This window comes from Rhinoderma darwinii, chromosome 9 (assembly GCF_050947455.1).
Source record: "Rhinoderma darwinii isolate aRhiDar2 chromosome 9, aRhiDar2.hap1, whole genome shotgun sequence".
In the NCBI taxonomy this organism is placed as follows: domain Eukaryota; kingdom Metazoa; phylum Chordata; class Amphibia; order Anura; family Rhinodermatidae; genus Rhinoderma; species Rhinoderma darwinii.
The window spans coordinates 91,516,058-91,660,236 of NC_134695.1; positions in this window are offsets into that span (position 1 = coordinate 91,516,058).

The window sequence follows — 144,179 nt, forward strand, 5'->3', positions numbered from 1 at the left end:
ACTGGTAGCAGGATACCAACTGGAACCTTCACAGGAACAAACTAAGGTTGAACTAAAGTTTCTCAATCGTCAGGTGACCAGTGAGGCTGCTTTAAGTATGCAATGGGCATCTGGGATTGACTGGGGAGGATTATGATATGGGACATAGAAGCGGCTGCAGAAGGGAGAGTAGGAGCGCATTGAGGGCGAGCGTAGGCATCAGTGCCCACCGGGGGTGAGGCAGCATGCCAGTGGTCACGGACTTCCAATACAACAGCACAACCAGAGCCAGCGTTACAGTTACAATTAAGAGCGACTTGTACTACCCCTCGTTCTCTCTAAAGGTTGAGATCTCACCCTACATCCATTATATCCTGGGGATATGTCATAAATGTCTTTAGTTGGAATACCCTTTTAAAGTGCATATCAACTTTTTAACACCTTCGCATTTTTAGGTCCTACGTTCTGTGCTGTAAATTTCCTAATATATCTTTTATACAGAGCTCGAAATCCTCTCGATAGACAAAGTTAAGTGGTAAAATTCAATCTGCTGCCACCACTAGAGGGAGCTATTGAGCCTACTGCATACTATGTTATTATTGAGCTCTTAAGCTCCCCCTAGTGGTGATTACAGGCAGCCAGAACTCATTAAACGCTATGTCTATGCAGGGGATTTGGAGCTCTGTATCAGAAAAATGGATCTCCGACGCTATAAAGGTTCATCACTGAACTGTGTAGACTAAAAAAAAATGGTCATATGGGGTGGGCATTCACTTTATTTCCTGATTCTGACTTACTAGCACCTGAGCTGAGCTCTGACAATGTAATGTCATCTGAGCTCCCACAATGCACTGCTCAATTGTAGCAGGATTGTGGATATAATTTTTAGTCTTGAATAAAGAAGAAAACATCATGTAACTTAAAATCAGTACATAATGAAGCAAAGTACTTCCAAGGTTATTCAACATCTATAGAGAGTTTAACTATGGAAGACTGAAAACTGCTATTCAGAAGTGAAGCTTCACTTTATATGTAGAGTCCATTGTACCACTGGTTTATATTACCTGTACGGCCACACGCTTCCATATGAAGCAGGTCTATATGTAGGTATAACTTGATGCGTAACTTAAGTTACCGAGCCACAATGCAAACTTTGGGATAGGGCATCCCCATCTTCATGTGCCATTTTTAGTACAGGTATCTGGTTGGTTGGTTGGTTGGTTGGTTTTGTGTTATTACGATGTTCAGTCATAGCTGATTGTGGGCACAACACTGGTATTGTGGAGTTAGGGCCACTTGACATCAATATGTCACCGTGAAGGAACGGACTGACTATTAGGAAAGTGCTCAAGGGTCCATGGCCATAGGGGCCCATAATACCTTGTTCAGTTTTTTTTTACAAAAAAAATTACATATGCTTGCATGACCATTGAAGCCTGCCCTGAATCATTCTGAGACCTGCCCTGTTGCCATAATATACTGGTGGCAATTACTGGTAGTACCTCCTTTCTTAATAAAAATAATTAAAGCCATGGCTTTCCCCCACCTGTAAAAGGGAATTGGTGTTTATCCCCAATACTTGGTTACTGGATGGGCTTTGTTAGGGGTACCAGAGGTGTAACTAGGATTCATAAGGCTCCATAGCAAAATGAGAAGGGCCCCCACCACCCAGTGACAGGAACTGAAACAGCAACATAAATAGCAATAATTATAGGCATGGATAATGGTGCCATATATCAGAGAACCCACATAATAGTGGGAAATAGCGGAAAGCCACTAACTTGTTATCCCCTACAAAAACAACCACTCTTCTTGCACCTGAATTGGCCCCTTAACCTCTGGGCCTCATAGCAGCTGCTATGTCTATAGACACGCCCCCGAGGTTCTTGATGGTTATTATGGTGCGGCTATAGAAGCGCCACCGATGCTCTTATTGGTTCTTATTATGGTGCTCTCTTAAAGTAGACATACCATTTAATGTCAGCTTTTGATCTGCATTTCTAGCTCTGTGTTGCTACAAACATATGTAATTGTATTCTGTATCAATTGTCTGTTTGCTTCTCTTTAACTCAATTTGCAGAAGTTTTATTTAATAATCAGCAAAAATACAAAATGAAAGGCCGGTGGCCAAGTATAGTAAAACAAATTCCCAAAAATTCTTCAAGTATATAAATGCAAAAAAGCCAAGGTCTGAATATGTAGGACCCCTAAATAGTGGTAATAGGGAGTTGGTCACAGGGGATCAAGAGAAGGCAGAGTTACTAAAGTTTAGCTCTGTGTATACAACAGTAGAAAGAGCAGCTGATGTAGCCGGTGCCAGTGCTGTTAATATATCAGTTGATATACTGAATTGGCTCAATGTAGATATGGTCCAAGATAAATAAAATAAATGTACACAAGGTCCCGGGACCAGATGTGTTACACCCTAGAGTTCTTAAAGAGCTTAGTTCAGTTATTTCTGTGCCCTTTTTTATAATATTTAGAGATTCTCTAGTGACTGGTATAGTGCCAAGGGACTGGTGCAGTGCAAATGTTGTGCCTATTTTCAAAAAGGGCTCTAGGTCTTCCCCGGGTAATTATAGACCAGTAAGCTTAACATCCATCGTGGGGAAAATGTTTGAGGGGCTATTGAGGGACTATATACAGAATTATGTGACAATAAATAGTATTATAAGTGACAGCCAGCACGGTTTTACAAAGGACAGAAGTTGTCAAACCAACCTGATTTGTTTTTATGAAGAGTTGAGCAGAAGCCTAGACAAAGGGGCCGCTGTGGATATAATGATTATATGAGAGGTGAGGAGAAGCCTAGACAGAGGGGCCGCTGTGGATATAGTGTTTTTGAATGTTTCAAAGGCATTTGACACCCTCAGACGTCTAATGGGTAAATTAAGGACTATAGGTTTAGAAAATATAGTTTGTAATTGGATTGAGAATTGGCTCAAGGACCGTATCCAGAGAGTTGTGGTCAATGATTCCTACTCTGAATGGTCCCAGGTTATAAGTGGTGACCCCAGGGTTCAGTGCTGGGACCACTATCATTCAACTTATTTATTAATTATATAGAGGATGGGATTAATAGCACTATTTCTATTTTTGCAGATGACACCAAGCTATGTAGTAATGTGTAAGGGGGGACATGATTAACTTAGATAAATATATTAATGCCACATAAAAAAATATGGTGAAATCCTGTTCCATGTAAAACCCCCTCAAAAAACAAGGGGGCACTCCCGCCATCTGGAGAAAAAAGGTTCAACCTGCAGAGGCGACAAGTCTTCTTTAGTGTGAGAACTGTGAATCTATGGAATAGTCACCGCAGGAGCCGTCACAGCAGGGACAGTAGATGCTGTAAATAAAAGCTTTGATAATTTCCTAGAACGAAAAAATATTAGCTCCTATGTGTAGAAATGTTTCCCATCCTTTGGTTGAACTTGATGGACATGTGTCTATTTTCAACTGTACAAACTATGTAACAGACCATGATGTATCCCATAGTAACCAATAAAATGTCGGCTGTCACACTAATCTGATCTACATTATAGTCGCACTAATCTGATCTACACTAATCTGTATTCCGCAGCGCACACACTGCAGCACATTAATGTCCTGTACACAATCTTAGAAACGCCACCGTGTTGGATTTATTTTTCTGCTTTAATTTTTTCACTGTTTTTTAAAAAAAATGTATTTTTTACAATTGCTCTTAAATTCAGCCAGAAAGTACAGGGCATTACAGAAATAATTATATTAACCTGCTTTAACAAGGTCCTATAAGAGATCAATACAAATGCCACAATGGAATGCAATTTAGAGAAGTAATTTCGAAACCGGCCTCGCGCCACTGTTAAATCACGCACATAAACCCAACTATTTTCAGTCGATTATTAAGTGCAATTTCTTTCAAATAAATTCACTGAAATAGAACTACAAGTGACATCGTGTTATTGTGTCTGGCACTTTCTTGTTTTTGAGTTCTGAAAATAAATCTACTTAAGGTGGAAATGTGCTACGTAATGTAATTATAAGAGGTTATAAAATCTTACAGTTTAGCTAAACGTTTGACAAACATCTGACGTGTCATAGTGACATGTCAGAAGTTTGCATTGGTGGGGGTCCGAGCACTGAGACCCCCACCAATCGCTAGAACTAAGCAGCTGAAGCAATCGTGTGAGCGCTCAGCCGCTTCATGTCTGTTCGGCTTTTTCCGGAAATAAATGTATCGTGTTTGGACTCAATAGAAAGTCTATGAGCCCGTCCTCCAATACATCGGCTTTCCAGAAAAAGCCGAACAGACACGAAGCGGCTGAGCACTCACACGAGCGCTTCAGCTGCTTCGTTCTAGCGATTGGTGGGGGTCTCAGTGCTCAGACCCCCACTAATCCAAACTTCTGACATGTCACTATGACATGTCAGAAGTTTGTCAAACATTTAGCTACACTATAAGGTAATTGAAAAAACATCATGTATCGTACGTCATGCAAATTAATCATATACCTGAATTGTTAAAGGACACGCCAGGTAAAAAAAAAAGACACAAGTCCATGTAGTTCAACCTATTATCCTGAAGTGTTAATCCAGACGAAGGCAAAATAACCCAATGAGGCAGGTGCCAATTGTTCTCATGTTAGAAGAAGAAATTCCTCCCCAATGCAAAATACGGCAATCAGAATAAATCCCTACACCAACAACCTGATCCAGACAACTAGTAAAAAAAAGATTTATCTGCAACCATAAAGGTATTGGAGTAGCGGCCATAGTATTGTTACAAGGCTTAGCAGTGAGCGAGTCCAAGGCAATGGATCTAGGTGGGAGATTCACCACAAATCACAATTGCTCAACCTTCATACCTAGGATATAGTCCACTAGACAACCAGAAAAGAAAGGAGGACACCGAGGGAGGAGGGGAGACCCCTAGACCATCACATATTGTACCAAAGATTGACTGTTACATTTTTGTGGGTGCTGACTGTACCACTGACCATCATGGGGGGCACGACGGCAGAAGTCATCTCTGTCTAAGTGTCATACTGTCAAAGTGTCCTGGCAGTTATACATGGCACAGATCTAACATCCATCTCTCTTCTCTTCATACAGGTATATAATCCATTTCATTCCTGCATGAACCTCATCCCTGCTGTAGCTGCATTTCAAAAAGCTGAAACTTTTATTTTATGGTACTCTGCTTTCCTGTCTTGCTATATAGTCTAATGTTATCTCAAAGTTTTGTCAAAGTGTTTGATCGTCGTTAAGTTTTATGATCATCCAGACCTGCTAGTTTGTTTGTTTATCTCTGCATAGCTTTTTCACCTCATGTGTCTAGTTGATTTGATTAATAGCTGAACGAGCTTAATTAGGCCTAGATCTGAGCATCTACTCCCCTATAAATTTAGATGTAGCATATGGGGAAGGCACTCGTGCAGGGGGGCACGACGGCAGAAGTCATCTCTGTCTAAGTGTCATACTGTCAAAGTGTCCTGGCAGTTATACATGGCAGTTGCACAGGGTCAGTGACAGGTAAGCTGCATTACCAAACCAGACAAACTAGCCCACGCTCTCAATATTAGATTTCTAACTATCTATAAACAGACATGTTTGCCACCGCTCTCATCATTATAGCTGCTCTTGGTTTTCAATCCTATCGCCCATTTAAGACTTGCCCAAAAACAGTCTACATCAGTCCCTCTCTCCTTGCCTCGCCCATGTACAGCTCCCATTCACTATTCACTTTCCTCAGTCAACTTAACCCATCTCATCCCACTGCCCAACATAAAAAACACTCACATAAATCACAGAACCATCTGCTGTCTCTCTCCATTCTCCTGCTACTAGCTGCAGGGGACATCTCTCCCAACCCTGGGCCTCCCTTTTCTTCTGCCAAGCTCAACCACTTACCTGCCACACATAGAAACCCTGCAAATCTTCTTGCCATTCCTTGTATGTCTTCTCCTGTCTCTTTTAACTGTGCTCTCTGGAACTCTCGGTCCGTGTGCAACAAACTCACCTTTATTCATGACTTATTCCTTTCTAACTCTCTCAACCTTCTGGCTCTTACAGAAACATGGCTACACCTGTCTGACACTGCTTCCCCTGCTGCTCTATCTTATGGTGGTCTCCAGTTCTCTCATGCCCCCAGAACTGAGAACAGGCAGGGTGGAGTGGAGGAGTAGGTATACTTCTTTCCCCACACTGCACTTTCCAGGTCATTCCCCCGGTCCCCTCACTCACATTTCCCTCTTTTGAAGTCCACACCCTCAGACTCTTTCACCCTTTTCCCCTCCGAGTGGCAGTTGTCTACCGCCCACCGGGCTCACCCCGCCAATTCCTGGATCATTTTGCTGCCTGGCTTCCACAATTTCTATCCTCTGAAACACCCACTCTCATCATGGGTGACTTCAACATCCCCATTGATAACCCAATCTCCTCATCTGCCTCCCAGTTTCTATCTTTAACCTCGTCCCTCGGTCTGTCACAACTTACTAACTCTCCTACACATGAGGACGGGCATTCACTTGACCTGGTCTTCTTCCGGCTCTGCTCAGTTTCTGACTTTATTAACTCTCCTCTCCCGCTTTCTGACCACAATCTTCTCTCCTTTACTATCAAATATTCTCTGCCTCCTCAGGTCATCCCTACGTATCAGACATACAGAAATCTACATGCCATTAACACTGTGAAACTCATAGACAGTCTACAGTCCTCATTGTCCCCTATCTCTTCCCTCTCCTGTCCCAATCTGGCTGCCAAACTTTATAATAACACTCTCAAAAATGCATTGGATGAAGCAGCCCCCACTACACTCCGAACCACCCGACAAAGACGACGACAACCCTGGCACACGCCTCAATCCCGCTTTCTTCACCGGTGCTTGAGATGTGCCGAACGACTGTGGAGAAAATCGCATTTGGATGCAGATTTCCTCCATTACAAATTTATGCTCAAAACTTACAACTCTGCCCTTCACCGCGCCAAACAAGTCTACTTCACTTCTCTCATCTCCACACTATCTAATAATCCAAAACGCCTCTTTGATACTTTTCACTCCCTCCTTAGTCCTAAAGTGCAGACGCCAATCACAGATCTCAGTGCTGAAGACCTGGCCAATTATTTTAAAGTTAAAATTGACAACATCCGGCATGATATTCTCTCCCAGTCCCCTAGTAACATCGATCCCCTTCCCCCCCGCACTCCCTCTTCTTCACTCTCAGCATTTGACCCAATAACTGAAGAAGAAGTCTCGAGGCTCCTCTCTTCTTCTCGTCCTACTACCTGCCCTAGTGATCCTGTCCCCTCACACCTCCTCCAGTCCCTCTCCCCAGCTGTCACTAGTCACCTCACTAAAATATTTAACCTCTCTCTTTCCTCTGGTATCTTTCCCTCCGCTTTTAAACATGCCATTATAAACCCATTATTGAAAAAACCAACACTTGACCCATCCAGCGCTGCCAACTACCGACCAGTCTCTAATCTGCCCTTCATCTCTAAACTCCTGGAACGCTTGGTCTACTCTCGCCTTATCCGCTATCTCTCTGCTAACTCCATTCTTGACCCCTTACAATCTGGTTTCCGCACTCTACACTCCACAGAAACTGCCCTTACTAAAGTCTCAAATGATCTCTTGGCGGCTAAATCGGACGGTAAATCCTCTCTCCTGATTCTTTTGGATCTCTCTGCAGCCTTTGACACTGTAGACCACAAACTCCTACTTAACATGCTCCACTCTATTGGCCTCAAGGACGCGGCTCTCTCTTGGTTTTCCTCCTATCTCTCTGACCGCTCGTTCAGTGTGTCATTTGCTGGTTCCACCTCTTCTCCTCTTCCCCTTGATATCGGGGTTCCTCAGGGATCAGTCCTAGGTCCGCTCCTCTTTTCTCTCTACACAGCTCCTATTGGACAAACCATCAGCAGATTTGGCTTCCAGTACCATCTCTACGCTGATGACACCCAATTATATACCTCTTCCCGTGACATCACCCCTGCTCTAATACAGAACACCAGTTATTGTCTGTCCGCTGTCTCTAACATCATGTCCTCTCTCTATCTGAAACTGAATCTTTCTAAAACTGAGCTCCTTGTGTTCCCACCATCTACTAACCTCCCTAAACCTGATGTCTCCATCTCTGTGTGTGGCACTATCATAACTCCTAAGCAGCACGCCCGCTGTCTAGGGGTTATTTTTGACTCAGATCTTTCCTTTACTCCTCACATACAATCACTTTCACGCTCCTGTCATTTTCACCTCAAAAACATCTCCAGAATCCGCTCTTTTCTTACGGAGGAAACTGCCAAATCTCTCATTGTTGCTCTGATTCACTCTCGTCTTGACTACTGTAACTCATTACTAGTCGGTCTTCCCCTCACTAAACTCTCCCCTCTCCAATCTATCCTCAATGCAGCAGCCAGGCTCATCTTTATGACCAACCGCTACACCAACGCCTCTAATCTGTGCCAGTCACTGCACTGGTTGCCCATCCCCTTCCGAATAAAATTCAAACTTATTACTCTCACCCACAAAGCTCTCCACAGTGCTGCACCTCCTTACATCTCCTCCCTCATCTCTGTCTACCACCCTACTCGGACTCTACGTTCTGCCAACGACCTTAGATTAAAATCCTCCATAATCCGAACCTCCCACTCCCGTCTCCAAGATTTCTCTCGTGCTGCACCCGTCCTCTGGAATGTGCTACCCCAGACAATCAGATTAATTCCCAATATCCACAGTTTTAAACGTGCCCTGAAAACACATCTATTTAGACAGGCCTATAACATTCCCTAATCTGACTCCTTTCCATGGCCCTCCATTTAGATTAGTCATCAGAATAAGATTCCCTCACACTCCTTCTCTTCATGTCCGTCATACACGGATAGTGGCTGGTGACCGGCTCATGCAGCTTTATGTTACCACCGCATGTGTATAAAAATGGCCGGACTATTGTACAGAACAAACACTGTTACACTTTGTGTCTCCCTTATGTCCTCATAGATTGTAAGCTCTTGCGAGCAGGGTCCTCACTACCCAGGTTTGAATTGTAAATGAACTTTGTCACTATGTAATGTCTGATATTGTTTGTTTCATGTTCCCTCTAAATTGTAAAGTGCTGCGTAATATGTTGGCGCTATATAAATAAAGATTATTATTATTATTATTATTATTATTATAGACCAGACACTGACTGTATCAGTGATCACCAGGGAATGAATGCTGACTGTACCACTGACCATGGACCAGACATTGAATGTATCTCTGTTGACACTGATGTAATGTACCACTGACTACATGAACAAGATGACTGTATATACTATTGATCACTATGAACCACATGCTGACTGTACAACTGACCACTATGAACAAAATGCTGACTGTATGACTGACCGTCATGAAGCAGAAGCTGGCTGTACCACTGACAACAATGCACCATATGGTGACTGTAGCCCTGACCACCATGCACCAGATGCTGACTGTACCCCTGACCACCATGCACCAGATGGAGACTGTACCCCTGACCACCATGCACCAGATGTTGACTGTACCCCTGATCCCCATGCCCCAGATGCTGACTGTACCCCTGATCCCCATGCCCCAGATGATGACTGTACCCCTCATCCCATGCCCCAGATGCTGACTGTACCCCTGATCCCCATGCACCAGATGCTGACTGTACCCCTGATCCCCATGCACCAGATACTGACTGTACCCCTGATCCCCATGCCCCAGAGGCTGACTGTACCCCTGATCCTCATGCCCCAGATGCTGACTGTACCCCTGATCCCCATGCCCCAGATGATGACTGTACCCCTGACCACCATGCCCCAGATGCTGACTGTACCCCTGATCCCCATGCCCCAGATGCTGACTGTTCCCCTGATCCCCATACCCCAGATGCTGACTGTACTCCTGATCCCCATGCCCCAGATGATGACTGTACCCCTGATCCCCATGCACCAGATGCTGACTGTACCCCTGATCCCCATGCACCAGATGCTGACTGTAACCCCGGATCCTCATGCCCCAGATGCTGACTGTACCTCTGATCCCCATGCCCCAGATGCTGACTGTACCCCTGATCCCCATGCCCCAGATGATGACTGTACCCCTGATCCTCATGCCCCAGATACTGACTGTACCACTGACCACCATGCCCCAGATGCTGACTCTACCCCTGATCCCCATGCACCAGATGCTGACTGTACCCCTGATCCCCATGCACCAGATGCTGACTGTACCCCTGATCCCCATGCACCAGATACTGACTGTATCCCTGATCCCCATGCCCCAGATGCTGACTGTACCCCTGATCCCCATACACCGGATGCTGACTGTACCCCTGATCCCCATGCACCAGATGCTGACTGTACCCCTGATCCCCATGCACCAGATACTGACTGTACCCCTGATCCCCATGCCCCAGATGATGACTGTACCCCTGATCCCCATGCCCCAGATGATGACTGTACCCCTGATCCTCATGCCCCAGATGCTGACTGTACCACTGACCACCATGCCCCAGATGCTGACTGTACCCCTGATACCCTTGCACCGGATGCTGACTGTACCCCTGATCCCCATGCACCAGATGCTGACTGTACCCCTGATCCCCATGCACCAGATACTAACTGTACCCCTGATCCCCATGCACCAGATACTGACTGTACCCCTGATCCCCATGCACCAGATACTGACTGTACCCCTGATCCCCATGCCCCAGATGCTGACTGTACCCCTGATCCTCATGCCCCAGATGCTGACTGTACCACTGACCACCATGCCCCAGATGCTGACTGTACCCCTGATCCCCATGCTCCGGATGCTGACTGTACCCCTGATCCCCATGCACCAGATACTGACTGTACACCTGATCCCCATGCACCAGATGCTGACTGTACCCCTGATCCCCATGTACCAGATGCTGGCTGTACCCCTGATCCCAATGCACCAGATACTGACTGTACCCCTGATCCCCATGCCCCAGATGCTGACTGTACCCCTGATCCTCATGCCCCAGATGCTGACTGTACCCCTGATCCCCATGCACCAGATGCTGACTGTACCCCTGATCCCCATGCACCAGATACTGACTGTACCCCTGATCCCCATGCACCAGATACTGACTGTACCCCTGATCCCCATGCCCCAGATGCTGACTGTACCCCTGATCCTCATGCCCCAGATGCTGACTGTACCACTGACCACCATGCCCCAGATGCTGACTGTACCCCTGATCCCCATGTACCAGATGCTGACTGTACCCCTGATCCCCATGCACCAGATACTGACTGTTCCCCTGATCCCCATGCACCAGATACTGACTGTACCCCTGATCCCCATGCCCCAGATGTTGACTGTACCCCTGATCCCCATGCACCAGATACTGACTGTATAACTTAATACCATGAACCAGACACTGATTTTACCACTGACCACCAGGAAATAGACACTGACTGGACCCCTGATCCCCATGCACCAGATACTGACTGGACCCCTGATCCCCATGCACCAGATGCTGACTGTACCCCTGATCCCCATGCACCAGATACTGACTGGACCCCTGATCCCCATGCACCAGATACTGACTGGACCCCTGATCCCCATGCACCAGATGCTGACTGTACCCCTGATCCCCATGCACCAGATACTGACTGGACCCCTGATCCCCATGCACCAGATACTGACTGTATAACTTAATACCATGAACCAGACACTGATTTTACCACTGACCACCAGGAAATAGACACTGACTGTTCTATGTCAAACCTCAATTATAATCAAGTGTAAATGACAGTCATCTCATGTTAGAGCTCGGAGGACGTTCCACAGATGATATCCTTCTCCATAGTTGTCATTCTTTGGAAGATTTGTCTTACTTTCAATAAATTCATGAATGACCTTGGAACCATTTTCATGTGACATAGTTACATAGTTACATAGTTACATAGTTAGTACGGCTGAAAAAAGACACATGTCCATCAAGTTCAACCAAGGGAAGGGAAAAGGGAAGGAAAAATTTCTACACATAGGAGCTAATATTTTTTTGTTCTAGGAAATTATCTAACCCTTTTTTAAAGCCATCTACTGTCCCTGCTGTGACCAGCTCCTGCGGTAGGCTATTCCATAGATTCACAGTTCTCACTGTAAAGAAGCCTTGTCGCCTCTGCAGCTTGAACCTTTTTTTCTCCAGACGGAGGGAGTGCCCCCTTGTTTTTTGAGGGGGTTTTACAAGGAACAGGATTTCACCATATTTTTTGTATGTGCCATTAATATATTTATATAAGTTAATCATGTCCCCCCTTAGTCGTCTTTTTTCAAGGCTAAATAGGTTTAATTCTTTCAATCTTTCCTCATAACTTAAATTCTCCATGCCCCTTATTAGCTTCGTTGCTCTTCTTTGTATTTTTTCCAACTCCAGGGCATCCTTTCTATGAACTGGAGCCCAGAACTGAACTGCATATTCTAGATGAGGCCTCACTAATGCTTTGTAAAGTGGCATTATTACATCCCTGTCCCGTGAGTCCATGCCTCTTTTAATACACGACAATATCCTGCTGGCCTTTGAAGCAGCTGATTGACACTGCATGCTGTTATTGAGTTTATGATTTACAAGTACACCCAGATCCTTCTCAACAAGTGAATCCGCCAGTGTAGCGCCCCCTAGGACATATGATGCATGCAGGTTGTTGGTACCAAGATGCATAACTTTACATTTATCTACATTAAACTTCATTTGCCAAGTGGACGCCCAAACACTTAGTTTGTTTAAATCTGCCTGTAATTCATGAACATCTTCCATAGTCTGAACTATATTACATAGCTTGGTGTCATCTGCAAAAATAGAAATCGTGCTATTAATCCCATCCTCTATATCATTAATAAATAAGTTGAATAATAGTGGTCCCAGCACTGAACCCTGGGGTACACCGCTTATAACCGGGGACCATTCAGAGAAGGAATCATTGACCACAACCCTCTGGATACGGTCCTTGAGCCAATTCTCAATCCAATTACAAACTATATTTTCTAAACCTATAGTCCTTAATTTACCCATTAGGCGTCTATGGGGGACAGTGTCAAATGCCTTTGCAAAGTCCAAAAACACTAAATCCACAGCGGCCCCTCTGTCTAGACTTCTGCTCACCTCTTCATAAAAACAGATTAGGTTAGTTTGACAACTTCTGTCCTTAGTAAAACCGTGCTGGCTGTCACTTATAATGCTATTTATTGTCACATAATCCTGTATATAGTCCCTCAATAGCCCCTCAAACATTTTCCCCACGATGGATGTTAAGCTTACTGGTCTATAATTACCGGGGAAGACCTAGAGCCCTTTTTGAAAATAGGCACCACATTTGCCCTGCGCCAGTCCCTTGGCACTATACCAGTCACTAGAGATTCTCTGAATATTATGAAAAGGGGGACAGAAATAACTGAACTAAGCTCTTTAAGAATTCTAGGGTGTAACCCATCTGGTCCCGGGGCCTTGTGCACATTTATTTTATTTAATTTAGCTTGGACCATCTCTACATTCATCCAATTCAGTATATCAACTGATATATTAACAGCACTGGCACCGGCTACATCAGCTGCTCTTTCTTCTGTTGTATATACAGAGCTAAAGAACCCATTTAGTAACTCTGCCTTCTCTTGATCCCCTGTGATCAACTCCCCATTACCATTATCTAGGGGTCCTACATGTTCAGACCTTGGCTTTTTTGCATTTATATGCTTGAAGAATTTTTTAGGATTTGTTTTACTATCCTTGGCCACCTGCCTTTCATTTTGTATTTTTGCTAATTTTATTACATTTTTACAGATTTTATTAAGCTCTTTATATTTTACAAAGGCTACAGCTGTACCCTCAGATTTGTATTTTTTAAATGCCCTTTTTTTGTCATGTATTGCCCCTTTCACAGAAGGTGTAAGCCATGTGGGGTTTAATTTGAGTCGTTTATACTTATTACCTGTAGGAATAAATTTTGCACTATAATAACTCAAAGTAGATTTGAAAATCTCCCATTTATCATTTGTTCCATTATTTGACATTAGTTCTTCCCAGTCTATATCCTGAATTGCAGCCCTCATCCTGGGGAAATTGACTTTCTTAAAATTAAATGTTTTTGCCCTCCCAGCCTGCGTTTGTTTTTTACAGTATAGGTAAAATGTAACTATATTATGATCACTGTTACCGAGGTTTTCACGAACATTGACATTCCCAACAAGATCTGCATTATTAGAAATGACCAGATCCAACAGAGCTTCACCTCTAGTCGGGTCTTCCACAAACTGGCCCATAAAATTTTCCTGCAACAGGTTGAGGAAATGTCTCCCCTTTGCAGTTGAAGCCGAACCATGACACCAATTAATATCCCGGAAATTAAAATCTCCCATTATCACTACAGTACCCGCCTGTGCAGCCCGCTCCATCTGTTTATATATCTGACCTTCCATCTCCTCAGTTATATTGGGGGGTCTATAGATTACACCAAAAGTAATTTTTTCAGTGTTTACCTCCCTTTCTAGTTCCACCCACAAGGTTTCAACCTCCTCACAGTCTTCACCCACTATTGTCTCTTTCACACTCGCCTTCATATCACTTCTCACATACAGACATACACCACCACCTTTCCTATTTGTCCTGTCTTTACGAAAAAGTGTAAAACCCTGTAGATTTACAGCCCAGTCATGTGAAGAGTCCAGCCATGTTTCAGCAACACCAACTATATCTATATTTTCTTCTAGTATCAAGGCCTCCAGCTCCCCCATTTTGCTTGCTAGACTTCTGGCATTTGTGAACATACACTTTAACTTGCCTGTCAGTTTTTCACTTTTATTATCAGAAATGTGATTTGACATTAATCGGTCCTTTTTATTTACACTGATGTTTTGTAACGAAAGGATCTCCTTATCTTGTTGTCTAGTCCTCTCCCCACATTCTGTTTCTCCCCCCACCAATATAGTCTGACCCCTCTCTAACCTGGCTACCCCTTTTTTTTCTACATTGACCTCCCTCCTCAGCCCTAGTTTAAATACTCCGCCACCCCAGCTAGAATTCTCTCCCCCAGCACAGCGGACCCCCTTCCATTTAGGTGCAAATCATCTGCAGAATACAGTTTGTACCCCAATGAAAAGTCAGCCCAGTGCTCTAGGAACCCAAATCCTTCTCCTCTACACCAAGACTTCAGCCATGCATTTAACTCCCTAAGCTCCCGCTGTCTTTCCTGTGATGCGCATGGCACAGGCAGTATTCCTGAGAATACAACCTTGGAGGTCCTTCCCTTCAGCTTGTAGCCTAGTTCTTTAAAATTATTCTTAAGGCTCCTCCACCTACCATTTATTCTGTCGTTGGTACCGACATGGACCACGACAGCTGGATCATCACCAGCCCCTCCCAGCAATTTGTCCACCCGTTCCACCACATGCCGAACCCTGGCACCAGGGAGACAGCAAACCATTCGGTTGAGGCGGTCTTGGCGACAAATTATTCTATCCGTCTTCCTGATTATAGAATCCCCTACAACTATCAATTGTCTTGGCTTGCCTGCATTACCATCCCGCCGACTACTAGCTGGGCTGTTCTCCCGGCTGTTAGGGAGATCAGTATCCACTAGGGCTGCCTTTTCTGAGACTGACACCCTCGCATCATCACCCAACCTGGCAATTTTGCTTGGAATGCCAGAAACCGGATCGGCCTTCCTTGTCTTTGACCCCTTTCTACTGCCCCTAACTACATTAACCCAGCTACTTACCTGATCCTGCTCACCCATGTCTTCACCCTCCAGTTCTAACCCACTAACTGCATGCTCTGTGAGCAGCAAGCTCCGCTCAAAATTGTCTATCCTCCTCAGTGTTGCATTCTGCTCCTCCAGATCTCTAATACGAGCTTCCAGGTGAACAACATGCTCACATCTGCCACAGAGATATTCACCCTGGAACTCCGGCTCCAGTCGTGTATACATATGGCAAACTGTGCACTGAAGAAAACCTCCAATCTTGCTATCCATTATCCAAGTTACACCAAAACAGCGAACAATTGTCAAAGAAAAAGAAGAGTACTTACTGGGGCTTCAACTCCTCTTTTCAACTCCGGTTTTAGAACTCCACTTAGTTCACAAGCCACTTAAACCACCAAGATCAGAAAGAGCAAGCTCAAAATGAGGTCTGATGACTAATTTATACCACCTGTGTCCAGTTAACCCCTTCCCCCTCGTCAGCTGTTCAGCTGGAACGAATCTGCAAGGGAAAAAAAAAAAAATAATAATTTTTTTTTACAAATTTTTTTTTTAAATTGTGTGAGTTTTTGCTATCTTCTATTTGCTAGCAATCAAAACAGATTCACAAACACAGAAATACAGCAACACAATACAGAAGTACAGCAACACAATCCGGTTTTAGAACTCCACTTAGTTCACAAGCCACTTAAACCACCAAGCTTCCTAAATTTCAACGTTTGCTTTATGAAAATATAAATGACCAAATGCTCTTCATCCACCACAACCAAACAAGAGAACGTGCAACCATATAAACGTCAAGTATATCCTTATCTAAATGTCCATTCAGCTTCTGTGCATCATTGTGGCCCACCATAATATATCTGCCCCAGTATATCATAATAATGCATTCTTATTGTATTCAGTTTTCCGAGGAGCTTTTGATGCTTTGAAATATTGTCATGTAAAATATGCAAAGGCCTTTAATGCCATTTAGAATAGTGAAAAAATTGTAATAGGTTATATGAAGGCTTCCGATAACAATGGAGTTTCAACAAATCAGAGGAATTTTAGTTTGTGAGAATGTAAAATTAGTCAATAAATATCTGGTCTAGAAGATATCTCTAAAGGCTTCATACACATCAACGTCTTAAAGACCTGAGGTTTTTGTACCTTTTCATCGAAAAATTTTATGCACATTTTTTTGAGGTTGTAGGAAAAAAAATAAAAATTTGGCATCCTCAGTTGGGCACTATGGGGTCCTAAGTTTGGCTCCACAAAACTGCGGGGGAGGTTCAGATGTTGGGGTTGTTAGGTGGACGTTGAAATGGCGACTTATTATGAACCATGTCAGACACTCTTTTTTTTTTCTGACCATTGAAATACCATTATTTTAATATCTTCCCACGATTCTACACATGGCATCACCCTGTGGGAAGAGACATGTAGCTCTGCTATTCTGTTCCTCCAGGTTCATGAATTAAACCACTATAACAAATGTGATATTTACACAGACAAATCAGTAGGAGAAAATGCTGTAAAATTTTGGTAAAATTTACTTTAAGCGGAACGCAATTCTGAATGTGGTTGCTATCTATCGGGCTACTTGGTATATCTTTGGTTGGTTATACTCATCTCCTGCCTAGCACTGATATAGGAAAAGGGCCATGGCCTTGAGGGTTACATTGGTCCAACGAGAATTCGAGAAGATCACAAACCTGAAAAAGGTGCACCTTACGGAAAAAGAGGGAAAAATAGCAAAAATGTTTGAGGACTAACAACTTTGACCTACTTGGATAATATATTTGACTTGAAGTGTCACAGGACAAGGGGACCTATATGATTATAAAGTCATACTGGTACTAGCTAACCACCACACTCCTAAAAACTTGGGACAGAAGAACTTGGTGCTTGTTTGCCCCATCTCCTTTCCATGATCTTTGGGTCAACTCCTCCCAACTTTGTTTGTAGGACCTATGGAGAGGAGATCCCTGGACAGGTTCTCATCACCCACTAAAATAAGGGATGCAATCAATCTTGTCTGGGTCCCCTCTATTCGGGGGCCCCATAGAAGCTGCTTGGTCTGCCTCTATGGTATGTATGTCCTGGCATATGACTTGTCTTCTCGCAAAACTTCACATCTACTTGTACAACAGTTGCTGAAGTGGTACTTCTGGGAGGTTAGGAAAATAAATGGGTGGTCAGCTGTGTAAAATCTTAGGAAGATATGCGGTAGAAGGAATGTTGCTCAATGTTTTCTTTGTCCACAAAGTATCTGCTCGAGGAAGGAGTTTGTAAATCCCGAAACATGCTGCTGTTTGTCTGAATGTCTTCTATTGACCTTGATGTTATGAAAAGGGTTGGTAGCATTTATTCGATATCACACAGTGAAGCACCCTTCTCCCAGAAATGCTGAAGAAGTAGATGTTCGTGTATACGCTCCTCCGTTGTTCCATGCTATCTAACCTTTTAGGAGGCATTGAGTCTTTATATCATGATTCCACACAATTCACCTTTTAGAAGTTTCCGTTGACTAATCAACTGTGTTTTAAGGTCAAATAAATATAACACGCAGAAGATGAACACAGAAAAATTATCAAAAGAGTAAAAAAGAACCTGGATATTAAAATAATAGCTTTATTATCTGATAGATGCATGCAGCTCGTGAAGGACGTTTGAAGCTATAGCTTCTTACCTGAGGTCCAAAACAATGTAACCCGAACAAAGAACGTTCCACATGATAATAAAATTCAACTAACAGTAGATGAAAGCTGGAGATAATAGGTGTCAGAAATTACTTTATTTTCCTGTATCTCCTCTTAGTGATTATAGGGTCAGGTTCTATTACAGATGACATGCGGCAGGGGGCTTCATGGAGTAGTGGGTAGCACATAAGAAAAAAAATCCAAAACGGAGCAAGAAATATTAACCCCCTTCCTTGAAAGAGGGATAGGAGATGTGACACTTATACCAGTGCCCACCATCTTCTGCACCACCTAAGATTCCCTACCCTACCACAGTTGATCCCTAGGGTATGTTCACACGGCCAAATTTCAGACGTATACGAGGCGTATTATGCCTCGTTTTACGTCTGAAAATAGGGCTACAATACGTCGGCAAACATCTGCCCATTCATTTGAATGGGTTTGCCGACGTACTGTGCAGACGACCTGTTATTTACGAGTCGTCGTTTGACAGGTGTCAAACGACGACGCGTAAAAATACAGCCTCGTCAAAAGAAGTGCAAGACACTTCTTTGGACGTTTTTGGAGCTGTTTTCTCATAGACTCCAATGAAAACAGCTCCAAAAACGGACGTAAAAAACGCCGCGAAAACGTCGTGAAAACGCCGCGAAAAATGCGAGTTGGTAAAAAAACGTCTGAAAAGCAGGGTCTGTTTTCCCTTGAAAACAGCTCTGTATTTTCAGACGTTTTTGTTGACTACGTGTGAACATACCCCTACTGAGCTCCGGTGTTGCTTGCTGGCACCGGAAAGAAGGAGAGTTCATCTGTAAGACAGCAAAAAGCTCTTTACTTGCATAGTAGAAGGAAGGCTGTATTGATGTCAGTACTCTGCAGGTACAGCCTGTAAGTGCAGAGTACTGACTGAAGGGGGCGTAGTTTAAAAAAAAATGCATCAGCCCTATTAACCCTACAAAATTAGGATTTGGGGACAATTCTTAATTACAATGGGACCGAGTTATGCTTAAATACCCCAATAAGTCAATTTTATGCATTTTTACCCAGTTTCACTCAAAGAACTTACATTATAAATACAGTGGAGCACATTTTATTAAAAAAAAAAAAATGTCAGTGCCAATAAACCATTGGCGAGCCGGTGCCAGGTCGGACCAGTTATACATTGAAGGTGGATATTCTAAAGGGCAAAATTTGCACCAACTTTACATATGTCCCATGCATTTTTGTGAATTTGATGTAAACCGCTTATAAAATGCGACATTTTTGCCTATGGGTCTCTATATAGCACTAGTTTTCACAAGTCTGAGCTGTTTTATGATCAAGTCATCGGCACATTTGGCCATATCTCATATAACAGAAATAATACTATGCAAAAACAGATCAATGTAAATGTCAGATGAAATGTTTAGCTCTTATTTCCAGCATGACTTCCAGTCTTAGTAATAAAATGGGATTTAAAATAAAATCTGAAACTCAGACCTGACAGTTTACCGAATGTAAGTGTCATAACAATTAGTTACTTCTACTTGAATAAAAAATGGAATAAAAGAAGCGTTCAGCCTGAGAAAGTCATAAAGGTATAAAAGTTCTATATCTAATAGACACAGATATAAGAAATGACCGAGTGCTCTGAAGGAACATAATGAACCATGAAGAGCAGCACCTGCTGATAATTAGTATTTGACAGTAAGGTCACTTGCTAATTATTTGGGAGCAGTCTACACCTATCTTCAAGTCTTGACCTATCTACTAGTCTTAACTCACCTACTAGTCTTGACCTAACTTTTCAGTCTTGACTCGCCTAGTAGTCTTAATTTACCTATTATTCTTGACCTACCTACTAGTCCTAATTTACCTTCTAGTCTTCACCTGTCTACTAGTCTTAAACTACCTACTGGTCTTGACCTATCTACTAGTCTTTACTTATAATCTAATCTTGACCTACTTAAGAGTCTTGCACTACCTACAAGTTTTGATGTACCTGCTCTAGTCTTGTTCTATCTACTAGTCTTGTTCTATCTACTAGTCTTTGTTCATGGAAAGGGAAGAAAATTGGGATTGTCGCCGTAGTATCTTATTACTAACTCTAGGACCCGCACCTATCTCTAAAATGGGGCCCCCTAAACTCTGGTCTACCTTTTTCTGCTCCCGCTGCCTCCCGGACACTTCCTAATTATACGGCCGGAAGTTACAAAAACAGTGTAACTCGCTGAGCTACGCGGTTTCCATAAGTCCCATAGTAGTGAATGGCAGTTACGGAAGCAGCATAGCATGCGAGCCACGCTGTTTCCGTAACTACCATTCAGTTCTATGGGACTTACGGAAACCGCGTAGCTCAGCGAGTTTCACGGTTTCCTTCTTCATGGTCGGAAATCACACAAGTCAGCCGGAGCACAGAGAGGTAGGACGAGGTTTAGGGGACCCCGTTCTAGAGATAAGTGCGGGCACCAGAGGTGGGACCTGCATCTATCTGACATTTATGACCTATCCTGTGGATAGGTCATAAATGTCCTTAATGGGAAAACCCCTTTAAAATCCTCCTTGCATGAGTCTTACAACTGAACTATTCCTTCCTTCTTTCTTTCTTTCTTTCTTTCTTTCTTTCTTTCTTTCTTTCTTTCTTTCTTTCTTTCTTTCTTTCTTTCTTTCTTTCTTTCTTTCTTGTAGGGTTCGTGGACCCACAGGGCCGTACCACCTTGGCGGTATGGCAGCTGGCCAACTAGGCACAGGTCAGAGTCTATAGCTCATATAGGGTACCTCTGGCAGCTCAGACAATAGCAAGGCAGGCTTGGCTGGGACTAGGCAGCAGATAGGCGTCAGGCGTGGAGTAGCATGACAGGCGTGGTATACAGCACAGCACGGCAACAGCTCCACGCGGCACTAGATCAGGATACAGGTTACAGGATACAGGAACAGAGAACACTGGGAGCAGGACACATTAAGGGACCATTTGCAAGACCAACTTAGGATACGACAACAACGCTCAGGAGTGGGAGGAAGGGGCTGAGACCTTCTTATAGCCCAGGGTGCTCTGGGAGAAATTGGCTAAATCTCCCACATGCGTGCGCTCTGGCTTCTTGAGTCTGGACTGAGTTCGCGAGCGCACCCTGGTGGTCACTGTGAAACAGGACGTTCGTATGTGCAGACATCTCTGGAGAGAATGGCGTTGACTGGATGGAAGGAGTTTGTGGTCAGCGACCACGGACGTTACACTTTCTTTCTTTCTCTTTCTTTTCTTTTCTTTTTCTTTTCTTCTTTTTTTTTCTTTTTTTCTTTCTTTTTCTTCATAAAACAATTGAACAATCATTTGCAATAATTTTCACTTAACATTGAAGAGAATCTGTCTCAATGTAAGAAGCTACTCAATTAGATCTACATAGGTAGGAATTCTCGTAAGAATAACATTGAACTCGTTTTAGAAAACATAAGGTAGATGATGTGGAGAAGGAATAAGGGGAAAGCGAAGAGAGGGAGGGTAGGAGGCGAGGGACTTGAAGTCGTCTGCCAATTCTGATTAGAAAACTAGTTGTGATCACCATTCTAATACAATAGCAAATCGTACTGACAAAAAGAGAAGACACAACGGTCCTGTTTTCTAGTGGCTACCTGGATTCCACAGTGTAATTACGGAATTGAGATGAATCTCAATATTTCTTCCAAGGTTTACAGGTTCTCGATAATCTACAAATAGAACAAGTAGGGAGAGCTGCTATTTCTTCCATGTGGAAGATTTAACGATTCTTCTTTCATGTGCATCGTTCAATCGTTCAATTCCAATGTATTGATAAGTTCTGCACTCCAGTAACGCTCAGATTTCCATGTGTCTCTTGACCTTTTCTTTGCTCTTCTCTCTTTGCTCCCGTTCTAAATATATCTCTTGATTTATATTGTAGATGTCTTATGGTGACATCCACCAGTTCTGTCTAGATATTAATTTTCTTTGGTGAACAAAGAGCGGGGAACGAAAGAAATATATACAGAATTACAGAAGTTATGGGAACTACAGCAAAGAATGAAAGATGCCTGCGCAGTACAAGACTAGACTGACAACAAATTATTGCTGGCTAGTAACTTTGGGTTATGGCAATGGCAATTTTGTAATAGGAAAAGTGATAAGCCAAACTAGTTGTGCTACATGTCATGGTATAGTCATGATGTTCTGCTTTGGGCTTGTGAATCTTTATATGCAGTCTTTCCACTGTAAGCAGAGTCATTGGTGCTTCACTCTTCCTGGACAGGAAGTCTTTATCTGACAGCTACCTTTATCATATTTGCCATATTAGCCCTCATGGTCTCTTATCTGTCACCTGGTCACCCAGGGGTCCTTCCTCCCCCCATCTGTTCTCAGGTCTATCTTGGCAGTTAATCACAGTGAGAGGATTGCTCCTCTTTCCTGCCCCATTGTCTATGTGGGGCAGATGGGGGGACCGTGCCTGATTTTCATCCTGCGCTGAGTAACATATCCTCTTGCCTGACGAAGACACCAGTCCGGTGTTGAAACGCGTAGCATCCATTCTATTTTAATCGTTATTAAACATGAACTTGGGTTCATTTTCATCCTAAGCAGCGCCATTGTGGTTTCTTTTTTGCTTCCTATATTATAACATATCCACTGACCTACTAACAGCCCCCCCCCCCCCTTAAATTGACCTGCCAGTCCTCAATTTGCTATAGAAAAAAATGACAGACTTTTTAGATGTTTCCTGCACATATTAGAGAGGATAGATAATACAAATATATGAGATGGAATAGATATGAGATTAGATAGATAGATAGATAGATAGATAGATAGATAGATAGATAGATAGATAGATAGATAGATAGATAGATAGATAGATAGATAGATAGATAGATAGATAGATAGATAGATAGATAGATATGAGATAGATAGATAGATAGATAGATAGATAGATAGATAGATAGATAGATAGATAGATAGATAGATAGATAGATAGATAGATAGATATGCGATAGATAGATAGACAGATAGATAGATAGATAGATAGATCAGTTCAATGCTGGATCCTACCATCCCCAGGTATATATGTAGGCTTAGTCCCAGTTCTGGGTGTATGTGCAGCGTAGGTTCCCACCTTACAGAGGTCGCCTTGTCGTGGCAGGTGGGCTAACACTTTTTGATCAAAATGTGCACTAAGAACCTCCCTATTTGTAGGTAGATTTAGCTTTAGTGCATATCTATTTATATTTAGTGGTTTAGGTGGCATTAGTGTTGCAGGGTGCTGTCACCATTTTTTTATATTAGATAGATAGATAGATAGATAGATAGATAGATAGATAGATAGATAGATAGATAGATAGATAGATAGATAGATAGATAGATAGATAGATAGATAGATAGATAGATAGATATGAGATAGATAGATAGATATGAGATAGATAGATAGATAGATAGATAGATAGATAGATAGATAGATAGATAGATAGATAGATAGATAGATAGATAGATAGATAGATAGATAGATAGATAGATAGATAGATAGATAGATAGATAGATATGAGATAGATAGATAGATAGATAGATAGATAGATAGATAGATAGATAGATAGATAGATAGATAGATAGATAGATAGATAGATATGAGATAGATAGATAGATAGATAGATAGATAGATAGATAGATAGATAGATAGATAGATAGATAGATAGATAGATAGATAGATAGATAGATAGATAGATAGATAGATAGAGAGAGAGATAGATAGATAGATAGATAGATAGATAGATAGATAGATAGATAGATAGATAGATAGATAGATAGATAGATAGATAGATAGATAGATAGATAGATAGATGTGAGATAGATAGATAGATGTGTGATAGATAGATAGATAGATAGATAGATAGATAGATAGATAGATAGATAGATAGATAGATAGATAGATAGATAGATAGATAGATAGATAGATAGATAGTGGTGGTTACATAGTCATCAGGATGGTCATCAGGTATATATTGGTGTAAATCTTATATCTAATGTCTGGAGATGAAACCTTCACAATAATCAGATTTTCTCCGCATTACGCTCCCTCAGAACAGCTTTGTTCCCGGACTCCTTGGCAGGGAAAGTTTTTCTCCATATGGTTGTAAAGTATTATCTTTCCAGATATGTGTTTTATGCTTTCCTGACAAATAATCAATAAGGGTTGAGCAGAGCTATCTAAATCACAATGGGAAATGGCAGGCTCTTTTTCTTCGGAGATGTTTGTCATGGCAGAGGTGGATTCTCCCGACCTCATTATTTTTTTTCCAGACTTCCATTATGACTAATTATCTTCCTTTCGTCAATAATGACACGGCTGGATACCCGTTTTTAGGATAATACGCGCTCAGCCATAAATTGGACGGCTTTCTATAACATGACTTTATGAAAATCAAATTGTGTGGATACAATGTGCGTTCGATCCTAGTTACGTGTAATTACTTCATTGTTGCTGCATTGGCATGGAGAGTGTAGCTTTGATCTCGAAATTAGAGTGTTATTAGACTATATGGCAGCGGTCCTATCCTCCGCATTTAGACAAGACCCTTATGCCCACTTCGGCTTTAGATATGCCAACATATACGGTACCATTCCATGTGAAAGATTCCCTTTAGGCACCTTTCATATATCTGTCCAGGTCCAGATTATGAGGAGGGGGGGGGGGGTTTGGCAACACCCATAGGCTTCCACCACCTAGGGGCCTTCACTACCCAATTCATCTATAGCTCTTCCCAACAGCAGATGGGGTACAGTGGGGTTACATTGGATTGTTGTTGGCTCCTGTAAACATCAATAAGATCTGCTGACAATTGTTTAATGTTAATATCTAACCCTTAAACTGCTCAAGCATCTCTAATCCCCCCATTTCTGAAGATACTGTAATAGCAGGAGCTTCCACTAAGGCCTTTCCAGGACCTTTCAAACAGTGATGTCACATTGTCACATTGTAGCAGTTCAGTAGCTCAGGGGTGTGGCTGTCAGATGAAACTCACGCTGTGTCTGACAGAGAGAGGGAGGAGGGAGGCAATAAAAGTCCAGCCCATGAGGAACCGAGCAGCCACTCCACCAATAAGTATGATTAAGGACTGGATCCAAACCTTAAGGGAGATTTCCAACCCCTAAAAATCTAAAGACATTTTCTTGTATTTTATATTGATTATATTCCAGTTTTCTTTTTCAACATTTTTGGGCCAATTTCAAGGGTTTTTTGGGGGTCGGAAAATCTTCGTTAATACAAAAACTGTTAATTATTTGCATAATATGAGGTAAAAAGCCAGGACCCGACCCAGGTCTTTACCCAGCTGATCTCCCAAGTCACAGTGGGCTGATGTCTGACCGAACAAGTAATGTCTCTCCTATTTAATTGTATGCCATCTGATATTCAAATGTGTGGCATAGCATGACAAGTTCCCCGTGAACCAGGTATTTAGGATTACTTGCGACTCCACCAATTATTTTTAACAATGCTTTGACTGAACAAACAAATTAGATCTGTAAATTGCATATTACAACTGAGAATAAGAGGCTCACACTATAAAGAGTATTTGTAAACCTTGCTCCTCAATGCGTTGTTCATAGGCAGGTAAAAGGTATCCGGACTGGTCCTGATTACGACACCAATCTAATGATGGATCCTTCTGATCTTCTGGTGACATACTTCTCTAAGGGTTGTTTTTTTTCTTAAATAACCCCTGATTAAAGAAGTTGTATGAGATAAATATAAATTACTACTTTTTGTCCAAAACAGCGCCACCCTTGTCCATAGGCTGTGTCTGGTATTGCAGCCCAACTTCTTCATAGTTAATAGGGTTGAGCTGCAATACCGGACAGAGCCCATGGTAAGAGTGACTGGGTAAATTTCAGAACCATCCTTTTTTAATTCCCTCTTTGGGCATGATAATCCGATACCGGCTCCCCGGATTATCATGCCCAAAGAGGCATAACTTGTTGGCTATAACTTGCACAGGTCTCGAGTATGAAAGATGGCTGGCGACCATTAATATTAACAGATGTCCATTGTTTTTACTGTAGCTCATCATTTCCAAAAACAAATAGTGATTGTGGTGAATCAAAGAAGGGTCCCCCCTCACATTCAGTCTAGGGGCCCATGCACATGTACCTATAATACAGTGCAGACAGGCGGCCATTGGCCCACATTGTAACTCCACAAGAAATAAAGCGGTGGCGTGTTTTAATGTATACTATAGGATAGAGGTAGTCCACCCTGGATGTATTACTTCTAGGTAAGAGTGCCGTTCCTCACTATCGGCACTATATGGCGACACACATTTCACCTACAGCTCGGACTATAGAACCACAAGGTTGTAAGTGGTTGAAAGATCTCACCCCGATTCTGCACTTCTATATAAAAAGCACAACAACTGCTACTTCAGCATTGACTGATAAACCCGTGTATTACAGAGAAGTAGTGAATAATCCAGGCTTAGGACACAAGTGTCTGACGGTTCTTCTAGAGCTGTCGGTCTTAGCTGGTCTAGCATCTACTACTAAATGATAGGGCTGGTGGTTTTACAATCATTATATACTTTGTGTTAGAATTCTTCACCGTTATCAAGATCTCTGCTTGCTGTAAGTGACTGGAAGCATTCTTATTTAACTTAGGAGGCAAAGACTCATTTTTACCTAGTCCTGCTTACACAGCTGGAATGTTTCATTGTATGAAATAAAAAAAAATAAAAAAATCATCAGTCTATGTAATGCTCTGAGAGCTTTACACAGCAGTTGCACAAATCCCCCTCCTGTCCTGGACTCCAGATGGAAAGTCTTTAGCTACATTAATACATTGTTAGGGTATGTTCACACGAGGGCGTCCGTAACGGCTGAAATTACGGGGATGTTTCAGCCTGAAAACATCCCTGTAATTTCAGCCGTAATGGCATGTGCAGGCGCTTGAACGCCGCGTCCATTACGGACGTAATTGGCGCTGCTATTCATTGGAGTCAATGAGTAACGGCTCCAATTACGGCCAAAGAAGTGACAGGTCACTTCTTTGACGCGGGCGTCTATTTACGCGCCGTCATTTGACAGCGGCGCGTAAATTACGCCTCGTGTGAACAGACAAACGTCTGCCCATTGCTTTCAATGGGCAGATGTTTGTTAACGCTATTGAGGCGCTATTTTCGGACGTAACTCTGGGCAAAAACGCCCGAATTACGTCCGTAATTAGTGCGTGTGAACATACCCTTACAAGCTCAGCAGCTTTGTAAGCAGGACTAGGTCAGGATGGGTAGTTGTCACTATAAGCATAAAGCATGTGAACCTCATGAAGTTCCCTACAAATGAGGGATTGGATGGCGTACCTTTTTCTTTTTTCTGTATTAGATTTTATACTTGAAGTTAATAAGTATATTCGTGTTTACATTCAGGTACTGAATCCTGTCCTGATCATATTCTGCTCACACAGCTGCAGGGTTCGTTACAAAGTTAAAAAGAATTTCATACAATGTAAACAACTGTACACCGGTGCAAGTTACATTTGAACAGGATACAAATGTGTAGCTTCAAGCTCCTGGGCCCGAGCAAAATCTGTAACAGAGCCCGTCATTTATTGTACTGGTCTCCTCATATAAGGCAGAAGGAGATACTCAGGATCTAGGCCCTGGATGCAACTACAACCTCTGTACTCCAAAAGTTCTGCTCCTTTTCAGCCTCTAGATTTAAACAAGATTGTTCTCATTCACTGACCACAAGCAGAGATCTTGAAAATCGAGAGCAAATCAATACAAAGTATATTACAAAGCTGCAAAACATTGAAATAAAACTGGAAAACCCTTTAGGTGCTGAAACGCTGACAAGGGCCAGCAAGACATGATGGGACCTGTAGTTCTACAATCAATGTACCAGGCATGTTTGGCCCATGTAGAAATACCAGGACGCGCCTTCTTGTGCCCGGACCATTCGTTCGTAGCTGGATGAAGATGAAGACAAGTGAATGTGAGGTAGACGTGTGTCAGTGTTTGTTTCGCGTTGCTTGGCCCTCCAGTTGTTGCCGGGCATTGACAGGAGGTGATGAGATGGATCACTCATGCGTCTGCTACAATAAAAGGATTGCACGCATGAGTAACAAGTCTATCCTCTTCTAGTATGGAGCATGGGGCATAACCAAAGGTCAGCGTGTTGTGTTAATGCCGCGGCGAGGAGCCGCGTTCAAGCGTCTGTTCTCTTAAACAAATACAATTCTGGAGTCGCCTGTCTGCCCTTCAAATGGCGAGTTCTGAATGTGCGAAACCTTTGTAGCTAAATGTTAACAAATCTTCAGAGCAACAGACGGAGAATGTTTATCCTGCAAGCTTCAACACTGTGGTCTGCCATCTGTGGCTCGCCAGGTGTTACGAGACTACAACTCCCAGCATGCCCTGATAGCCTGCAGGTATCTGTACAATCAGAGATGATTAAATGTCATCATAGCACTGTGGTTGGCAGCTATTGCTAGACTGCTGTCAGAGTATGATGGGAGTTGTAGTGCAACAAATGGACAGCCGCACCAGAGACCAGTGTCCTTACCTGGCATAAAACGATCTCTGCCTCTACACTGAGGGTATGTTCACAGGCAGTGAACAAAAAAAGCCGGAAAATACGGAGCTGTTTTCAGGCGAAAACAGCTCCTGATTTTGAGATGTTTTTGTAGCAACTCGCCTTTTTCGCTGCGTTTTTTACGGACGTTTTTGGAGCTGTTTTTCAATGGAGTCAATGAAAAACGCCTCCAAAAACGTCCCAAGAAGTGTCCTGCACTTCTTTTGACGAGCCGTCATTTTACGCGCCGTATTTTGACAGCGACACGTAAAATAAAGGCTCGTGGGAACAGAACATCGTAAAACCCATTGAAAGCAATGGGCAGATGTTTGTAGCCGTTTTTTCAGGCGTAATTCAAGGCGTAAAATGCCTGAATTACGTCTGAAAATAGGTCGTGTGCACATACCCTGAGGCCCCATGCACACGACGGTAAAATCGCCCGTAATTACAGACCGTAATTACGGGCCCATTCATTTCTATAGCCAACGGACACCTTCCCGTATGTCTACGGGAGGCTGTCCGTGCCGTAGAAACCTACCGAAAAAAAATAGGACATGTCCTATTTTTTTACTTTACGGACCATGGCTCTTAAAAACGGCCGGCATGTCCGCGGCCGGCCGTGCCCGTAATTACGGGCACGTTCGTGTGCATGAGGCCAAAACTAAGGGCTATCACATGATGTTAGGCGTTGTAGTTTCATAACAACTAATGAGCTGCAGACTAATGAGCTGTTTTGTACATGAATCTGTGGCTATCATTGCATGATGGGAGTTGTAGTGAAACAGCTTGATGGCCACAGTTCTAACCAAACGCTATGATCTTTGGCTTCACACAAAGCTGCAGGTAGTCAGAGCATGTTGGGAGTTGTCATTTTACCACCCTAACCTCAAACATGATATTGTACACCTGTGCTCCAGAATTCTTCTCGGTCGCCAATTTATTTTTTTTATAATTAAAACCAGATAATGTAACATATTCTTTTATTTTAATCTCTTTTCATTTCTTGATTGTAGATTTTTTGATTATATCTCTTACACTTTTATGGGGGCAGCCATCTTGCCTGAGCTGCTATTAACAGCATTTAGAGATATGCTTTACAGCAGCCACATGGACCATAGGAAACAATATTCTGGAGCTGACCCATCCATTTCTATGTGTGAGTGTTCTAGGCATGCTCTATGGCCTTTGCAGAGGTCATTGTGAAGGGAGGGGGAGGAGCTGTCCATCTCCTATTGTCAATGGTGGATCCCGTTATCTATATATAGGTGTTACCTGTCAGTGTAATCCTGCCTGTGATGATAATGAGATGACTGCTGAGAAGTGATCTCTCCAGAACAGGAAGGGTGAGTATATTGTCAATGGTGGATCCTGTGTTATCTATATATAGGTGTTACCTGTCAGTGTAATCCTGTCTGTGATGATAATGAGATGACTGCTGAGAAGTGATCTCTCCAGAACAGGAAGGGTGAGTATATTGTCAATGGTGGATCCTGTGTTATCTATATATAGGTGTTACCTGTCAGTGTAATCCTGCCTGTGATGATAATGAGATGACTGCTGAGAAGTGATCTCTCCAGAACAGGAAGGGTCTGTATATTGTCAATGGTGGATCCTGTGTTATCTATGCAGTGTTATTACCTCTGCAGAGTGCAGGGAGGGGGAGAAGCAGAGCTGTGTCCATCATCTACTGTCAATAGTGGATCCTGTGTTATCTATAGAGGTGATACCTGTCCGTGTAATCCTACCTATGATGATAATGAAATGACTGCTGAGAAGTGATCTCTACAGAACAGGAAGGGTCAGTCTATTATGAATGGTGGATCCTGTGTTATCTATAGAGGTGATACCTGTCAGTGTAATCCTAACTGTGATGATAATGAAATGACTGCTGAGAAGTGATCTCTACAGAACAGGAAGGGTCAGTCTAGTTCGAACCTCAGTGGCCAGAGTGAAAACTGCAAGATTTTAGGCTGGATTCACACGAGCGTGGCGTTTTTGCGGACGCAAAAACGCGGCGTTTTGCGCACGCAAAAACCACTTGACAGCTTCGTGTGTCATCCGTGTATGATGCGCGGCTGCGTGATTTTCGCGTAGCCGCCATCATAGAGATGAGGCTAGTCGACGTCAGTAAATAGTCACTGTCCAGGGTGCTGAAAGAGCTAACTGATCGGCAGTTAACTCTTTCAGCACCCTCGACAGTGAATTCCGATCACAATATCGAGCAACCTGTTAAAGAAAACAAAAACGTTCGTACTTACCGAGAACTTCCCTCCCGGCCGTTGCCTTGGTGACGCGTCCTTGGTGACGTGCCTCTCTTGACATCCGGCCCCACCTCCCTGGATGATGTGGCAGTCCATGTGACCGCTGCAGCCTGTGCTTGGCCTGTGATTGGCTGGAGCTGTCACTTGGACTGAATTGTCATCCCGGGAGGTCAGACTGGAGGAAGAAGCCGGGAGTTATCAGTAAGTCAGAACTTCTTTTTTTTTTTACACGTTCATGTATATTGTGATCGGAAGTCACCCCCAGGGTGCTGAAACAGTTTAACTCTTTCAGCACCATGGACAGTGACTATCTCCTGACGTCGCGTAGCGGAAATTTTTTTGCCGGGTTCGGTCAAAACGAGTTCGGCCGAACCCGGTGAAGTTCGGTTCGGTTGTCCGGGTTCGCTCATCTCAAAGACACTCCGTTTGGATGTTAGTAAACAGAAAAGCACGTGGTGCTTTTCTGTTTACATTCATCCTTTTGACAGCTCTTGCTTCCGTGCGGCATGCGTGGTTTTCACGCACCCATTGACTTCAATGGGTGCGTGATGCGCGCAAAACGCCGAAAGAACGGACATGTCGTAACTTTTTTTCAGCGGACTCACGCTGAGGAAAAATCACGAACATGTCAGCACGGCCCCATAGACACATATAGGTCCGTGCAACGCGCGTGCAAATCACGCGCGTTGCACGGACGTTTTTCCCGTTCGTCTGAATAAAGCCTTAGGATACGTTTTTAGTTCAGATAATGACAAAGGAAATGTAAAAAAAGAAAAAAAAAATCGCTAAAAATTCTTACAAAAATAATTGTTTAACCTAAAAACTTGATTTAAACAATAGGTCATTTTCTGAGGACACATTCACTTTAAGTTTCAAATTTTCCTTTATTTCAAATAAAATCTCAAATCCATTTTCTGCTTATTCCCTGTTTTGCAGCGTGAATTACCGCCGCCTATTAAACTTGTTTACAAAATTCTCATTTCACTTCTTAACTCAAGGTTACAACCATCAAGTATTCAATTCTGCGAATTTCCATTAAAATATAATGTTTGTTTTCCTTCCATTCACTGTATTTTCAGTTGCAGCTTTTATATTATCCTTAGTGTTAAGACGTTAGTGACATGTGATCACAATATTTCTATATCCTGCACTCGCAATATGATGTTGTGTTATCATGTTATTACGAACGGTACCGAAATACTGAAGCATGATTCTAATTATTGCGGAAGGCGCCAAATCTCTTATAACCGGAAACTTGTGGGCCTGACCAACGCACACCAGGGCCAAATACCTAGGCAGCCAATTATGACATTAACCCTTTAACTAAATTCTTCTAACTTTCTCATCTACTTTGTATTTCAAATTTTCACCCTTTCTAACATCTCTGCTTTCTGTCAGTGAATGTAATCATTCTTGTTTCTATTAAGGGGCTGATAATCTACACCCATCCCTTCACACACAGCAGCAGTTTGTTACAATGTATCAGTCTAGGTAATGTCTGTGAGATAAATATTGCAGTACCTACCGTGATACATTGCTACAAGCTAAGCAGCTGTGTGAACAGGACTAGGTCAGGATGGGTAGTAGTCACCATTAGCATAAGGCATGTGCATCTCATGACATCATTTGGTATACTAGATTATATGGGTGATTATTTTATTACAATAAATCATCCAGACGACCAGCAGTTCCTAGTTCTGAAGCTCAGTCCTATTCAGTCCCATTAAGTGTGTGGGATGAGCTGCATTACCAAGCACTGTCACCAATGTGCTCTTCATTGTGCCGATAGGTGGGGGTCCAATAGGTTGGACCCCCAATTAATTAAAAATGTATGCCCTTGTATCCCACTCACTGTATCTCAATGGATATTAACAGGAATCCAGGAAGCTGAGATATGTGGAGCTGTTTGAGTGCTTACATTGTAGAGCTCCTGTAGTAATCCCGAACCTGCCTATGACAGTGCGGAGATAAGTTACCCGGCCATCATTGTAGCTCTGAGTCTAATTTTGACTACTTGACCCTGCGAAGCCATGATATTGTAAGGCTATACAGCTGTTGGTATTTTGTGCCCCCTAAACAACGAATCCATGGTCCGTTTTTTTGCGGTCCGTGTGTTATCAGTGTGTCCTCCGCATCCGTTCTGTATGTGCCATTGGTTTGACTTGAATGGGTGAGACAGAACCGTAAACATAGACAGGAATAGGACCTGCTCCAAATTTTGCGGCTCTGTCCCACAGCCCGCACATGGATCGGTGTAAACCACGGTCGTGTACATGGGGCCAATAGAAATGCGTGTGTGCTATCCGTTGAACAATGGACAGCACACAGACATAAAACCACGGTCGTGTATGGCGCCATAGTAAGGGGATGAGAATTCCCAGTCACCACCTTGTTCTTTCCATGTCTCAAGCAGGCATAAAACTCATCAAACAGCTCCTCATATCTCAGCTTCTGGGACCCCTGTGAGTGGGGCATGGGAGGAGGAGAAATATATTGGGGGCTGGCAGTCAAATCTGAAATCTTGAGTAGAATTGAGGTTTATAGGGTTATTTCCAACATACAAATGATGGCATATCACTAGGATGTGCCATCACTTTATGATCGGTGGGGGTCAGACTTCTGGGACCCCCACCGATCCAGAGATCACTGTTTTACTTTGCACAGTAAATAGGGCCGGCTGCAGCTTCCTGCACAGCCGGATGGCCAGGAGCGCTGCTCTGCAGGGAAAACATAGAAGTGAACGCAGCACTGTATTGGCTGTCCATTTATTTTTTGAGGCAGGTGAACGTCCTAGAAGTCAGATCTCCAACGATCGTAAAGACATGGCCTATCCCAGCCATATGTAAGATGGGAAAACTAACAGCGAATGGAGAATAGGAGTAGTAGTACTGTGCATTGTGTCCGCATCCCGAGATTTGTCAAAAATGTTATTCCCAGGTACGATCTGGTTCCTTTATCTCGCTCCCTTCATATTATATCCAGCCCTGGGCTCAGAGACATCCACATACATTGCCGAATGTGCTTCCAGATAAGTCCAGTGTTTTATTAGCAATCGCGTCTTATCATGAACCCTACAAGTGCAAAAACTGCAGCAGATCCTTCAGCGCTTCTTCTTGCTTCTGGCGGCTACAGTCACATGACCTCTGCTCATCAATCACCCGATTAAAATGTCATTGCGGCATATTATAGGGATCATTAGGCGCGCTCTGTACAGTTCAGCACCACGGACAGTTCTACATGGAATTAGCTGCTGAAAATCACCATGAACCGGCACACTACACCCATCAGGTGCTCGGCTCGACAGGCTGCGGAAGAAATAGGGAGCGTTCTACCCATTACGGGAATGTCAACAATGACAAACAAGTCATCGCCATTAATATAAGCCTCAGGCAAGTCTGCCGCAATAAGCCGCTAACCATGTGTTACCCCAGACAGACGAGAAATAGTTTACTGGCGTCCTAAACGGTTATATCACCGTAGTGCACAATTATCTAGAGATGTAGCAGAGCTGAATGTCATTTAACTCTTTGCATATATATTGTTTGCGCATCTTGATAACGCTCCAAGTTAAGATGATGCTGTTAGCTTACCTGCAGTCCTATGTAACACAAAAAAAGTTGCACTGGTAATATGAGTGGTGCCAATAAGTCATTGTTTGATTGCGCTGCAGCGCCACCACAGGTGAAATGAAGCATTACATGGTGCCCATAGTAAGCAAATCCGTGACTGAGTGGGCATTGTTTTTGTTTTCTTCACCTATACAGATAGGTGAAGAAAACAAAAACAATGCCCACTCAGTCACGGATTTGCTTACTATGGGCACCATGTAATGCTTCATTTCACCTGTGGTGGCGCTGCAGCGCAATCAAACAATTGCTGCCTGGTACCCACTTAAATTGGAGCTGATCGTGGGGCGCTGGGTAATGGGGTTTTCCAGTAGGACACCCAGTGATTGGTTTATTGTCAAAGAAAATTTTTGGAAGAGGAGAAGCCCTTTAATTAAACATTCTGCATCCCTGTGTAGAAGAAGCTTTTTTATTGTCCCCTGCTCCATAACATTTCCAATCCAATTTCCCTATCATGAAGTGGTTGTCTCAGGATGTATAATAACCCCTGTCCGTATGCCCTATTAGGGTTGATGGGTGTCCTAGAGGGAGGTGGTCCCTTGCATTACATGGCGGTATATACAGGCTGGGTAAACTGGCTCATACAGTAGAGCGGGTTCTGAGCATACGACTCCCTCTATAATGTCCATATGTCCTAATAAAGAGGACTCTACCAAATAAAGGGCCAGATGAAAGATTCTAGGGGCCCCTCTGCCAAACATTTTGCGAGGGCCTCCATTTCTTCGCCCCACAATGTCCAATTATAATGACAAAAAGTGACCAAAACATCTCCTCACACCACACTATAATAATACCGCCATACAGTGCTGAAATAATGGTGCTATACCGCGCATATATAATATCATCATTGACCAATCAGAGTTTTCACTCAGCTGTCAGCTTTATTGCTGTTGACCCCTAGTTGGGAGCGGAGGATGCCCTCAGGTCAGTTGACCCTTTTGCCCTCTGCTTTTACCCAGTCCTTAACAAAGTACATCCTGTGTGGAGCAATGTTACATTGTAGTTGTGGTGGCTATAAGAGGTGCAGAGGTAGCAGTCCCACCCAGTCCCTGGTGCCTAGGGAGGTACAAAGGCCCCTCTGCCCCAACGACACCAGTATTAATGGCACATGGTAGGTTGGATTTTGCATTGGGGCCCATGAGCTTGTGTGGAGGAAATGTCAGGGACTTGTGTGGAAGAAATGACAGGGACTGGTGTGGAGGAAATGTCAGGGACTCGTGTGGAGGAAATGACAGGGACTCGTGGGGAGGAAATGACAGGGACTCGTGGGGAGGAAATGACAGGGACTTGTGTGGAGGAAATGACAGGGACTTGTGTGGAGGAAATGACAGGGACTCGTGTGGAGGAAATGACAGGGACTCGTGTGGAGGAAATGACAGGGACTCGTGAGGGGGAAATGACAGGGACTCGTGTGGTGGAAATGACAGGGACTTGTGTGGAAGAAATGACAGGGACTTGTGTGGAGGAAATGACAGGGACTCGTGGGGAGGAAATGACAGGGACTCGTGTGGAGGAAATGACAGGGACTCGTGGGGAGGAAATGACAGGGACTCGTGGGGAGGAAATGACAGGGACTCGTGGGCAGGAAATGACAGGGACTTGTGTGGAGGAAATGACAGGGACTTGTGTGGAGGAAATGACAGGGACTCGTGTGGAGGAAATTACAGGGACTCGTGTGGAGGAAATGACAGGGACTCGTGTGGTGGAAATGACAGGGACTCGTGTGGAGGAAATGACAGGGACTTGTGTGGAGGAAATGACAGGGACTCGTGTGGAGGAAATGACAGGGACTCGTGTGGAGGAAATGACAGGGACTCGTGTGGAGGAAATGATAGGGACTTGATTTGTGTGGAGGAAATAACAGGGACTTATGTGGCTTATATATGCAGTCGATCTTGGAGTGATACATTTGGAATTGTTTTGACTGATGCTTTATCTTGTTTGGTCATCTGAATGGAATGACTTTTTGCAGCTTTGGTTGTGTCTTTAGATTAAGCCGCTATTTCTGGAGCTCGGTGGGAGACGGTTTGAGAGACGGGAGCTTAAGCCTGAGACGGTGCTGAGATTTCTATTATTCATATCATCAATTTCTGTCAATGGAGTGACCTACTCAAGAGCGTTGTCCAATATCTTTGTCACTGAGAGTCAGATACTCTTCAGGAAAACAAAGATGTTTCATTTGGGAGAAATGTCGATGATTTTTTACAATTATTTCCATTGCTGTTGAGTCAGCGAATATACGAGAGAGGGAGATATAAAAAATTACAAAACAGTATTCCCGTATTTAATGTGAGTCACCGCCATGTTATCAGGTTTCATGTAAAGTGAAGAACCATCGTATTTACCGTTACTTACAGAGTCTTCACAATTAATGGTGACCTTCGATACGGCATGGAATACCATGGTAAATGTTACCATTAAATAATTAAAAGATGTATGTATAGTTATATGTTCGTTCTCAGAGTCTGAGGGTGGAGTGTATGGCATAGGGAATTTTCAGCCAATAAGGGTTGTCCAGGATGAGAAAAACATGGCTGCTTCTTCTTCCGAAAACAGCACCACTCCTGTGCACAGGTTGTGTGTGGTATTGCAGCTCAACCCCATTCACTGTTTTTGAAAGAAAGCAGCCATGTTTCACTAATCCTATGCAGCTACTTTAAAAGTTAACTAAACATTTAAAAACCTTTGACATGTTATAGTGACATGCCAGAAGTTTTGATTGGTGGGGTTCTGAGCACTGAGACCCCCACCGATCGCTAAAATGAAGTGGCAGAAGAGCTCTGCTTTCCCCCAAAGCGTTGTACGGATTCAATAGTCAGTCTATGAGTTCGCACACAGCTCATTTGGCTTTCCAAGGAAATTCGATCAAAAACGAAGCGGCACAGCGATCACCCGAGCGCTTCTGTGGGGCTCTCAATGCTCGGACCCCCACCAATCAAAACTTCTGACATGTAACTATGACATGTCAAAAGTTTTTAAAAAGTTTAGTTGCCCTTTAAGTGTTTTGAGTGGCCCTGAGGGTAATCATGTCTTCTTCACACATCATGCTATGACTTACAGGTCACAAGGGTTTAACCTTTGCTTAGACTAGTTTCCTGTAGACATTTATGTATTATAATGTGTGCAATAACTTAGCTTAACTCCAGTGTTCATTGGTCCAAATATCTCTAAACCATTGTTATACCAGTATATATGTATTAGTATTATTCTCTGAGACATTTCTGTCTCGATTATAGGACCAAGTGTGGCAGCGTGCCACCAGGGGTAAGACTCTCCACTACAGTGGGCATTGGTGGTGGCAACTTCTGCAATTCCTGTAGGTCGTCATGTTACAGATGCACCGATAACTTAGATCTGACCCATGTTCGGAACGGTAACAGACCCATCTATGGTAACCAAACATTTCTGACCCATGTTCGAGGAGGTAACAGACCCATCTATGGTAACCAAACATTTCTGACCCATGTTCGAGGAGGTAACAGACCCATCTATGGTAACCAAACATTTCTGACCCATGGACGGCCACCTCAACCAGTTGCAAATTCCCTTCTCCCATACAGAAAAAAGGAGGACTGAAGGCTCCAAGCCAAGGTGGAAGACTATGACATATCGAATCAGGGCCCAAAATCAAGACCTGATTTGAGACAATGAGAAAGGTTCCTGCATTATAACAAAAATGTGCCCCAATCAGGACAAGGTGCCACTTTATAAAATACACCCCTTTATGATTCTACCCACGGGAGATCTGTGTATGACCACATCCTGGACATCTCATCCAAGAGGTCTCCTCAGAAGAGCTTTACAGTATATATAACATAGGTGCTTCAGGATGAGGCATGGAGGACATGTTTTTAGACAGCCCCTCCACACCCAACCCAGAAACAATTAGGGAAGGAGAAGGATATTAGGATTTTGTACCCTATCCCAATTCCAGACAATGTGATATCATTTTATACTATAGGACCTTCTCTGCCACTAAAATAGGTCTAAAGTAACACTGACTAGGAAGATTCAAGTTATGGAAATCTTTTCCTGCCAAGAAGTTAGTAGGAATTATCCAGAATTATTGAGGGTCCCAGATCATGGACCCCACATTGTTATCTTCTGATACATCTCAATGATAAATATAGAATTTCCCTTTAAGTACATTAGGGAACTATTGAAATAATTTCAGATATAATAATTTTTATAATATTGCTATCCTTGTTGTGATGGAAAGAAGCTTTCCATGCACTGACTTCCTGTTAGGCTGGTGCTGGGCTTCTGCTTATGTACAGCAGCTAGTCTGAAGAAGCAGAGCTACAGTATAAATGGTGGTAAGGAACAGAGCAGCAACCTGAGAATAAGACAGGAGGTTTCAAACTACATCTGACTCCAACAGATAATGCAGCTGAGAGTCACAGTTCATAGATGCGCCCTAAAAAGCAGCCACCCCTGGAGTCAATAAACAGCAGCTAAGCATGACCAGACGTGGCGGAATTGCTCTGGAATTCCGCTGCGAACAGTCCGCTGCGGCAATCCGCAGCGTACACGTTTCTCCATTGCTTTCCACAGCTTATTAGTGAGGTTCGTTTACACGTTGCGGAAAACTCAGCGGCGGACCATAGGCTGCTGTGCGGAATTTGGTGTCCGCAGCATGCACTGGTTGTTGCGGACGTGTAGCGGACTTGTTGCGGACTCCTTGCTGAATTTCTCCATTGACTTCAATGGAGAGTCAAAATTCCGCAATGAAGTCCGCAGATGTTATGTGTGTTGCGTAGCGTATTTGTTTTACGAACTTGACATTTCTTCATTCTGTCTGGACCTATGTATTTCTAGGTCTACAGCCAGGTCTACTGAGGCCCCATGCACACTAGCGTAAAAATGCCCGTAATCACGGGCCGTTATTACGGTACGGGCAGGCCCATAGAAGTCAATGGGGCTCCCGTAATTACGGATGACTACGTGTGTGCACCTGTAATTACGGGACGTTTTTTTACAGGTTGATGTATATTGTGATCGGAAGTCACTGTCCAGGGTGCTGAAAGAGTTAAACGATCGGCAGTACCTCTTTCAGCACCCTGGACAGTGACTTCCGATCACAATATACATCAACCTGTAAAAAAAAACTTACCCAGAACTCCCTGCTTCTTCCTCCAGTTCGGCCTACCGGGATGACGTTTCAGTCCAAGTGACGGCTGCAGCCAATCACAGGCCAATCACAGGCTGCAGCCAATCACAGGCCAATCACAGGCTGCAGCGGTCACATGGACTGCCGCGTCATCCAGGGAGGTCGGACTGGATGTCGAAAGGGGGACGCGTCACCAAGACAACGGCCGGTAAGTATGAATTTCTTTTACTTTTACTAGGGAAAGGGCTGTCCCTTCTCTCTATCCTGCACTGATAGAGAGAAGGGAAGCCCTCTTCACCTGAAGACGCAACGGCCAGTCCGCATCAATTTAATGCCCATTTTAGGCAGAACCGCAACAGAATCTGCAACGCAGATTATGTGCGGCATTGATGCGGACAGTTGCGGAAGAAACCGCCACGTCTGGTCATGCCCTAAAAGTGGTGACTAATATATTTTTAGATTTTTTTAATACCACAACTTGAACACTATGCGCAAAAATTATGCACAGTGCTATGCCTAGCGCAGGGACAGAGGGGGCGGTGCCTGACACATTCATATTCTCTCTTTGGTGCTCTTTTAAGCTCTGTGTCATGCTCCACCCCCTTAGGCTCGGCATTAGGCATAATACAATGTATCAGTTTTACTTTAACACTTGACGCTATAAAAAATCTAGAATATCGCCATATAAAGTTCTGAATATTATGTTCCTTTTATTTCATAAGGGATCAGCTCGCATTTTATATGGAGTGAATTTGAAAAGTTTCCATATCTAAGTCCATGTAATAACTGTCCGAAGATGAATCAGCGGAGTAAAAAGTTCATATGTTTATACTTTGATGCTCGGCTCTGTTCTCTCCAGCACATATAAATCTTGCTGATGTCGCCTCTGTTACTTTTATTGTGGATGTTGCATTTCACGACTTTTATGCCACTAAACAGTAAAATAGATGCAGTACAAATCCTCTGTTTTTATCGGATTTTATTTCGGTCCTGTTCTGCCGTTAATCATTGTGTTTGTGCACACAAAGCGCCTGAAATATGATGCACTTCTATAAAGAAATATAGTCCGGTGCCCTATACATGCCAACCTGTCTGATCGTATACAGATTCCCAAATCTAATGGGCACAGGGAAGTCTTAACACCATAAACTTCTTTTATTTCCATTTTTTATGGGTGTAAGTTTCCTGGAATTTTTGTAGGGTCTTGATCCCGATTTTATTCCAGAACTTCCAGGAAAGGTTCCCTTTAGTTTAGGGCACCAAGGGGCATAACTATACGGGCCCCTCTGTCCCATATGAAGACATCATGATTATAAATGGCACAGGTAGAGGCCTCAGTTAAAATGTTTGCATTGGGGCCCAGTAACTTCAAGTTACGCCTCTGAGGGCATCTGATAATTGTACCCTCCAAATGATTTCTCTAAGAACCAATCAGAGAGCCTAAAGATGTTTTGCTTCGCACCTGACTTTCTAAACAGGACTCAAGGCTGAAACGTGTCATGTGACCAAGCTGAATGATTGGGAGGCAGGGACATACGTGGCACGCGATTCTCTAGCCTTGTTGCCATATCATATCAAACTTTTTGGCATTGCCCCCGGCGCTTAGCAAATTCCCCCTAGCTACTTTTCTGTTATTAGGGCTGTTTAGCGATTGCAATAGCGCCCTCTAGTCCAAAGTTTTTATGTAAAAGGCCTTAAAGGGGTAGTGCGCAATAAAAGGGTTTGATAATTTGTCAAAAACAGTGCTCCACTTGTCCATGAGTTTTGCCTGATACTGCAGGAAAGCCCTGAATGAATGAGGCTGAGCTGCAATACCAGACAAATCCATGGAAAAGAGTGGCGCTGTTATTAAAAAAAAAATCAAAAAAAATCGGAGCCTTTGTTTCTAACCCGTTCGTTTGTGAAATTACCCCTTTAGGTATCTCTTCGCTTATAGACTTCACACAAGAACAATTCAGCTGAGCTGAGCGCCCCCTTCTGACCATTTTATAAACTTCTGACAACTTTACTTCTAATAAGTCTGATCCCTGGTGCCCAGCTGAACTTTTTACAGAGTGCAACATATTCCTTTCTATAATAGACCTATCCATACATCTAGTCGTGCCGTACTTCATATTAATCCCCAGATCAGCAGCACAGTACACTCTTTAATTGTTAATGGCCCTATAATTGCAGGAAATTTTCAGCTCGGTTCATTAGTGCCTTGGCTTGTGGTTGAACGTCCTGCTGAGCGAACGCTTGCTAAGCCGTATACATCGTTCTTCCTGTAGCTGTTTGCTCCGAGTTTTGTCTGCAGTATTTGCTGATATCACATTTATTCTCTGATTATTTCACTGTGGAAAGAGCTAATGGTCGTTAATAAAAAGTAACGCATTAATTATCTTTTATTGTTATTACCGTAGTGTATTCCCTCTATTACAGAGCAGTAAACTAGATGACATGTAAAAGACTCCACGTGAACATGAGATGTCCGGTGTTAAATATTCAGGATCTATGTTAATCAAGGACAGTGGGGGAGCAGAGTTTGCAGTCACTCCAGGGTCCTGGTGCATTTGGGGGCCAAAACTTCCCCTCTGCCCCATAAGAGGACTGCAGTACTATAAATGGCATATGACACTTAGAGGGGTCCTGTTTAATATTTTGTGTTGGGGCCACGAGCTTATGCTATGTCCCTGACCAGTCTTAATTAAAGCGACCCTACGGTCACAGGACAAATTATGATGGGGTATATGGAGTATTATTAACTGGTGCTCTCCAGCTGCCGCCTATGCTGTGGATCCATAATTTTAGGATCCCCTCTGTATTGCCTCAAAATGGCCACAGTGCTTCTCAGACTGAGTCTAAGATACTCCTTCTGTTGACGGATTGGGCAGAACTGACTCACATGAACAGCTGTGGCCAATCCGAGAACAGTGGGAGTGTCTCAGACTTGTAGTCTAAGAAGCGTTGTTGCCCTTTTGAAACAGCACGGAGAGGACCCAAAAAACGGCGGATCCACAGCATACGGCGGCAACTGGAGGGGAATCGGTAATATTACTCCTGACATGCCTGTATTAGTAAATAATTGTATTCCCCATAAAATAACAATTCTGGAGCATCTTATCTTAGAACTCCAACTTGTGCCGTTCCTCTGTTATTCCGCGTAGAAATATGTGAATAAATTGACAAGTGGAAGTTGCCATTTCCCTTGGCACAGGGGCGTGTCCCTACATAGTCTTACTCTGTCTGCACTGATTGGACAGTGTCAGTCTGTCTAAGGACACACCCCCTACTGGTAACACCCTGTTGTCAATGACTTCATACATTTTTAGGAGGAATAACAGAGGAACGGCACAATATAGAGTTATAAAAATAAGGTGCTCCAAAATTTTTATTTCATGGAGAATACGGGTATTTACTAAAAGAGACGTGTCAGGACTCTATTTTTCCTTATGATAAAATCAATTAATTCTTTACCAGTAAGAATTCTATTCTGCGATGTTTCTGGGAAAGCTGGGTGACAACCAATATGGCTGCCACTACATCTCCCACAGGGGTTATCACTCATCTCTCCAAGAATCTGAATGGCAAATGGCAAGTTATTGCTCCACTATTAGGAAAATGTGCCTTTAAGGACTAGGAAAGCTCTGTAATGGCCTATTTAGACCAAGCCTAGTGAATTAAAATCCACCCCCAAAATTATTTTTTTGTTAAACTCCATTTACTTAAATTAAACAAATTTTTAGTTCAAATTTTAAGGCAAAAAATACACAACAATTCCTTCAAGTCTGAGCTTGGCCTAAAGGCTCATGCACACGGCCATATTAAAGCTCTGTTTAACCTCCGATTTTTATGAAGCTGTAATACAGCACCCATAGACTTCTATAGGTTTATATGTTTTGGGTTGGCCTGTACACTGTATTATAGGGCACTGTAGCTGGGCATGATGCCACTATGTCGTGTGTTGTATATCGCCCAGCGGCATGTCTATCACGTAGCCCGAGACTACCACTGTCCAATGTATACCGCCTATGTGAAAACAATTCATCTAGAAAGTGGCCGATCGCCTTTAATCTCTAATAAACAGGGACTGTATGCTGCTAGCGTAGAGAGAAGCGGCGCAGATCACACGCAGTCCATACGAAGGCTGCAGGAATAAGGGATGAGATACTAATCATAGGTTTATAGCCTGCGCACAGTGTGTGATCTGCATTTTAAACCTCATTACTCCAGTTTTTCATGTATAACAGATTTTACTATGTCCTCGGTCAGGGATTTACTGCAATTATAAAATGTTATTAGTTATTATATACAGTATATAACCTTATAGATCAATATATAGAGACAGAGGGGAGGGAGAGAGAGAGAGGGAGAGAGAGTGAAGGAGGTATAGAGAGTGAAGGAGGTAGAGAGAGTGAAGGAGGTAGAGAGAGTGCAGGAGGTAGAGAGAGTGAAGGAGGTAGAGAGAGTGCAGGAGGTAGAGAGAGTGCAGGAGGTAGAGAGAGTGCAGGAGGTAGAGAGAGTGCAGGAGGTAGAGAGAGTGCAGGTGGTTGAGAGTGCAGGAGGTAGAGAGAGTGCAGGAGGTAGAGAGAGTGCAGGAGGTAGAGAGAGTGCAGGTGCTAGAGAGAGTGAAGGAGGCAGAGAGAGACTGCAGGAGGCAGAGAGAGACTGCAGGAGGTAGAGAGAGTGAAGGAGGTAGAGAGAGACTGCAGGAGGCAGAGAGACTGCAGGAGGTAGAGAGAGTGCAGGAGGTAGAGAGAGTGAAGGAGGTAGAGAGAGTAGTGCAGGAGGTAGAGAGAGTGAAGGAGGTAGAGAGAGTGAAGGAGGTAGAGAGAGTGAAGGAGGTAGAGAGAGATTGCAGGAGGCAGAGAGAGACTGCAGGAGGTAGAGAGAGAGTGCAGGAGGTAGAGAGAGTGCAGGAGGTAGAGAGAGTGCAGGAGGTAGAGAGAGTGCAGGAGGTAGAGAGAGTGAGAGCAGGAGGTAGAGAGAGTGCAGGAGGTAGAGAGAGTGCAGAAGGTATAGAGCGAAAAAGAGAGAGCAGGAGGTATAGAGCGAAAGAGAGAGCAGGAGGTACAGAGAGAGAGCAGGAGGTACAGAGAGAGAGCAGGAGGTATAGCGAGAGAGCAGGAGGTATAGAGAGAGAGAGAGCAGGAGGTATAGCGAGAGAGCAGGAGGTATAGAGAGAGAGAGAGCAGGAGGTATAGAGAGATTCCAGCATGGAGGGAGAGGGAAAGTCATTTATGTTTTTATTATCTGATTATCCCACGTCACATTAACCCCGAGAGCGCAGGAGCATCAAACATTTGCCATATATATATTTATTTCCCCCCAGAAATAAACATTTCATTTTTCCGGGCTCCTGTTATATAAAATGAGACTTCTTGCCAAGAAAGCAGAGAATAGATTTTGGTTTTTTGGCTGCAGTTCTCCTCCAGTGAGTGCATTTCCATAAAATATTCCTTTTTTCTGCGGTTTCTTTCCGTTAAAGGAGTTTTGCTTTTATGGAACACAAATGCGGTGATTTAACCAGCCCTTAATTCTTCCCATTACAGCGAGTGTGTTTTTTCCGGGACATTGCGGAGGCTCTTACACAACACGTCGTGACAATAGGGGTGTTAGCAGCAAAACTAGGACAATTTACAGGAAAAATCTGCTTTCTGTTATCAGGCGTAATTTACTAATGTCCTTTATCACACTTGGTTGAACATAGCATTTGACACAACACTGGAGACACATCAATTTTACACAAATTTCACAAAATTACATTTTTTCCAGATTTTCAAAATGTGTTTGCTGGAATTAACCCAACCAGAGCAGAAGAGAAATTGTGATGCTGCAGGTGTAGACATGTGTTCTCCATTTTAGTAGAGGATTAAATGTTGCTTTCCCAATATTTCATTTCTATGTCTTGTTTCCACATACTGTGCTACCTTTTAAATTTACTCAGCAGGAGAATTATTCCTTCATGTTATGCCTCAGATTGTAAATGAGTCTCCTCTACTAACCACCTGCCTGGGATTAGATTCCCCTCTGAAGCAACGCTGCATCCTTCAAAGTGGCATTACCTGCCGATGAAATATTCAGACACGTCAATGTTCTCCTCTTAGAATGAAGCTCCCATTTGGAGACACATTACATAAATATCAGACAATTGCATGAAGTTCAATTCCATAATACATCAGAAAAAAACTCTTCCACTTTGGGAGTGATACAATTTTAATTTCCTACTATCCTTACTGTGCAGATCTAGTCAGCAGAATGTAAGCTGCCATTTGTAACTGCCTGTATTCTGTCAAAAGACTATACAGATACAGGTTATTTTGTGTCCCCTGTGGCTGCTATGGGGTCTAGGTCATATTTCTCCATGTGAGAGCACGCAGGGACCTACCGCTGAGAACCACACTCTTTTACTCTCCTGCAGGAGGCATCCTACCCAGAGGACCACATTGTTCTACTCTCCTGCAGAAGAAGAGACCTTCCTTTTCCACTTCCCTGCAGGAGGAGAACAACTTATAAAGGCCACACTCTCTTACTCTCCAGCATGTGGGATCTTGTTCAGAGGACTACACTGTTCTAAGTTCTTGTAAGAGAAAGGACCTTCCCCTGCAGACCACCCTCTTCTGTTATCCTGCAGTAGGAGGGTCTTACCCCTAAGAACCACACTCTTCTTCCCACATGCCCTAGGGAACTTACCTAGCGGACCACACTGTCCTACTCTCCATTAGGAGGCACCTTCTCCATGGACCACACTCTTCTACTGTCATGCCTGAGTCAACCTTCCCCTGAGAAGCACACTCTTCTCTCATGCACCAGGGATGTTACCCAGAGGACCACACTGTTCTCTCCTGCAGAAGGATGTGCCTTCTCCCGTGGTCACACTCTTCTATTGTCCTGCATGAGAAACCTTCCTCTAAGAACCACAATCTTCTACACTCATTCACAAGGGATCTTAATCAGAGGTCCTCACTGTTCTTCTCTCCTGCATGAGGAGGCACCTTCCCCCACGGCCCAAATTCTTCTTCTGTCCTGCCTGAGTCAACCTTCCACTAAGATCAACACTCTTTTTTTTTCTCATGCATGAGGGATCTTACCCAGAGGATCAGACTGTCCTACTCTCCTGCAGGAGGAGGCAAGTTGCCCTGCGGATCACACTCTTCTATTGTCATGCACGGGAAACCTGGTGAGAACCACACTCTTCTACGCTCATGCCCTAGGGATCTTACCCACAGGACCACACGGTTCTACTGTCTTGCATCTGAGATCCACATTCTTCTACTCTTCTGCAATGGATGGAAGGTTGATGGGGTAAACAAGTACCATGCCCTCTTGTCCCAGGGTTGGAGGTGTGGTAGTATAACCCTGTCCCAGGAAGGTGGACTGTTTGGACTTTTGCCATGGAGCCCAAAGGGTCAGTTTAAAGAGCTATAGTTTAATATTGGGGTCTCATCTCTTCCTGCAGTGCTCTGGTGAAAGGAGCTGTTGTTGGTATCAGCAGGTGGTAAATGGCTTTTGCTGACTGGTGGATCTTCCATCCAGCAATATGGTGCTTGCCAACATTAACCATCCAGATAGTGGGAGTTTTCGGCTGTCATACCTTTAGTCCAACAAAATCAGAGGTGGCTCCTCTGGTAGCATCATGTTAATAACTAGACCATTCCTTTAGTCCAGTATTAGCAGACCCTGACGGATGCCAAATTATCAAATGTTCCGGATAGACACACAGTAAAAAAAAATAAAAAAAATGAATGAATGATATATATAAGGTTTTAATTTAATTTAATTTTAATCTCCTTGGCCAGTCTTCTGCTTGTGGTCTTGTGAGATTCCAGAGTTTCTTGCGGTTCTGGAGACAAGTGACAGACGTTATTATTTTTATTTCTCCCCAGTTTACTCAGAAGTTGCCTGAAAATGAAGGTTCACTTTAAAGTGCACAAAAGACAAGTTCTATAAATCATTTTTTTATTTCTTTTTCCATTGCACCAAGCAGCATTTTTCACAGACTCTGTCATGGTCAATCTATTTTGCACATTCATTTACATCAACGAAAGTGACATTAGAGAACATAGCACTTCATAGGCAGCATGTCATCAGTGAATAGAAGTGAAATAAATCAAATTAAAAGCAAGAAAACAAAACAAACCGACACATAGAACCAAGGACATCAGCAATTCACTGACAAGGACCATTTTCTTTTATTGGTCACTTGATATAAAAACATTTTTATATTTTTTCCTTTATTAGAACAACATTGATTCCATATCACATTTATGTAAATTGTACAAATTATAACCCGTCCTCCCCAAACCTCCCGTGAGTGGACAGGTAACAATCAAAAACAGGGGAAAAAAAGAACACCACCGCTCAAGAGATTGATGAGATGAGATTGATGACATATATATATACAGTGAAGGAAATAAGTATTTGATCCCTTGCTGATTTTGTAAGTTTGCCCACTGTCAAAGACATGAACAGTCTAGAATTTTTAGGCTAGGTTAATTTTACCAGTGAGAGAAAGATTATATTTAAAAAAAAAAAAGAAAATCACAAAATTATATATATTTATTTGCATTGTGCACAGAGAAATAAGTATTTGATCCCTTTGGCAAACTAGACTTAATACTTGGTGGCAAAACCCTTGTTGGCAAGCACAGCAGTCAGACGTTTTTTGTAGTTGATGATGAGGTTTGCACACATGTTAGATGGAATTTTGGCCCACTCCTCTTTGCAGATCATCTGTAAATCATTAAGATTTCGAGGCTGTCGCTTGGCAACTCGGATCTTCAGCTCCCTCCATAAGTTTTCGATGGGATTAAGGTCTGGAGACTGGCTAAGCCACTCCATGACCTTAATGTGCTTCTTTTTGAGCCACTCCTTTGTTGCCTTGGCTGTATGTTTCGGGTCATTGTCGTGCTGGAAGACCCAGCCACGAGTCATTTTTAATATCCTGGTGGAGGGAAGGAGGTTGTCACTCAGTATTGGACGGTACTTGGCTCCATCCATTCTCCCATTGATGTGGTGAAGTAGTCCTGTGCCCTTAGCAGAGAAACACCCCCAAAACATAATGTTTCCACCTCCATGCTTGACAGTGGGGACGGTGTTCTTTGGGTCATAGGCAGCATTTCTCTTCCTCCAAACACGGCGAGTTGAGTTAATGCCAAAGAGCTCAATTTTAGTCTCATCTGACCACAGCACCTTCTCCCAATCACTCTCAGAATCATCCAGATGTTCATTTGCAAACTTCAGACGGGCCTGTACATGTGCCTTCTTGAGCAGGGGGACCTTGCGGGCACTGCAGGATTTTAATCTATTACGGCGTAATGTGTTACCAATGGTTTTCTTGGTGACTGTGGTCCCAGCTGCCTTGAGATCATTAACAAGTTCCCCCCGTGTAGTTTTCGGCTGAGCTCTCACCTTCCTCAGGATCAAGGATACCCCACGAGGTGAGATTTTGCATGGAGCCCCAGATCGATGTCGATTGACAGTCATTTTGTATGTCTTCCATTTTCTTACTATTGCACCAACAGTTGTCTCCTTCTCACCCAGCGTCTTACTTATGGTTTTGTAGCCCATTCCAGCCTTGTGCAGGTCTATGATCTTGTCCCTGACATCCTTAGAAAGCTCTTTGGTCTTGCCCATGTTGTAGAGGTTAGAGTCAGACTGATTAATTGAGTCTGTGGACAGGAGTCTTTTATACAGGTGACCATGTAAGACAGCTGTCTTTAATGCAGGCACCAAGTTGATTTGGAGCGTGTAACTGGTCTGGAGGAGGCTGAACTCTTAATGGTTGGTAGGGGATCAAATACTTATTTCTCTGTGCACAATGCAAATAAATACATATAATTTTGACAATGTGATTTTCTTTTCTTTTTTTTTTTTTTATATAAAATCTCTCACTGGTAAAATTAACCTAGCCTAAAAATTCTAGACTCTTCATGACTTTGACAGTGGGCAAACTTACAAAATCAGCAAGGGATCAAATACTTATTTCCTTCACTGTATATATATGTGTGTGTATATATCTAATGTGTGTGTGAAATTATTATTTAACCCTTTCTATTATTTGAACCCAATAGCAATGGAGCTTGGGACATCACATTATCATGTGAGTAAATTCTAAATTTTTGATTTTATCTGATTTTTGCATCTAGGGCACCCAGAATTGTTTCTAAGACCAAACTTAAACATTCGCTCAGTACAAGAGTTGTGATTATCTATAAGATTGATACCTGGTCGTCTCCACAACCATCTCCAGAGACTCTTCCCATTGTTTAAAGAGGACATGTCACTAGGTCATATAAATTGAACTGGGTAACTGACCTGAATAGCGCTGTCTGCTTTATTCCAGTTTTTCCGTTCCAGAGATATGGTCCACTGTTGTGTTTGCTCCTTCTATGCTAATTTGCTGTACTTAGCCAACAGGGTGTAAACATCGAGCAGCTTGCGCTGATTGGTCAGCATCAGAGGCAGGGAAGCTAGCTCCACCTCTTTGTCTAACTACATTAAATTAGCATATAGGGAGCCAACACAACAGTGGGCCATATCTCTGAAATGGAGGTCCAAAAAAGAAAAAAACCGTGCTGGAATCCGGGAGACAGCGCTATTTAGGTCCGTTAACCAGTTAAACTTATATGACCTAGTGACAGGTCCTATTTATGGGGAGATCCCCTAAAGCCCCCCACGACCTCCTATAACTAGGGTGCAGAAATGTAACTTCCAAGGTCTTAATGAAAGAAGCATAAAGTTTAGAAATTCTTTCTTGGACACGGACAAACGTAATTGATAACACGGGACTGTCCATTTCCATAAAATTTCCCTTCCCCAATTGTGTCCTAAGTGCACAATATATCGGCGTATAATAGTAATAATATTAGCTTTATAGCACAAACTCGTGCTGAAGTTTCACGCAGTTCTCCGTTTACCTGCTTAAACATGTACAGTACATAATACACCATAATGTTCACCTATTATGTTACATTGCAACTTATCCCACCCAAAATTTACGTTTTGCTAAATAGGGGTAAATTTAAAAAAAAAAAAAAAAACAATAACACTTATCCCTAATAGTTTTTTTTACTCCGTTCTCTTCCTTTTTTCCACTTCTCTAAACTCAAACATGCTGGCTTTCCCTACCAAAACAAAATCTTTTACCAATGACTATAGTTTTAAATATTTTTTTACTGTTTTATTAGAAAAATAACCATTTTGGTAGAAGTGTATGCCACATATCCAAAGTTTCTTTAAAAATAGGGTAGTGTCCTGTCTGGGAGACCCGGATGCCCAAATACTTTATCTTATCTACGCTCAACAATTTATCCGACCTCTACACCTACTAGGTAGTCATTACTCATTGGTAACAATGCCGATTTTGCCCATTTGATTTCATACCTAAAAAGAGGTCATGGTTTTTTTCCCATAACTTTTTGAACAGATTTTTTAGCTTTTTTTAGGAAGACAAGGACATTGGTCACATATAGCAGTAGCAAAAGATTCTATAGTCAACGCAAATAACCGTGGGGAGATGGGGCACCTTGTTCTTCTCTGAAGACAGGGAAGCCACCCCGCGTGCACTTATTCTTACTCTAGCACCGTTATACACCAGCTTAATCCAGTGTATATAACCTGTTCCCAGCCCAAATCGCCTGAACACTTCCCATATATAATCCCACTTGACAAGATCAAAAGCTTTGATCGCATTGAGTGAGAGCACCGCCGCCTCGGAGCCATCCCTAAGATCTCCCTGCAAACCCCAAAACTGTAAATATTTATGGCGCTTGACTTTCATGAAACCGAATTTATCCATATGGATCAAGCTCTCAACGACGCCCACTGATCTCTTAGCCAACACCTCAGATAACATTTTGTAATCGGAGTTAAGTAGGAAGATTGGCATGAAGGATGACACCTTGGCGGAGTACCTCCCCTCATAAAGTGGGGGATAAGCTGCTAATCCTATGGGATGTTGAAAACATCCAATAGAACTGGGAGTAAGATGTTCCCATAGGCTGAAAAATGTCTCTGGGAAGCCCATCACATCCCGAGGCTTTATCCCTTGTAACAGCCCTGTTTATCTCATCCAGATTGGAGAGTCCAAAATAATTATGGTCTTTGTCCCTACTGGAGGCTCTTAATTAAGTGGAGTACATATTTTTATAGAATTTCACCAGTTCTTCCATAATCCCAACTCGGTTTATGAACTCCTTAACCCATCATGATGTAACGATACGTCATGATGGGTGAGGAAAAGTATAAAGCAGGCTCCATACAGCTGTCACCCTTACATCCAGAATGGGAGATCACTTCTATCCCGAATGTTTAGATATGCTCAAGATATGTCTTGAGTATATCCCAGACTACTCATACATCAGGGTACAAACTATTATTTGAGAGGGTTTTGCATCATCTGGTTAAGAATTACAAATCAATACGGTCTAAACATATAAAATAGTATAATACTTCAGTCCTTGCTACTTTGGTCTGATAGACCCCTCATCCATATCTTAAAACTAGAACTTCTTTATTACAAACGAGTAAATTATTACACGACATGATCTTATTGCCCAAGAAAAACATGAGCAGGACTTTGTCTCCAGATTACGGTAGCGCCACATCTAAATCCAGCCCACCGCCCCCCAAAAAATAGACAATTTTGTATAACCCATCACTTGTTCTCTCCTCATAGATAAAGCTCTATCAAAACATCTATCCACAATCTTATAAAAATTCTCCTAGGATGAGCAGTGGGTATATGGATCTTCTCAAGGTGTAATAATAACATTGTACAGAGTCCACATAGCACTGCCAAGCAGTGCCTACATAATTGCCCCCATACAGTCCCCAAATTACCAATATACAGAGCCTAAAGAATAAAAAGTATAGAGTGGGATGTGCTTGATGGGGATACGTTAGTAGTGGCCCAAGAATAATGGATTTTTCCATTTGCACCGGCCATAACACGACCCTGTTTACAAGACTATGAGAAATTACTGTACAATGTCCCCACAATTTTGCTTCCAGACTGTTGACAGTCCGAGGCTGATAGGTCTCAAACCTAATGTTGTTTGTCTGAATTTCCCAGCAGTTCTGTAGGTGTAGATTATATAGGTAATATTAGATTATGGAATTGTATAAGCCGTTCCCTGATATAATGTAATCATTGTATATAATGTACTGCAGGGGATGCTGTTTTTGGCAGCCTGTAGTCTGCGTGTTCTACTGGAAGGAGATGATGTAAGGGCGGTCAGGATCCTGCAGATGGCACCAGCAGGGCAATAGAGGTAAATTTGGAATCCTCACAGACCCACCGGCTTATTTTCAGAATTTCTTCGACTTGTAATTTCTAATAATTTTTAGGATATTGCATTGCATCTTATCTTTTTTGCACCTGATAATTGTACTTATTGTAAATTAATTTCATTAAGATGTTATTTACTTATACTAGAAAATCTTAGCGATTCATCCGAGGAACAAAGCTGTTGTGGAAATTTAGGTTAGAAAGAAAAAAAGACAGTAGAGGACATATTGTTAAGTGGTAAAAGAAGCAGCGGGCAGAATTGATTAGTAATGATTTTTCTAGCTTTTAGGAATTTTTCTCCCTACAGTCTAATAAATGTAGCCAAAGAGGCTGCAGAAGATTTCTGAGATTTTATTTATGCCTTGGTAAGAAATTTAGGGCAATGATAAATATAGAATAATAATAATAAGTATTATTATCTTTTAAAAACTTTGAGGCTAAGTCCCACCCCTGCTTAGACCAAAATGCTTCCCAATCCATCCTGATTCACCCATATTTCCACTGGATAATGCCTCATTCTCAACAAGACCTTCCCAACAACATAATAATTACATAGTTACATACAGGGCCCCTTTATTCATAAGTGTTACTCCACCTCAGCATTGTGTCACGTGATGATGTCACTCATGACATCATCATTATCACAAGAGGTAAGCGTGAGCAGGTACTAGGGGTAGGTAACAAATGTGACTGGCAATATGGGGAGCATCTGAAGCAGAAATTCTGGGGAACCTCGGTGGCTTGCACTCTAGGGGCATCTGAGGCTGAGGCACTCTATGGAGGAACCTTAGGGTAATATAGTATGGAGACATCTATGGCTGAAGCAGCAGATTGGCATTGTGTGGACATGTAACGTGAATCATTTAATAAACTGTATCGATACGATGCTGGAGAACACCAAGAATGCTTCGGAGCTATATACAGCCAGTTGCTGTTAGGATTTATTTAATTAAGCTAAGTGCCCAAGACCTTTAATGGCCAGGGATCCCGATCACTATAGATCTGCCCAGAAGACCCATTATTATTGCTTAGAGGCAGAATTGAGTTCGGACATATATAATAATATGAGTGTCCATCCTGTTTTCAGCCTTTTTTTAAAATGTTGTATTCCTTTACGATTCCACGTCGTGTGAAACTTCATATACCATATACATTGCGATTTTATTTTATTTTTTGTAACTGTCCACATTCTACAGCTCACATCAGAAATGTATGGTTGAAAGAGAACCACATGGGATGTAGAAAACGGCTGTGCCTGCTATAACCAGTTCCTGAGGTGACTATTCCACAGATTCACTGCTTTTACAGTAAAGAAGCCTTTTCACTGCTGGTGATTGAACCTATTGCCCTCCAGAGGGGGCGCTCTTGTCCTTTAAGGTGACCCAACATCAAACAGCTTAAATATTTGTACAAATTGACTTTGTCCCCCATAGACATGTCTTCTCAAGACTAAATAAGTTTAGTTCTTTTAATATTTCCCATGACTGAGGTTCTTCTTGTCTCGTATCAATTATTTAGTACTTCTTTGCACTCAAATCCCGGGCATTATTTATGAATTACATATTGTAATTGAGGTTTCACTAATACTTTGCAAAATTGCAAGATTATCTGTCTGTTAAGACTATGCTGGCCTTAGAAGCAGCTGATTGACGTTGTGCTGTAGAGGATGCTCTTGAGGACTACATTATCTACAAGGCTATTTATAAATAAAATAAATTAAAAATGAAAATATATACACCCCAGAAGAGGTTCGTAAACATTAAACTGAGTCAACCAATCAAAATGCACTAGTTATAATAAGCTCAGTTTGGAATAACTGCTTCTTCCACCCCCTGAAAGAAACCCTATACTTTAAAGAGGACCTGTCACCTCTCCTGACATATAAATAATTATATTGTCCGTGAAATAACCGTTTTAGAACGTATTTCTTTGAATTCTGCATTGTGCCCTTCCTCTGTTATTCCTCCTAGAAATCTCTGAATACTGAGAGTTACCATTCCTCTTGTTAAAGGAGCTTGTCTCTACACAGTCTCACTCTGTGAGCACAGATTGGACCATGTCAGACCGTGTAGGAACACTCCCCCCCCCCTCCAAACTGGTAACACCCAGTTGTCAATTTATTCATAACTTTCTAGGAGGAATAACAGAGGAACAACACATCATAGAGTTCTAGGAAAAGATGTTCCGGAATAGTTATTTCATAGGTAATACAATTATTTACTACAACAGATATTTCAGGAGAGGTGACAGATCTACTTTCAGGGTGGATTTATCCATGCCACGGATCTGGCTGCTGCGAATTCGCCGTCAAACTTGCATGTTTACATGCAAATTTTGTTGCGGATTTGCTGTGGGTTGCTGCAGATTTCACCCTACGCCATGTGTGAATTCACCCTAATAGTTTTATTTTCTTCATTTCACCGTAGATCTTGGGCAGACGTTAATAAGTGTGTCATCCAGTCAACAAATTTCACCGCTAATGAACCTGTTTGTCGGATTTGTAAGCCCAGCCGGTTCTGTTCATGGACAGGAAGGAAATCAAGCAGTTTGCCGCAATGAATTCTTACCAGGTGCCATTGTGTAAACTGGGTCACTGTAATTTGTCTGTTGTGGCGTGACAGAGCCATAATATTCATGCCATTTGCCTCTGCATTTTCATATTCACAGTTCAGTGCTGCTGGAGTCTGTCAAATTGCCAGCCATCTGCATTGTTACAGAGCGCAATGAACACCCCACAGGCGTCCCATTCCTTCCTAGATATAGGATCTGACGGAGGACGCATTAAAACGCTGTTATACCTTTCACTAGGGACTTGCACATGGTCAGGTAGCAATGAGAGAAAGCTAAGTAGTAAAATAGGGGTCAGGGGCAGGTTACGTACCGTTCTTAGTAAAGTGTAAGAATCATCAAAGAAACTCGCAAAGTTAAATTTCACTAAACCGGCATCTGATAGACTAGCAATTCCAATAAGCTAGAATAAAAACTTTACTGTCAAACACCGAAAATTACAAAGATTGCAATACTCAATCTTGGAAATTGCGAAAATGCCACCGGTTAAGCGCTTTACAATATTACACATATATTCACACGCATCTACAATCTTGCAAGAATATAATTAGAATACGAAGAGGATATATCAGTGACCAAACACTCAGGAATGTTTGAGAATAGGAGGTCCGTAGGCAAAGTATGTTTAGGGGTCCTCGTTTTCGTTTTGGAAAGGGAGCAATGGATGTTGATGAAACACTGTCCAAATAATAGTATCAAATGGTGTCTAAATAACATAGTGTTTACATAATAGTGCCATAAAGTGCATACATAATAGTGCCATATAGTGCAAACATAATAGTGCCATATAGTGCATACATAATAGTGCCATATAGTGCACACATAGTGCCATATAGTGCACACATAACAGTGCCATATAGTGCACACATAACATTGCCATAAAGTGCACACATAACATTGCCATATAGTGCACACATAACAGTGCCATATAGTGCACACATAACAGTGCCATATAGTGCACACATAACAGTGCCATATAGTGCACTCATAACAGTGCCATATAGTGCACACATAATAGTGTAATGTAGCGAAAACATAACAGTGCCATAAAGTGCACACATAGTGCCATATAGTGCACACATAACAGTGCCATATAGTGCACACATAACAGTGCCATATAGTGCACACATAACATTGCCATAAAGTGCACACACAACAGTGCCATATAGTGCACTCATAACAGTGCCATATAGTGCACACATAACAGTGCCATATAGTACAAACATAACATTGCCATAAAGTGCACACATAACAGTGCCATATAGTGCACACATAATAGTGTAATGTAGCGCACACATAACAGTGCCATAAAGTGCACACATAGTGCCATATAGTGCACACATAACAGTGCCATATAGTGCACACATAACAGTGCCATAAAGTGCACACATAACAGTGCCATAAAGTGCACACATAACAGTGCCATAAAGTGCACACATAACAGTGCCATAAAGTGCACACATAACAGTGCCATATAGCACACATATAACAGTGGCATAAAGTGCACACATAACATTGCCATATAGTGCACTCATAACAGTGCCATATAGTGCACTCATAACAGTGCCATATAGTGCACACATAACAGTGCCATATAGTGCACACATAACATTGCCATAAAGTGCACACATAACAGTGACATATAGTGCACACATAACAGTGCCATATAGCGCACATATAACAGTGGCATAAAGTGCACACATAACAGTGCCATAAAGTGCACACATAACAGTGCCATATAGTGCACACATAATAGTGTAATGTAGCGCACACATAACAGTGCCATAAAGTGCACACATAGTGCCATATAGTGCACACATAACAGTGCCATATAGTGCACACATAACATTGCCATAAAGTGCACACATAACAGTGCCATATAGTGCACACATAACAGTGCCATATAGTGCACTCATAACAGTGCCATATAGTGCACACATAATAGTGTAATGTAGCGCACACATAACAGTTCCATAAAGTGCACACATAACAGTGCCATATAGCACACATATAACAGTGGCATAAAGTGCACACATAACATTGCCATATAGTGCACTCATAACAGTGCCATATAGTGCACTCATAACAGTGCCATATAGTGCACACATAACAGTGCCATATAGTGCACACATAACATTGCCATAAAGTGCACACATAACAGTGACATATAGTGCACACATAACAGTGCCATATAGCGCACATATAACAGTGGCATAAAGTGCACACATAACAGTGCCATAAAGTGCGCACATAACAGTGCCATATAGTGCACACATAATAGTGTAATGTAGCGCACACATAACAGTGCCATAAAGTGCACACATAGTGCCATATAGTGCACACATAACAGTGCCATATAGTGCACACATAACATTGCCATAAAGTGCACACATAACAGTGCCATATAGTGCACACATAACAGTGCCATATAGTGCACTCATAACAGTGCCATATAGTGCACACATAATAGTGTAATGTAGCGCACACATAACAGTGCCATAAAGTGCACACATAGTGCCATATAGTGCACACATAACAGTGCCATATAGTGCACACATAACAGTGCCATATAGTGCACACATAACATTGCCATAAAGTGCACACATAACAGTGCCATATAGTGCACACATAACAGTGCCATATAGTACAAACATAACATTGCCATAAAGTGCACACATAACAGTGCTATATAGTGCACACATAACAGTGCCATATAGTACACACAAAACAGTGCCATATAGTGCACACAAAACAGTGCCATATAGTACACACAAAACAGTGCCATATAGTGCCCAAGTAACCCCTCATTTGGTACAGACCCTTTAAACAGATGCCCCATATACTAATGCTATAATCCTGCCCTAACTTGGCACCTTTGGGCCTCTGTATAAACTGGGAAAAGCTAATGAAATGTAAGGAAAATGGTGACCTGACTGGAGTTAAACTTTTTTCCCCAGTTCTTTTAAAGAGTGTATGTCATCTCTCCTGACGTGCGTGTTTTAGTGAATACTTATACTTCTCATGAAATAACAATTCTGGAGCATCTTTTCTTATATCTTTACATTGTTATTCCTCTGTTATTCCTCCTAGAAATGTATAAATAAATTAACAACTGTGTTATCAGTTGGGGGTGTGCCCCTACACAGTCTAACACTAACCAATCAGTGCTGACAGACTGTGTAGAAAATGCCCATTTGACAAGGGAAAGGGTAACACCCAGTTATCAATTTATTTATACATTTTTAGGAAGAATAATAGAGGAACGGCACAACGCAGAGTTCTAAGAAAATATGTTCCAACATTATTTCATGGGGAATACAAGTAGTTACTAAAATACACATGTCAGGAGACATGACCGATCCGTTTAATTCGCTAGTATTAGAAACAGTGCTGCACCTAATGGCCAATTATAGTAATAACACCTGCCAACCATTTACATATTTGTCTGTATTTCTCCTTACATCTCAACGTTCTCGGCTAGGTGAGTACAATCGGTTCTTGCACCTTCCATTAATTAAGTTAATATCCCCTATTATGCAAAAAATATATAAAATGAGGTGTTTTATAACAGAGCGCCGGGCATATGCATTACAGCCATTTGGCTCTTTCATTACCCTTTGGCTATAAAAACATCATCAGTTCCATCAGACTTCCGCCCAATTTCTCCGGCTGTGTTGATTACAGCAGACCTTTCAAACATTTTAGCGATTATGAGTCTAATTTCCAAAGTCATCTGGTAAGATTCGGGGCCGTGTTGTTTCCTTGTGGTTTAGAAGAACTCATTCAGAAAGCAGATGGCGCAGAGTCAATCCCGTTAAAACTAATGGAGTCCGACTGGACGCCCGTCTTCCTATGAACCCAAAAGATCTATATCCGAGGAGAAGACGACCAGATGCAGTTTGTTTTCGAAAGAAATGTTCTTCTTGTTAAGGATGAGAACTGGGAATATAAAAACCTCCTACTGCTTAATTCAAAGCCTGTGCATAGCGCTGTGATGGTGGTGGCTGCTCCGTCGTACTGTGTTGGAGATTAGCCTCAATATTGGAATGGAACGTTTTCTTTTTTGGAGTGGAAAGACTAATGTAACGACGGCAGCCGTACAGATTTGTGGCCGTTTTGGGGGACGCTTTAGAAGATGAGATCGCTATTTGACTTCATAGGCTTCCAAACCAGCTCAACTCACTACAAACCAAGCGCCTAATCCCCAAAAACTTCACTGACCAAAGAACTCTCTCATTAAATCTCCTCCTTTCTAACACATTCAAGACTGCTTAAGAAAGCATTAGCCTTGTGCCCTGTCTCCGGCTACTTAACAAATCTGAATGTCAGCTCAGGCTGAGAATTAGAAGTTAAAGGAAGACTAAACCATCAATATTTTCCTATGTGTAGCTTTCCTTAAAGAGACTTCGTCCATGGACTGTCCCTGGCAGTGTCGGACTGTGGTCCCAGATGAGATGATCCTGAGGGTCTCTCCCCCATCTATACAGAACATGCACCATGGGTGTAACTATAGCTATAGCAGCTGTTCCAGAGATTAAAGGGGTTGTCCAGGCACAGATAACTGACGACCTATCCATAGGATAGGTCATCAATATATGATCGGTGGGGGTCTGACCTGGACCCCGCATCCATCAGCTGCTCCGGCTGCCTCCGGGCGCCGGATGTTATGAAGGGTATGCAGTATTCGGAGCCGGAAGCAGATGGCTCTGTACACTGCATAGCGGCCGTGCTGCAGAACAGCAACTCTGCTCATATTCACTTGAATACAGTACTGCAACTCACACGCTATTCCGTGACCGGCATGCACATCCGGCGCCCGAAGGCAGCCGGAGCAGCTGATCGGTCCGGGATCCGGTTGTCGGACCCCCACCGGTCATATACTGACATCTCCTGACATCATCAGTTGTCCGTGCCTGGAGAACCCTTTTAAGGGGGTTCATTTAGGATGTGCCCCGGTGGAGGGGCTCATTCCTGACCGCTATGAAACCCTAAAAATTTGAGTTGGGAATGTCCACTTTTAATTCATTGTACACACAGGACATAGCATCAATAAGTCTTATCAGTTATTTATGAATTTTCCCATAAAAAATAGATCCTATTAGCAAGTGATTGGCTCCAAAGTTATCTTTAATTGGGCCGATTATTGTGTCAGAGCCTGGACCCACTGAAGGATTCTCTGGTACTCATATGGGCCAGTCCCACCCTAGTCCCTAAAATGTTATGCGCATGTATAAGATGTCCTAACCAATAGAAGTTAGTAGGTGCATCTGTTACCACTAAAGGCCCCAGATTCTCCGATCAAATGGTAGAACGTTTTACTGTCTGATATGCCAATTAGCTAGCCTAAGTCCTCTTGGCCAATCAGATATGGTGACTCCTTCTAATAAATACCTAAATAAGTCCAAGCCAAACAAAACTTCTCAACACTAGGCGTCCATATATATTCGCATTAGAGATAGTATACCTATAGAAATATATACAGACATATCGCTGTCCAAAGCACAAAAATAACCAACAGTACACCGTAAACTACTATTCAAAAATATCAAAATACTTTATTGCAAAATATTATAAAAACTCATTGGCCATCAAGACCTAAAATAACACAAAATAAAACAAAGAAATAAGGGACCATGGTACAGGCAGTTATATACACACTGGACACTAAGGCATGGTATATCAGAGATAAATGACACATATACATCTCAAAAAAGTCACTAGCATGTGAATACATATACACTGGAAAGGAGGGGATGTATGGTTGCAAATGATGAAAAATCAAGCCCGAACAGTAGCCAAATACCAACCCGTATTTTGCATGTTGACCCCCTAACACACAGACTCCACCATATAAAATGACTCCTTCTGCCTGAGTATTTTTTTTAAAAAAAAGTCTCTTCAACCATGGAAGAGCTGCTGCTTGAGACCAGCAAACCACTACCCTTTTCTGCACTGATGAGGAGCAAAAATTCAGAAATGGTATTGTCTACAGACGGGTGTGTCTGGTTTGGCTGATACCACTAGTCGTGTTCTTTATTGGGCTAGACATTGACTTAGTGTAGTTACCTATAGGTGTCACTAGAGAGAAAGTTTTCTTCCTTCTGGAGGAGAGCTCATTTACATACTTTTCCCAGGGAACATTGCTCTACCTACACCAACTGGATCTCCCCAAGGAGAGCCAGTACCTTCCAAGATGTATGTGAACAAACTGCTTAGTCTCTGTAATGTGCAGTCCTTGAGTTCTTCTCTCGATGATTGAATTACTGCAGAACGTACATTACACCAGCATTATATCTTTTATTCATGCCGTATAGATATGTATGACTTTACATTATCCTCTGCTACAATGAATCTTCCATACTAATGCATATACTATATTTAGCTTCATGGGGAGCAGTTTTGACACACAAACATATAGACACTAAGGAGATGGTGACTTGGTCATAACTTAATCCGTGTCCTCAGTATGTAAATTAGCAGTCCTAACTTCTCTTGTGCCACCATGACTTTACCAAAGATAGTTGTAGATTGTATAGTGTGAACGTTACCTGCGCTGTAGGTTCTTCATGGGCCCAAAAATTACACCTAGGTGTGGGTCAAAGCGTGTGGAGGCTTCTGGGAAAAACATGGAGTGGAAGTCCCTCCTGTTTCTCATCATGCAATGCCCAATTTAATACCATATAATTCTCATATGATACCCTCATATTACAATATCTGAGTGCTCAAATAATGTCATACAGTGTCCACATAGAAGTGACACATGCTCTAGCCAAATAACAATGCCTTAATAATATCATAAGCATGCCAAGAAACCAATCAGATTATGAAGCTAGGTAGTGGTAGGTGAAAATACCAAAAACACAAAGAAGTGATATAACCCGGTTGTAGTACAATATAATAATGTACGATGCTCAATAACCCAAAATAAATCACCTAAAAAACACTAATTTCAGGAGCAGGGCCAGACTGGCCCAACAGAGTACCAGACGAGCTACCGGTGGGACCTGGCTCTGACATAATCATGGGCCCCAATGATCCAGCAGAGTAACTATCCCATTTCGAGCTTAGATGGTGCCGTTACCTTTTTACTGGGGTTTATATCTTATGGGATGATTCATAACAACCTCATAGACTTTATTGATGATATGTCCTGTGTGTACAATGTTAACAATGAAGATTACAATGCAATGAATAGTGGAAGTCTACATATACTGTATAGATCAAGGAGGGCCCTTGGGATCATCTTCTCTGGTGGGCTGAAGGAGCGCCAGTCCAACACTGTTTGGGACCAAAGTGAGCACACAGACCGGTAAATGGTTTAATTATTTATTATAATAATAAGCTAAAAATGTATCATTGAAAATTTTTATTAACCCAGTAAAAAAATGTTTACAAATTTTATGATTCATTTTTAGCTTATTATTAGAATTAACTTTACCATTCAGATTTTTCTCTTTGGTCCAAATTTTTTGTGTTTTTTAGTGGGTGAAAATGTTTCTCTCTACTGTCGGCTATATTGCTAGTTGCCACTGACCCTCAAGGGCCCGGTTATGGGATGGTGAAGTCAACCAGTTGGTGGAAGCCCTTGGACAATTGTCTTTTGCTTTGGTTTAACCCAACGTTGGTGAAAACAACCCCTAGCTCCATTTTTTTTTACATCGAGTGTTGACACCTTCATCCCAAAAAAAACATCTAGAGCGAAGCTTCTCAACCTGTGCTACGTGTACCCTAGGGGGTACATGCCATGTCAAAAGGGGTACTCGCATTGTCCTATCATACGCACTTCTTTTTATAGGTAGTATGTATGATCATAGCTATAGGGGATACTTGGCTTAGGAACATTGATAAACACTCGTCTAGAGGACGGGATCTCGCCAAGAAAACCCAAGTAGGAGGACCTGTTTTGTTTTGAGTTAGATTAGATTTAAAGGGGTTATGTGGGGATCGAAAAGTATTAGAAGTGTAGTCACTGCAGTATGGGCGTACACTCGCTAATATACATTCCGCTCCCCCGTCGTGCTGATTATGAGACTTTAATAGATATTTATAACGCTGGCGGGGTACCGGAAGTCTAGTTCCAAAGTCTTCCTTGACGATGACACAACACTTAGTCATGTGACTACTACTACATCGATTACATAGAGTACATCGGGGCCGGTCACATGATGAAGAGTCACATCGTCAACAAGGAAGAGTGTGCAACTAGACATCCGGTCCTCAGCAGTGCCGTGAAAATCTATTAAAATCTCAGAATCAGCGCAACGGGGGACCGGAATATATATATTAGAAGTGACTACACTGATAATAATTTTCACTCCCCCCCCCCCATAACCCCTTTAAAGAGAAGGATTTCCCACTTTTTACTGATTCCCTCAACAGTCATCTTCGGGTATATAAAGGAGCAATAAGAGATATGGATTCCTTATAGGAACATTTAATAAATAGGGGAACCAAGTCTATCAATCCTCAAGCCTGTCCGTGCAAGATTGCAGATTACCTACACAAATCCAACACAACCCCGAATATTGAATGATTATGAATTTATTTGCCTAAATACAACAAAAAATTCTCCATTATCCTCTATTCATCCACGAAAGGCATCATTTATAAAACTGGAGAATCACTTTTCTGATGGATTGTCGTACAATGTTACATCTAAGGGATGATTCTTCTCATGTTGAACATAAAACCCACGGTTATATTTTTCATTTTAATTTTGATTTAATTTGCAGGCACTTCAAATTTCTCCCCATGCATGGCTGCCTAAATTCATTTCACTTGTCAGGAGAGAAAAATTTTCATAATTAAACATTAAAATGTGGTGGCCTTTCCGCAGATTAGCGCATATTTCATATTTGTGTTTTCTTTCCTTTCTGTTCTCGACGAGCCGGCTGCATTTGTTCTTTTTTTTCTTTCCTTCTTCCTCTCCACCTTGCACATTTTAAATTTTTTTTTACATCTGTGTTCTCAGTAGATAAATATTATCCGTGAAATAATGGGCAGCTCCACTCGAAAGTCCATTGAGAAACAATAAAAATGGAACCACAAAGCCGTAGCAGATACTGAAGCTCATATATCAATGTTATAACATGCGCCAATTGCAACAAACTATCGACAGCTAACAAAAAAAATGTTTCGCACACAAGGGAGGTAGATAAACTGTTGCATTGGTGGAATGTGTCATACTAATAGGCGACCAATGAGGTTTTTTGTAGATATGAAGGCATACGACGTGTTTTGAGGTTGGCTTGACCTAATCATAGAATATAACTGAAGATGGGGTTGATCCAATCTTGAATTGTGTTCAATACCGTTTTTGTATGCCAATGAGGTTTCATTGTAGGTAAAAAGTCAAAACGCATTTCAGGGTCGGCCCAACCCCTTCTTCAGGTATATATTTAGAGAAGATATTTAGTAGATCTTGAAATGTGTCATATGCCTATTTGTCTACAGTAAAACCCAACTAGTATATAAAAAAGACCAACAAAACAACACATTTCAGAGATGGCACAACCCCTTCTTCAGGTTGGTACCTAAAAAAGATATTTAGAAGACCTCAAAACGCGTCATATGCCTATTTACATACAATGAAATCATATTGTTATAAAACAGGCATACAACACATTGTAGGGTTAGCCCAATACATTCTTGAAGTATTCACCTGAAGAAGGGATTTGTCCGACCCTGAAACGGGTTACATGTCTTTTTATCCACAATATTACCTCATTGGTACCTTCCCCTAATTTACTAATTTCTTCTGGCGGTGCCAGAAGGAAGATATTAACTTTTTTTTGTACAGCAGTCGTGTTTATTCTTCACGGATCCCGATCCATCACCAGGTCGCAGCTGCAGCCGGCGTTCACCTTTGTTACTCACCCTATGGACTATCTCAGGGTTGTATGCACTTTACATCATCCCCCTATCCATTTTGGTCACATTACTGCAACATTATCACCCTATGGAGAGACTACCATATTATTACAACAATATTTAATATACTGTACGTATGACTATAATCTGCCATAATAAAAGTGTTGGGTATATTTGCATATACGCTGCTTTACTAATATTGAACTGATCCATTATATGTTACATTTTATTCTGATCAATTATAAAGTCAAGACTGGTTGCAGTTAAACAGAATTAAATACACCACTAATAGTTTAGCTGAGCTCCTACAATAGACTTTATTGTGGTTAATATTGGTCACAGCTAGTTCCTAGCACCTCTGTTTCCCACTCGTGACACCAATTGTGACTGTCTATTGCTGCCCCTTCCCCTACATATGGTGTTCACTTGAGTCCTTGACCAGACCGCTATTGGCAGGTTGTTGGTATTTTTTTGATCATCCAGAGGTCAGACGTACGATCACTCACTTTTTCAGACAGCCAGGATACAACTATGGACTATTGTATGTTCACTCATTTAGACCAAGGTCAGGCATACGTTCACTCAATCATCCAAAAAGGAGCTTGCCCTTGAATGAATTACCCACCTGGACATCTACCCATGTGCTGACATCTACCTATATGCCAAGCGGCACCCCCTGCATGTTTGTTAGGTGCCAGCATTGCCCACATTATAGAACAGCAGTCTATTCTCAATAAATGTGCTGAACTAGCGAGGTCTGTTGGGAAATATGATTAGAAAAAATGAACATTATTATAAAAACATCATTAAATGAGAATGGAGTGTACGATAATAAGTAACTCAAGACGAGTAAATTATTTTCAAAGTGGGAGGTTGACTCAACGTTATAGATAGATGATACCTCATGGAAACTTTTCAAGGATGTTCAGAATTGAACCATCTCTAGGTTTATCATAAGTAACAAAAGAGTATTCCCTTGGAACATTGCGTCAATGACGACAAGAACATAAACTAATCCTGTATTAATTTAACTAATGAAAACATAATTAGCTTTTATAATAGATTGTGCTTGAAAAAAAATAAACTTAACTATTGATAGAGCAAATACTTTTCAAGCACAGTATTTATGCCGCTGGATCCTATAATAGTGATTTTCATCAAGAAACATCCTTTAGGACTACCTCCAGGGTGCATTCGGGACCGGGACCTCAAATTATTGCCCTACCAGCATTGTGCATGGTAATGGCAGCCCTACAGTGACCCAAATTGGCACTGGTTGGTGGCAGTCGTAGAGGTCAAATGCTTCGTTGCGTCAGGGTAGCGGGACTCGATCATGTTTGAAGTCCTCTCATCTCGATAACGGATCATCCCACCAATTAAACATAAGCAAAGTATCTAAAGGGATCCAATGGTGAAAAGATTGCCGGTGTCTTCTTCATCTAAACTCTTCCCCTTTTACACAGGGGTTGGTCATGGAAGAATTACATTGATCATAATTACTTTGGTCTAATTTTTCAACATTTTTGCAGATCGATTATATGACAGAATGTACATCTGCCATGAATAAGAACACAGACCGTGTCCGAAACGCGTAGGCTTCTGATTTATGCCAATCTGTGACCACCTTGTTACTGCGTTCTTTTTTACTATTTAATTTTCTATGTCAATAAAAGTGGGAACATTGATTAATTTTTATCTTCAAACTACTCTGGATCATACCTTCTTTCTTTCTACGTTGTTTGCCGTGGGCCGTTGCGGAGATCCGGGTGAGGTTTGAGTGCGGGACGCAGAACTGGTGAGCTGGAGGTTCTCCCTTTTTTTCTTCGATTATATGACAGTCAACTCTTTGGGTTTGTAAAGAAAAGTAGAAAAAGGGACCGCAGATGGAGGGTGTTTTTCTACAGTTATTGAGATCTACTCGCGTATGGCCACCAATATCCAAGGGCCCCATGTATGAAGAGTGCTGAGCATCTTCTACATACATCCCTGACAAGTCTTCACGTTCTATATACCTCCCAGTGAGCGTGCCGATCCTTTTCGAACTCCATGTATGACTTTTTCTAGCTAACAAATGGCCAAGAACTTTAATTAATGGTCCAAGAGAACCTGAAAATGTCAACCAATCAAATAAGTAACTGGAGCCTTTTTATTTCCCTACACTCTGTCAAAATATAAACTTCTACCATAATGTTATTTTTCTATGTTTTAGCTCACACTATTGATCTAGAGGATTCTTGTCATGTGCTCGGTGTCATCGGATCAGTGACATATGTCATCACATTCCCCCGTACATTCCCACGTCCTATAAGAACACTCCTTAATAATGTGCTTTGCGTCCATTCTCCATGTCGTCCATTGAGATGAATGATGCCATCCTGTGCCGTCCGTCCCTGGCAATATCAGGGGGCATGACACTTCCACAGCTAATTATATTTCCAGCTATTACCATATATCGGTAGCAGATTATTAATCCATTAACCTTGTCTCTTGATTTATGCTGCTTCTAATACAGTACATCACCTCCTACTCAAGCAAGTGACATATGCATCCTATTAATGTTATTCCATAATTGTAAAGCCAAGACGTAATTTAAAGGCGCATTTATATTCATGGCAATGGATGGGTACAGTTAGTGCCTGCACCTCTGCTTCCCACTCGTGACACCGAGAATGAGGATTTTTCCTTTCGTGTCACGGATATTCAGCGAGATCATTAATAAACTTGTCATAGAGTGATTTATGTATCAATATTAAGGGATTGTATCTCTCCTGTAGAACTTGGCATGGTTTTATTGCATTGGGATTCCACCGAGATCTCTTATTAATAACCTGTTAATTGGAATCCATTCTTCCAAAGTGGAATATTAAGGTATATACAGTCTACCATTGCTACCATAAGTCGCCATTGTTCCTACTTCTGCATTTCTATGGGGTGTTGCAGGTAATTTAGGCATGGGTGACCACCAGAGGAGCTGCTATGGCATTCAGAAGCTGAGGTGTCAGTTTTAGGGACCAAAAAGTTAAGGGCAATAAGTGATTTCTGAGCTTATTCTTGTAACTTTTTTAGGGACTTATTAGAAGTTTCCATTGGTTGTAGAACGTACAAAAGAAAGGCGTTGTCCCATAGAAAAGACATTGGGTTCTGCCTCCTGGTGTTGGTTGACTCTACCACATCCCAGGGCCTTAAACATGTTCTATTGCCCCTTCCAATCCATTGTAAGAGCGGCCCTTGGGATGTTTCTCCCATCCATTGATTGTCAACACTGCTTGTGGAAAGGAGTAGTCCTGCTCAAGCTTACACGGTCAACAGAAAAATGGTGGCCCTTACTCTAAATGTTTCCAATAGAAGCTTCAGGGGTTGCCTATATGTTATGTAGACCGCAAGCATGCCCTCAATATCGCAATTAGATTGTGCAAATCAATGTGTGGTCAAAGAGAGCCCTGTCCTAACCCTTAACTCGCTCAAGGAGGTATGGGCTTTACTGCAGGGTACTCTTGTGTTTCCTAGGATAGTCTCCGATCAGTGATAACTGCTCTACAGGAACCAGCCTGCAAAGGTGAGGTTGATGCTTAGCCAGAGGTCAGAGCTGAAGGTCAGATGGTTGCGGTATTAGGAAGCAGACAAATGATGAAGTCACAAACATAGACGAAGGACCCGGATCAGAAGTCAACAGCTGAAACGACATGCCCAAGGAGAAGTTCAGAAATAGGAACCAAAAATGGAGCCAAGGGTCTGGACCAGGAACATCCAAAATACACTAAATGAGAGCTGGAGGCATGTTACTGTCTAGAAATGTGGCCTGATTGACAAGATCATCCCTGGCCCAAGTGATAAGATCATCCCTGGCCCAAGTGACATCATCATCCCTGGACCAAATGACACCATCATCCCTGGTCCAAGTTACACCATCATCCCTGGCCCAAAATGATACCATCATCCCTGGCCTAAGTAATATCGTCATCCCTGGCCCAGGTGATATTGTTATTCCTGGCCCAAGTGACATCATCACCCCTGGTCCAAGTGACATAATCATCCCTGGTCCAAAGGATATCATCATCCCTGGCCTAAGTAATATTGTCATCCCCGGCCCAAGTGATATTGTCATTCCTGGCCCAAGTGACATTGTCATCCCTGGCCCAAGTGACATCATCATCCCTGGCCTAAGTAATATTGTCATCACTGGCCCAAGTGATATTGTCATTCCTGGCCCAAGTGACATTGTCATCCCTGGCCCAAGTGACATCATCATCCCTGGTCCAAGTGACATAATCATCCCTGGTCCAAATGATACCATCATCCCTGGCCTAAGTAATATTGTCATCCCTGGCCCAAGTGATATTGTCATTCCTGGCCAAAGTGACATTGTCATCCCTGGCCCAAGTGACATTGTCATCCCTGGCCCAAGTGACATTGTCATCCCTGGCCCAAGTGACATTGTCATCCCTGGCCCAAGTGACATTGTCATCCCTGGCCCAAGTGACATTGTCATCCCTGGCCCAAGTGACATTGTCATCCCTGGCCCAAGTGACATTGTCATCCCTGGCCCAAGTGACATTGTCATCCCTGGCCCAAGTGACATCAAATAGCTGGCCAACACAGAGAGTAGCAGGGAAAGAGCAGCTTTAAGGTCAGGGTAGATAAGTAACATGGGAATAGGTAATATGGGGAATTAATACCCCTTCTGAATGCTTTAATCCATTAACTTTGAGATTTTGAAATCTCTGAGCTCAAAGCCAAAGAGTCACTATGTTTAAAAGAGCGCATCAGGGGCCACTTCTTCTAGTGATTGGGGGTCCCAACTCATGGACTGCCACCAATGCACCTAGGACAATGCAGCGGAGGCGTACGGTAATGTATCCTAATCTACAAGTCATTTGTCTTCTCCAATATTTCATTCCACAAGTCAGAGTCAGTGAATTGCATCTTATGAGCAATGTGTATTTTTCGGCATTTTTTATCGGCATTCTCTTCCCAAATCTACTGACTTTCCTAATTCCTGTCAGAGGTGATTTGCAGTTTATCAGATAAATTAGGCGGAAAAGTGTAATTTCATCAGAAACTTCTGCGGCCATTCCCAAGGTTGCGTGGTCGTGTGTGTGGAGTGAATTCCTGCTTCATTAATATTCACGGCGTGCAGAATTTTGCCATCCCCTGGGACGGGTGATCCACAGAGTCACATAAACTGACATTATAAGATATTAACCCTTGTACGGAGGAACCGTTATAACTAACCCGTCCTGCAGACAACACTGGAGCAGGTTATAAAAGCTATAACGCGGGTCATTAATATAGAGACGACCGGCGCGGCGATTATGCACAGAAATATGGAGGTCGGGCAGGTGACGGCACAGAACATTAATGCTCCACAATGTGGAAGCGCTGGGACTCCGCTTATATTTTATGTCTGAGATTTAAAGTGAAGCTCAACCTAGAACCGAATTAAAGACGGTATACGAGAACTGTAATAACAATGTCGTACCTGGAGGGGTCCCCCAAGACGCGGGGGCTTTCCATCGGCAGGCAGGGGATTACAAATTGAATGTGATGGTGAGGATGTCACTGTGATTGGGGTACTGTACCTTACTCTGTTATGGGGGTGATGTGGATGTCACTCTTTTTGGCGGCCTTGTGGCTGTCACTCTTATAGCAGATCTGTGATTATCACTGTTATGAGGAAACAGTGTTTTACACTGTTATGGGGGCACTGGGACTATCACTGTTATAAGAACACTGTAGCTGTCACTGGTATGGGGGCGCTGTGGCTGGTTCTGTTATAGGGGAACTGTGGCTGGCTCTGTTATAGGGACACTGTGGCTGGCTCTGTTATAGGGACACTGTGGCTGGCTCTGTTATAGGGGCACCGTGGCTGGCTCTGTTATAGGGGCACCGTGGCTGGCTCTGTTATAGGGGCACCGTGGCTCTCTTATGGGTAAACTGTGGTTGTCACTGTTAAAGGGCACTGTGGTTATCATTATAGGGACACTCACTGCGGCTAGCACTATTATGGTATTCTGTGCCTGTCAATGCTATGGGCGAACTGTGGCTGTCACTATTATAGGGCAATGTGCCTATCACTGCTATAGTGGCATGGTGGCTATCACTATAATGGAGCACTGTTCCTATCACTGCTATGGGGGAACTGTGGCTATCACTATATTAGAGTACTGTGCCTGTCACTGCTATGGGGGAACTGTGGCTATCACTATATTAGAGTACTGTGCCTGTCACTGCTGTGGGGGAACTGTGGCAGTCACTGGTATGAAGCCACTGTGACTGTCCCTGTTATGCTGGCACTATGGTTATCACGGTTATGGGGCGCGGGTGTGGTTAGACTATTTGTAGGAGGAGTGTATGCACCTCTGTCTGCAACCATGGCTGGTTCTGATATGGGGGCACTGTGTCGGTCACTGTTATGGGTATATATATATATCATATATATATCTGTGGATGAATGAGCTGCACGCGGGTCGTCCTGGGTTATCCTGTCAGTTGGCAGACAGGCCGTAGAAGCTGATATATACTCCTGCCCCATGTTGTATCTACACATCTATTAACTCCGTACAAACTTGTCAGTGACTCAATGTTCCTCTCATTTCCTCGCTGCTTCAGATACTGCGGATGATTTCTATTTGCCGTTCTCCTCTAATGTGAACGCGACCGAACACTCATTGAATGTCACCATTAGTGATGGCAGTCACAATTACTCAAGGTTCAATTTACCTTTTAGTTTACAACCAGCATTTGTATAAGACGGAGATAACGTTATATAAGCGCTGTAATAATGGTTGCCGTGGTGACGCTGAAATTCTATATTTCATGAAATTGCGCTAAAAATGTACAAAGAAGTTAGGAAAAAATATTTAACGTAATAACAAATCCATCACCGCTACCAGGACAATAAAGCACCCTGGCTGTCAGCAACTTTATGCCACTTTTTATGTGTTCTGCGCTTTAATTCCTCATTGTTTTTCAAGATCTCTGCTTGCTGCCAGTGAATAGAAACACATTTAGCGCTTCAAAACTTGCATTGTGGCTCCTTAACTTTCAGGATCGGTGGTGATATGCAATAACTATCTGTAATGGGAATAACCCTTTCATTTTTCAAGCCATGATGTTCCTTTTATCATTGGGCTAGGACATCTTGTGCTGGTCAAGGACCAGTAACCCAATCCTCACCTAGGCAAATTCGTGCTCTGGCGTCTGCATAGGCTGCCGCCCAAGCAACCCCCATGGCTGAAAATCTGCATGGTTGCTGGAGGTGAGGATCCCTTTAATCATCAGTGAAAAAAAGAAAACGTAAAATTTTGGTAAAATTGGGGGAAATGTTCTCATCTACGTCTGTCTTAATTGATCACTACACGTTAAAAGTTGAAAGTTACCAAGAACTTCAATATTTCAAATTCATTTTGTATATGTGCCTAGGGAAAGGTGGCAGCTCCTCGGGCACCTCGAGATAAACGCATGGCAGTATTATATACAGACTTTACCACCTCCCGAATGGGCGGATGTAAAATTAAATTGCTTAGATAAATAGAATTTAAGGGACGCACATATAAGCTGTAAAAAATTATTCTGTTTACGCTTTTTGGCTGCAATTTTTTATCACCGCACATTCAGATTAGATTGTGCACGTAATAGCGACATTATACCTGGTATAACATTTCCAAAATGCAGCACGTTGATGGAGAGGGGGACAGATCTGTTTATGAACAAAACCCATTTAGATGACAGCCATTAGACTTCATCACGTGCAAGAAGACGGGAAATTAGTTTTATCTGTTTTTTATTTCAAAATGTCTGTTCGTGGCGTTAAAAATAATGCCAACGATGGAAATAACAATGTATTCTTATGCGTGTATTTTATATTCCTGCCAATTACAATATAATTGCTGCAATAGGGTGGAGCGCTTTACGATGATTAGAACCGCCATATTCCAAGACTGTACAATCCACCAATTTTGGCAGTTCTTATCTTCCAAAGAGCTCACAATCTAATCCTCATTCCCCAATTTCCCACATAGTTAATCCTGTTTGTACAGATATAGCAGGCTCCCAAGCGTCAGCCGGCACTTGCTGTCTGTTATGGCAGTGCATTGGTGTTAAAGGGAAATGCCACCTGAATTGATCATGTCTGTACGTCATACATCAGAGGAGGTCCATGAAGGGGTCAAATTAGTAAGTTGTGGGTTCAGGTGTGATTTCCATCACTGGGAACTTCTGCCCCCTCATGCCCTCTACTTGGTATAACAGTGTATAACTTCTGCCCAAAAACTGGTGGCCACCTAGTGGCTACACATGGAAATCTGCTACAAATGGCAGCAGGTGCCAAGACTAGGCATGGTGTTACGTTTCACATAGTTTTTATATATGTATACCCTACTGCCATATTGTGCTGGTATTTGCCCTATTTCACCCCATGAGTCCACCAGGCACCACATTTCTATACCTTATACTCAGTGGGCAGTGGCACCAGTTCTTGGAGATATGTGCCCAGACATGAGGGCAATGCCGGCCCGGAATATAAATCATGTCAGAAGACTATACAAATTGCTCGCAGTTCTGAGGCACCCATGTAATTTAACCCTAAGGTGTGGGCAGAAATTAGGGTGCCATAGGCAGACTACTGCAGTGCCAGTCTAGGCAGATATATAAAATACAGCAAACCCTTATAACAGGCAAGCACTTCATACTTCCGGCTCCATCCTTGGCTATGGAAACCAAACACTACCCATAACCAGTGGGTGATCGCCTACACAGGTAATAGACGCTGGTTGACAACCACTGTTCACCACTATTACGATGCCCATAGTGTTGTCAACCAGCTTACCACAGACCATGAGCGACATAAAGTGTAGCCCTGCAGTGCTGTGCAAAGTTACACCTCCCCCACTACTTATTTTTGCCTGTGTCAGTCAGCACTCAATTTCTAGAATTCCGTTCATGAACCAGGAGTCTCAGGATGAACAGAGCTTTATCTCCTACCTTATAGGAGAAAGGGAAAGCACAAGGAATTATGTAAGGACACAAACTAAAAAGTAATATTAAATGGTATAATTTTTTTTAGAGTAAAACCTGTGATTATCATTAACAAGCAATGCTGAAGTCTATAGGGGCTCCTGAAGCAGCTCTTAAAGGGGTCGTAAGGATCAGAAAAACATGGCTGCTTTCTTTCAGAAATAGTGCCCCCTCCCTGTCTACAGGTTGTGTCTGGTATTGCATCTTTTGAAGTGAATGAGGCTGAGCTGCAATACCACCTACAACCTGTAGACTGGTGTGGCGCTGTTTTTGAAAGAAATATTTTTTTGTCTAATACTGTACAACCCCTTTAAGTATCTTATTTATTTTTGAAGACTCCTGTACTTGAGAAATGAAAGGCCATGACAACATTTTATTTCCCAATAATTAGGTCTGACATATTTCTTGGTCTCCGTTTTCCTTTAAAATACACAATAAATAACCGTATTCAATTTTCCTGAGTGCCGGGACGTGATTCGCAGAGACGCGAGGCATTGAGTTATCCATCAAACCTCAGGCCCAAAAGGAAACACTTTTTTACTTGTTCTACAGAATGTTAGCTTTTAATAATTGGCTGAGGAGCCAGACGGCGAGATAAATCTGCTTAGGAATCTCTGAAATGCTAAATGCCATCTCCTGACCTCGATTTTTGTAGTAATTACATTGCGCCATAATTACTTGGAATAATCTATTTCGCAACATCACTGTCCCTTGGCATATTTTGAGCTAATAGTCAAATATCAGACAAAACCCCCAATGTAATGGATCTTAATCATATTGTTTAAAGAACTAATTGTGATTCCGTAATGAGTGGTGGGGAAGGGGTGGGGGAGGGGACATGACCGTATTCTACATACTGCGGGACGGAGGCGACTTATATACTCCAACATGGAAGACGGAGGGTCATTTACCATTGGTGCAGACATATATATCTTGTGTACAAACGAAAATATTCCAGTAAGTGCGTGGTTGTGGTTTTGGGGTGCTCCCGTGGCACACACTTATGGGGTCACCTGTGACTGGGAAATCTGTATGGGGCATTTGTGGTTGTACATTATGATAATATCTGAGGTTTGGCAATTGTTTAGTGAACTCTTGTGGAATAGTATTTGTGGCTGAAACACTGTTATGGGGTATTTGTGGCTGGTCCACTGTTATGGGTGTATTTGTGGCTGGTCCACTGTTATGGGGGTATTTGTGGCTGGTCCACTGTTATGGGGTATTTGTGGCTGGTACACTGTTGTGGGGGTATTTGTGGCTGGTCCACTGTTATGGGGGTATTTGTGACTGGTACACTGTTATGGGGGTATTTGTGGCTGGTCCACTGTTATGGGGGTATTTGTGGCTGGTCCACTGTTATGGGGGTATTTGTGACTGGTACACTGTTATGGGGTATTTGTGGCTGGTCCACTGTTATGGGGGTATTTGTGGCTGGTCCACTGTTATGGGGGTATTTGTGACTGGTACACTGTTATGGGGGATGTTTGTGGCTCAGCAAAAGTTCACCAAAACTTTCCTATTTATGTGGCTGGTACACTGTTATGGGGGTATTTGTGGCTGGTACACTGTTATGGGGTATTTGTGGCTGGTACACTGTTATGGGAGTATTTGTGGCTGGTACACTGTTATGGGAGTATTTGTGGCTGGTCCACTGTTATGGGGGTATTTGTGACTGGTACACCGTTATGGGGGTATTTGTGACTGGTACACTGTTATGGGGGTATTTGTGGCTGGTCCACTTTTGTGGGGGTATTTGTGGCTGGTCCACTGTTATGGGGGTATTTGTGGCTGGTCCACTGTTATGGGGTAGTTGTGACTGGTACACAGTTATGGGGGATGTTTGTGGCTCAGCAAAAGCTCACCAAAACCTGCCTATCCACGTAGTGATACACCCCCCCCCCCCCATTTTGCTGCTTCTATTCCTAAAAAATTCAGCAAACCTTTATAATTAGAATTCTTTTTCTTTTCCTCTGCTAATTGGATTATTTGCGGATATGAAACGTTCCATTCCCGTCAGGTTCTTCAGTGTATTTATCTTTAATTTATTTTGCGGAAAAAAATCCTAATTAGCTTCCCTGGCGTTGACCTGAGTGTAGACATCCCGCCCAATTACTGCGCCCGCTCCATACACACCGCGAGGGCAATCGCTACCATCAAATTCTGCTGACGTCCTAATTAATATGTACATAGTCCAGCCCTGGCTTCCTGACTTGCTCCTTCTTCTTCCAGCACATTTATCTTGACTTCTTTCCTGAGTTGGAGGTCGGCTTATTAGCCATTTAATCCTTTTATCTGCCATCGTGCGGATTCGTGCCCTGTATCGATTCCTCCTCGGGTCTTCGCGGCAGCCACAATTCTGCAGCCTCCATCCATTCAGCAACATGTCACGTCTATCGCTGAGCAGCACTGAACGTCCCTTGCAAGAAACGAACCAGGCACAAGAAGACCGCGAGCAGGAGCGCCATAGCTTATTTTGATGTTGTTTGTCTAATTAACACTTTAATGGTCCTGATGTAAAATATTTTCTTCACACGCTTATTTTATTATTAATATTGAGCAATACAGAAATAAACATCCACGATGTGAGGAGAATGCCGAGAGGGAGGAGGAAGATGGGAGTCTGAAAAGTTGTTGTCTTTTTGACCGTTGTTTTTTACTTTTATTTCTTACAATTATCTTTATTGTACGGTATTTAATAATCTGAACAGACCGACTCGCTGTAACCCATTCCCTCCAAACATTTGAAAATGGAAAATAGGTACATACCCCGTCCCCTGGTGGAACAGTTCCCCCCCATAATTATCTCAGCCACAGGTACCCCCATAGGGTCTTCCCCAGGTACCCCATTAGTGCGTCTCTCTCAGATGTTCCTTTTTGTGCCTCTCACACAGGAGCCCATTATAGTGCCTGCACCCCCTTTAGTGCCTCTCACTTATGTACCCGCCTCAGGTGCTTGCTATAGTGCCTGTACACCCCTTTTGTGCCCCTCATTCCGGTTCTCCCTCCAGTTCCCCTGCCCCAGGTGTTCCTTTTACTGCCCCTGCCACCGATACCTGTGCCCCCTTTAGTGCCTCTCACTTATGTACCCACCTCAGGTACTTGATATAGTTCCTGTGCACCCCTTTAGTGCCCCTCATTCAGGTTCACCTTTTAGTTTTCCTACCCCAGGTGTTCCTTTTACTGCCTCTGCCACAGATGCTTGCTATAATGTTTGTGCCCCCTTTTGTGTTTCCTCCCCAGGTGCCCCTTTTTGTGTTTCCTCACCCAGGTGCCCCTTTTTTGTGTTTGTTCCTCTAGTAGTGCCTCTCGCTTATCTGTCCCCGAAGAGGTTTACTATAGTGCCTGTTTTCCCTTTAGTGCCTTTCAGTCAGGTACCCTCATGTGCCCTCTTTAGTGCTTCTGCCTCAGGTGTTTGCAAATGGGCCTATTGCCCCTTTATTGCCCCTTTCCCCAAGAGTCCCCTTTAGTGCCTTTGCCACAGCTGCCTGCTGTAGTCTCTCTGCCCTGAATGCCCTCTTTAGTGCTTTCACCTAGGTGCCCTTTATAGTGCTTCTACTCTGGGCGTCCCCATACTGAAATCCCCATGCTGCCTCGCAGAAGGTTTTTGGTTTACGTCCCAAGTTGATTGATTGATTGATTGATTGATTGATTGATTGATTGATTGATTGATTGATTGATTGATTGATTGATTGCGAGAAGCAACTTGAATGGCTGAATTTAAAAAACTGCAATACTCTGTACTTTACCTCCCGAATCTATTCCCGTGGAGCGTCTACGTAATAGAAGAATCCCGATTGTTACGTCTGGAACCCAGTGAAATAAAGTGCAGGAAATATTCACTATTGGGCCATTATATTACAATCATTCACTTCTCCGCTGCCATAAATAAAAAGAATCAACCAGAAACTAGGAAGAAAAGGTTGCTAGGCGATAAGAGGGACGTCTCACCTTTAACTTGTGACCTTATTAGCTGCGCCGCGCGCTGCCGCTCCACTCATTTCCATGTGCGCTATATATCTCATTATAGTTGTGTATTCCGGTCTGCAGCCATCTGCTGCTTCACCGCCAACCGCACAATTATGTTTTTCTGTGTTATTTTTATTTCGTTTTTTTAATATTTGCTTTGAATAGATGGAATATTGTTTTCGAATCATATAGAATACAATTTATAATGTTGTTTAGTTAGACGTCAATGTGACTTGATAGGTGCAGGTTATTGAATATTCCGGATTGTCGGAACTACATTTTCCCTTTTAACAATTTATTGGAAAATTCTGATGAGTGAGGGTCTGACTGCTGAGACGCCCATAAATCCTGAGAACAAGGGTGCCCAGTCGCCTGTTCCTAGTGGAACGGTGGCCTCACGCACGCGGTCCCTTTTTATTATAGTGAATGGGAGATAAGGAAACAGCTGAGCGTACTCATTTGGCTCTTTTGTTCACACCGAGTGTTTTACAGGCAGAAAAAAATCTGCCTCAGAATTCCAACAGGAATTTCGAGGTAGATTTCGAACTGCCTGCGCCTTTTTCCGTGTTTTTCGCAGTGTTTTTCACCTGCGGCTATTGAAGCTAATGTAAGGAGCATGGCAGAAATCGCTCCAAAATAATTTCGGAAACTAGCGCCACTAGTTTATTCTCCCTTCTATTGATTTCAATGAGAGGTCAGAGGTGGAAATCGTGGCAAGAAAGGACATGCCGCGCTTTTTTCCAGTGAGCGGCCTAACTTCTCTGTCTCCCATTCAAATCAGTGGGGGGCAATTTCTGACGGGTTTTTGCACTGATTCCAACGCGGTATCTGCGTCAAAATGAGCTGCCAACAAACTCTGTGTGAGCAGGGCCTTAATATTTTCCATTCACTATAGGAGCTCATTCATGGACTTATACAATGGATCCGTGTTGTATGAATCCATAATACAGTGACCGTGGAAATATGGTGGCACAGGGGGCACTAACACAGAACCATAAGGACTCTGTATGCCACCATACCGGCCTAATGGAAATTGATCTCACATGCATGACTACCACGCCACTGGGAGTAGGGGACTGGACACCCCTGTTTTCGGGATCATTGGGGGCAGTCAAATCCCCCACTGATCAGACATTTATAACTTGGTGCATACCTAATCAATATCTCAAAAATGTGCAAAAACTTCTTCAAGCTCTAGACTCGATGTGACACCGACGTGCAACCAAGAAAAACTTTTTCGTTTGTTCCATCGTTGAATTGTTTTGCCCCTTTTATCAGTATAAATGTAAATGAATGGTTTTATCATGTTAGGCTTGAGGCAAGGATTCTTTAAGAAGAAGACTCTCTGTACCAGCCTGAAATTCTCTATATCCGTGCTTCTCGTCTTAGTAAGAATTTATCATAGAAATAAATCACTCTGAATGACCTGTCTGCCATATTCTTCGATTTCTCTGGGGCTTTGATCAATGATCCATGGACTGAACTATCGATCAATTGGTCATTTCTAGCTGAAATTCGTCTACTGCCCATATTGACAGCTACAAGATTCAAAAACCGGCCAACATTACCTACAAACAGTCTTCAACAGGTTTCTACTCAATAGCGTGGGTTGTTTAGCTCAGACCTTCTCTTACCCAACTCATGGTTTCTCAGCCGGCCTGATGATCAGCTGATCGCTGTGGATTGAGCTTCGGAAGTCGTCGCCAACCATCCATTTCCTCTAGATGTCCAACCATGTAAGTCTTGGAAGGGCCAGGGCTGCAAAGCGAGGGCACTCTTTGTGCTCTGGCTAATAGAAGGGTTCCCTGAGATGAGGAACCCCTTTATTATGTCCTTATGGGGCACAGTTAAGGGGTTGTCCTTGTCAGATGATGTCTTTATAAGGGCTAAACAAGCTCTTACCAGATGTTCTACTAGGGCACATGGCGGTAAGAAAATAAGGTCACCCATTGCACCTAATTTTTCACTGTGTGGCTGTGACAAATAATGCCCTCTGTGATCCTGAAAAGTTGGTATCCGATCCTGAAAAGTCTGTATCCTGTCCTTTGATGGAGAGGTGGATATGCACGATCACTCTCCATTATGAGAATGACCCAGACTGTATTGCCTGTCCACTGATCCAACATGTATGGGATATCCAAAAGGAATGCCATAAATGTCTATAGCTGAAGTACCCCTTTAAGGTGATTATGGGTGAAGGTGTTAGTCCTCCAGGGCTGTTGTAGGGAAAATTAGTTAATTCACGGAGCCCACTGATATGAGTGGCCACCCATTTAATTCAATTGATGCATGTGGTTTTCCGGAGCTAAACTGAATGTAGAACTTGAATCCATGTCCCGTCCCCCCCCCCCCCCATATAACCTCATTGGGTAAATTAAAAGGGATTATCTGCACCTCACAGCTTAAAGAAACACTACGGACAGAACTATGTTACGTCCAGTGCAGGGCCTGAGGGGGCGGTGCCTGTCACAGGAAATCAAAGAACACCAAAGAGATCATCTTGTCATGCTCCGCCCCCTCTAGCCATATACTAGGCATACCACAGTATATCAGTCTTATCTGGACTGTACCTTTAAATATTATTTTGGTCTTTAATATTAACATGTACTGAAAATGACAATTTAAAACGTGAATAAAATAATTTATCCTAAAATTCCGAAAGTATTCTCTAAGTTCACGCTTCATAAACTTAGATTCATTCACCACCTGTGTCCCTAGAAAGTATTTTAGGGTATTGGTATATCAACCCCCTCCAATGTCCTATTCTCCAGGTCCCTCCTTTCATTCCATTTTGCAGCTAGTTCTGGAAATCATTTCAACAGGTGGGAATTCAGTATTGAACGGGGAGAGCGGGTGAGGAGGGAGATAGCATCTCCAGTTACAGTACATGAAGCAGATTAGATGTACTGTCGGTAGAGAGAAAATTAAATAGAGCATTAAGAGAGCAAGGAATAAATGAGATTAAATGCAGATCCAGTCCTGACAGTAAATTACAGCTCGGGGAAGAATCCGAGCTCAAGGTGTAATGGGACAAACATATAAGGAGCGAATGCAGATGGAGAGAGCCGGGCAAGAAGATAGAGATGAAATAGCTAAAGGTGAAGTAGAGACTTACCGCAGATGGGAAGCATGAAGTGCGCAGCGGGGGGGGGGGGACGACTGCGGAGGCCGATGTAGGCAATTTATCATATAATATAATTCAAATAGTCTGTTCATATATTTTCTTGGAAAGCCGAGTGACAACCAATAGGTCCACTATTACATCTCCCGCTAGAGTTGTCATCCAGCTTTCTCAAACTCATAATGCCACGGATTTATATTCAGGTTTTCAGGAAAGCTGGATACCAACCCCAGGTAATGGCGGCCACATGGCAGAATTTAAAATGAGGACTGATTCCTAAGCAGCTTTTCAAAATTTGTCTCTGCTTCTTCTGGATCAACACATCATGTAAACAATAGCTTAAAACATGGCTGCTGTCCTCCAGAAACTGCACCAATCCTGTCCACAGGTTGTGTCTGGGATTGCAACTCTGCTCTATTCAAGTAAATGGGGCTGACCTGCAATACCACACCTACCTGTGGACTGGTGTGGCGCTGTTTTTGGAAGCAGCCATCATTTTCTAGTGTTGTACAACCCCTTTAAGCTTGATTGACTTTCCATGATGTAACTATGTTGAGCTGCCAGTACGCAGTGATATGTCTCATCTAGGACTGGTCCGACATCTTCTGGTTTTCTGACCCCCACCATGTAACCAATCCTGCTAAGCTGAGTACCATCATTCTTATTTCTATCAGAGATGGGAAGGATTGTCCAATGGGTGTGAAGCTTTATATAGAAATCTAGTCAACAAAACTGTGCATAGCTTGTCATACATACTTTCAAATCTGTATGGTGAATATTAATGGAATAATGACAAAACAGGACAATTGTGCATTTAAAGTTAAAAACATGATTATCCTGTAATTGGCTAATGTTTACAATGCTGAACAGCTCAAAAAAGGCGGGACTGTAGTATAACTGACAGTTCTGCACTCAGGTTCTATTGCCACAGTGCTGTGCTGGGAGATCACTGTACAACATCAGCATCCGAAAAACATAATTGTCACAGATAGACATACTGTATATGGGTGTCTGTGTGCATGGCAGGACACCAACAACAGAGGGCCCTTGTGTGGGAACAGTACATGGGCTCATTCATTTCCAACTTCTAGAGAGTTGTGATGCCACAGCAGCTCACCTGACAGAGAGTTGTGATGTCACAGCAGCTCACCTGACAGAGAGTTGTGATGTCACAGCAGCTCACCTGACAGAGAGTTGTGATGACACAGCAGCTCACCCCTGACAGAGCGTTGTGATGTCACAGCAGCTCACCTGACAGAGTTCTGATGTCACAGCAGTTCACCTGACAGAGAGTTGTGATGTCACAGCAGCTCACCTGACAGAGAGTTGTGATGTCACAGCAGCTCACCTGACAGAGTTGTGATGTCACAGCAGTTCACCTGACAGAGTTGTGATGTCACAGCAGCTCACATGACAAAGAGTTGTGATGACACAGCAGCTCACCTGACAGAGAGTTGTGATGACACAGCAGCTCACCTGACAGAGAGTTGTAATGTCACAGCAGCTCACCTGACAGAGTTGTGATGTCACAGCAGTTCACCTGACAGAGTTGTGATGTCACAGCAGCTCACATGACAAAGAGTTGTGATGACACAGCAGCTCACCTGACAGAGAGTTGTGATGTCACAGCAGCTCACCTGACAGAGAGTTGTGATGTCACAGCAGCTCACCTGACAGAGAGTTGTAATGTCACAGCAGCTCACCTGACAGAGTTGTGATGTCACAGCAGTTCACCTGACAGAGTTGTGATGTCACAGCAGCTCACATGACAAAGAGTTGTGATGACACAGCAGCTCACCTGACAGAGAGTTGTGATGTCACAGCAGCTCACCTGACTAAAGTACTCTTAAAAATATCACAGTAGCTAAGTTAATTACAACTAGTGAAATTACTGCAGCTTCACTAAATGATAAACATTTGTGATATCACAGCATGTTTTCTGTCTGAACCCACTTGTGATGTCACAGGAGTTTACCTGAATAAAACACGCTTGTGACATCACAGTAGCTTACCTGATAAAATTCTATCTGTGATGTCACAGTTATGTACTTGACGAAAAGCACTTCTGTGATATCATAGCAGCCTGATAGAAACCCACTTGTGCTGTCACAATAGCGTGCTTGATGAAAACCTACCTGTGATAGATACCGGACAGAAATATATTGTGATGTCACAGCTACCGCTACAGTGCTGATGTGCAATAGTCCCCATCTATTAAACTTTATTTACTAGATTCTGGACAACCCCTTTAAATTTTACCATACATTATATTCCTTGCGGAATTATAACCCATGCACCTTGGAGCGCTCTTTATACGAGTCCTCCAGCTTGCGAGGGAGAAGGTTGAGTCATCAGTATTGTGGATTTGCATAGCATTACCCACTGTGCTTCGTAATGATCTTCCCTTTCCATTTAATTCATTGCAAAGCGTCTGTGGAAACAGGGCTCCTGATTTAGGTGCCAGTAGAAAATGAACCAAGAATGCAATTACTGTTTCTCAAATTCACATATAAGGTATAAGCTCCGAGCCGGCAGGATCTGCCACATGTTTACTGTCTGCATGACGCCTCGTAATTTCAGCTCCTGACACTTTTTTCTTAAATGGTGATCACTCCTCAGTTATGACAATCGCTCCGGGGAATAGCACTGACTGCAGGGCTCGGGCCAGGATGGGCCATAAATGTGTTAATCTCAAAGAAAGTGGAATGGATCTAATTTCTCTGAGCATTTAAACAGTCGTCTGTGAGCAGCGGGGCTGTCGAGATGTAACGTTCAACTGAAAGATATTCGGTAATAAAGCAAAACCCATATGGGGTAGAACATGTCATTGGCATGAGGTGCGGGTTATGGCGGCTAATTGCAAATTTTAATGATTATTGTGTTTGTGATCAAAAACTTGTATGGTAAAGGTAAAACAAAATGCATATTCTATAAGCTAAAAATGAGATGTAACCCAGTATGTGCCACAGTCCTGTGCTGGGAGATAACGGCACACGGCCATCAGAATAGGAGAAACATAAGAGAGGAAAAGCTGTCAAGTTAGATTCATAACAACATTAATGGAACAGTCGTGGACCGGCGCCGTCCCCCACCTTCCGACTGCCGCGAACGCATACCTCTGACTTCTTTCCAGCGTCTCCCTCCTCGAAGACTCCAGCACACGCGGCAGTTCAGCTTTGAAGTGTCCTCTAAGGTGCGCGCGCTTTTTTCCAGACTTAAAGAGTTACCAATTATCCCTCAGATTACACTGGACTATAAAAAGGGCTCTGCCCTTCTACTCCTTGCCTGAGCGTTGTTGTATTCCCATGTTAGTCTAGCAATGGTCCCTTAGTTGTATCCTGCGCCCAGTGTTCCTTTATCATACTACATGTATCCCATAAGTGTGGTTGTTCCTGAGTTGTATGTAGTGTTGGAGTCGTGTTGTCATCTGCCAAGTCCAGTGTCTTCTGCCACGTCCAGCGCCTTCTGCCACGTCCAGTCAGACGTGTTACTCACTGTTGTTCGGCCAGCTGCTACCCTGCTATGGTGGAGCAGCCCAGTGGGTCCACATACCCCACAGGTGTGACTATTAAATACGTTAAATTAGGATTTTTGAGTCACTACATGGCCACACTTCACTCCACTATGTAAAAGCAGATTGATTATAGACCGCAGAACCCGTCACACATCTCAACCAGTTGGGTTGTTAACTCTAATGCCGATCCAATCTGACACCATCTACAATTCACCAAATGGAAAACTGGACATAAAATAATGATGGCATTGGTATTGAGCCATTAAAATTTATGGAGTCTGAAGGATTCACTAATAGTGAGTTCACACGTAGCGTAAATACGGCGGATTTTCCGCAACGGATTCTGTTGCGTAAAATCCTCAGCATAATACAGTAGCAGTAGATTGGATGAGATGTGAAAAACACTCTGCGTAAATGATGAGTGGAAAAAACGCTCAGAAATGGACCTGTGGTGCGTTTTTTTAATCCGCAGCATGTCAATTGTATTTGCGTAATTGCTGCTTTTTTTAATTCAATGGGAGGTAAAATCCGCAATAAATAGCAGATGTTGTGATTTTTGCACATCTGAGATTCCGGCGCAAAAATCCCAACTCAGACAAAAAATAATAATTATTCTTACCAAGAATTCTGTGCTTCTGCCTAAAGGCCGGCCTCCTGGGATGACATATCCATCCCATGTGAACATAGCCTAATAGTTACACGCTGCATCATAGTATGAAGCTGCATTCACAAGTCTACTGGTTGTCATTGGAAACAGTCAGCAAACACGTCGTCAGACACATCTCTAAGCTGGGCTGCTATAATGCAGTGAAGACTACACTTCCTAAGATACAAAAATGCTGAAACAAGATATATGCAGACACTGAACAAGCAGGAGATGGTATGAGATTTTAACCCCGAAGTCTGCAGAATTGTGAATGCACAAGGCATTGCTTTATAGAAATGTAGCTAATGGGTAAGAGGTGTTGACAGATTCCATTAGCAACCAGTAGAATTGTGAATGCAGCTCTGGAGTATATTATACGTTGTAAGGCTTCATGCACACAAACGTATTTTTTCCTGTCCATAAATACTGGCGTAAATACGGGTCCTTGGTCACACGTATTCGACCAGTATTCCACCCGTATTTACGGGCACTTTTTCGCTGCAAAATTGCACTGCACTAATCGGCAGCCCCTTCTCTCTATCAGTGCAGGATAAAGAGAAGGGGCAGCCCTTTCCGTAGTAAAAATAAAAAAAATTCATACTTACTCGGCCGTTGTCTTGGTGACGCGTCTCTCTTTCGACATCCAGCCCGACCTCCCTGGATGACGCAGCAGTCCATGTGACCGCTGCAGCCTGTGATTGGCTGCAGCGGTCATATGGGCTGAAACATCATATCGGGAGGCCGGACTGGAGGAAGAAGCAGGGAGTTCTGGGTAAGTATGAACTTCTATTTTATTTACACGTTGATCTATATTGTGATCGGAAGTCACTGTCCAGGGTGCTGAAAGAGTTACTGCCGATCGTTTAGCTCTTTCAGCACCCTGGACAGTGACTATCCCCTGACGTCGCCTAGCAACGCTCCCGTTACGGCCTGAAATAGGACATGTCCTATATTTTTCAACGGCACGGGCACCCGTGGCCAATAGAAGTCTATGGGCCCGTAATTACAGGCGTTTTTACATTCGTGAGCATGGGGCCTCACTCGGTAGAAGATAAGTAATACAACGTTTTTACAAAGTTACTCAACTTGTTGTGTACTGTAAAATTGTGTTTAGGGAGAAACATACAATTTAAGGCACCGTTACAAATAATTATATTACCGTTGTCCATTTTTTAATGCTGGATACTCTCATTGGTCACTCTGCACATCTGCTCCACTTTTTGTCTGCACCTATTTTTATGCACAAACATTTTGTAAAGGATCTGCCAGGCACAGCTTCGGGGTTAACTCCCTTAATTAATCAGTCAGCACCTGAATCTACATCCCTGAGACTGACTCCAGCTTCCACCACTCAGGCTGGCAGGCTTAGGAGTGGGAGAGCCTATCGCAGCCTGGCCAGACTCAGCTAGCTCCCGCCCTCTGTCTATTTATAACTGCATTTCCTGTTCCTCCTTGCTTGTTATTCTTACGCTTAGGACAGTTGTTCACTTGATGCTTGTCATCCCCACAGTAGAAGCAGAGACCATTCTTCCTGCGGAATTCTCTATGTTGTTGGGGGGACACGGAGGCCCCGAGTTGCATAGGTATCTCTGAGTCTTTCGGGGAGGAACGAAGCAACGGAACTTCGGAATGCATCATGGGGGAGTCGGAGGAGAAAACACATAAACGTTCATGTTGTCGTTCCCTGAGACGTCGGTCAAGTCGTACCGCTAAAGCCATAGCCTGGTCTAGGGAGTCAGAAGAGGGATAGCTAACTAGCAGGTCTTTCAGGGCATTCGACAGACCCAACCTAAACTGGCACCTTAAGGCAGGGTCATTCCACCGAGACGCTACGCACCACTTCCTAAAGTCAGAGCAATACTCCTCAACAGGTCTCTTACCCTGACGTAAGGTCACCAGCTGACTCTCGGCAAAGGCAGTCCTGTCAGTCTCGTCATAAATAAGTCCGAGAGCAGAAAAGAAACAATCAACGGAGGAAAGTTCAGGGGCGTCAGGAGCCAAGGAGAAGGCCCACTCTTGGGGCCCTTCCTGGAGCCGGGACATAATTATACCCACCCGCTGGCTCTCAGACCCTTAGGAATGAGGCTTTAAACGAAAGTAAAGCCTACAACTCTCCGGAAAGGAGAGAAAAGCCCTCCGGTCCCCTGAGAACCGGTCGGGCAACTTGAGGTGGGGTTCAAGAGGTGCGGTGAGGGGAACTACCAAGGTAGCATCAGGCTGGTTGACCCTCTGAGCCAGGGCCTGGACCTGTAGGGAGAGACCCTGCATTTGCTGAGCCAGGGTCTCACGGGGGTCCATAGTGGTGTCAGGGACCAGGGTAGACTAGGTATGGGCTTGTTATTATGTAATGACCGGGGGGTAGGGAAACGGACAAGTGAGCCCTAATCTACCCGCCACTCTGTCCCTGCCTACTTGCAACGACCCGCCCTAGGCGACGGGGTACAACTGGGCGGCGGTCCCTGCACTCAGTAAGTGCACGACAAACACGACAAACATACAAGGGAATACAAGCAAGGGAAAGGGGCAGTTGCCCACGGCAACACAGAGGCAAACAGAGTGGTGAACGAGCCGAGTCAAGCCAGGAGTGTGCGAGGTACCAAACGAAGAGCAGAAGAGTAGTCAGTAAGCCAGGGTCAGTATGGAGCAGGAACAAAATAGAAGGAGCTGTAACTGGGCCAGGAAACCACACGAAAAAGAATAACAAGCAAGGAGGAACAGGAAATGCAGTTATAAATAGACAGAGGGCGGGAGCTAGCTGAGTCTGGACAGGCTGTGATAGGCTCTCCCACTCCTAAGCCTGCCAGCCTGAGTGGTGGAAGCTGGAGTCAGTCTCAGGGATGTAGATTCAGGTGCTGACTGATTAATTAAGGGAGTTAACCCCGAAGCTGTGCCTGGCAGATCCTTTACACATTTTCCCTGTTTTTCTTTAAGTTCTATGTATATCATGTTCTCTTTATTTCAAGGTTGTTGAAGGGCACACATCAAACCTCAGCTCCCTGGCCACATAATCATTATTTGTAATATTCTGACAGTAAAAAGACTGACATTAGTAGAAAAAGTAGGCATCGGTGATGTTCTTTCATGTTTTATAATATTGCATGTGGCATATTCATACAAGCTATGGCATTTAGGTCTCCAGAAAGATTGTGACAGTGTTCTTGTACATAAAGAACTGGAAAAGTCTCATAAAGTTACAAAATTGTAGCAACTGTTACAGCCTATCTGCCACCTCTACAGGCAGTGGATTATGTATCTGCTAATATCGGACACATTTACATAGTGTTTTCCCAATGGTCACTCATTATGCTCCAAAAATAGTTGTTGTTTTTTATTTGTGTATACAGCTGTTAATCAAACCTATGTGTCTCCATGGATACAGACTACAAACAAGCCCTGTGTAGTCTGACCCTGCAGTCTGGTTTACTTCACTCCCTCTGCTCTGTCTTTTTACTAGTCTTCAGACAGAAGAATAACTGCAGGATCAGACTACATACTGGTAGACAGATAGGTCTGCATACGAGCTGTATACACAGAATAATAGGATATTTTTAAGACCGTTTGCAAAGTTGCATCACTTTATAAGTGAAAAGCAACTTAAAAGAACATTTTCCCCGTCCTCACAAAAAAAACACTGCTTGTAGAGGCCGTCCTTTCCTGCTAACTTTTTATTAGTAATGTAATGTATGTACACAGTGACTCCACCAGCAGAATAGTGAGTGCAGCTCTGGAGTATAATACAGGATGTAACTCCGGATCAGTACAGGAGAAGTAATGTATGTACACAGTGACTCCACCAGCAGAATAGTGAGTGCAGCTCTGGAGTATAATACAGGATGTAACTCCGGATCAGTACAGGATAAGAAATGTAATGTATGTACACAGTGACTCCACCAGCAGAATAGTGAGTGCAGCTCTGGAGTATAATACAGGATGCAACTCCGGATCAGTACAGGATAAGAAATGTAATGTATGTACACAGTGTCTCCACCAGCAGAATAGTGAGTGCAGCTCTGGAGTATAATACAGGATATAACTCAGGATCAGTACAGGATAAGTAATGTAATGTATGTACACAGTGACTCCACCAGCAGAATAGTGAGTGCAGCTCTGGAGTATAATACAGGATGTAACTCAGGATCAGTACAGGATAAGTAATGTAATGTATGTACACAGTGACTCCACCAGCAGAATAGTGAGTGCAGCTCTGGAGTATAATACAGGATGTAACTCAGGATCAGTACAGGATAAGTAATGTAATGTATGTACACAGAGATTGAAATTAATATATTTATATATAAACGGTAGAATATTTTCCAAGTGTGCAGTAACTTTATACATAGGGCGCTTATGAAAGTGTTTTTACATCAGGCGGACAGATTTAGTACAAAAAAATAATCAACTCTGGAGTTTTTTTTGTGAATGCAATTATTGAATGTTGGTGCGATGGGTGACAAAGCGCTAGAACGTACATGGAAACGGTAGCGTCTGAGCCGCTGATCAGTCATAAAGATGCATTGTTTCAGCCACCTCTGATCTCTTGCACAGGATGGTGAGAAGATCTGAAATGTAATAGAACACATTGAATGATCCAATCTAACACTTCTGCGCTTCCTGAAGGCTGTCGGCAATATCTTCCCCTGACAAGGTGAAAGAACCAGAGACAAAACAGGCTGGATGATTCCTCGTTATTCTCCTGACTAATCAGCAATTCAGTCAATTAACAATCTTATCCGGTCTTAATCATTGCATGGTAAAAAAAAAAAAGTTCAGCAAAGTTTTGATACACTGTTTAAACTCCTTTAAGATATGTGCTTGCTGTCAGTGAACGGAAACATTGTTTCCATTCCGAGGCCGAAAATCTTTACTGATCTAGTCCTGCTCACATAGCTGTGAATCACTATACAGATCACAGAACTCATATGACACCATAGAAAAATATACGGTGAGTAATAAGGTGCCCTATAGTGCAGAATTCACCTCTGTACGCTCTGGTACCATATTTTTTTATTATTATTTTTTTTTGGGGGGGGGACTGATACAGTTTGACAAACCCTCAACTGTGGCATGTACTAGTCAGTAGTGGTTCTCAGACTCTAAATGTAAATAAGGATGTTTCCATTTACTGACAGCAAGCCGAGGAATTCACATATATAGTTTATTACAAAGTTGCGGGAGTTGCATTTTAGCCACAATTGAATACGTTTGGTGATTTTTAGGGAATAGCATTCGTGCTTCCCCCCTCCTCCCTCCGCACTTCATCCACTGATTGACACTTTTCTCCCTATGCACAGCAAGGCCTCATGCACACGACCGTAGTTTTTTTTACTGTCTGCAAATACGGTTTACAAGTCATTGGCACGCGGTCCGCAAATACGGTCCATAGTGCATCCGTATTTATGTATCCGCAAAAAAAAGGAGGCTAGAAACGATATCAACAACATGTCCCAAGCCCTTGAAGAGGTCACGTGATTGCTCAGGTGCCGTTTTCTTTGGCAATCCCCTGCCGTCGCACAGCAACCCTTCTGCAAATACAGACCGCTACGTAGGCGCATCTGTAGCCATCCGAAATTTTGCACTCACCCAGAGTCTTCTATGGGTGAAATCCGTGCTGCAATTACTGTCTATATTGTGGATCATTTCTATGGCCCGTAAATATACAGAAAGGTATCCGTGACCTATAGAAATGAATGGGCCCACAGATTATCCGTAATTACGGATAAAAGCCGCGGTTGTGTGCATGGGGGCTTAGATAGAGAAAAGTGTACATCCGCGGGGAGAGGCGGGGGGAGCGTGATTACACGCATATCCATGGACTCATACGTACGGCGCTGGATACACGCCGCAAGTACAACTACTAAATTGGCAGAATCTACGGCCCATTACCTAATAAGTAACCGCACATTGAAGTCGAGGCTGTCACTTCTTTATGCTGCCCACATACAGGGCTGACCGATCCGTTTTAAGGTGGAAATGCCCTTTAAGGAGGCACTGGACTGTTCGGCTGTGTATCACCGGTGCCCGGAGGAGCTGGATGGAGATGCTGTATACAGGGGGAAGGTTATTTACATGGCAGTAGATCAATGATTATGGAAACAGAATCCGCGGTTTGTTTTGCCGTTTTCCTGCCGCTATTACTGACAGGCGGCGTGTGTTACTAACAATAAGTGACTGTCTGAGATCCTCTGAACCCCGAGGCAGGGAATTGTGCCATTATTCTTTAGTAAAGGAGAGGATAATGTCACAACAAGTAACTCGTGCAGGAGACGCTTTACTCTCATCGTTACCAGGAGATCTTCACGTGTAGATTCTGTAGATTGTTTTCCCCCTTTAACCCTGTGAGACTTGAGAATACAATTCTAGAGAGCGGTACAGCGTATATGTATCCGTCCATGGAGGGAAGGTGACAATGCGGCTCGTGTCACATCTATGGTGGCTCCGTGGTTAATGATGGCTCCTGCAGCAGAAGTCTTTTGTTTTTAGGGACTACTACAAGGGTATAAAGGGCTGGCTCGGGGTTTGTGCAGTAAATAGGTGGTTTCTGGCAGCTGGGGGACGATCCTGAGACAAAAGGCCGAAAATGGCCCATAATTTGGAATTCAAATGTTAGTAATTCAACCAAGTCCTGATCTGTATGGAGTTTGTATGTTCTCCCCATGTTCTCGTGGGTTTCTCCTGAGAGGGCATTTATCATATGAAACTAGCCCCAGGCTGTCTGCGGGCCTCCGGCAGTGCCCCAGTGTGGAGGAGGGTACTGTGGCTGCAACGGTTATGGGGGTACTGTGGCTGCAACTGTTATGGGGTACTGTGGCTGCAACTGTTATGGGGATAGATAGATAGATAGATAGATAGATAGATAGATAGATAGATAGATAGATAGATAGATAGATAGATAGATAGATAGATAGATAGATAGATAGATAGATAGATAGATATGAGATAGACAGATAGATAGATGATAGATAGATAGATAGATAGATAGATAGATAGATAGATAGATAGATAGATAGATAGATAGATAGATAGATAGATAGATAGATAGATAGATAGATAGATAGATATTAGATAGATATTAGATAGATAGATATATAGATAGATAGATAGATATGAGATAGATAGATAGATAGATAGATGATAGATAGATAGATAGATAGATAGATAGATAGATAGATAGATAGATAGATAGATAGATAGATAGATAGATAGATAGATAGATAGATAGATAGATAGATAGATAGATAGATAGATAGATATTAGATAGATAGATATATAGATAGATAGATAGATATGAGATAGATAGATAGATAGATGATAGATAGATAGATAGATAGATAGATAGATAGATAGATAGATAGATAGATAGATAGATAGATAGATAGATAGATAGATAGATAGATAGATAGATAGATAGATAGATAGATAGATAGATAGATAGATATTAGATAGATATTAGATAGATAGATATATAGATAGATAGATAGATATGAGATAGATAGATAGATAGATAGATGATAGATAGATAGATAGATAGATAGATAGATAGATAGATAGATAGATAGATAGATAGATAGATAGATAGATAGATAGATAGATAGATAGATAGATAGATAGATAGATAGATAGATAGATAGATATGAGATAGATAGATATGAGATAGATAGATAGATATATAGATAGATAGATAGATAGATAGATATGAGATAGATAGATAGATAGATAGATAGATAGATAGATAGATAGATAGATAGATAGATAGATAGATAGATAGATAGATAGATAGATAGATAGATAGATATGAGATAGATAGATAGATATGAGATAGATAGATAGATATGAGATAGATAGATAGATGATAGATAGATAGATAGATAGATAGATAGATAGATAGATAGATAGATAGATAGATAGATAGATAGATAGATAGATAGATAGATAGATAGATAGATAGATATGAGATAGATAGATAGATAGATAGATAGATATTAGAAACATATATAGATAGTTCCCATTCCTTGCTGTTCTAATCTAGAACCTCTGCGGTCCACAAGGCTGACGATCGGCCCCCATTCTACACGTAGACCTCCTATTACCAGGCTCCATATATAACATTCCCTTTCCCTTGTGAGAACCTGACAAATTAATATTAACATTCACGTAACAAATTATACGTTTGGCAGACAAAACATAAAATTAGAAAAAAGTCTACGCCATAAATATATATATATACATCTATGGTGTTATTTTAGCTGTCTAAGGTGTCAATTACACTGCGGCTCTCCCGGATTCCTGCTGTGGCTTCGGTTACAATTAATGAAATGTTAATTAGATCTTATGTTCAAAATAAAAGGAGTTGAGCGCATTATTAACGTGTCGCTCCGAGCAGCAATGACATGTTTGGGCTGCGTTACACTATAGCACTGGGGTCCTGGGGGGATCACACACGGCTCTGCGTTATTACCTATGCACAGGCATAACATGAAGCTCCCGGGCCACAATGTAAATTCTGTAACAGGGACCCGCACCTGCCATGTGCCACTTATAGCACTGGTGTCCTCTCATACCACAGAGGAACCTTTGGGCCCCTCACGCACAAGGGCAGAGGTGCAAATGATACCTCTGCGCCCCCTATAGCTACGCCCCCGGCTCTATATGGGTTTGTAAATGAAAAAGAAAAAGACACGGCGCCACCTTGTGCAGATCAATTGGTAAAGGTGAGACAGTGCGGCAGGAAAATTGCTCACCTGGAGACAAAGTTTTTAAGGCATGTAAATATAAGCCACAGTGCTGCTGCCAGATCCGAGTCGGTGACCAGAAGGGACCGCTTGGGTATAGATAGTTGCAGGAGAAAAATGTGGATCATTCCAGGGGCGCTGCTGTGTGGTGGGAATAATGGGAGCGATATCCAGAGGTATTGGTAGGTTTCAATTTATTTGAACAGGTAGGCTACGCGTTTCAACGACGGACAGTCGTCTTCATCAGGCCATCATGGCCTGATGAAGACGACTGTCCGTCGTTGAAACGCGTAGCCTACCTGTTCAAATAAATTGAAACCTACCAATACCTCTGGATATCGCTCCCATTATTCCCACCACACAGCAGCGCCCCTGGAATGATCCACATTTTTCTCCTGCAACTATCTATATGGGTTTGTGGCAACCATCTATTTCTTTTTATACCTACAATACTTATAGATTGTAGTTTTGTTATATTACAGATAATGTGAGTGGCTTACAGAGAAGAGATGGGGTCACATAGCCAATATCAAAATGAGCCCAATTAGGATGCAAGGTTTTACAACCCAGGACAGAAGGGCCTGATGTTTGTTTGCACCGCCACAAACGTTCTATGACCCAACGGATAGTTCCCCAGCCCAATGGAGGCTAAGAATAAGTTTCTTCACAGAGGGAGTCCTGCACAGGTGATTAGATAGATAGATAGATAGATAGATAGATAGATAGATAGATAGATAGATAGATAGATAGATAGATAGATAGATAGATAGATAGATAGATAGATAGATAGATAGATAGATAGATGATAAATGGGAATATCAAATATTCTGGATCACAATCTCTGCACTTCGTTACTGTTTCTCTGGTAGTTACAGCAGAGGAAGCGTGATTTCGCGAGATTACGTGGTAAATGACAGGTTACAACGAGATCACGCTTCCTCTGCTGTAACTACTACAGAAACCGTAACGAAGTGCAGAGATTGTGAATAGACATGCCGTGGAATTTCTATTCACTGTCTAAACACTTCAGTATCGTTCATGTGTTAGTATAAGACAGCACATAAGGATCTAGCAGGATCCCTATGTGCTGAGTAAATGAATGGAGAGGAGTGCATGATGCTGATTGGTCACTGATTGGTCAGCGTCAGACACTCCCCTGTACAACGCCCACTTGGTCTAAAGTAAAAACACGCCCACTTGGGCTTTAAGCAACTCATTAGCATAAATCTAAAATCGCTAATAAAGTGGTGAAAACAGATCGTTTTTTTAAATTTTTCCTTCCCTTTTCCCTTCCTTTGGTTGAACTTGATGGACATGTGTCTTTTTTCAGCCGTACTAACTATGTAACTATGTAAATAAAAAGCATTACTGTCACCTACATTATAGCGCCCATCTCCTAAGGGCGGGTTCACACATGGCGGAATTTCACTTAAATTCCGCTGCGGACACTCCGCAGCGTTATTCCGCAGCGGAGCCGTTTCTCCATTGACTTTCACTTTAATTTAGCAGTGTTCGTTTACACGATGCGTACAATTCCGCTGCGGAGCATAGGCTGCGGAGCGGAATTTGGTGTCCGCAGCATGCTCTGTCTGTTGCGGAGCAGTGGCGGACTCATGGCGGAATTTCTCCATTGACTTCAATGGAGATTCAAAGTTCCGCAATGAAGTCCGCAGCTGTCATGCACATGTCATGTGTGCTGCGGATGCGTCTTGCTTTTTTAACTTGACATTTCTTCATTCTGGCTGGACCTATGTATTTCTAGGTCTACAGCCAGACTGAGGAAGTCAATGGGGCTCCCGTAATGACGGGAGCGTTGCTAGGAGACGTCTGTAAATAGTCACTGTCCAGGGTGCTGAAAGAGTTACGCGATCGGCAGTAACTGTTTCTGCACCCGGGACAGTGACTACCGATCCCAATATACATGTATCTGTAAAAAAAAATGAAGTTCGTACTTACCGAGAACTCCCTGTTTCTGTCTCCAGTCCGGCCTCCCAGGATGACGTTTCAGTGTAAGTGACGGCTGCAGCCAATCACAGGCCAAGCACAGGCTGCAGCGGTCACATGGACTGGCGCGTCATCCAAGGAGGTCGGGCTGGATGCCGAAGGAGGGACGCGTCATAAAGACAACGGGCGGTAAGTATGAATTTCTTTTACTATCACTAGGGAAAGTGCTGTCCCTTCTCTCTATCCTGCACTGATAGGGAGAAGGGAAGCACTTTTCCCGCAGTCCGCAGCAGCTAGTCCGCATCAATTTTCTGCACATTTTGTGCAGATCCGCAGCCGTAATCCGCAACCCGGATTAGGTGCGGCATTGATGCGGACAGTTGCGGAGGAATTCCGCCATGTGTGGTCATGCCCTTATGTAGGAGACAGGGCACTTATAATGAGGTGACAGGGCCTCTTTAAAACCCAATCCAATGTGATCAACAAGTAGGACAAGGATCATCTAACGTCTGTAGACCACGAGCCCATGACTTTCAGGCCACCACCTTTTCTAGACAACCTGGACCCTAGGCTGTCTGGGGAAAAGTGATCTAAAGAAAACCATTTCTTTCCTGGCTCCTCCTCAAGATTTTCGTGTAGTAGAACTTCAGTAGAAACTAATTGAAAAGTCTTGAGAGGAGCTTCACTGGGCTACTGGAAAGAAGTTTTACAGAACATCACATAATGGAAATGGGCCAAGTGGCTCTTAACTACTGTCAGGTTGCAGATTTGTACTTCGCATCCGTCCTAAATATTCGCATGAGCGCTGCCTGTTTCTACAGAACTCTCGTCCTCTAAAATGTCCTTTGGTGACCTCATCTCCAAAGACGAAGGCAACGCAGAATAAAAAAAGGATTAATGAGTCCTCGTTCATGCTTCTTGCAAGACAAATGAGATTATAAAACCAAGTGGTGTCTAATAATAATATCTTGCTTTTCTCCAGATTTCTGATGGGTTCCAGGGGTAGAATTGTCGTCTTATTTCACGTGCATCGGAGCCTGAGGGATAATAATGATGAACTTTTTATTAATTGCAAAGAATTCACTTTTTGTTTCATAGTAAATGTAACGGTGGTGTTATTTATGTGTACGGTATAGCGGTACTATTTGTATGTGGTATAGCATTACTATTTGTATACGGTATAGTGCTATTTATGTGTACATTATAGTGGTATTTATGTGTATGGTATAGCAGTACTATTTATGTGTATAGTAGTACAATTATTGTGTACCATATAACAGTGCTATTTATGTGTACATTATAGTGGTATTTATGTGTATGGTATAGCAGTACTATTTATGTGTATAGCAGTACAATTATTGTGTACCATATAACAGTGCTATTTATGTGTGCATTATAGTGGTATTTATGTGTATGGTATAGCAGTACTATTTATGTGTATAGCAGTACAATTATTGTGTACCATATAACAGTGCTATTTATGTGTACATTATAGTGGTAATTATGTGTATGGTATAGCAGTACTATTTATGTGTATAGCAGTACAATTATTGTGTACCATATAACAGTGCTATTTATGTGTACATTATAGTGGTAATTATGTGTATGGTATAGCAGTACTATTTATGTGTATAGCAGTACAATTATTGTGTACCATATAACAGTGCTATTTATGTGTACATTATGGTGGTATTTATGCGTATGGTATAGCAGTACTATTTATGTGTATAGTAGTACAATTATTGTGTACCATATAACAGTGCTATTTATGTGTACATTATGGTGGTATTTATGTGTATGGTATAGCAGTACTATTTATGTGTATAGCAGTACAATTATTGTGTACCATATAACAGTGCTATTTATGTGTACATTATAGTGGTAATTATGTGTATGGTATAGCAGTACTATTTATGTGTATAGCAGTACAATTATTGTGTACCATATAACAGTGCTATTTATGTGTACATTATAGTGGTAATTATGTGTATGGTATAGCAGTACTATTTATGTGTATAGCAGTACAATTATTGTGTACCATATAACAGTGCTATTTATGTGTACATTATGGTGGTATTTATGCGTATGGTATAGCAGTACTATTTATGTGTATAGCAGTACAATTATTGTGTACCATATAACAGTGCTATTTATGTGTACATTATAGTGGTAATTATGTGTATGGTATATCAGTACTATTTATGTGTATAGCAGTACAATTATTGTGTACCATATAACCGTGCTATTTATGTGTACATTATAGTGGTATTTATGCGTATGGTATAGCAGTAATATTTATGTGTATAGCAGTACAATTATTGTGTACCATATAACAGTGCTATTTATGTGTACATTATAGTGGTATTTATGTGTATGGTATAGCAGTACTATTTATGTGTACATTATAGTGGTAATTATGTGTATGGTATAGCAGTAATATTTATGTGTATAGCAGTACAATTATTGTGTACCATATAACAGTGCTATTTATGTGTACATTATAGTGGTATTTATGCGTATGGTATAGCAGTACTATTTATGTGTATAGTAGTACAATTATTGTGTACCATATAACAGTGCTATTTATGTGTACATTATAGTGGTATTTATGCGTATGGTATAGCAGTACTATTTATGTGTATAGTAGTACAATTATTGTGTACCATATAACAGTGCTATTTATGTGTACATTATAGTGGTATTTATGTGTATGGTATAGCAGTACTATTTATGTGTATATCAGTACAATTATTGTGTACCATATAACAGTGCTATTTATGTGTACATTATAGTGGTATTTATGCGTATGGTATAGCAGTACTATTTATGTGTATAGCAGTACAATTATTGTGTACCATATAACTGTGCTATTTATGTGTACATTATAGTGGTATTTATGCGTATGGTATAGCAGTACTATTTATGTGTACATTATAGTGGTATTTATGTGTATGTTATAGCAGTACTATTTATGTGTATAGTAGTACAATTATTGTGTACCATATAACATTGCTATTTATGTGTACATTATAGTGGTATTTATGTGTATGGTATAGCAGTACTATTTATGTGTATAGCAGTACAATTATTGTGTACCATATAACTGTGCTATTTATGTGTACATTATAGTGGTATTTATGCGTATGGTATAGCAGTACTATTTATGTGTATAGCAGTACAATTATTGTGTACCATATAACAGTGCTATTTATGTGTACATTATAGTGGTATTTATGTGTATGGTATAGCAGTACTATTTATGTGTACATTATAGTGGTAATTATGTGTATGGTATAGCAGTAATATTTATGTGTATAGCAGTACAATTATTGTGTACCATATAACAGTGCTATTTATGTGTGCATTATAGTGGTATTTATGTGTATGGTATAGCAGTACTATTTATGTGTATAGCAGTACAATTATTGTGTACCATATAACAGTGCTATTTATGTGTACATTATAGTGGTAATTATGTGTATGGTATAGCAGTACTATTTATGTGTATAGCAGTACAATTATTGTGTACCATATAACAGTGCTATTTATGTGTACATTATAGTGGTAATTATGTGTATGGTATAGCAGTACTATTTATGTGTATAGCAGTACAATTATTGTGTACCATATAACAGTGCTATTTATGTGTACATTATGGTGGTATTTATGCGTATGGTATAGCAGTACTATTTATGTGTATAGTAGTACAATTATTGTGTACCATATAACAGTGCTATTTATGTGTACATTATGGTGGTATTTATGTGTATGGTATAGCAGTACTATTTATGTGTATAGCAGTACAATTATTGTGTACCATATAACAGTGCTATTTATGTGTACATTATAGTGGTAATTATGTGTATGGTATAGCAGTACTATTTATGTGTATAGCAGTACAATTATTGTGTACCATATAACAGTGCTATTTATGTGTACATTATAGTGGTAATTATGTGTATGGTATAGCAGTACTATTTATGTGTATAGCAGTACAATTATTGTGTACCATATAACAGTGCTATTTATGTGTACATTATGGTGGTATTTATGCGTATGGTATAGCAGTACTATTTATGTGTATAGCAGTACAATTATTGTGTACCATATAACAGTGCTATTTATGTGTACATTATAGTGGTAATTATGTGTATGGTATATCAGTACTATTTATGTGTATAGCAGTACAATTATTGTGTACCATATAACCGTGCTATTTATGTGTACATTATAGTGGTATTTATGCGTATGGTATAGCAGTAATATTTATGTGTATAGCAGTACAATTATTGTGTACCATATAACAGTGCTATTTATGTGTACATTATAGTGGTATTTATGTGTATGGTATAGCAGTACTATTTATGTGTACATTATAGTGGTAATTATGTGTATGGTATAGCAGTAATATTTATGTGTATAGCAGTACAATTATTGTGTACCATATAACAGTGCTATTTATGTGTACATTATAGTGGTATTTATGCGTATGGTATAGCAGTACTATTTATGTGTATAGTAGTACAATTATTGTGTACCATATAACAGTGCTATTTATGTGTACATTATAGTGGTATTTATGCGTATGGTATAGCAGTACTATTTATGTGTATAGTAGTACAATTATTGTGTACCATATAACAGTGCTATTTATGTGTACATTATAGTGGTATTTATGTGTATGGTATAGCAGTACTATTTATGTGTATATCAGTACAATTATTGTGTACCATATAACAGTGCTATTTATGTGTACATTATAGTGGTATTTATGCGTATGGTATAGCAGTACTATTTATGTGTATAGCAGTACAATTATTGTGTACCATATAACTGTGCTATTTATGTGTACATTATAGTGGTATTTATGCGTATGGTATAGCAGTACTATTTATGTGTACATTATAGTGGTATTTATGTGTATGTTATAGCAGTACTATTTATGTGTATAGTAGTACAATTATTGTGTACCATATAACATTGCTATTTATGTGTACATTATAGTGGTATTTATGTGTATGGTATAGCAGTACTATTTATGTGTATAGCAGTACAATTATTGTGTACCATATAACTGTGCTATTTATGTGTACATTATAGTGGTATTTATGCGTATGGTATAGCAGTACTATTTATGTGTATAGCAGTACAATTATTGTGTACCATATAACAGTGCTATTTATGTGTACATTATAGTGGTATTTATGTGTATGGAATAGCAGTACTATTTATGTGTATAGCAGTACAATTATTGTGTACCATATAACCGTGCTATTTATGTGTGCATTATAGTGGTATTTATGCGTATGGTATAGCAGTACTATTTATGTGTATAGCAGTACAATTATTGTGTACCATATAACAGTGCTATTTATGTGTACATTATAGTGGTATTTATGCGTATGGTATAGCAGTACTATTTATGTGTATAGTAGTACAATTATTGTGTACCATATAACAGTGCTATTTATGTGTACATTATAGTGGTATTTATGTGTATGGTATAGCAGTACTATTTATGTGTATAGCAGTACAATTATTGTGTACCATATAACAGTGCTATTTATGTGTACATTATAGTGGTATTTATGCGTATGGTATAGCAGTACTATTTATGTGTATAGCAGTACAATTATTGTGTACCATATAACTGTGCTATTTATGTGTACATTATAGTGGTATTTATGCGTATGGTATAGCAGTACTATTTATGTGTACATTATAGTGGTATTTATGTGTATGGTATAGCAGTACTATTTATGTGTATAGTAGTACAATTATTGTGTACCATATAACAGTGCTATTTATGTGTACATTATAGTGGTATTTATGCGTATGGTATAGCAGTACTATTTATGTGTATAGCAGTACAATTATTGTGTACCATATAACAGTGCTATTTATGTGTACATTATAGTGGTATTTATGTGTATGGAATAGCAGTACTATTTATGTGTATAGCAGTACAATTATTGTGTACCATATAACCGTGCTATTTAGGTGTGCATTATAGTGGTATTTATGCGTATGGTATAGCAGTACTATTTATGTGTATAGCAGTACAATTATTGTGTACCATATAACAGTGCTATTTATGTGTACATTATAGTGGTATTTATGCGTATGGTATAGCAGTACTATTTATGTGTATAGCAGTACAATTATTGTGTACCATATAACAGTGCTATTTATGTGTACATTATAGTGGTATTTATGTGTATGGTATAGCAGTACTATTTATGTGCATAGCAGTACAATTATTGTGTACCATATAACCGTGCTATTTATGTGTACATTATAGTGGTATTTATGTGTATGGTATAGCAGTACTATTTATGTGTATAGTAGTACAATTATTGTGTACCATATAACAGTGCTATTTATGTGTACATTATGGTTGTATTTATGCGTATGGTATAGCAGTACTATTTATGTGTATAGCAGTACAATTATTGTGTACCATATAACAGTGCTATTTATGTGTACATTATAGTGGTATTTATGTGTATGGTATAGCAGTACTATTTATGTGTACATTATAGTGGTAATTATGTGTATGGTATAGCAGTACTATTTATGTGTATAGCAGTACAATTATTGTGTACCATATAACCGTGCTATTTATGTGTGCATTATAGTGGTATTTATGCGTATGGTATAGCAGTACTATTTATGTGTATAGCAGTACAATTATTGTGTACGATATAACAGTGCTATTTATGTGTACATTATAGTGGTATTTATGCGTATGGTATAGCAGTACTATTTATGTGTATAGTAGTACAATTATTGTGTACCATATAACAGTGCTATTTATGTGTGCATTATAGTGGTATTTATGCGTATGGTATAGCAGTACTATTTATGTGTATAGCAGTACAATTATTGTGTACGATATAACAGTGCTATTTATGTGTACATTATAGTGGTATTTATGCGTATGGTATAGCAGTACTATTTATGTGTATAGTAGTACAATTATTGTGTACCATATAACAGTGCTATTTATGTGTGCATTATAGTGGTATTTATGCGTATGGTATAGCAGTACTATTTATGTGTATAGCAGTACAATTATTGTGTACCATATAACAGTGCTATTTATGTGTACATTATAGTGGTATTTATGCGTATGGTATAGCAGTACTATTTATGTGTATAGCAGTACAATTATTGTGTACCATATAACAGTGCTATTTATGTGTACATTATAGTGGTATTTATGTGTATGGTATAGCAGTACTATTTATGTGTATAGTAGTACAATTATTGTGTACCATATAACAGTGCTATTTATGTGTACATTATAGTGGTAATTATGTGTATGGTATAGCAGTAATATTTATGTGTATAGCAGTACAATTATTGTGTACCATATAACAGTGCTATTTATGTGTACATTATAGTGGTATTTATGTGTATGGTATAGCAGTACTATTTATGTGTATAGCAGTACAATTATTGTGTACCATATAACAGTGCTATTTATGTGTACATTATAGTGGTATTTATGCGTATGGTATAGCAGTACTATTTATGTGTATAGTAGTACAATTATTGTGTACCATATAACAGTGCTATTTATGTGTACATTATAGTGGTATTTATGTGTATGGTATAGCAGTAATATTTATGTGTATAGCAGTACAATTATTGTGTACCATATAACAGTGCTATTTATGTGTACATTATAGTGGTATTTATGCATATGGTATAGCAGTACTATTTATGTGTATAGTAGTACAATTATTGTGTACCATATAACAGTGCTATTTATGTGTACATTATAGTGGTATTTATGTGTATGGTATAGCAGTACTATTTATGTGTATAGTAGTACAATTATTGTGTACCATATAACAGTGCTATTTATGTGTACATTATAGTGGTATTTATGTGTATGGTATAGCAGTACTATTTATGTGTATAGTAGTACAATTATTGTGTACCATATAACAGTGCTATTTATGTGTACATTATAGTGGTATTTATGCGTATGGTATAGCAGTACTATTTATGTGTATAGCAGTACAATTATTGTGTACCATATAACAGTGCTATTTATGTGTACATTATAGTGGTATTTATGTGTATGATATAGCAGTACTATTTATGTGTATAGCAGTACAATTATTGTGTACCATATAACAGTGCTATTTATGTGTACATTATAGTGGTATTTATGTGTATGGTATAGCAGTAATATTTATGTGTATAGCAGTACAATTATTGTGTACCATATAACAGTGCTATTTATGTGTACATTATAGTGGTATTTATGTGTATGGTATAGCAGTAATATTTATGTGTATAGCAGTACAATTATTGTGTACCATATAACAGTGCTATTTATGTGTACATTATAGTGGTATTTATGCGTATGGTATAGCAGTACTATTTATGTGTACATTATAGTGGTATTTATGCGTATGGTATAGCAGTACTATTTATGTGTATAGCAGTACAATTATTGTGTACCATATAACAGTGCTATTTATGTGTACATTATAGTGGTATTTATGTGTATGGTATAGCAGTACTATTTATGTGTATAGCAGTACAATTATTGTGTACCATATAACAGTGCTATTTATGTGTACATTATAGTGGTATTTATGTGTATGGTATAGCCGTACTATTTATGTGTATAGCAGTACAATTATTGTGTACCATATAACAGTGCTATTTATGTGTGCATTATAGTGGTATTTATGTGTATGGTATAGCAGTACTATTTATGTGTATAGCAGTACAATTATTGTGTACCATATAACAGTGCTATTTATGTGTACATTATAGTGGTATTTATGTGTATGGCATAGCAGTACTATTTATGTGTACATTATAGTGGTAATTATGTGTATGGTATAGCAGTAATATTTATGTGTATAGCAGTACAATTATTGTGTACCATATAACAGTGCTATTTATGTGTACATTATAGTGGTATTTATGCGTATGGTATAGCAGTACTATTTATGTGTATAGTAGTACAATTATTGTGTACCATATAACAGTGCTATTTATGTGTACATTATAATGGTATTTATGTGTATGGTATAGCAGTACTATTTATGTGTATAGCAGTACAATTATTGTGTACCATATAACAGTGCTATTTATGTGTACATTATAGTGGTATTTATGTGTATGGTATAGCAGTACTATTTATGTGTATAGCAGTACAATTATTGTGTACCATATAACAGTGCTATTTATGTGTACATTATAGTGGTATTTATGTGTATGGCATAGCAGTACTATTTATGTGTACATTATAGTGGTAATTATGTGTATGGTATAGCAGTAATATTTATGTGTATAGCAGTACAATTATTGTGTACCATATAACAGTGCTATTTATGTGTACATTATAATGGTATTTATGTGTATGGTATAGCAGTACTATTTATGTGTATAGCAGTACAATTATTGTGTACCATATAACAGTGCTATTTATGTGTGCATTATAGTGGTATTTATGCGTATGGTATAGCCGTACTATTTATGTGTATAGCAGTACAATTATTGTGTACCATATAACAGTGCTATTTATGTGTACATTATGGTGGTATTTATGCGTATGGTATAGCAGTACTATTTATGTGTATAGCAGTACAATTATTGTGTACCATATAACAGTGCTATTTATGTGTGCATTATAGTGGTATTTATGCGTATGGTATAGCCGTACTATTTATGTGTATAGCAGTACAATTATTGTGTACCATATAACAGTGCTATTTATGTGTACATTATGGTGGTATTTATGCGTATGGTATAGCAGTACTATTTATGTGTATAGCAGTACAATTATTGTGTACCATATAACAGTGCTATTTATGTGTACATTATAGTGGTATTTATGCGTATGGTATAGCAGTACTATTTATGTGTACATTATAGTGGTATTTATGTGTATGGTATAGCAGTACTATTTATGTGTATAGCAGTACAATTATTGTGTACCATATAACAGTGCTATTTATGTGTACATTATAGTGGTATTTATGCGTATGGTATAGCAGTACTATTTATGGGTACATTATAGTGGTATTTATGTGTATGGTATAGCAGTACTATTTATGTGTATAGCAGTACAATTATTGTGTACCATATAACAGTGCTATTTATGGGTACATTATAGTGGTACTATTCATGTGTATGGTAGAATTATCCTGTACAGTATAGCAGTACTATACCGACATGTCAGAAGTTTGTCAAACGTTTAGTTACCCTTTAAATATGAGGCAAAAAAAGTGCCTATAATTAGTTCAAATAGAGGGCAGTATGTAATTTGGGATCCAATGGCATAGCTACTGGGGCCCAAAGACCTCGAAGGCCAATAGTCCTCCTTGCCACGTGAAACGTGCAGCAATAGAGAGGACAGAGTTGTGATGACCTATTGTGCTCATTGTACATCAGGTGGAGATATCGATATGTAGTGAGATTTGAACTATATATATATGTATATGTGTGTGTGTGTACATGCAGTCTTCAGTGGCAAGGTGAGCGCTCAGGTACGGCCTTTTAGCACTTCTTTGAGTCCTGCTCACAGTATTTGCCAGACAGGCTAATGTTATGCACCCTTTCATGTATTGGTATAATTCACACTCCCTTCTAGGCAATGCAGTGTTTCCTTATACATGGGAGAGAAGGAGCTGCTAATATTTATTGGCAGCATTGTTGTCTTACATAAGAACACATGATGTTCTATTATAAGAAGCAGATGGTCAATAAAAGGCGATTTGTTGTATAATGTAAGATTTTTAATCTTAAAGGGGTACTCTGCTTTAGAAAATCAATTTTCAAATACTCATTTAGGAAATTCACAGTTAATAAATGAGGTCCCCCGTTCAGCATCCTCTTCTATTAGCCACATTGACTACAAAAAGCGTCTCTCACTCTGGAGGACCCAGCATGTCCATGTATTACATGGACAGGCCATTGATTTCGATAGGAAGTATGTAATACTTAAGTTCTCCTGTGGTGGCACTGTGTGGAAATTGAGCCACACAGATAACCGCTGATCGCTAGGGGATCCAGCAGCAGTACAAACTGTCATAAGCTTGTTGGTGAAGGGGACCCGTCTAACAAAAAGGATTGTCCAAAGCGGACAATCCCTTTAAGCATCCAACCTACCAATATTTATTATGGAATATAATTATGGAATAATTATGGAATATAATAATTAATATTAATATTAATATTATTATTTATTATTAATATTGAAAACTTGAGTTGGCCTCAGTTTTGGAGGTTTTTTTTTATATCTCATTTTTATTTTTTGATCGGTTTAATTTTTATATCTCTATTTCCAACACAATGTCTCCCCCTGTCCTCACCCGGTATGGAGATAGCACATGTCAAACAATCTTTTTTTTTTATATAGTTTTAACCTCTTGTGACTGAGTGGAAGGGGAACTAGAACATACCAGGATAAACAGTCTCCTGTATAGCAGATAAACCTTCCTCTGACTTCTTCAGCACATGTTGCTACATGTACTAAAATGGTGGTCACCCAGACAGAGAATCAGTTGCTAGGCAACCTAAACAATAACAAATGACCGAAAACACTCAAGGGGGAAACTAAAATAAGAGAAGTAAAACTAGATCCATAATACTAATTTAATTATTTGTATGTAGTCAATTCAGTGGGACTATTGTTAGGGATCTGCCAGGTACTACGTCTAGGTATACTCCTGGGATTAATCAATCCACACCTGAGGCCAGACCTGTTCGACTGACACCATCTCCCACCAACCAGGGTGGCAGGCTCAGGAGTGGGAGAGCCTATCGCGGCCTGGTCAGTCGGAGTTAGCTCCGCCCCCTGTCCTTTATTACCTGCCGTGTTCTCCTCCTCAGTGCTTGTAATTCTTCCGGATTCCTGGCCCCACTGCTGCTTGCTCCAGCCTGCTTCTGCCGTGCTTCTGCCTTGCTGCAGTTCCCCTTAACCTGCTTTGCTTTGCCTCTGGCTTGCTTCCTCCTCCGTGCTCACTTGGGTATACTCCACTTCATCCTGGTCCGGACTACTCATTCACCGCTCCGTTTCCTTGCAGCGTTCCGTGGGCTACTGCCCCTTCCCTTGCGTGTTCCCTGTTTGTTCTCCCATGCACTTACACAGCGTAGGGACCGCCGCCCAGTTGTACCCCGTCGCCTAGAGCGGGTTGTTGCAAGTAGGCAGGGACAGGGCGGTGGGTAGATTAGTGCTCACTTTCCCTTCACCTCCTTCCTGCCATTACATAATTACAAGCCCATACCTAGTCTACCATTTCTTCTACGCTGACGCTATCATGGACCCCCTTGAGACCCTGACCCAGCAGATGCAGGGCCTCTCCCTACAGGTCCAGGCCCTGGCCCAGAGGGTCAACCAGGGTGACGCTGCCTTAGTAGTTCCCCTCACCTCACCTCTAGAACCCGACCTCAAGTTACCTGACCGGTTCTCAGGGGACCGTAAGACGTTTCTCTCCTTCCGGGAGAGTTGCAGACTATATTTCCGCCTAAAACCCCACTCCTCAGGTTCCGAGAACCAGCGGGTGGGTATCATCATATCCCGACTCCAGGAAGGGCCCCAAGAGTGGGCCTTCTCCTTGGCTCCTGACGCCCCTGAACTTTCCTCTGTTGATCGTTTTTTCTCTGCCCTCGGACTCATTTACGACGAGACTGACAGGACTGCTTTAGCCGAGAGGCAGCTGGTGACCTTACGTCAGGGTAGGAGACCGGTGGAGGAATACTGTTCTGATTTTAGAAAGTGGTGCGTAGCTTCTCGGTGGAACGATCCAGCCCTAAGGTGCCAGTTTAGGTTAGGATTATCTGACGCCCTGAAGGATCTGCTGGTTAGCTACCCCTCTTCTGACTCCCTTGACCAGGTTATGGCCCTAGCAGTACGACTTGACCGACGTCTCAGGGAACGTCAGCTGGAACGCTTCAATGTGCTCCCCTCTGACTTTTCTGCGATCCCCCCCGAGGTCCCGTCTCCTCGCCCCTCCACGGAGGACTCGGAGGTACCTATGCAACTCGGGGCCTCCATGTCCCCTCGACAACGTAGGGAGTTTCGCAGAATGAATGGTCTCTGCTTCTACTGTGGGGACGACAAGCATCTTCTGAACACCTGTCCCTGGCGCAAGAATAAAAAGCCGGAAAACTTCCGCGCCTAAGTGATCATCGGGGAGGTCACTTGGGCGCACAGGTATTTCCCGTTAATGTGAAACGCAATAAAATTTTGCTTCCCTTTCAGGTCTCGTTTGCTGGCCGGTCTGCCACGGGCAGTGCTTTCGTGGATTCTGGCTCATCTGCTAATATCATGTCTGTGGAATTTGCTATGTCTCTAAAGATGCCATATATTGATTTACCTTATCCTATCCCTGTAGTAGGTATCGACTCAACCCCCCTTGCTAATGGTTATTTTACTCAGCATACTCCTGTTTTTGAACTCCTGGTTGGCTCCATGCATTTGGAGCGGTGCTCTGTGCTGGTGATGCAGGGATTGTCGTCTGATCTGGTATTAGGTCTTCCCTGGTTGCAGTTGCATAACCCCACGTTTGATTGGAATACTGGGGATCTCACCAAATGGGGTAGTGAATGTCTTATGTCATGTCTTTCTGTTAACTCTATTTCTCCCCGGGAGGAGGTAAACACGCTTCCTGAGTTTGTTCAGGACTTCGCCGATGTGTTTTCTAAGGAGGCCTCCGAGGTGTTGCCCCCCCATAGAGATTACGATTGCGCCATCGATTTGGTGCCTGGTGCCAAGCTTCCTAAGGGTAGGATATTTAATCTTTCATGTCCTGAACGTGAAGCTATGAGGGTGTATATCCAAGAATGCTTGGCCAAGGGTTTCATTCGCCCCTCGACTTCTCCTGTAGGTGCTGGCTTCTTCTTCGTGGGGAAGAAGGATGATGGTCTTAGGCCGTGCATTGATTATCGTAACCTGAATAAGGTCACCGTAAGGAACCAGTACCCACTTCCTTTGATTACGGATCTTTTTAATCAGGTTCAGGGAGCCCAATGGTTTTCTAAGTTCGATCTACGGGGGGCATATAACCTTATCCGCATCAAAGAGGGGGATGAGTGGAAAACTGCGTTCAACACACCCGAGGGTCATTTCGAATACCTGGTCATGCCCTTTGGGTTGTGTAATGCCCCTGCTGTCTTCCAGAATTTTATTAATGAAATCCTGAGAGATTACCTGGGTAATTTTCTTGTTGTGTACCTTGATGACATACTGGTGTTTTCCAAGGACTGGTCCTCCCACGTGGAGCATGTCAGGAAGGTGCTCCAGGTCCTTCGGGAGAATAATCTGTTTGCTAAGACTGAAAAATGTGTCTTTGGGGTGCAGGAGATACCATTTTTAGGGCAAATCCTCACTCCTCATGAATTCCGCATGGACCCTGCCAAGGTTCAGGCTGTGGCGGAATGGGTCCAACCTGCCTCCCTTAAGGCGTTACAGTGTTTTTTAGGGTTCGCCAACTATTACAGGAGATTTATTGACAACTTCTCGGTCGTCGCTAAGCCTCTTACGGACCTTACTCGCAAGGGTGCTGATGTCCTCCATTGGCCCCCTGAGGCCGTCCAGGCCTTTGAGACCCTCAAGAAGTGCTTTATCTCGGCCCCCGTGCTGATTCAGCCCAACCAAGAGGAGCCATTTATTGTGGAGGTTGACGCATCCGAGGTGGGAGTGGGGGCCGTCTTGTCCCAGGGTACCAGCTCCCTCACCCATCTCCGCCCCTGTGCTTACTTCTCTAGGAAGTTTTCGCCCACGGAGAGTAACTATGATATTGGCAACCGCAAACTTCTAGCCATTAAATGGGCTTTTGAAGAGTGGCGGCACTTCCTGGAGGGGGCCAGACACCAGGTAACGGTCCTTACGGATCACAAGAATCTTGTTTTCCTAGAATCGGCCCGGAGGCTTAATCCTAGACAAGCTCGGTGGGCACTATTCTTTACCAGATTTAATTTCTTGGTTACCTATAGGGCTGGGTCCAAGAATATTAAGGCTGATGCCCTGTCACGTAGTTTCATGGCCAATCCTCCTTCCGAGAAGGATCCTGCTTGTATTTTACCCCCTGGTATAATCGTTTCTGCCACGGATTCTGATTTAGCTTCTGATATCGCGGCGGATCAGGGTGCAGCTCCCGGGAACGTCCCTGGGGACAAACTGTTTGTTCCCCTGCAATACCGGCTAAAGGTACTCAGGGAAAACCATGACTCCGCTCTATCTGGTCATCCTGGCATCTTGGGCACCAAACACCTCATCACCAGAAACTATTGGTGGCCTGGGTTGCCTAAAGACGTTAGGGCTTACGTCGCCGCTTGTGAGGTTTGCGCTAGGTCCAAAACCCCTAGGTCCCGACCTGCGGGCCTACTACGTTCCTTGCCCATTCCCCAGAGACCTTGGACCCATATCTCCATGGATTTTATCACCGATTTGCCTCCATCTCAGGGCAAGTCGGTGGTGTGGGTGGTAGTAGACCGCTTCAGCAAGATGTGCCACTTTGTGCCCCTTAAGAAGCTACCTAACGCCAAGATGTTAGCTTCTTTGTTTGTGAAACACATCCTGCGTCTCCATGGGGCCCCAGTCAATATCGTTTCTGACAGGGGGGTACAATTTGTTTCCTTATTTTGGAGAGCTTTTTGTAAAAATTTGGAGATTGATCTGTCCTTCTCCTCCGCCTTGCATCCCGAAACTAATGGCCAAACGGAAAGGACTAACCAATCCCTGGAACAATATTTAAGGTGTTTCATCTCTGACTGTCAATTCGATTGGGTCTCATTCCTTCCCCTTGCTGAATTTTCCCTGAATAACCGGGTCAGTAACTCGTCAGGGGTCTCCCCGTTTTTCTGTAATTTCGGGTTTAACCCAAGGTTCTCCTCCGTTTCCCCTGGTTGTTCCAATAATCCTGAGGTAGAGGATGTTCATCGGGAACTGTGCACGGTCTGGGCCCAGGTTCAGAAGAACCTAGATGCGTCCCAGAGCGCACAAAAGATTCAGGCGGATAGTAGACGTTCTGCTAACCCCCGGTTTGTCGTCGGGGATTTGGTCTGGTTGTCGTCCAGGAACTTGCGCCTTAAGGTCCCGTCCAGGAAGTTTGCTCCCCGATTTATTGGACCTTAAGATCATTGAAGTCCTCAACCCTGTATCCTTCCGTCTGGAGCTGCCCCCATCCTTTCGCATACATGACGTCTTCCATGCCTCCCTCCTTAAACGCTGCTCCCCGTCCTGGTCCCCCTCGAGGAAACCTCCTGTTCCCGTTCTCACCCCTGAGGGGGTGGAATTCGAGGTGGCCAAGATTATGGACAGTAGGATGGTCCAGGGCTCCCTCCAGTACCTGGTCCATTGGAGAGGATACGGGCCGGAGGAGAGGACTTGGGTACCTGCCAGTGATGTTCACGCTGGGGTATTGATCAGGAGGTTCCTCCTTCTCTTCCCTACTAAACCGGGTCCTCTTAGTAAGGGTCCGGTGGCCCCTCATAAAAGGGGGAGTACTGTTAGGGATCTGCCAGGTACTACGTCTACTTATACTCCTGGGATTAATCAATCCACACCTGAGGCCAGACCTGTTCGACTGACACCATCTCCCACCAACCAGGGTGGCAGGCTCAGGAGTGGGAGAGCCTATCGCGGCCTGGTCAGTCGGAGTTAGCTCCGTCCCCTGTCCTTTATTACCTGCCGTGTTCTCCTCTTCAGTGCTTGTAATTCTTCCGGATTCCTGGCCCCACTGCTGCTTGCTCCAGCCTGCTTCTGCTGTGCTTCTGCCTTGCTGCAATTCCGCTTAACCTGCTTTGCTTTGCCTCTGGCTTGCTTCCTCCTCCGTGCTCACTTGGGTATACTCCACTTCATCCTGGTCCGGACTACTCATTCACCGCTCCGTTTCCTCGCGGCGTTCCGTGGGCTACTGCCCCTTCCCTTGCGTGTTCCCTGTTTGTTCTCCCGTGCACTTAGACAGCATAGGGACCGCCGCCCAGTTCCCTTCACCTCCTTCCTGCCATTACAACTATATTTAATTTTTTTTCAGTCCTTGGAAAATAAAAACTGTTTTACAATTGATATACCACAGATATTGCCGTAGAATTTTTGGCCTGGTCTCTATAGGCCATTAGAAGGCTCAGTCGTTGTAACTTAGTTGACTAAAGAGTCACGTATTTAATTTTTATTTCAAGTAAATGGCACTGGCAGCATTACTGTCAAACTGAACATTACAAAGGAGCTACGGAGAACATTGCCCTCAGGTGGGTATATATCTGGGCCACATGTAGGACACTCAATGTACGTCTTCATTTCAGACCTTCCCCAGTAGATCGGACTGTGCCGTGAATTTATTGTTTTGCGCTCTAGAGCGGTTACTTGTATGGCCGCAGTGTCCAATGATACAAATCACCAAAAAATCGGACTAAGATCTCAAAGAGCACCTAAACTGAAGACCGAGATAAACATTTTTAGACTTCACTGTATTTACAAGCCCAAGATATGTGGATCGTACGTTCACACTGGTTCTTCATTGTATTCTTCTTTTTGGTGGCTCTGGGATTTCCTACTTCAGACATTTGTAGCATATCTTCAGACTCCATAACAATTTTGTATTTTTTTTGGCGCTTTGCTAAGTTCCCTTTTTCTTCTCGCACCTGTGAAGACGCATTGGAACATTATCAATAAGCTTGGATGCACTTCCACACTTGTCACCCGATTCCTTAAGGAAAATAGATTCCAGTCCCCGATTTGGTGCCAGATTCATTGAGTGATAGGGTTTTTTTCTCTCTTGAGACACGAGACCCCCATCTATCAAGAGAACAGGGATCCTCTGACCCCCATCATGCAAGCCAAAGTAGCTGGCGGTGACCACATCCAGGAGGAGAGGTGATGGTGAGGTGGTCATGCATGTGCCAAGGAAAAGTCTCTCCATTGACTCCATCTAGTCTCCTACTGGAAGCGGCTACCACTGGCCACCTTGACTTTCAGAACGGGGCTCTGGCTACCCCTGTTCTCCCAAAAAGTGGGGTACCCGAAAGTTGGACCTACACATTTATGGCCTATCTTGTGGAAAGTAAGAAAACCCCCTTAACTCAATGAACCTGGCACTAAATCAAAGACTGGCATCTGCCATCCTCAAGGAATCAGGAACCTCCTCTATTGCTCTTCTGGCATTGGAGACCAAGCAAGACAATCCAGAAGGGAAATAAAAGGTGAGAGCCATCTGTGTTTTTTCAATTATTTCTACATTTAATTTGCTTAAACTACTCCTCTGTCTACCAAGGGACTTTAGATTCCCCACATATCCTCGACCCGTTCTTTGGAAGACTATAGATTATACGTACATACGTAGTCCGAGTCCCATGGACTATTGATAGATCTCCAAGCAAACTGCAGGTAGTCCGGAGATCCCTAGACAACGCTGCTGTAAAGGTGGATTGTTCCCACCACCAATACCAGTAATAACCCTATATGACGGAATTGCTATTTAAGCAATTCCAGCGTCCTGCGTAAGATAATCAATATAAATTAAATGGCTCGAAAAAAAAAATCTAAAAATTTTCTGGAGGGATTTATTGACGCGTTTCAGTGCTCAGCAGCGAGCAACTTCAGGGTTAATGCTGGAAAATGGAAAGGTTTGAAGATAAATCCTCCCTGCTCATCACAAGCATGGCACAGGCCTCTCCCGAGCGGCATGCTAATTGCCAGTTAAAGTCATGTCAGATGATTCCTCCAGAAAAGCTCTCCACACTTCAGGACGGCGAGTATCGGGAGTCAGGCAGTCGTCATGGAAACGAGGATGATGGATTCACTTTGAAAATGTTTGTCAACTTTTCCTTTTTTCTATCTGTAAAAAAGCGAACGGTCTAGTAAGGAGGGAATGCTCCATTTGGAGGAGATTGAATATTTACAAATTATGAAATGTAAATGAAGGGTTAATTATTTCTGAGTGCCTTTAGTGTCATTCAGCTTTCCGTAAACCCTGAATGGCAGAGTTACAGCCCTCCAGTTGACTCATTGCTCTACCTATGTTTGATTTAGTACCATTGTAGTTCTGGTATCCTATCTATGAACCAGGTAGATTAGGATGAACATAGTTATAGTTCCTAACCGGATAAAAGTATGGCTATGCTTGATACCGCAGCTCAGCCCAATTCATTTGATTCCTAGCAATCTGCATTACATTTTCAACTGCCCCTTCCAGAGACAAACTAAGGGAAGCTGGAATAGTATGTGCCCACAGGTGCTATGCACCCGGGGGCACTAGCAACCCGCTCTGTTTTGCCCAAGGAATTGAGATACATTGCTAGGGCAGCAAAATGAATTGTTGCCCCAAGTCAAGGAAAGCCTTCACTTTCCACAGTGACCACTACCTTCTCTACAGAGTGAATATTGTCCCCCGTCCTACCTGCTGCGCCCCATAACAGCTGCTATACCTGCTTCAATGGCATTTACACCCATGTTTGTGAAGAATGCATGGCTTTATACTTGGTCCATGCATCTTTTAGCAAGGACACTTCTTGGGAAGTTTTTGGAGCCGTTTTCTCATAGACTCTCTATTGAAAACAGCTCCAAAAACGGCCGTAAAAAAACGCAGTGAAAACGCTGCGAAATACGAAAACGTCTGAAAATCAGGAGCTGTTTTCCCTTCAAAACACCTCCTGATTTTCATACGTTTTTTGAGCAACTTGCGTATTTCGCTGCGTTTTTCGCTGCGTTTTCATGGCGTTTTTTACGAGCTGTTTTCAATAGAGTCTATGAGAAAACGGCTCCAAAAACGGCCCAAGAAGTGTCCTGCACTTCTTTTGACGAGCCGTCTTTTTTACGAGCCGTCTTTTGACAGCGACGCATAAAATGACAGGTCGTCGGCACAGTACATCGTAAAACCCATTGCAAGTAATGGGCAGATGTTTGTCGGAGTAATGGAGCCGTTTTTTCAGACGTAATTCGGGGCGTAAAACGCCCGAATTACATCTGAAACTTGGTGGTGTGAACTTACCCTTATTGTACAGAGGAGACGGCGCGTTTCGTCATCTCCCTCCTTGACTATGATGGGCGGGCGTCATCCTGCACAAGTGCATGGAGTCAGTGATTAGAGTTGAATCTGGGCCATGTTTGGAGAACACTTCGCCTTCACAAGGACTGGGGAAAACCCATTTCTTGTATGCAAATAAAAAGGTGAAAACAACAAGACCCTTCCACCTGGAGTGGCCTCTTTACCAGATGTGATCGCATGCGTATTTAGAAAGCATTTATTTCGTCTACGGTTCACATAGAGCTCAGTATGAAATGCTTTTAACGGCCCTTTAAGAGCTTACCAGCCTCTCGTAATATCACTTCTCTATTACAAGCCTTCAGGATTTTTTCTATATTTTTTGTACTATATTTAATGTTTGTTTATAAACCTTTTTTTAAATGACTCAAAGCAACTCACCTCCTGACGAGCGCTCGTGGCGGAAATGCATTACGGAAAGTCGATTCTGTTTGTAGAAGAATATTTGATGTATTTTAGGTTCGGCCCTACCCGCCCCCCCCCCCCCCTTGTGGGCCAACGCAGCACCTCCGAGGACTCAAAGCCCATGAAAATATAATGTGCTTTTACCAGATTCCTGGCACAGGGGAAACCGACCCAGGTATTGATTAAAAATCAATTGCCCTCTAAATTACGAGGTGTTTTGTTCTCATTAACGAGTCATGAGGAACAAATAGGTTTCCCTATCAGTCCACTACCTGGATAAAGGGCCGCTAAACCTTCTAGAGCAATGCCCCCTAAAGATCTCATCAATTATAAGTCCTATAGTTGTCCTCTTCTGCTGTCAATTCTATTCAGTTGTTCTATCTGTTTCTCGGAAAGCTGGGTGATAAGCAATATGGCCGCCATTGGAGCTGCCATTCGTGTTGTCAGTAAGCCGGGGAGTAGCAAGGGGCACTAACAAAGCCACTCTGCCTTGGCCAGACTATTTCGATACAGGGCTAGGGGTGCGAACAGAGGTGCAACATGAATGACCCCCCCAGCTACCATGTAAAATACTGGTGTCATCATAGGAGTCATGGACCCTCTCAGTCACCAGTGTCGGGGTGTGCCGCCTACCTCTACACCCGGTATAGCTACACCCCTTGCCCTGGGTAAAGGAAAGTGAAGTTACGATTCTGCGCTGAGCTTTCCCAGACTCCTGAATGGCAAGTCTGCCGTATCTACAATGGGTGTAGTCGCCCAATTGCCTCTCTATTACATACCAGTGCATTAGTATTATACACCATGGCACATAATATTTGGGGGCCCCCTATTATAGATTTTGCATGGGTGCCCAGAGTTAGACCTCGATGATAACTCAGCAGAATTTTTAACAACTTGATGAAAGAAAACAACGTCTTCACAGGTGATTTTCTTATTTTCGGAGGTAATATGAGGTGCTGCGAATATCAGTCTCGCCTATGTGAGAAAATATATGTGGAGGTTCTCAGCGCTAGAGATGTGAGAAATAGGGGTGATCATGGGGGCAGGGTTTTTTTGGACTTCCCATAAGTCATCCCATTGAAGAACAATACAGTTCTCCTGAAATGGCTGATAACAGGGAGCAATAGATTGCATTCAACTAGGAAATGGAGAGAAGATAGTGCCCCTTTAAATGCATTTCTGCTCCGATACGACTTCTTCCAAATTCTGCAACATGTCCATTATATCCTAAAAATTAAGATTTCTCTACATGTGGTGAGAAGTAGAACGTTCTGCACCAAATCAGCACCCGATATTATAGCTATGAACAGAAACTCTAATTATACAAGAATATTATATATTCTTTATTTTTATACTGCTGAACAAGGAATGGATTCACTGCAGGGGTCCTGCTCCATAGAAACCATTAGTGATGCTAAAATGTTTTTATTTTCCAATCTTGAGTTACAACATGGCTTCTACTCCAAGCACATCCAAAGCTGCATTCACAATTCTGCATGTTTCCTGTTCATATGTCTCTCCTTCTATTTTAGCATTGTCCACTTATATTGCGGAAAAGCCTTTGGGCCCCTCTTGCACCAGGACCAGGATATACCTGCACCCCCATAGCGAAATCACTCCCCTTGTTATGGTTTTAGTACATAACACTTAGGCCGGGTTCACACGTAGAGTAAATATTGCGGATTTTCCGCAACGGATTTCGTAGTGGAAAATCCGCAGCATAATACAGTAGTAGCAGAGCGGATGAGATTTGAACAAGTGTCATCCACACACTGCCTAAATGGTGAGCGGAAAAACTGCTCAGAAATTGACCTGCAGTGCATTTTTTTAATTCGCAGTTGCAATTTTTCCGGTGGAAAAGCTGCGATTCTGACGCAAAAAATCGCAACTCAGAAAAAAAAAATCTTATACTTACCCAGAATTCTGTGCTTCTTCCTCCAGGATGGCTTCTTGGGATGATGTTTTATCCCATGTGACCGCTTCAGTGAATCATAGGCTGTAACAGTCACATGGGATGAAAAGTCATCCCAGGAGGCCAGACAGAGAGATATGTCACCATGGCTACAGGTAAGTATGAAAAGTTTATATTTCGTTCTGTTTTCTGCAGCGGACATTCTGGCAGAAAAACTGCACCAAAATTGGGTGCGGTTTTTCGGGTGGAATTTTCTGGGATCGCCAGGGCGGATACGCTGTGTGCTTTTACGTATCCGCCCCGTGTGAACATAGCTTTATACTGAGACTCAGGCAGAGGAATCTGGGTCCTAGTGCAAAATCTGTAACTAGGCCCCTATTCAACAAGTGCTATTTATAATACTAATGTCTATGTGGCAGAGGAGCCTTTTGGGCCCCGTAAGATACCAGGTCCTGGTGCGACTGCTACCGCTGCACCATCAATAGCTACGGCTCTGCATATGGGATGTATAGGGGTTGTCCACTAAGGAGAACCCCTGTCAATATACCATATAAGAGCATGTCTCACTTTGGAGGACTTGGCACAACTATGTAAAACATGATTGCACATTGACTTTAATGGGTGCCAACTACACGCTATAGGGCAAATATGGACCCACTGGCGGCTTCTCCAGGCGTTAGCAGCTTATTTCTCCATCACAGTCTGACCTACAATAATCGTCTCACTATTAGGGGAGCTAATGGTCGGACAACCCTTTAAGGTGCTCAATGTCATGCACCTATTGTCCTTGTCTAGTCCTAACCTAATATCGTGGTGTCTCTTGGGGGCAGTCAACCGATTGGAACGTCATCTGCTCCACTGTCTGTATGCTTCGGAGGGAACCGCCGGATACTGCTCAATCTCCCGACCATTGTAAATCTACCAGGACATTTTTGATGTTTTTTTTCCTTTTCAGTGGATTTTCCCTCTTTTATCAGACACGGCAGCGTCTAGATTTCCAGCTTCTAATGACACCAATAATAACAAGCAATTTCGCCAGTGTTGAAAAGACCTTGAAGGACTGAAAAGACTTTTCATAGCCCGGGCTCATCAACGCTGCACAATGAATATAAATAATGGGAACTGATTGGGTATCTGGCTCCCCATTATACGCTAATATAGTGAATGCAGAGTATTAATACATGGCACGCGGGAAAATGAGCTATTGATTATCCAAGAAAATAGACAAAGTCATATGAAACATAAACCCTTCTTCTGTCAAGTGGTTGCTAGGTGATAACCAATATGGCCGCCATTACAGCTCCCATAGAGGTTGTCATCCAGCTGTCTCATACTCCTACACAATAAATTTGCCGATATATACAGCCATACATCTGTAAAACGTAAGCGTTGCCATCCAGGAATCGAAAAAAGCTATGAAGTAACCACTGTGGGAATTATAAGGGCGGCCATTTTGGTGGTCACCCGGCTCTCCCAGAAATGCTATCCCTATGTTACTGTGCTTCAATAAAATGGAGGTGGAGGGAAGATACGACACATGGCGGATGTATTGTATTCTCTCATTTTGCAGTATAAATAATATATGCCCATGGGGGGTATCAAGGCCTCCAGTGATGTCCGGACTAAGGCGTCAGAATCACGTCAGGCATCCGATTGACTGGGGTAAGGGTTTCCAGGAGAACACAACCACTTACATTCAACCATAGAGCTGTCTAGAATGTAATCAGCCGGGCAAAACTTGGCAAAGTCCCTGGTTGTAGATATCTGCAATGGGCGTCCGCGGTCGCGGCATGTTGCAGGATGATCGGGATCGGGTGAATCGCTATCATGGGTTGTGCAAAATAAAATTAACCTGTCTCAGATGTGCACATTCATCATTCCTCTAAGGCCATCTTCACATCACTTCAGGCTGGTATACGTTATGAGGACCATGGGCTAGCACTGTTATGGGAGAACTGTGACTGGTACTGTTTATGAGGACACTGGGCTATTAGTTTTATGGGAATATTGTGGCTGGTACTGTTATGAGGACACTGGGCTAGCACTGTGAGGGGTGAACTGTGACTGGTATGACTGGTATTTTTACGTGGCACTATTCCAGATATAATATAGTCATTGTGACTAGTACTATTTTACGATATTATTCAGCTCTACCAGGTTGGCCACAGCTGATATGCAGCATTCACATATATTATAATAATCTTCCTTTAATCCAGCATAAAGGAAACTTTATATGTGGCAGATCATCAAATATTCTGGATTATTGGACAGTCATAGAAAAGTATATACAACAGTCAAGTAAGTGTAAAGAACCTTCAGGAAAGCAACCTAAAATAACATCAAATCTACACCTATTACTACAGTCATCCACTTTGGTTATTTCAGATCATTTTGCAGGGTTAGTGCAGAATTTGAAAAACATGGCTGCTTTATTCCTAGAACAGCGCCACACCTGTCCACTGGTTGTGTCTGGTATTGCAGCTCAGCTTTTTTGAAGAATAGGTCTGAGCTGCAATGCCATACTAAATAAAAAATAAAATAAAAAATAAGTGTATAAAAAAATATCCTCACAGTAAATGCTTATGGGGGGAAAAAAAACTTGTGTGGGCCTCGTATTGTTAACGCAGCACATTTAGATCCCATACAGAGTCATTTATTGGTCTAATTATACTGCTATTACACATAAGGAAGGCATGAAGACATTCAGTCCAGCTGTCCACCCACTTACAGAGCGGGGAATATAAGCTGTCGGATACACAACAGACATCCTCATCTAGACTGTTCTCTGCATGTGTAGCATTCTATATACTCTGCATAGTATATCAGCCGGGCTCTGCCCATAATCCAGGGAGCGGCCACAACAGCTGCTCTCAGCAGTCCCTATGTCTGCTGAATATAGGATTCCTGTCTGAGGAGTGAACCAGCCCCACTGAAAATAGTACAAAGCAGCAGATGCTTCAATAGTATATAAATCCTGGGGATAAAGTCCAAGTATTTATGAATATAGAGTTGTTTTAATCATGCAACAACATAAAAAAAAAACTACGGTACCTGTCCAAGAAACTTCCGATAATCAGGCATGGTTAGAACAGGCTTTATGTCGAAGTAGTTTGCATAAAGTTTTTGCCTAAATTTCATACAGTACATAATAAAATATCTGTATACCCTTCAAACTAAAAAAAACATCCACGTAATATATAAAGCCACTTTCAGGACAAAAAAAATCTATCATGATGAACAGCTCTGTGTCCATACTATAATAAGTAGCTTTTCAGTCCCCCTCTCACAGCAGGAAGTCCCAGCACCATTTGAACTACTTAACAGTGTGTCTACAGCTGAGGAAGCCGCTTCAATGCTAGTCTTCACCTCCCACAATAAACAAGTTTATCCCATTGTATGCGGATGGAAGACTTTTTTTGTAATGAGGTTTTGATTGGCAGGGACTGGCACTTCCAATCACCGAAAATATCTTTACATTGCACCACAAGTTAAGGGATGGTCCAAGATTGTAAAAAAAGGATCTGCTTTTTCTCTTCTTTTTTTTTCAGGAACAGCGCCACTCTTGTTTACGGTCTGTGTATGGTATTGCAGCTCAACCCCATTTTACGCTTTTCATTTCTCAGCTCTGGTTCAGGCATTGTATTTGCTGAGCAAGACAGTGCAATGTGGCTCCGTGTCAAAAGATACATTAACCGGCCTCGTGAAATTCTGTTTATATGCTCCGAACAACTGTTCCCGCAGAATTGGACTGAACACAGACCAAGCAATCATGTTTTTCCTGCCTGAATGAATTTGAGACTAAATTGTTCCCCTGAATTTTGCTAATCCACATCTGGCAAATTAGCAGTTTATGGACAGATACAGACAATTGGCAGCATTTTGCCTGGTTTTGTCCACTATAAATCATTCTGGATGCTTTAATGCAATACAAGTGCAAATGACCTTCTCTGTAATATACAGTAATATTCTCCAACCAGTGGCCCTCCAGCTGTTGTGAAACTACAACTCCCAGCATGTCCTCACAGCTTGTGGGCTAGGGGGGCCTGGACTATTTGGGTTAAATTCTCTATGCTTGGCAAGCCAAGGACCCAGATAAACCTGGAGGTGGCCCTGGTTGCTTATAATGTAGGGTCTTACTTTGGCGACTATAGGAGCGATATGTTTCTGATCTTCTGAACTATATGTCCAAAAAAAGTTTTTGGGAAATGAGGAAGGAAATTGGGATACCTTGAGGGAACTCACCCATGCAGAAAGGAAACGGGATACGTTGAGGGAACCCACCCATGCGGAAAGGAAATGGGGATACCTTGAGGAAATCCACCCATGCAGAAAGGAAACGGGATACTTGGAGGGAATCTACGCATGCGGAAAGGAAACGGGGATACCTTGAGGAAACCCACCCATGCAGAAAGGAAATGGGATACATTGAGGAAATCCACCCACGCAGAAAGGAAACTGGATACCTTTAGGAAATCCACCCATGCAGAAAGGAAACGGGGATACCTTGAGGAAATCCCCCCATGTAGAAAGGAATCAAGGATAACTTGAGGAAACCCACCCATACAGAAAGAAAATCGGGATATCTTGAGGAAACCCGCCCATGCAGAAAAGAAACGGGGATACCTTCAGGAAACTCACCCATGCAGAGAAGAAACGAGGATACCTTGAGGAAATCCATCCATGCAGAAAGGAAACGGGGATACCTTGAGGAAATCCACCCATGTAGAAAGGAAACGGGGATAACTTGAGGAAACCGACACAGGCAGAAAGGAAATCGGGATATCTTGAGGAAACCCACCCATGCAGAAAAGAAACAGGGATACCTTGAGGAAATCTACCCATGCAGAAAGGAAATCGGCATATCTTGAGGAAACACACCCATGCAGAAAAGAAACGGAGATACCTTGAGGAAACCTGCCCATGCAGAAAGGAAATCAGGATATCTTGAGGAAACCCACACATGCAGAAAGGGAAGACACAAACTGTATGCATATGTTGCCCTGGTTTGATTCAAACATTGACCCAGATGTGGCATGGCAGTGGTAATATCCACTAAACCATGATAGCTCTGCCCCAACAACAACCCTACTACTTTTCCCAAACCTAGTATTTTGTACAGACAGCCCTAGGACTGAAGCTTAGATGGTGAGGCTAATAGTCAAGTTTTCTTGCCTAGACTCCCATTTGGACTTGGCACAACAACTGCCATGATTGCCACCGATGAATTTTACCATCATGTTTCGCACCTATTTTATTATTTAAGGGGTTGTGTGAAAGGTGTTTTTTTCCCAAAGATTGCCCCATCTTGTCTATGAGCTATCTCTGGTATTGCAGCTTAGTCCCATTTAAGTATATGGGGCTGAGATGCAATGCCAGACAAAGCCCTTAGACAAGAGTGGCGCTGTTTCTGGAGGAAAAAAAAAAGCAAACTGTTTCTTTACGACCTGGTGCAACCCCTTTAATTCTTTCCACAAAAAGTTGTGATCCTTGAAGCGTTCTTCAGACTCGGTGTGACAATTGTATACAAACTACATCAGAACAAGTAAAACTTAACTATATGATAATTGCCAAGAGAATATTTCCTGCACTTCCCGAAAGGATTTTGTGTGAAGGCTCTTGGGGACTCAGCCAATAACCCATGTTCCCAGAGAGAGTGCCAGCAAAAGACTTGGAAACCAGGTGCCTTGTACGTCCTCCAGATGGCATGTATTGGCCTCTTCGTAACCAGCCATGCAGATAAGAGAGGGCTAATTGGAAATTAAATGTAAACTTTAGACTTTTTCATGAGTCATTTTCAGAATATACCAAATAAAGGCTCCTTGCCCGGAAATTCCCCTAGTGCTTAATGATGGAAACAGATGCATTGGGTGGTGGGTGTTCGGAGTATTTTGTTGAGGTTTCTAACAGGAACAAGTCCCAAATGAATCACATTTCAAGCTGATCTAAAAATTTTAGCACTATAATTCAGCTAAGCCATGGGTACTCTATGTGCCGCCACCTGGTGCCAATGTAAAGAGCCTTCATAGAGCACCGCATTATGGAGGTATTCTCCCATAGAAGCAATGCTGTAATATGGCATCAGATAGAACATGGCACTATTTTTTCTGCCGAATTTTGTAGGAATCTAACAGAAAATAACCTCTGTATCCCTCTGGAGGCATATGGAGGGAGAGTATGGCCCCATAGACTTCTATGGATGCCGTATTATGACTTTTTATACAGCTCAAAGCTTGTATACAGTCTTTGTGCATGAGGCTAATAAATCCATAAACACTGTCATCAAAGGATCCAATATGAAATCTCTTTCTTAGAAAAAGTATGTGAACCAATGTTTTCTGTAACGGGTATGACCCTCTTGAGCAATAATGATTGCAACAATTTGCATTAGCCGTTGATGAGTTCCCCACTTTGGCTTTGATACCTTTTTGTCCACTCGATCTTACAGAATGGTTTTGTTGGATTTTTGTTGGCTTCTTTGCACCAATCCCCAGTTTAGATCCAAGGCCAACATTTGTTTTTTGCTAAATATCTAGACTTGTTTGTTGAGGATCATTCTTACTGTGGATCAACCTTCAGTTAAGCTACATCCCATAGAAGGATTCTCTGACGTTCTTCTGTAGAATTTGCTGGTTCCTTCCAAGATTCAACGGTCCATTAATAATGTCAAGACAACTTTGTTCTATGGCAACAAAACAGCCCCAAGTCATGATGGTGCCACTGTATCATAGCTGAGAAGATTATTTTTTTCTGGAATGGTCATCAGACAGAATGTCCAAACATTTCTTTTATAGGTTGCATTGTCCCCATTATACAGGAAGGTCCTTACTAGGTGGTCTTTACCAAACGTAAAGCAAGCAATAATGATTTTCTTGATGAATATTGTCTTCCTCCTTACTTCTCTTCTATGTATAATATCCCTACTCAATGTTACCTGATGGTGGACTCATCTACCCTGACATTAGTCTAAGGGAACGCTTCAGATCCCAAGAGTTTTTTTGATCTCCCTCAACTTGCTGTTGAGCCCTTGTTGACAGATGACATCTCTTGGGAAGACTATGATGTCCATTATCTGCCTGACATTGGATTGGTGAAGCTCAAAGGCTTTACATGGGCCAATAAAGACTCCGTTACATGGGCCAATAATCGGCCATATCCGCGTTCACAGAACACTCGTTTTCGATAATTGGCCTGTGTAGATAGGGCAACGATCAGCCGATAAACGAGAAAACCGTTCATGGGTTGATTGTATCATTTATGCAGCCGAAAAGATTATCGTTAGCAGCACAACTTCCTGTGTAAACCGGGAGCAATGGCGGATTATAATATGGGCGTTTCGGGCGGTCGCCCGGGGCCCGAGGCTGCCAGGGGGCCCATCGCAGCCCGAACCGCACACTATCTTAAAAAACTATGCAGCGCTGCTAGCTGCCGCGCTGCCCGCTTCCAACTGAATCTACATCTGCAGGACGCAGATTCGGTTGGGTTGAATGCTGGAGCCTCGCTCCAGCATTCACTCTGCCGTGAGCGGCTCGGTGCAGGCAGGCGCGATGTAGTGACGTCATCGCGCCTGCCTGCACGGAGTCACTCACAGCACAGGACAGTGCAGAGGAGGAGAAGCATTGCATCCCCCACCGTCGTGGGAACCGGGATAGGTAAGCAATTATGTTTTTTTTATTTATTAGGTACGTACATATGGGGCATTATACTGTGTCAGCTATGGGGCATTATACTGTGTCAGCTATGGGGCATTATGCTGTGTCAGCTATGGGGCATTATACTGTGTCAGCTATGGGGCATTATACTGTGTCAGCTATGGGGCATTATGCTGTGTCAGCTATGGGGCATTATGCTGTGTCAGCTATGGGGCATTATACTGTGTCAGCTATGGGGCATTATACTGTGTCAGCTATGGGGCATTATGCTGTGTCAGCTATGGGGCATTATGCTGTGTCAGCTATGGGGCATTATACTGTGTCAGCTATGGGGCATTATACTGTGTCAGCTATGGGGCATTATGCTGTGTCAGCTATGGGGCATTATACTGTGTCAGCTATGGGGCATTATACTGTGTCAGCTATGGGGGCATTATACTGTGTCAGCTATGGGGCATTATACTGTGTCAGCTATGGGGCATTATACTGTGTCAGCTATGGGGCATTATACTGTGTCGCAGCTATGGGGGCATTATACTGTGTCGCAGCTATGGGGGCAATATACTGTGTCACAGCTATGGGGGCAATATATTGTGTCGCAGCTATGGAGGCATTATACTGTGTAGCAGCTATGGAGGCATTATACTGTGTCACAGTTATGGAGGAATTATACTGTGTCGCAGCTATGGGGGCATTATACTGTGTCGCGGCTATGGGGGCATTATACTGTGTCGCGGCTATGGGGGCATTATAATGTGTCGCAGCTATGGGGGCATTATACTATGTAGAGGCAGCTATGAAGGGCATTATACTGTGGGGACAGCTATGGGTGGCAATATACTGTGGGGGCAGCTACGGGGGACATTATACTGAGCAATTACAAGAGCTGCAGGTCCAAGGGGGGAGACGATGTGTAGCACTATATACGAGGGGGGATTGTTGTATAGCACTATATAGAAGGGAGCGCTGTGTATCACTATATCTAAGGGGGATTGCTGTGTAGCACTATATACAAGAAGGGGAGGGCTATGTGACGCTATTTACAGAGGGGGAGGACTGTGTAGCGCTATTTACAGGGGGCTGTGTGTGGTGCTATCTACAGTGTTTGACACAATTATATTCAGGGGCGCAGTCTATGGTGCTATAATATTTAGGGGCACAGTGTTTGTACTATTTTATTCAGGGGCGCAGTGTTTGGTGCTATTATATTTAGGGGCACAGTGTGTGGCACCATGATAATATTATCTTTGTTTATAGGTGTGGAAATGTTGGAAAAGTGAGGAGCCAAAGACATCTGAGTGGCAAATTCTGCAGAAATGGGTCATGGCCGGGAAAAGTCGTCATGAAGTCTGGACTGGATGGAGAAGAGGAAAAAAACGATGTCGTCACCTGTGAGTCACTAGATTTATAGACAATCTGTCATCTCTACTGACATGTTTATTATAGGAAATCCTTGTATTTCACAAAGTCTTTGTGCAGTCCAGGACTGATAGACAAATAAGTGTTACTATTCCCCTTGTCAGGAGAATGTGTCCCTACACGGTGCGATACGGTCAGCGATGGTTGGAGACTGTCAGTATGTGGGGACACAGCCTTTTGACAAGGGGAGTAGTAACACCCATTTGTTAATGTCTGGACAAAAAGGAAGTGTTAACAATAGTTACAGGGCGGCGGTGGAGAAGGGGGGCCCAACTATGGGTAACAGCCCAGGGCCCATGGTCTACTTAATCCGCCACTGACCGGGAGACGTGCTGCCGACAAGATAAAAGTGGGGGGTAGTAGTAATGAGCGCTCATCCCCATACATAGGTCCTTGATCGGTGCTCGTTTACACGACCCACGTTGGGCCACGTAAGAGGACCCTTAGAAATGCCAGCCTCATGAGCATTGACAGCTAATTTCTGAAGTCCTCAGAAGTCTTCTTTGGAAGAGACATGGCATGCACCACGAATCTGTCATGAGAACTGAACTTTGGTAGAGAAGACAAATTACTGACCAATTCCTCTACATGACAATCCTAGAGGTTCAAACACGTTATTCTATAAATTGAAAAATCACATATTTTTACATCGGCTTTTTGTTTTCTTGGGCTCTTATCTCATTTCAGTTCAGCTTAGGTCAAATTTATGTAGAAATTAAAAAAAAATCAAAAAAGTGTTTGCAAACTTTTTCGTACTACTGTACATAGTAATAACACATACTTGTAAGTTCTCTTATCATCCAAAAAAAGAGAATGGCAAAGTAACTTGAAAAAAAGGAAGATTTTTGAGAATTTTTTATTTGTCATTTTCCCTTAGGAAAAAACTGAAGAAAGCTTATCCATGTCAGACCAGACAGTGAAATATCTAAAGATATACGAGAAGGCAGGTAACAGTATTTCAGCTCTCAGGGGATTACACACTTTCTTGGATAATCTGAAATATAATAAATTCAAAGTGGCGTTTACTGTGAAGACATTTCTGCTGTCAGATCCCTGCAACATGTTGGTTTGTATGTGGGTTCGAAAATAGGATGGATGTCTTAGAAAATGCTCAAGACATTTTTTAAATATTTCTTGATGCCTAAGCAAAGAGGTAAGCCATTTTTTGTACTGATCAAACACCCACAAGATCTGATGGGATTTATGTGACGTCACTGGCTTTTTGATAAAAAATGATAGAGAAGTAGTTATGAAATTTTCGTCTCTATGGCTTGGGAAATCTTGACCCAATTGCCGATAAAATTGCCGATTAGCTGAGGGTCCAAAGATTTGTACCTCCGGACTTGATCTGCATAAACCTACTGGGTAATAAAAAACAAAAATTGACATGGGTCTCTTCACAGACATAGCAACATAGACTTCCATGAGTGCCTCATTATGGGTCCATACATCTAGAAGCTTGTATGAAGCTATAATATGGCCTTGGGCTTAAAGAGGCTCTGTCACCAGATTATAAGTGCCCTATCTCCTACATAATCTGATCGGTGCTGTAATGTAGAGAACAGCAGTGGTTTTTATTTTGAAAAACTATCATTTTTGAGCAAGTCATGAGCTAGTTTAGATTTATGCTAATTAGTTTCTCAATGGACAACTGGGCGTGTTTTTACTTTTTACCAACTGGGTGTTGTACAGAGAAGTGTATGAGGCTGACCAATCAGTGACCAATCAGTGTCCTACACTTCTCATTGTTCCAGCCCAGCATGATCCACAGCACAGTGTGATTGTGCAGTGAAAGAAGTAAACACGCCCAGTTGCTAAAAACACAAGACATGCCCAGTTGGAAATAAGAGAAAACACGCCCAGTTGTCCATTAGAAAGGCTCATTTGCATAAATATAAAATTGCTCATAACTTGGCCAAAAATGATAGTTTTTAAAAAAAAAAAAACCGCTACTGTTCTCTACATTGCAGCGCCGATCACATGCAATAGGAGATAGGGATTTGATAATCTGGTGACAGAGCCCCTTTAAGGCCTAAGTGGGGTCATGTCTTGTGTTCTGTTATTATAACTTATCCTTCATCAAACCCAATGAAACCCATTAACCTTGAAATTGACCTGAAAAAGTTGCTCAGTTTTTGCTAATAACCTGGATGACGTCAGCATTACCCAAAACCATAATTACCCACGATACCTCAAAAATATATATATATATATCTTTTCTTTTTACTTTTCCAGCTTAGCCCAGGCTATATAAACTTGTTTTATCTTGTGCAAGGATTTTATCAGCTCAAAACAAAGCTTGATAATCTCTTTCTGTTTAATTAAAGCAATCCTCTTAGCTCGGAAATTCACGCATTAAGTAATTCTTTGCATATTCTGACATTTGTAAATTGAACATATTGTTTCTCCCAAGATAAAACTGTATAATTGATCGCTGTATTTCAAAATAACACTTTATGTGTATGGCAAGAGCCAAGAGGAGACGCTTGTCCTTCCCTTGTCATTTACATTGCAAAGTGCTGTGCAATATGTTGGGGCTTTATAAATAAAGATTATTAGTATTATTATCACCCCTCTAAATTCTACTTACATTTCTTCCTCTATATTGCAACGCTAAGGGGGTGATAAATGACAATAAATTCTTCCTTACGTCTACCCCTTCTCCCCCTTCAAATAGGTGGTATAGCACAAGGGGTGAGGCTTAGGCCTCATTTACACCAGCGTGTGCGTTTTGCGCACGCAAAGAAACGCCGCGTTTTGCGTGCGCAAAAGGCACTTGACAGCTCCGTTTGTCATCAGTGTATGATGCGCGGCTGCGTGATTTTCGCGCAGCCGCCATCATAGAGATGAGGCTAGTCGACGTCAGTCACTGTCCAGGGTGCTGAAAGAGTTAACTGATTGGTAGTAACTCTTTCAGCACCCTCGACAGTGAATTCCGATCACAATATACATCAACCTGTGAATAAAAAAAGCTGTTCATACTTACCAAGAACTTTCTGCTTCCTCCAGTCCGGTCTCCCGGCCGTTGCCTTGGTGACACGTCCCTCTCTTGACATCTGGCCCCACTTCCCTGGATGACGCGGCAGTCCATGTGACCACTGCAGCCTGTGATTGGCTGCAGCCTGTGCTTGGCCTGTGATTGGCTGCAGCTGTCACTTGGACTGAGTCGTCATCCCGGGAGGTCAGACTGGAGGAAGAAGCCGGGAGTTATCGGTAAGTCAGAACTTATTTTATTTTTTTACACGTTCATGTATATTGTGATCGGAAGTCACTGTCCAGGTGAACCAGTTTAACTCTTTCAGCACCCTGGACAGTGACTGTCTCCTGACGTCGCGTACCGTAAAATTTTTTGCCGGGTTCGGTCAAAACGAGTTCGGCCGAACCCGGTGAAGTTCGGTTCGGACGGTTCGCTCATCTCTAAGACACTCCGTTTGGATGTTAGTAAACAGAAAAGCACGTGGTGCTTTTCTGTTTACATTCAGAGTTTGACAGCTCTTGCGCGAATCACGCAGTTCGCACGGAAGTGCTTCCGTGCGACCTGCGTGGTTTTCACGCACCCATTGACTTCAATGGGTGCGTGATGCGCGAAAAACGATTATATTCTATATTCTATATTATAGAACATGTTATAGAACATGTCGTGAGTTTTACGCAACGCACTCGCGCTGCGCAAAATTCACGCATTGTCTGCACTGCCCCATAGAGTAATATAGGTGCGTACGACACGCGTGAAAAGCACGCGCGTCGCACGCGCGTATATTACGCTCGTGTAAATGAGGCCTTAAGCTTTTTTTTATCTCTGGCTGGGAGGCAGCTTGCAGCAGCAGAAAGATTCCCACAAACTGGATTTGCAGCAGTAAACCATGGAAACTACAGCGGTTTTTACACTGGGCGATTATCGGGCAGACAAGCATTCATAGAAGCAGAAGAACGAGCAAATGCTCGTTTATCTGTTGATTGTATCGTTTTAAAAAAGTTAAATATTATTATTGTCGGCAGCACATCTCCGTGTGTAAGCAGGGAGACGCGCTACTGACATGATGATAATGTATGGGGACTAGTGAGCGGAGCAACGAGCGCTCGTCCCCATTTGCTCCTTGTAACAGAAGCAAACGAGCAATGTCTCGTTCATCAGCGCTCGCTGCACCGGCTAAAATCGGCCGGAGTACTAAGGGCTTTAGCCATGTTCCCTTTAAATAAGCTCCACCCCTGTCTAATCCCTAGACAAAAGATGGAAGGAATTAGTAGAAGATAGAGCCATGTTTTCTTTGCAAGATTTAGGTAGATAAGAGTTATGACTCTACTTTAACATGCAACGGGCTGTGCCCAGGAGTGGACTAATTTGTGGTGCCAGTCCTCCCATTAAGGACTTGTGAAAGACCAGTATAACTCCTCTTCTAACAACTTCTTGCATTTTACATTTATATTAAATGTTAATTTTCCTATTCTAATAATTTTTTTATAAGGGGCATTTAAGCCCCACCCTCATTCCAGAAAGGGACTCTCCCTTTTAGTACAAATTTGCATAAAATTCGCAGTCCAGTGCGGTGTTGTTCCGCCAAGTAAGCTTATAGAATCTCCCTAGAATCAGACTACGGTTCATCTCCGTAATCAGTCATGTGACCCAACACCTTAGGGGCGTGTCATCTGTCTCACATAATTCATTGTAGTCTAGTAACAGGAAACCAGAACTATCCTTATTTAGCTTTGGATGTAACTGGAGAAGAAAACAAGATATGTAAATACAAAAAAAATAAGTTTATTTTAAATACATTATTTTTAGATTTTAACTGTAAAGTGTTGTAAAAAGAAGAGTTCTTCTTTAAAAGGGGTTGTCCAAACATTAGCTCATGTTCCCTCTATTAATACATTTTCTGATTACACTTACCTTCGAAATTCTGTTCTCCATTGGTCCCCACTGCTCCGGTGTTAAGATTCAGGCATAATGATGTCCCCTCCATAATAACATTGCGTGACCTTGAGGGGCCACACTGGTCACATTGAATCTAAATCCCCGACATTGAAAACAGAGGGTGGTGACGAGGGACCAGAACTCGATTTTAATTTGATAATGTAATATTTTGCAATATTGGAGTGGTTTTAAAATATTGCTTATTCTTGAACCACCCATTTCAAGAGGTAGTCTCTGGATGCCAACCCCTACCCCTATGCTCCTATAAGGGCATAAAAATGTCTTAGAGCAGCGCTCTCACTTGGGACCCCCTTCCATTAGCTAGAGTCTCTAAGAAAAAGTCGCTACCACCCTGGCAGGGTCCAGTCAATACTATATTTCCTTTGCAGTGACCGAAATAGGTGGCCGGCCACAAAGTTCCCACCAATATGGGTTGATCGCTGGGGGCAGTGATGTAACTTTAGAGTTTGTAGAAATCGCAGTTGAGACCAGGCCCCTTAGTCCTGGTGGTCCACAGGCCACCCTACCACATCAATTTCTTCAGGGCCCGGCACACAAGAGCCCCATGTAAAGGTTTACTATGGGGCCCAGCACTTTCTAGTTATGCCCCAGCGGTGGGTTCCAGGAGATGGTTTGCAGGGAACTACAACATAGCCCCATTGACTTGAGTAGGTATTGAGTAATACCTCCATCGCTTCGTTCTCAGGATCACAGGGGGTCCCAGAGATCAGACCCCACCAATCATAATATTATGGCGTGTTTTAGCAATATGCCATAACATTAACTTATAGGAATACCACTTCAATACCCAGGCCAAGTGCAGAGTGATCTACTCAAATACTCAAGTCCAACTCCACCTATGCCATTGGCCCCTTTTCCCCCATTCTCTATTCTGCAGCTCCCGGCCTCTATAGTTACGGTCTACAGCCTTGTATATTGTCCGCTTTGATCTGTGCATCCCCATCGGGATCATCGCCTGTCTCTTCCAGTTACCAGCCTCATCTACAGCACATTATGAAACAATACGGATGATCTCTGGGGGGGTGGGGGGGGGGGATTACGGGGCAAATTGTCATTCTGTTCACATTGAAAGCCAATCTCTCTTGACCATTTAAATGAGATGAGTTGGGTATTTAACAGGCGTCCCGGAGATTCGCCATGCCCTGCGCTGCCCTGTAAATCGCTTCTGCCCCAACAGTGGTTAAATGCAATTGACAAGTTATTGTAAGTGACTCCTGCTAGAAAGCTGCGTGGGCTCCTTGCATACATATGAGATACTGTCATTTACAGGGCTCGATATCTCTGGAATAGACATGAGGCGCTGACATAAGACATGTTAATCCCCTCAGCTTCCAGAGAAATCCTAGCACGCAGAATTCTGCGACTTGGCAAACTGTCTTTGGAGATTTCACGATCAGAAGCGCGAACAATTTGGCCTCTGCTGTGTTGAAAATGCGTTAATAGCAGTTCTGTTCTATCCAAAATGTATCTACTCATACATCGGGATTACAGGAACCCGAATACTGCTTAACTCCTCGCATCCCAGCAACCGCCAATTAGAAAGCATTGCAGGAGGAGATACATGGAGAATTATTATTTTGGGTTTTTGCTTTCTTCTATAAATGTTGCATGGGGCGCTTATATCTTAAGCCCGGTTCATGTTATCCTCTAGTTATAGAAACAGTAGGGATCATATGTGAAAAGCGATATTAGACTTCAGATACATTTATTAAAATGTCTTAGGATAATGGCAAAGCTACCATAGAGGAAGAAAGTGCAACTACTATGGGGTTTATGGAGGGACCCCAATTTAGATTAGTTTCAGAGGCATCGCTTCGATATTATATGTAGGATTAAACTGTAGCTTTGTAGATGCATTACACTATTTAGTCTGTATTATAACGCAGGGCTGAATTCACAGTTTTGCTGGTTGCTGTTGAAAATAATCAGTGTTTGTTGGCAGACGCGCCCTTAACAGCTTACCTAAACTCCTATAACGCAAGGGACAATTCGTTTTTCAGATTACTGTACAGTGCCTGGTATAAAAAGGGACACTTCCCAGAATGCAAAATACCAGAGGTCTAAGCAGACACTGAAAAAGCAGGGAATGTTGGGAAATTTCAACTCTGATACTTTCAGAATAGCGAGTGCAGCTCTGGAGTATAATACAGGATGTAACTCCGGATCAGTACAGGATAAGTAATGTAATGTATGTACACAGTGACTCCACCAGCAGAATAGTGAGTGCAGCTTTGGAGTATAATACAGGATATATGTCAGGATCAGTACAGGATAAGTCATGTAATGTATGTACACAGTGACTCCACCAGCAGAATAGAGAGTGCAGCTCTGGAGCATAATACAGGATGTAACTCCGGATCAGTACAGAATAAGTAATGTAATGTATGTACACAGTGACTCCACCAGCAGAATAGTGACTACAGCTCTGGAGTATAATACAGGATGTAACTCAGGATCAGTACAGGATAAGTAATGTAATGTATGTACACAGTGACTCCACCAGTAGAATAGTGAGTGCAGCTCTGGAGTATAATACAGGATGTAACACAGGATCAGTACATGATAGGTAATGTCATGTATGTACACAGTGACTCCACCAGCAGAATAGTGAGTGCAGCTCTGGAGTATAATACAGGATGTAACTCAGGATCAGTACAGGATAAGTAATGTAATGTATGTACACAGTGACTCCACCAGCAGAATAGTGAGTGCAGCTCTGGAGTATAATACCGGATATAACTCAGGATCAGTACAGGATAGGTAATGTCATGTATGTACACAGTGACTCCACCAGCAGAATAGTGAGTGCAGCTCTGGAGTATAATACAGGATGTAACTCAGGATCAGTACAGGATAAGTAATGTAATGTATGTACACAGTGACTCCACCAGCAGAATAGTGAGTGCAGCTCTGGAGTATAATACCGGATATAACTCAGGATCAGTACAGGATAAGTAATGTAATGTATGTACACAGTGACTCCACCAGCAGAATAGTGAGTGCAGCTCTGGAGTATAATACCGGATATAACTCAGGATCAGTACAGGATAAGTAATGTAATGTATGTACACAGTGACTCCACCAGCAGAATAGTGAGTGCAGCTCAGGAGTATAATACAGGATGTAACTCAGGATCAGTACAGGATATGTAATATATGTACACAGTGACTCCACCAGCAGAATAGTGAGTGCAGCTCTGGAGTATAATACAGGATGTAACTCAGGATCAGTACAGGATAAGTAATGTAATGTATGTACACAGTGACTCCACCAGCAGAATAGTGAGTGCATCTCTGGAGTATAATACAGGAAGTAACTCAGGATCAGTACAGGATAAGTAATGTAATGTATGTACACAGTGACTCCACCAGCAGAATAGTGAGTGCAGCTCTGGAGTATAATACCGGATATAACTCAGGATCAGTACAGGATAAGTAATGTAATGTATGTACACAGTGACTCCACCAGCAGAATAGTGAGTGCATCTCTGGAGTATAATACAGGATATAACTCAGGATCAGTACAAGAAAAGAAATGTGAGGTATTTACAAAGTTAAACTTTGTTTCTATATTCTATATTTTTTCTAAGGTTTAAACTTTTTCTTATATGTTAATAGTACAATGATGGGAAAAATACATTTTAAAGTTTTTTGGCCTTGACAGAAACTTTTGGACAGAAGGGGCCCAGCTCTGGTTGGTCCCACAACTTTTCTTATTAAGATGTGAAACCCTGAGCATGAATGATGATAAGCACCAGGTCTTACTTTCCTGGGTGACAAACTTTAGCACTATAAAAGGGGCCCGGTTTGATCTTTACTGTGGGCCCCCTCTCTTCTATGTATACTAAAAAGGATTTTTTTCTTCCTTCCTTAAAAGAAAAGTTACTTGTACATATTTATGCTCCCTCAACCATTGATCTCCAAAAGAGTGGTGAAGAATCCCAAGAAGGGGAATTGGTCGCCCGTTTTTGTCAGGAGATTGAATAGAGGTCATTTTGGTAGTGTCTGTAACTCTGTTCTACCTTTGAAATTTCCTCCATACTCTTGACGAAGAAGAAAAAATCAATTAGTTCTCCGCTGACTTCCCACAATTCCCAGTCCTGTTTACTGTTTATCCAGTGTGTATGGGTATTTAATTACATAACGAAATATCAAGTGCAGGCAGGTTGCTCCAGTCCCCATTAGAGGCACGCTCTCCGGGGAACGTCTGTAGGTGTAAACTGCAGTAAAGTAAAGGTTAGTAACTCTACATTAAGCCACTTTAATCATTTAAAAATGTTGTAAATGTTAAATGTCATCTGCATGTTCAGCGGCGCTGCGGAAAGATGAAAGCAGAATTAGGAAGGTTATTCCTGTATTATTTACTGTATACATGGGGCCAGGACCAGGAATGGAGCGCCGCTTGTAGTTTACGGAAACATCCGGCCAGTGGGGAATAAGCTTTTAAGAAGGAACATGCTATTAGGACCATTCCTTTGAGGTCTGAGAGCGAGGACGCGTTAAACGGAAAAATACTTCACTACAGGAAACCATTGTGTCTATGGGAAACAAGATGGAGAGCAGGCACCACCCAACAAGCCTCCAGTGATATTGCAACTTGAGATACATCTATTAAAATGTCTCAGGATAAGGGCATCTGTATCATAGAGGACGAGCGTGCAACATCAAAGGGGCCTATGGAGGGGAATGCAGCTTAGGTTCGGTTCAGAGGCGTAGTTTAGAGTTAACCAATAGTATTAATCTACAAAAAGTTGGGTACTGTTGTAAATTAGTTACATTACTGTGTCTGTGTTTTATTCCAGAGATTAATTCAGAATTTTGCTGGTTGGTCTTGGAAACAGTCAGCAAGCTTGTTGACAGATACGCCCCCTAACAGCTCGAACAATGCATTCAGATAGTTGGGAATGGACTACACTTCTTAGAATGTAAATCTCCAGCGCAAACTATGCAAAGACACAGAACAAGAAGGGAGTACTGTGAGAGTTCAGCTCTGAAGCTTGCAGTATCGTGAACGCAGCTCTGTACAGGTAATACATAAAGAGGACTCCCCTTAGGCAGTGTGAACCCAAGAAAATGTTTATGAATGCTTTCTTCATGATTTACAATCTTTGGGTGCATGGATTGGCAGTCACATGCTTAGGCATTCATACTCACATAAGGGTGGGACAAGGTGCTTTGGCGCCCTACACAGATACTGCAAATTGGGCCCCCTCCTTCCTCACATACAATATACTTGGTTGAGTAGAGTACACATCACTCAGATAAATCTGTAACTCATCAGAGGGTGCCCCCATTTCTTGTGCTTCCAAATACTGTGTCCCAGCCATAGAGCGCTCCTATATACAGTACCTAGCCATAGTGTGCCTCCATATAGAGTAATCCAGCCAGAGATTGCCCACTTCTATAGCAGCTTATGAGCTTACTGTATAATGTTATTATTATTATTATTATTATATTCAAAGTATAAACAGTATACAGTCAGCTACTGAGCTCCCCCTAGTGTTGGATGCAGACATCCAGAATTGTGTCATTTATCTCTATGCCTATGCAGGTGATTTGGAGCTCTGTTTAAGAAGAATGGAGCACTGACTGTTAGAAAGATAAATTAAGAAATTATTCAGCGCAGAGAATTTTATTTAAAAAAATGTTGCTCAAAGATGACCGACAAAAAATGTTTTTGTTGGTTATAAGAAGCCACAGATATTAACGCAAAGAATATAAAGGACTGTGAGTAACTCAGACACATATCTTTAAAAAGCAGAATGTAAATAAGTATATGGAAGACACATGTGACATTGGATCCAATGAAAGGGAACACTGTGAGAAGTTATAGGAGCGCACACAACGTCAAAAAGATGGTTTGCCTTGATTTCTGAGTACTCTCTCTCTGTGATGATCGATTTGTAGAAAGTAAACATATACAAACAGCCATGACTTTGGAGACCGTACTTCCTGCGTCCGTCAATTGCCTCTTCTAAAACAAAATGTACAGTTATTAAGGCTTCAGTCCTCTTCTGACCATGTCTAATATAACCAACGTTTTAGATTGGTCCTAAAATGGAGGTAAAAGACAAAAAGTCTAATAGAAAGCCCATAACCAAGATGAGAACATACAGCCACAAATGTAAATTTTACCTAGGCCATACTCGGAGCCGGCTCCAGGTTTTTGTGGGCTTCCCCAGAGACGGAGTCCCGGAGAAGAGCCACTAGCGCTCTGCCTGGGACTCCTTTTCTCCTTCTGATATCACTGTCCATATATGGACAGTGATGTCAGGGGATTACGCAGGGATGGAGTCCTGTAGCAGAGACGCTAGCACTCTGCCTGGGACTCCTTCTCTCCTCCTGACATCATTGTCCATTTATGGATAGTGATGTCTGGAGCAGAGATGAAGTCCCAGGCAGTTCGCTTGTAAAGGCTCTGCTCCGGTACTGCAGCTCTGGTGAAGCCCCTGACTTCACTGTCCATATACGGCTAGTGATGTCAAGGGCAACCCCAGAGCCGAAGTCCCGGGCAGAGTGCTACTAGCACTCTGCCTGGGACACTGCTCTGCTCTTGACAATACTGTCCATATATTGACAGTGATGTCAGTGGCTTCCCCATTGACGGAGTTCCGTAGCAGAGCCGTTAGCGCTCTGCCTGGGACCTCTTCTCTCCTCCTGACCTCACTGGACAGTGAGGTCAGGAGCTTCCACAGAGACGCAGTCCCGGAGCAGAGCCTCTTGTAGCACTCTACCTGGGACTCCTTCTCTCCCTCTGACATCACTGTCCATATATGGACAGTGATGCCGTAACGACGGAAGCGACAGCACAGGGTGCTGACGCCGGCCCTGGCCATACTGCCAAAATTCTGCTAATAGGACCCCAGCTATCAGGGGAAATTAAGTATTACATGGTGCCCATTGAAATTCATGTGTTTCCTGTGTAATGCAAATACATGCCGAGTCCTCCAGAGCAAGAGATACACTTTGTTGCCACTCTCCGCTCCGGCTAATAGATGAGGGTCCCGAAGGGTGTTTCTGGGCTGTCTGGGGGCATTCCTAGTTGAACTGGGGGTGAGGCTTAAAATGTCATTTGAGGTGTAAATTGTTGGTAAATATGTAATTGGTTGCTATGGGTAACGTCTCCACTTTCCTTTGCACTTAGTGTAATTCATGAAATAGTGTGATCAGACACTAGGATGATAATGGTGGTGATGAAGGTAATAGCTCTATTAATTCTAGTGATGGTGGTGGTGATGCTTATAATGGTGGTGATGAAGACAATGATGGTTCTGGTGGTGGTGGTAGTGATGATGATAATGACCGTGATGGTGATAAAGATATTGGTGGTGATGGTGATGGTAGCGATGATGATGATGATGATGATAGTGGTTGTGATGATGATTGTGGTGCAGATGGTGATTATTATAATGGGAGTGGAGGTGATGGTGGTGGTGATGATGATGATGGTGGTGGTGATGATGGTGAGGATGGTGCTGCAGACGGTGATGATTATGATGGTAGTGATAATGATAGTGCTGGCGGTGGTGGAAGTGGTGGTGATGATAGTGGTGATAATGATGACATAGTGGTGGTGATGATGATGATAGTGGTGATGATCATGATGATGGTGATGATGATGACCGTGGAAGTGATGATGGTGGTGGTGGTGGTGATGATGGTGGTTGTGGTGATGGTGCTGCAGATGTTGATGAATATGATGGTGGTGATAATGATAGTGCTGGTAGTGGTGGAAGTGGTATGATGATGATGGTGGTAGTAGTGATGGTGATGGTGGTGGTGGTGGTGGTGGTGGTGATGGTGCTGAAGATGTTGATGACTATGATGGAGGTGATAATGATAGTTCTGGTGGTGGTGATGAAGGTGGTGGTGGAGATAGTGATGATGCTGATGGTGGTGGTGGTGGTGGTGGTGGTGATGGTGCTACAGATGTTGATGAACATGATGGTGGTAATGATATTGCTGGTGGTGGAGATAGTGATGATGATTATGATGATGGTGGTGGTGATGTTGGTTGTGATGGTGCTGCAGATGTTGATGAACATGATGGTGGTGGTGATAGTTCTAGTGGTGGTGTTGAAGATAGCGATGATGGTGATGATTTGATGATGATGGTGGTGCAGATGTTGATGAACATGATGGTGGGGATAGTGCTGGTGGTGGTGGTGATGGTGATGATTATGATGATGGTGATGATTATGATGATGGCAATGGTGGTGGTGGTGGTGATGATGGTGCTGCAGATGTTGATAAACATGATGGTGGTGATGATAGTGCTGGTGGTGGTGGAGATAGTGATGATGATGATGGTGGTGTCGGTGGTGGTGATGGTGTTGCAGATGTTGATGAACATGATGGTGGTGATGATAATGCTGGTAGTGGTGATGAAGGTGGTGGTGGAGATGGTGATGATTATGATGATAGTGGTGATCGTAGTGATGGTGATAATTATGATGGGGTGATATTGATGGTTGTGGTTGTGGTGATAGTAATGGTGATTGTGGAGGTGGGAATGATGGTGATGATGATGACGATGATGGTGGTGCGGTTCCAGTGATCATCCTATATAAATCTTTTGCATTTAGTCTCCATAGATGCAGAGATTATTCGGCTGAATTATCGGGACCTTTTCTCCATCTTGAATTCTTTATTCTTCATTTCTTTCTTGTGTAATATTTATATACTACAAACTTAAAAAGAAAAAACTAAAATAGTAGAGTCTGTAATTGCTTCACAACTTTGTTGCCCCAGTTTATTACAGTCATTAGATTGTAGCACTAAAATAAAGAGCTCTCCGGTTCCAATGCTAAACTCCTCGGGGCGATGTGTGCGAGTTCCCATCTACTCATAGCAGAGAATCATCATGGAGTCTGCTGAGAACTATGTTCAGAAATCTGCAGCTGCTGGGCCATTTGAGGATTTTATCTTTACCAGCTTTACAGCAAACTCTAGTCATTAGAATATAATGTCATACCATAGACTTGATAGACTTTAAATGGGGTAGAGAGTGAAACAAACAGAGAGACGGCTATGACTTGTTTTGGAGGGTATGAGGTTCATTCAGTTAAGGCGCTTAGTAAAAGTTATGACCAAAGATGGAGTAGAGGTAGGGAAGTTGATGGCAAAGATGGGATATACCAGGAAGGAAGAAGAGAGGAGTTTACCTATCAGTCCATACAAAGGCGTAACTTAAGGCGCATAGGCCTTAATGTAAGACTTGTAACAGGGCCCAACAATCATTTCTGTGTAGTATTGCTGTCTATTTATGTGGAAGAAGGGTATTGTGCCCCATCGGGCCACTAGTACTAGGGTACAACTGCAACCTCTGCATCTCTTTAGTTATGTCCTTGGTGGGCTCATCAGCCTGGGAACTCAGGGGTCAGACCAGCAGCCTTGGAACTCAGGGGTGGGGCCATCAGCCTTGGAACACAGGGGTGGCCCCATCAGCCTTGGAACTCAGTGGTCAGAGCATCAGCCTGGGAACTCAGTGGTCAGAGCAGCAGCCTGGGAACTCAGGGGTCAGACCAGCAGCCTGGGAACTCAGGGGTCAGACCAGCAGCCTGGGAACGCAGGGATAAGACCAGCAGCCTGGAAACTCAGGGGTCAGACCAGCAGCCTTGGAACTCAGGGGTAGGGCCATCAGCCTGGGAACACAGGGGTGGCCCCATCAGCCTTGGAACTCAGTGGTCAGAGCAGCAGTCTGGGAACTCAGTGGTCAGAGCAGCAGCCTGGGAACTCAGGGGTCAGACTAGCAGCCTGGGAACTCAGGGATAAGACCAGCAGCCTGGGAACTCAGGGGTCAGACCAGCAGCCTGGAAACTCAGGGGTGGCCTCATCAGCCTGGGAACTCCGGGGTGAGACCAGCAGCCTGGGAACTCAGGAGTGAGACCAGCAGCCTGGGAACTCAGGGGTGAACTCAAGGGTGGGCTCTTCAGCCTGGGAACTCAGGGGTGGGCTCATTAGCCTGGGAACTCAGGGGTGGGCTCATCAGCCAGGGAACTCAGGGATAGGCTCATCAGCCTGGGAACTCGGGGGTGGGGCCAGCAACATGAGAGCTCAGGGGTCAGACCAGCACCCTGGGAACTCAGGGCTGTGGTCTGAAAAATACTTTACAGAACTGGACAGCGCCATTCTTCCCTACTAAAGTCGGTGAATGGACCGGTCTTTAGATTTTGTCACCCCTGGTTGCGTGGCTCAGTTATTTGCTTTTATACTCACAGGTGTAGCTATAGGAGGGGCAGAAGTAGCAGTTGCATCGGGAGTCTTAGGGGACCCAAAGGCTCCTCTGTCACATAAGACACAAGCAATATACATGGCACATGGTGGGTGAGGAGCCATGTCACAGATTTTGCAACAAGGCTCAGGAGCTGCAAGTTACTCCTTTGTCCATGCAGTTATTTAAATGATGTTCCCAGAAGAGACTGAACCTGTTATTTCATCTGGTTAGCCTCCGCTTTTATAGCCGATATAAAAGTGACATGATAACAGCTGTTAGGAGCTAAAAACATTAAATTGTAAATATGAAGTGTTTGATTGCCAAACCTGACGGCTGCCGGGAAGATGACATGAACGTCCAACATATAATTTTTTTTCTGCTCCACCAGTGTATAAAATATGTCTTATCGGGGGAGCACGTGATGAGATGCCTAATGATTTCCCATTTTCTACTTGTAATAGAAGTAAACGGGCCATTGACTTCAGTGCAAAGCGGGTAATATTCATAGGGTGAACCATTCAGATATCAGGCTGCTATAGTCATTGTATTAGAAGTAGCTTTCGAGGTGTCAGGAAGGCGGAGACGAGCCCCCACCATAAAGCAACCTCAATGGACTGTACACCATATGCCATTACAGAGAGAATACGGAATAATGGGTTTAATGATTTGTTGGACATTTCTATCCTATTAATAATAATATCTGTAGATGAAGGCAGCGCACAGATTCTCGTCAGTCGCTGGTGCGGTCGGCTTCCGGAATATAACGTGGTCTTATAATATAATATCAAATTGTTTGCAGGGGCAGATAGAAAGCTTACAAGGACATGCTGCAAACTGAACCCATGACCGCTGGTCTATGTTACTAATGCGAATGAATGTTATTGTGAAAGATTAACTCATAAGATGCCATGAAAAGCTACTGATAGGTAACACAAAGGGGCTAAAAAAATTGTACCATGGAAGTGTATCTGCAGAAATGTATTGAAGAGCGATTCCTGATTATAGTCATATTATCAGAATCCCCCCTTTGGGCTCGCAGGTCCACGCAGGTTTCCTGCTACCAGCACAGGCACCAGT